Genomic DNA, 134,084 nt, shown 5'->3' with positions numbered 1-134,084 from the left:
ATTCTTACAGCTAATGACTCTATATTGCTTACTTACTCCTAAATACCTAAACTAAAACAAAAAAATCATTGAGGGTCATTTATCAAAGTACATACAACACTACAGCGGCGGTAAAAAGTCACAAGTGATGGTGCTCACCATATTCATGCATAACTTGTGACTTTTTGAGCTTCCCACCAATATTTTTAAAATGGTGAGGAACAAGAGGAACTTAGAGGGAGAGGGCAGGGCCCATCGCAGCCCTCTGAGTTTACTATAACATACGCCAGGAACTGGAGTAAGTTATACCTCAAGTTTTTGCCAGCCCCTAGCTGGCATAGACTGTAATTTATGCCACACAGAGTTGCACCAGATTTAATAAAAAGGCATCTGCCTCTTAATAAATTAGGCACATCCTACTCCAAAGCACAGGGAGATCAAGATTGGTGTATGGAGACACCAGTGTTGAGAAATGCCCCCCCAATGAGTTCCAAAACTAATAAACATTTAATTCTGTCCTCTCCTACTTCTTAGACTCTATGTCTCTAAGTAATTAAATATAACAGAAATGCGCACTACTTAATAATGAAAAAGTTTACTTATACAAAATTAAATAAAAGTAGCATAGATATGTGTATATTATAATTAGGAAAAAAAAAAACTGGCCTCCTCGTCATTCCCCTTGTTAGCCAGCCACACCTCTCCAAATCTCCTCATCGGTCATAACAGCACTGTTACGAACGAGAGGAAATCAGACTAACATTAAGTGTAACAATTAACATAATCTGCAATCTCTGAATTAAAATCACAAAGTTGGACTTCTTTCATGATTAATAAAAAGCCATCATGCAATGACTTTTATTGTATATGCCCATGACTGCAGCACATGCTGCTGCTATCAAGGGACTAAGTAAATAAGCAACACAAATTTTTTATTTCTAATTATTTTATACACATATCTATTTCTAACACTATAGATTTTAAACTGATTCTGACAGCTAATGACTGTATATTGCTCACTTACTACTCCTTAATACCTAAACAAAAACTAAAAAGTCATTGAGGGACATTTGTCATAGTACTTACAACACTACTGCGGTGGTAAAAAGTCATAGCTTCTGAGCTGTCCTACATTTATACCATTTTCTACACTTAAAACAGGCATAGAAAATGATGAATGAGACTAGTCTTCTGGCCTGTCCTCTTCCCTGCCCTCCCATTTTAGACCTGGAGTTAGCAGGACAAAGTCGCAGACAGTGCCGCAACTGTTACGCCTGAAATATGCCTAATTTAGGTGTATTTCAGAATAAATGACCCCCTATATTTTTACGTTTGTTACCTTGGAGCCTGCAGCGATCTAGTGTTGTTGATTTGACGTGACCCTTTACCAGAAGGGTAAACAAAAGAACCTGAGGGCCAGCGCTGAATCTGTCAGGGAATTGATGCTCAGTTCTTTATTGTAGGGATTCAAATTTTTAACAGGTTCCCCATTCAATAGGGAAAGGCAAACATGCAACATCATGACACATATGTAAGAAGTCATAAATAAAAAACATCATATACTGTATATGGTCTTCACACATAAACATCAAAATAAAGAGAAATCCATGTCACTAAGGGCTCTTTCACACCTGCGTTATTGTCTTCCAGCATAGAGTTCCGTCGTCGGGGCTCTATGCCGGAAGAATCCTGATCAGTTTTATCCTAATGCATTCTGAATGGAGAATTCCGTTCACGATGCATCAGGATGTCTTCAGTTCCGGAACGGAACATTTTTTGGCCGGAGAAAATACTGCAGCATGCTGCGCTTTTTGCTCCGGCCAAAAATCCTGAAGACTTGCCGCAAGGCCAGATCCGGAATTAATGCTCATTGAAAGGCATTGATCCGGATCCGGCCTTAAGCTAAACGTCGTTTCGGCGCATTGCCGGATCCGACGTTTAGCTTTTTTAGAGTGGTTACCATGGCTGCCGGGACGCTAAAGTCCTGGCAGCCATGGTAAAGTGTAGCTGGGGAGCAGCATACTTACCGTCCGTGCGGCTCCCGGGGCGCTCCAGAGTGACGTCAGGGCGCCCCAGGCGCATGGATGACATGATCACATGGCACGTCATCCATGCGCATGGGGCGCTCTGACGTCACTCTGGAGCGCCCCGGGAGCCGCTAGGACTGTAAGTATACCGCTCCTCTGCTCCTACTATGGCACCCAGGACTTTAATAGCGTCCTGGGTGCCATAGTAACACAGAACGCATTTTGAAGACGGATCCGTCTTCAAATGCTGTCAGTACACTTGCGTTTTTTCCAGATCCGGCATGTAATTCCGGCAAGTGGAGTACACGCCGGATCTGGACAACGCAAGTGTGAAAGAGGCCTTAACACATTGCAGGTAATACAAAGGAGACAAACACATGTAGATTGGCCTTGAGAAAGCGTCAGAGGACAGAAAACAGCCATTGGCTGATCTACATGTGTTTGCTTCCTAAGTGTTACCTGCAATGAAGCATAATTTTTTTTTGTGGCTATTGTTAATGGTCAGCGCCATGGAAGAATATTATTTTATTTTATATGATGGTTTATCACTGATTGATGACATGTAGCACCATGATTTACTGGCAGTGTAGATTTTTTGCTTGCTTACTAGCAATTTTGTAATGTAGAAGTTTGTGTTACAGTGCACCCAGTCATTTCAATTGCCCTCATAGTTCTCCCAGTAGTCATAATACCCCTTAGGCCTCTTTCACATGATTGATACGGATTGGCTCAGGATGCGTTCAGGCTGTGTTCAGTGAAACTTGCACCATCTGGCAAGCAAGTTCAGTCAGTTTTGTCTGTGATTGTGTTCAGTTGTTCGTTTCTTTCACAGCGGGTGCGATGCATTTTAATTCGTTTTTTCCACGGGTGTGGAAAAAAACTAAATGTTTACATACTGTACAACATCTCCTAGCAACCATCTGTGAAAAACACACTGAAGTCCCATTCACTTCTATGGGGCCAGGGCTGCGTGAAAAATTATATTGCCCCTACAGTACCCAGTAATGAAAATGCCCCTTTTGGGCCTGAGTAGTTATAATCCCCCTATATTGCCACCAGTAGTTATAGCATCACCCATAGCATCTCCGGTACTGCCCCCTATAGTTATATTACCCCCTATAGAGCCCTCAGTAGTTATCATGCTCCCTATAGTGTCCCCAGTAGTTATACTGCCCTCAGTAGTTATATTGCCCCTATAGTGCTCCCAGTAGTTATAATGTCTCCTATAGTGCCCCTAGTAGTAATAATACCCCATATAATATTCCTCATAGTGCCACCAGTAGTTATGTCTTCTATAGTGTCCCCAGTAATTATATTACAACCTATAATGCTCCCAGTAGTTATAATGCCGCCTATGGTGATAACATTAGTTATAATGCCCCATATAGTCCCCCCAATAGTTGCAATGCCCACTATAGTGACCCCAGTAGTTATAATACAACCTATAGTGCCCTCAGTAGTTATTATAGTGCCCCCCTCTGGTGACTCCTCCATGTTTACACCGGCCTCTGCAGGCCTCAGCATGAGTTGGCATACCTTGTATGAGGCCTGCGGCCTATGAGAGTGGGCATGGGAGCTAATGGCTTATGTGCCCTACAGCAGTATTCAACTGTATCACCGTTCTGAGTATGGTGAAACAGTTGTCTGCAACAGTTGTCTCACTTCAGCAAGTGGCATTTATCATGTAGAGAAAGTTAATACAAATACAAGCCACTTACTAATGTATGGTTATTACCAATATTGCTTCCTTGATTAATTTTTCTATCACATTATACACTGCTCGTTTCCATGGTTACGACCACACTGCAACCCAGTAACAGTGGTCGTGCTTGCATTGCACACTATAGGAAAAAAAGCCGGCCTCTCTGGTGGCTGGGAACATGGGAGTGCACTAAGGCTGGTGATTTTCTATAGCTTGCAAGCACGACCACTGTTGATGGATTGTAGGATGGTCATAACCATGGAAACGAGCAGTGTATAATGTGATAGAAAAACAAATCCAGCCAGTAAAGGAAGCAATATGGATAATAACAATATTAACTTTCTCGACATAATAAATGCTATTTGCTGAAGTGGCATAACCCCTTTAAGAGAAGGGGTTCTGAACTATTGTCATCATGAGAATGGGGTTCAGCCAGAAAAATTGTTCTGTAATTTGGTTGTAATTTTAAAAACTGGATCTGGAGAACTGGTCAAATCCCTCCCCAGTTGTTCCCCAGTGTTGGTTTCCTACTGAAGCCAGTCAATCCTTTTACAGAGTATAGTATATTCACATTTTACTGTAATTTATGCAATGAAGATTATTTCCATAGACTTGAATGGGGTGGTTCTCAAAGAAGAATGATAGTCGTCAAAATGTGTGCAACAAATCTGCCATGTGTCAATATACTGAAAATGAAAGAAGTAAACTGAAAGTATGAAGCAGCCCTGTGGCCAAAGCAGGTGATGGGTGCAGATTCAGCTCTCACCAGTCCATAAACACCGGGAGGAGGCAGCACTCCAGTCCAGAGCTGTCTGACACTGGGGGAATAAACATCGCTACTGCACTGGGTGCAGCTTCTTCTCCTTTGTTTCTGAAAATAAAAGATTCATTCTTCAGTTTTATAGCAGTCACATTTTTCCAATAAAGATCTTGAAATCCATTATATAAATATTTGCAACCAATTCTTTGTTTTAGGGCCCTTTACATATGTCGATGATCAGGAACAAAAACCATTGGTCCCGACCATTGTCCTGTGTAGAAGTGCTGCCAGTGCCATCTTCGTCAGGTGATTGCATCTTTTGTCAACAGTACATTGAATGGGGATTCCAAAAATAGGGTAGTAAGCGTGTTTGGCCATAGCATTGAATAGAGAGAGCGGAACCTCCTTGCCATTCCCAGTGGAGGGCAACGGGTCCCTGTTCTTGAGATAGCAGACTAAACATTTATGGCATACTGTGTGGTTATGTTCAGCTGGTGTAACGGAAAATGGGCTTAGTTGCCCATAGCAACCAATCAGATTCCACTTTTTATTTTTCAGAGCTCATTTGGAAAATGAAAGGTGGAAGCTGATTGGTTGCTAGGGGCAACTAGGACAGTTTTCCTTTACACCAGTTTGATAAATCTCCCTCTAAGTGTCTGGGTGGGACAACCCAGTTAAAAATGAAGCTATCCATTAATTCTGCTCCAATGTAGACCTATGCATCCACACTGCAATAGACAGCAAATAACCCCATGTAGCCTGATCGGCAGCTGTACTTTACTACACAGAGTTTGTTGTCTATTACTATGGATAGCCAAAAGTTTGCACAGGAGGTGTACAAAAAAATATACAGAATGAAGACCTATTGCAAAGTTAGAGAACATGTCACCATGAAATGCAGTGTAATCATCCAGACCAAGATGTCCTATGGGTCAGCAGCTTACCTGGCAGTTTTGAAGAACCCCCCCATCCACACATCAAGTCGTCCATCCACAGGTCTCAGGAATCTTCCCAGGCAAGATAAAGATTTCTCAGTCCGCAGCTCCTGGACAGGAGGCTCCACCTAGTGGTGAGATACAGAAACTACAGTCAATGCCTAATCTTTTTAATAACCAAAAGTTTGTTTCAGGTCTTTTTTCTCTTTTTGCAGATTATCTGCAAAAAGAGAATAACAGCACGCCATCTGGTGTTTGGGTTAACAAGCCAGTGGCGTCCTGTGCAAGTAAAGTTCCTCAGTCAAATGCTAATGTTCCGAATTTAGATAAAGGTTTAGGGGTATCTGAAGCCTATCATTTGCCTCTAAATATGTAAAGCAAAGGATTTGGCGCATGGAATTTATTGATCTTATGTCCCTATTGCCATCAGTTAAGGAGCAGGTTGTTAATGATAGGAAGGAAGATAAATCAGATGAGGCTAGGAAGCGTAGTGTGCCGCGGTCATTTAATAACTGGCTGCAGGCCTTCTGTATCTATGCGTCTGTCCTGGGTGAGAAATTTCCAAGCAAGTGTTGTGGACTTTTCCAGCACTTGGACATTATCTTGGAAGCATATAGAAACTTTGGAGGGATGGCGTGGTTTAATTATGATGAGAATTTTAGACAGAAATTGGCCATCCATCCTACATTGAAGTGGGGTATAAAAGACATAGGGCTTTGGATTAATTTAATGCTGCCTCAGCGGACGAATGTGGTAAAACAGGCCCCTTCTAAGGCGTTGAAGAAAGGGGTCTGTTTCGCCCTTAATGAGAGCACTTGCAAGTGGTTGTCAAATTGTAGGTACAAACATGAGTGTTCCTTTTGTGGTGGCACACACCCAATGTCCAAATGTTTTAAAAGGAGCGGTAACTTTTCTTCAACCAGGGAACAACTTTCTAAAAGCCTCGACGCCAGTGAGGTTGGAAAGAATGCTCCCTTGGTTAAAGGAATACCCAGACAAGGAGATAACTAGTTAGATTTTTGTAGGTTTTTCTGAAGGTTTTCCGGTTCCTGAATTTAAAGGGGAAGGCTGTTTAATGGTTAAGAATTTAAAGTCTGTTGATTTGTTTCCTGATGTGGTGCGTGAAAAAATTGCAAAAGAACTAGCTAGTGGGAGAGTTGCGGGTCCATTCAAATGCGCACCTTTTGTGAATTTTAGGATATCACCTTTGGGTGTAGTTCCAAAGAAGGAAGTTGGTGAATTTAGGTTGATCCATCACTTGTCTTTTCCTAGAGATAAGTCACTTAATGATGAGATTTCTAGAGAAGAAGCATCTGTTGAATATGCCTCTTTTGACCAGGCAGTGGACTTATTGATGAAATTCGGGCAGGGTGCTATGTTAGCAAAGGTTGATATTAAATTACTATATTATTACCAGTTAGTCCAGTGGGTTTTAACTCTTTGGGGTTTTGCTTTGATAATGAATTTTATTTTGATAAATGTTTGCCCATGGGTTTTTCTAAGTCATGTTCTTATTTTGAATCATTTGCTTCTTTTCTGCATTGGGTTGTTCAAAGTTCAGTTCCTGAGAGAGGGGTGTTACATTATTTAGATGATTTCTTGTTTGCTGGTTATAATGGCTCTAGTCTTTGTTCGGATTTATTAAACTGTTTTATTGATATGTCTTCTTTTTTCGGTATTCCTATAGCAGTTGAGAAAACGGTCTCCCCTTGTTGTGTGTTAGAACTTCTTGGTATTGTGGTTGATAGTGTTAAGATGGAATTTAGGTTGTCTGAGAGTAAGCTAGAATCATTACGCTTTAGTTTAGTATCCTTGCTGGCAAAGGTAAAATGCACATTAAAGGAATTGCAATCTGTGTTAGGGTCTTTAAACTTTGCATATAGAATAATTCCAATAGGACGAGTTTTCTCCAAGAGATTATATTTTGCAACCAGAGGGTTAAAATCTCCACGGGCCCACATTAGGTTGACCAGGCCTTTAACCGCTTGCCGCCACGCTAACGCCGAAAGGCGTCATCGCGGCGGCTCTCCCAGGTCACACTAACGCCAATAGGCGTCATCTCGCGAGACGCGAGATTTCCTGTGAACGCGCGCACGCAGGCACGCGCGCTCACAGGAACGGAAGGTAAGCGAGTGGATCTCCAGCCTGCCAGCGGCGATCGCTCGCTGGCAGGCTGGAGATGTGATTTTTTTTAACCCCTAACAGGTATATTAGACGCTGTTTTGATAACAGCGTCTAATATACCTGCTACCTGGTCCTCTGGTGGTCCCTTTTGTTTGGATCGACCACCAGAGGACACAGGTAGGTCAGTAAAGTAGCACCAAACACCACTACACTACACTACACCCCCCCTGTCACTTATTAACCCTTTATGAACCACTTTTCACCCCATATAGACTCCCTGATCACCCCCCTGTCATTGATCACCCCCCTGTCATTGATCACCCCCCTGTAAGGCTCCATTCAGAGGTCCGTATGATTTTTACGGATCCACGGATACATGGATCGGATCCGCAAAACGCATACGGACGTCTGAATGGAGCCTTACAGGGGGGTGATCAATGACAATGGGGTGATCACGCATATAGACTTCCTGATCACTTCCCTGTCATTGATCACCCCCCTGTGAGGCTCCATTCAGACGTCCGTATGATTTTTACGGATCCACTGATACATGGATCGGATCCGCAAAACACATGCGGACGTCTGAATGGAGCCTTACAGGGGGGTGATCAATGACAGAGAAGTGATCACCCATATAGACTCCCTGATCACCTCCGTCATTGATCACCCCCCTGTAAGGCTCCATTCAGACGTCCGTATGATTTTCACGGATACATGGATCGGATCCGCAAAACACATACGGACGTCTGAATGGAGCCTTACAGGGGGGTGATCAATGACTGGGGGGTGATCACCCATATAGACTTCCTGATCACCCCCTGTCATTGATCACCCCCCTGTAAGGCTCCATTCAGATGTCCGTATGATTTTTACGGATACATGGATCGGATCCGCAAAACACATACGGACGTCTGAATGGAGCCTTACAGGGGGGTGATCAGGGAGTCTATATGGGATTATCACCCCCCTGTAAGGCTCCATTCAGACGTCTGTATGTGTTTTACGGATCCACGCATCTATGGATCGGATCCGCAAAACACATACGGACGTCTGAATGGAGCCTTACAGGGGGGTGATCAGTGACAAGTGGGTGATCACCCCATATACACTCCCTGATCACCCCCTGTCATTGATCACCCCCCTGTAAGGCTCCATTCAGACGTCTGCATGTGTTTTACGGATCCACGCATCTATGGATCGGATCCGCAAAACACATACGGACGTCTGAATGGAGCCTTACAGGGGGGGGGAGAACCTCATATACACTCCCTGATCACCCCCTGTCATTGATCACCCCCCTGTCATTGATCACCCCCCTGTAAGGCTCCATTCAGACGCCCATATGTGTTTTACGGATCCACGCATCGGATCCGCAAAACGCATACGGACGTCTGAATGGAGCCTTACAGGGGGGTGATCAATGACAGGGGGGTGATCACCCCATATACACTCCCTGATCACCCCCCTGTCATTGATCACCCCCCTGTAAGGCTCCATTCAGACGTCCGTATGCGTTTTGCGGATCCGATGCGTGTATCCGTGGATCCGTAAAAAACATATAGACGTCTGAATGGAGCCTTTCAGAGGGGTGGTCAATGACAGAGGGGTGATCAGTGACAGGGGGGTGATCACCCCATATACACTCCCTGATCACCCCCCTGTCATTGATCACCCCCTGTAAGGCTCCATTCAGAATTTTTTTGGGCCCAAGTTAGCGGAAATATTTTTTATTTTATTTTTTCTTACAAAGTCTCATATTCCACTAACTTGTGTCAAAAAATAAAATCTCACATGAACTCACCATACCCCTCACGGAATCCAAATGCGTAACATTTTTTAGACATTTATATTCCAGACTTCTTCTCACTCTTTAGGGCCCCTAAAAAGCCAGGGCAGTATAAATACCCCACATGTGACCCCATTTCGGAAAGAAGACACCCCAAGGTATTCCGTGAGGGGCATATTGAGTCCATGAAAGATTGAAATTTTTGTCCCAAGTTAGCGGAAAGGGAGACTTTGTGAGAAAAAATAAAAATAAAAAAATTTCCGCTAACTTGTGCCCAAAAAAAAAAATTCTATGAACTCGCCATGCCCCTCATTGAATACCTTGGGGTGTCTTCTTTCCAAAATGGGGTCACATGTGGGGTATTTATACTGCCCTGGCTTTTTAGGGGCCCGAAACCGTGAGAAGAAGTCTGGGATCCAAACGTCTAAAAATGCCCCCCTAAAAGGAATTTGGGCCCCTTTGCGCATCTAGGCTGCAAAAAAGTGTCACACATCTGGTATCGCCGTACTCAGGAGAAGTTGGGCAATGTGTTTTGGGGTGTCATTTTACATATACCCATGCTGGGTGAGATAAATATCTTGGTCAAATGCCAACTTTGTATAAAAAAAATGGGAAAAGTTGTCTTTTGCAGAGATATTTCTCTCACCCAGCATGGGTATATGTAAAATGACACCCCAAAACACATTCCCCAACTTCTCCTGAGTACGGCGATACCACATGTGTGACACTTTTTTGCCGCCTAGGTGGGCAAAGGGGCACACATTCCAAAGAGCACCTTTAGGATTTCACCGGCCATTTTTTACAGATTTTGATTTCAAACTACTTCGCACACATTAGGGCCCCTAAATTGCCAGGGCAGTATAACTACCCCACAAGTGACCCCATTTTGGAAAGAAGACACCCCAAGGTATTCCGTGAGGGGCATGGCGAGTTCCTAGAATTTTTTATTTTTTGTCACAAGTTAGCGGAAAATTATGATTTTTATTTTTTTATTTTTTTTCTTACAAAGTCTCAGATTCCACTAACTTGTGACAAAAAATAAAAAATTCCAGGAACTCGCCATGCCCCTCACGGAATACCTTGGGGTGTCTTCTTTCCAAAATGGGGTCACTTGTGGGGTAGTTATACTGCCTTGGCAATTTAGGGGCCCTAATGTGTGCGAAGTAGTTTGAAATCAAAATCTGTAAAAAATGGCCGGTGAAATCCTAAAGGTGCTCTTTGGAATGTGTGCCCCTTTGCCCACCTAGGCTGCAAAAAAGTGTCACACATCTGGTATCGCCGTACTCAGGAGAAGTTGGGCAATGTGTTTTGGGGTGTCATTTTACATATACCCATGCTGGGTGATATAAATATCTTGGTCAAATGCCAACTTTGTATAAAAAAATTGGAAAAGTTGTCTTTTGCCAAGATATTTCTCTCACCCAGCATGGGTATATGTAAAATGACACCCCAAAACACATTCCCGAACTTCTCCCGAGTACGGCGATACCAGATGTGTGTCACTTTTTTGCCGCCTAGGTGGGCAAAGGGGCACACATTCCAAAGAGCACCTTTCGGATTTCACAGGCCATTTTTTACACATTTTGATTTCAAACTACTAACCACACATTAGGGGCCCTAGAATGCCAGGGCAGTATAACTACCCCACAAGTGACCCCATTTTGGAAAGAAGACACCCCAAGGTATTTCTTGATGGGCATAGTGAGTTCATGGAAGTTTTTATTTTTTGTCACAAGTTAGTGGAATATGAGACTTTGTAAGAAATAAATAAATAAATAAATAAATCATCATTTTCCTCTAACTTGTGACAAAAAATAAAAAGTTCTATGAACTCACTATGCCCATCAGCGAATACCTTAGGGTGTCTACTTTCCGAAATGGGGTCATTTGTGGGGTGTTTGTACTGTCTGGGCATTGTAGAACCTCAGGAAACATGACAGGTGCTCAGAAAGTCAGAGCTGCTTCAAAAAGCGGAAATTCACATTTTTGTACCATAGTTTGTAAACGCTATAACTTTTACCCAAACCATTTTTTTTTTACCCAAACATTTTTTTTTTATCAAAGACATGTAGAACTATAAATTTAGCGAAAAATTTATATATGGATGTCGTTTTTTTGCAAAATTTTACAATTGAAAGTGAAAAATGTCATTTTTTTGCAAAAAAATCGTTAAATTTCGATTAATAACAAAAAAAGTAAAAATGTCAGCAGCAATGAAATACCACCAAATGAAAGCTCTATTAGTGAGAAGAAAAGGAGGTAAAATTAATTTGAGTGGTAAGTTGCATGACCGAGCAATAAACCGCTAAAGTTGTGGAGTGCCGATTTGTAAAAAAGGGCCTGGTCACTAGGGGGGTATAAACCTGTGGTCCTTAAGTGGTTAAAGGATGACTTAACTATGTGGTTAGAGTTTTTATCAAAGTTTAATGGTAGAAGCTGCTGGCACGAGGATTTTCAGGATTCTGATGCTTTGAAGTTATATACAGATGCGGCAGGTAGCGGTGGTTTTGGGGAATTCTGGGATAACCGTTGGAGTGCAGAAGAATGGCCCTCTTTTTGGATAGAGAACGGTTTTACGAAAAACAGTGTTATTGGAGTTGTTTCCAGTATTAGTGGCAATGGTTATATGTGGTAGCTTTTTTAGGAATAAGAGAATTCTCCTTTTCTCAGATAATAAGGGTGTTGTGTTCGCTATTAACACTTTGTCGTCAAAATGTGAGAGGGTTGTCCGTTTATTAAGGCATTTAGTGTTATGTTGTTTATCATTTAATATTTGGTTGAAAGCTAAATATATAGAGGGTAAGTCTAATGTCATCGCGGACTCTCTATCTCGGTTTCAGTGGTCCAGATTTCGGGAATTGGCTCCAACTGCAGAGGAAGTGGGTGTTCCTTGCCCCCCGCATTTGTGGGACCTGGTGCTGGAGTAATCGTTAACAGTATCCGTAATTCCTTAACACCTAGGACCTGGGCTGCCTATGCGTCAGCTTGGGATAGCTGGTCAAATTTTGTCAGTTCGGTGGATCAGCAGGATAGCGTGGATTTTGAGTGTGTTGGGCTGGGATTTGTGTCATCTCTGTTAATAAAAAATGTATCTCCATCCCATATTTCTAAGTTGGTAGCTATATGGTCAACCCCCCTTGTCGTCTTTATTTTCCATAAAACAGGTTTTAAAGGGTTATCGTAAGTGTAAATTCAGTAGTGATGTCCGTCGTCCTATTTCTTGTGAGTTATTGCATCGTTTAATAGAGGCATTATCATCCGTAGCTAAGGATCAATTTGAGTTAGTATTATTTAGAACAGCATTTATTTTGGCATTTTTTGGTGCCTTTAGAATTGGGGAATTAGTTGCTCTTAAGAAATCAGAGGATGCCGGATTATTACTGTCAGATGTAGTAGTTCATGAGGATAAGGTTCTAATTAAGATTAGACATTCCAAAACGGATCAGCTGGGGAGAGGTCAAATGATAACGTCAAATAGTTGGGCTCAGTCTGATCTTTGTCCAGTCAGAGCTGTTAAAGCTTGGCTGAACATTAGACCAGCAGTTCAAGGTTCCTTTTTGTTACATATGGATCTGAGTCCTTTGACAAGGTTTCAATTTAATGTGTTGCTTAAGAGGAGTCTTGCTTTGCTAGGACTAGGGCATTTGAAAATATCTGCTCACTCTTTTCGCATTGGGGTGGCTACTGAGGCAGCAGCTTTGGGGTTAGAGGAATCCGCAATAAAAAGAATAGGTCGCTGGAACTCTAATCGTTTTAAAATTTACATAAGGCCGGACTTATTATAGATTAATTTTTCCTTATATTTTTCAGGTGCCCAGTATATAGTTTGGGTGGTGGGGCACTCCTTTGTTTATTGGGCCCAGAAGAGAGCCAGTAAGAGGAATTATACGGAAAACTTATCTTTTGACTTGAATCAGTTTAGAATATTTTGGTGGGGAGTAAGAGGTCTACATTGGAATGAGGTGTTGCCTTTACTTTACAAATTGCTAGTTAAATGGCCTTTGCCTCATTTATTAATCATTCATCTGGGTGGTAACGATGTGGGCAAAATTCGTACATTGGAGCTGCTATGGAGAATTAAGCAGGATTTAGTTTTTATAAAAAGCTTACTACCAGATTCAGTTTTAATTTTCTCTGAAATTGTACAAAGATTCCTTTGGTCGTCTGTTGAGGGTCGACTTTTTGAAAAAATAAGAAAAAGAATAAATAGGGCATTGTCCAAATTTTTGCCCACTATAGGAGGGCTTAGTTATAGGCACGCCGACCTTGAAGGTTTTGTGCCTGGTTTGTTTAGGTCTGATGATGTACATCTATCTGATGTAGGCCTTGACATCTTTAATCTGGGATTACATAATGCATTGGAGAAAGGTCTGTGTTGCTTTTGGGGGGGGGCCTCGGCCTGTTAAGCCTCGGCCTTGTGGTTAAAAGTCACCCAGCTAATGCTGGGTGGGCTTGGTTGTCATTGGTTTTATTGGTCTAATATTTGACCTTGGTTCATGGTTTTTATTAAAGATTCACTGGTTCATTACATTTCGGTAACCCCATAATAAAGCAGCATGGCCTATTTTCTCCAACTAAGTGTGTGGTGTCTTACTTACTGGTTATAGTTATGGTTGGGTCATTATGTGTCCTATGTCCTCCATGCAGGGGCCCCCCAGAGCGGATAGCTTGGGGGACACATGCGGACATGGGCACTTTTTCCTGTCAGGTGGTTTTAATGTTTTGGCAGTTCAGTATGGTTTTGTGGTTGCTTTTTCCTCCCCCTCCCCTCTCTTATGTTGACAGGTCTTACCTGGTTTTATCCGATCCAGCTGGTCCTGTCAGATGTGGATATTGATAGCTGTCAGATGTCAGGAAGATGATTGGCCAGTTCACAAGCGGCGGGAAAATCCTCATCAGCTGATTGGAGAAGCAGTCCTGTAGCTTGGACCCTGTGGAAATAAAAGACGGGACATCGCTATCAGCTGCTGCAGTGTGAAGAAGATCCGGACCTGAGCCCCGCCCACCCTTCCCTTTTTTCAAGTCGTGTGGCTTATTAGGGGGTAAAAGTCACCCAGCTAATGCTGGGTGGGCTTGGTTGTCATTGGTTTTATTGGTCTAATATTTGACCTTGGTTCATGGTTTTTATTAAAGATTCACTGGTTCATTACATTTCGGTAACCCCATAATAAAGCAGCACGGCCTATTTTCTTCAACTAAGTGTGTGGTGTCTTATTTACTGGTTATAGTTATGGTTGGGTCATTATGTGTCCTATGTCCTCCATGCTATCAGTCACTGATAGTTGTAAACAGGCAAGGTGATATCAGTGATTGATAGCATGCTGTGAGTAAGTGTGTACATACATAGTTATCAGTCAGTGATAGTTATACACGGGGGAGGTGTTATCAGTGATCAATAGCATTCTCTGTGTAAGTTTGTATACATAGATATCTATCGATCACTGATAACACCTTCCCCGTGTATAACTATCACTGACTGACAACTATGTATGTACACACTTACACACAGAATGCTATCAATCACTGATAACACCTCCCCCGTGTACAACTATCAGTGACTGACAGCTATATATGTATACACACTTACACACAGAATGCTATCAATCACTGATATCACCTCCCCCGTGTACAACTATCAGTGACTGATAGCTATGTATGTATACATACTTACACACAGAATGCTATCAATCACTGATAACACCTCCCCTGTGTACAACTATCAGTGACTGATAGCTATCTATGTATACACACTTAGACAGAGAATGCTATCAATCACTGATATCACCTCCCCCGTGTACAACTATCAGTGACTGATAGCTATCTATGTATACACACCTTGCACAGAGGATGCTATCAATCACTGATATCACCTCCCCTGTGTACAACTATCAGTGACTGATAGCTATCTATGTATACACACTTACACAGAGGATGCTATCAATCACTGATATCACCTCCCCTGTGTACAACTATCACTGACTGACAGCTATCTATGTATACACACTTAGACAGAGAATGCTATCAATCACTGATATCACCTCCCCTGTGTACAACTATCAGTGACTGATAGCTATCTATGTATACACACTTAGACAGAGAATGCTATCAATCACTGATATCACCTCCCCTGTGTACAACTATCAGTGACTGATAGCTATCTATGTATACACACTTAGACAGAGAATGCTATCAATCACTGATAACACCTCCTCTGTGTAGAACTATGGCTACTTTCACACTAGCGTTCGATCGGATCCGTCTGCATTATATCGGCAAAAAAAAGCTAAGTGTGAAATTAGCCTGAGCGGATCCGTCCAGACTTTTACATTGATAGTCAATGGGGGACGGATCCGCTTGAAGATTGAGCCATATTGTGGCATCTTCAAACGGATCCGTCCCCATTGACTTACATTGTAAGTCTGGACGGATCCGAACGCCTCCGCACGGCCAGGCGGAAACCCGAACGCTGCAAGCAGCGTTCAGGTGTCCGCCTGCTGAGCGAAGCAGATGCTGAACGCCGCCAGACTGATGCAGTCTGAGCGGATCCGCATCCATTCAGACTGCATCAGGGCTGGATGGAAGCGTTCGGGTCCGCTCGTGAGCCCCTTCAAACGGAGCTCACGAGCGGACGGCCGAACGCTAGTGTGAAACTAGCCTATCACTGACTGATAGCTATCTATGTATACACACTTAGACAGAGGATGCTACCAATCACTGATAACACTTCCCCCGTGTACAGCTATCAGTGACTGATAGCTATCTATGTATACACACTTTGCAGAGAGAATGCTATCAATCACTGATATCACCTCCCCTGTGTACAACTATCAGTGACTGATAGCTATCTATGTATACACACTTAGACAGAGGATGCTACCAATCACTGTTAACACCTCCCCCATGTACAACTATCAGTGACTGATAGCTATCTATGTATACACACTTTGCACAGAGAATGCTATCAATCACTGATATCACCCCCCCCCCTGTGTACAACTATCAGTGACTGATAGCTATCTATGTATACACACTTAGACAGAGGATGCTACCAATCACTGATAACACCTCCCCTGTGTACAACTATCACTGACTGACAGCTATCTATGTATACACACCTTGCACAGAGGATGCTATCAATCACTGATATCACCTCCCCTGTGTACAACTATCACTGACTGACAGCTATCTATGTATACACACCTTGCACAGAGGATGCTATCAATCACTGATATCACCTCCCCTGTGTACAACTATCACTGACTTACAGCTATCTATGTATACACACTTAGACAGAGAATGCTATCAATCACTGATATCACCTCCCCTGTGTACAACTATCAGTGACTGATAGCTATCTATGTATACACACTTAGACAGAGGATGCTACCAATCACTGATAACACCTCCTCTGTGTACAACTATCAGTGACTATTAGCTATCTATGTATACACACTTAAACAGAGAATGCTATCATTCACTGATATCACCTCCTCCGTGTACAACTATCAGTGACTGATAGCTATCTATGTATACACACTTTGCACAGAGAATGCTACCAATCACTGATAACACCTCTCCTGTGTACAACTATCACTGACTGATAGCTATCTATGTATACACACTTAGACAGAGGATGCTACCAATCACTGATAACACCTCCCCTGTGTACAACTATCACTGACTGATATCTATCTATGTATACACACTTAGACAGAGGATGCTACCAATCACTGATATCACCTCCCCCGTGTACAGCTATCACTGACTGACAGTTATCTATGTATACACACTTAGACAGAGAATGCTATCAATCACTGATATCACCTCCCCCGTGTACAACTATCACTGACTGACAGCTATCTATGTATACACACTTACACAGAGAATGCTATCAATCACTGATAACACCTCCCCTGTGTACAACTATCAGTGACTGATAGCTATCAATGTATACACACTTAGACAGAGGATGCTACCAATCACTAATAACACCTCCCCCGTGTACAACTATCAGTGACTGATAGCTATCTATGTATACACACTTAGACAGAGGATGCTACCAATCACTGATAACACTTCCCCCGTGTACAGCTATCAGTGACTGATAGCTATCTATGTATACACACTTTGCAGAGAGAATGCTGTCAATCACTGATATCACCTCCCCTGTGTACAACTATCACTGACTGATAGCTATCTATGTATACACACTTAGGCAGAGGATGCTACCAATCACTGATAACACCTCCCCTGTGTACAACTATCAGTGACTGATAGCTATCTATGTATACACACTTTGCACAGAGAATGCTATCAATCACTGATATCACCCCCCCCCCCCCCTGTGTACAACTATCAGTGACTGATAGCTATCTATGTATACACACTTAGACAGAGAATGCTACCAATCACTGATAACACCTCCCCTGTGTACAACTATCACTGACTGACAGCTATCTATGTATACACACCTTGCACAGAGAATGCTATCAATCACTGATATCACCTCCCCTGTGTACAACTATCAGTGACTGATAGCTATCTATGTATACACACTTAGACAGAGAATGCTATCAATCACTGATATCACCTCCCCTGTGTACAACTATCAGTGACTGATAGCTATCTATGTATACACACTTAGACAGAGAATGCTATCAATCACTGATAACACCTCCTCTGTGTAGAACTATGGCTACTTTCACACTAGCGTTCGATCGGATCCGTCTGCATTATATCGGCAAAAAAAAGCTAATGTGTGAAATTAGCCTGAGCGGATCCGTCCAGACTTTTACATTGATAGTCAATGGGGGACGGATCCGCTTGAAGATTGAGCCATATTGTGGCATCTTCAAACGGATCCGTCCCCATTGACTTACATTGTAAGTCTGGACGGATCCGAACGCCTCCGCACGGCCAGGCGGAAACCCGAACGCTGCAAGCAGCGTTCAGGTGTCCGCCTGCTGAGCGAAGCAGATGCTGAACGCCGCCAGACTGATGCAGTCTGAGCGGATCCGCATCCATTCAGACTGCATCAGGGCTGGATGGAAGCGTTCGGGTCCGCTCGTGAGCCCCTTCAAACGGAGCTCACGAGCGGACAGCCGAACGCTAGTGTGAAACTAGCCTATCACTGACTGATAGCTATCTATGTATACACACTTAGACAGAGGATGCTACCAATCACTGATAACACTTCCCCCGTGTACAGCTATCAGTGACTGATAGCTATCTATGTATACACACTTTGCAGAGAGAATGCTATCAATCACTGATATCACCTCCCCTGTGTACAACTATCAGTGACTGATAGCTATCTACAGTCATGTGAAAAAATTAGGACACCCTTTGAAAGCATGTGGTTTTTTGTAACATTTTTAATAAAAGGTTATTTCATCTCCGTTTCAACAATACAGAGAGATTAAAGTAATCCAACTAAACAAAGAAAACTGAAGAAAAGTCTTTTCAAGATCTTCTGTAAATGTCATTCTACAAAAATGCCTATTCTAACTGAGGAAAAAGATAGGACACCCTTGCCCCTAATAGCGAGTGTTACCTCCTTTGGCTGAAATAACTGCAGTGAGACGGTTCTTGTAGCCATCTACCAGTCTTCGACATCGGTCTGAGGAAATTTTACCCCACTCCTCAATGCAGAACTTTTTCAGCTGTGAGATGTTTGAGGGGTTTCTTGCACGTACAGCCCTTTTCAAGTCACCCCACAGCATCTCAATGGGATTCAAATCTGGACTTTGACTTGGCCATTCCAGGACTCTCCATTTCTTCTTTTTCAGCCAATCTTTGGTTGATTTACTAGTATGTTTTGGGTCATTGTCATGTTGCATGGTCCAGTTCCGCTTCAGCTTTAATTTTCTAACTGATGGTCTCACATGTTCTTCAAGCACCTTCTGATACACAGTAGAATTCATCGTGGATTCTATGATGGTGAGCTGACCAGGTCCTGCTGCAGCAAAGCAGCCCCAAACCATGACACTTCCACCTCCATGCTTCACAGTTGGTATGAGGTTCTTTTCTTGGAATGCTGTGTTTGGTTTACGCCAAACATGTCCTCTGCTGTTGTGTCCAAATAATTCAATTTTGGACTCATCTGTCCAAAGAACATTATTCCAGAAGTCCTGGTCTTTGTCAACTTTATCTCTGGCAAATGTCAGTCTGGCCTCGATGTTTCTCTTGGAAAGCAAAGGTTTCCTCCTTGCACACCTCCCATGCAAGTTAAACTTGTACAGTCTCTTTCTGATTGTAGAGGCATGTACTTCTACATCAACAGTAGCCAGAGCCTGCTGTAGTTCTCGAGATGACACTTTAGGGTTTTTGGAGACCTCTTTTAGCATCTTGCGGTCTGCTCTTGGGGTGAACTTGCTGGGGCGACCAGTCCTGGGCATGTTGGCAGTTGTTTTGAAAGCCCTCCACTTGTAGACTATCTTCCGGACAGTGGAATGGCTGATTTCAAAATCTTTTGAGATCTTTTTAAATCCCTTCCCAGACTCATAGGCTGCTACAATCTTTTTTCTGAAGTCCTCTGACAGCTCTTTTGCTCTCACCATGGTGCTCACTCTCACTTCAACAGTCAGGAGCACACCAAACTAAATGTCTGAGGTTTAAATAGGGCAAGCCTCATTCAACATGCAGAGTAACGATCTACTAATTATGTGCACCTGGTGTGATATACCTGTGTGAGATCTGAGCCAATTTAAGAGGGAATACATGTGAGGGTGTCCTATCTTTTTCCTCAGTTAGAATAGGCATTTTTGTAGAATGACATTTACAGAAGATCTTGAAAAGACTTTTCTTCAGTTTTCTTTGTTTAGTTGGATTACTTTAATCTCTCTGTATTGTTGAAACGGAGATGAAATAACCTTTTATTAAAAATGTTACAAAAAACCACATGCTTTCAAAGGGTGTCCTAATTTTTTCACATGACTGTATGTATACACACTTAGACAGAGGATGCTACCAATCACTAATAACACCTCCCCCGTGTACAACTATCAGTGACTCATCGCTATCTATGTATACACACTTTGCACAGAGAATGCTATCAATCACTGATATCACCTCCCCTGTGTACAACTATCAGTGACTGATAGCTATCTATGTATACACACTTAGACAGAGGATGCTACCAATCACTGTTAACACCTCCCCCATGTACAACTATCAGTGACTGATAGCTATCTATGTATACACACTTTGCACAGAGAATGCTATCAATCACTGATATCACCCCCCCCCCCTGTGTACAACTATCAGTGACTGATAGCTATCTATGTATACACACTTAGACAGAGGATGCTACCAATCACTGATAACACCTCCCCTGTGTACAACTATCACTGACTGACAGCTATCTATGTATACACACCTTGCACAGAGGATGCTATCAATCACTGATATCACCTCCCCTGTGTACAACTATCACTGACTGACAGCTATCTATGTATACACACCTTGCACAGATAATGCTATCAATCACTGATATCACCTCCCCTGTGTACAACTATCACTGACTTACAGCTATCTATGTATACACACTTAGACAGAGAATGCTATCAATCACTGATATCACCTCCCCTGTGTACAACTATCAGTGACTGATAGCTATCTATGTATACACACTTAGACAGAGGATGCTACCAATCACTGATAACACCTCCTCTGTGTACAACTATCAGTGACTATTAGCTATCTATGTATACACACTTAAACAGAGAATGCTATCATTCACTGATATCACCTCCTCCGTGTACAACTATCAGTGACTGATAGCTATCTATGTATACACACTTTGCACAGAGAATGCTACCAATCACTGATAACACCTCTCCTGTGTACAACTATCACTGACTGATAGCTATCTATGTATACACACTTAGACAGAGGATGCTACCAATCACTGATAACACCTCCCCTGTGTACAACTATCACTGACTGATAGCTATCTATGTATACACACTTAGACAGAGGATGCTACCAATCACTGATATCACCTCCCCCGTGTACAGCTATCACTGACTGACAGTTATCTATGTATACACACTTAGACAGAGAATGCTATCAATCACTGATATCACCTCCCCCGTGTACAACTATCACTGACTGACAGCTATCTATGTATACACACTTACACAGAGAATGCTATCAATCACTGATAACACCTCCCCTGTGTACAACTATCAGTGACTGATAGCTATCAATGTATACACACTTAGACAGAGGATGCTACCAATCACTAATAACACCTCCCCCGTGTACAACTATCAGTGACTGATAGCTATCTATGTATACACACTTAGACAGAGGATGCTACCAATCACTGATAACACTTCCCCCGTGTACAGCTATCAGTGACTGATAGCTATCTATGTATACACACTTTGCAGAGAGAATGCTGTCAATCACTGATATCACCTCCCCTGTGTACAACTATCACTGACTGATAGCTATCTATGTATACACACTTAGGCAGAGGATGCTACCAATCACTGATAACACCTCCCCTGTGTACAACTATCAGTGACTGATAGCTATCTATGTATACACACTTAGACAGAGGATGCTACCAATCACTGTTAACACCTCCCCCATGTACAACTATCAGTGACTGATAGCTATCTATGTATACACACTTTGCACAGAGAATGCTATCAATCACTGATATCACCCCCCCCCCTGTGTACAACTATCAGTGACTGATAGCTATCTATGTATACACACTTAGACAGAGAATGCTACCAATCACTGATAACACCTCCCCTGTGTACAACTATCACTGACTGACAGCTATCTATGTATACACACCTTGCACAGAGGATGCTATCAATCACTGATATCACCTCCCCTGTGTACAACTATCACTGACTTACAGCTATCTATGTATACACACTTAGACAGAGGATGCTACCAATCACTGATAACACCTCCTCTGTGTACAACTATCAGTGACTATTAGCTATCTATGTATACACACTTTGCACAGAGAATGCTATCAATCACTGATATCACCTCCTCCGTGTACAACTATCAGTGACTGATAGCTATCTATGTATACACACTTTGCACAGAGAATGCTATCAATCACTGATATCACCTCCCCTGTGTACAACTATCACTGACTGATAGCTATCTATGTATACACACTTACACAGAGAATGCTATCAATCACTGATATCACCTCCCCTGTGTACAACTATCACTGACTGATAGCTATCTATGTATACACACTTAGACAGAGGATGCTACCAATCACTGATATCACCTCCCCTGTGTACAACTATCACTGACCGACAGCTATCTATGTATACACACTTAGACAGAGGATGATACCAATCACTGATATCACCTCCCCTGTGTACAACTATCACTGACTGACAGCTACCTATGTATACACACTTACACAGATAATGCTATCAATCACTGATAACACCTCCCCTGTGTACAACTATCACTGACTGATAGCTATCTATGTATACACACTTAGACAGAGAATGCTATCAATCACTGATAACACCTCCCCTGTGTACAACTATCACTGACTGATAGCTATCTATGTATACACACTTAGACAGAGGATGCTACCAATCACTGATAACACCTCCCCTGTGTACAACTATCAGTGACTGATAGCTATCTATGTATACACACTTAGACAGAGGATGCTACCAATCACTGTTAACACCTTCCCCATGTACAACTATCAGTGACTGATAGCTATCTATGTATACACACTTTGCACAGAGAATGCTATCAATCACTGATATCACCCCCCCCCCCCCTGTGTACAACTATCAGTGACTGACAGCTATCTATGTATACACACTTAGACAGAGGATGCTACCAATCACTGATAACACCTCCCCTGTGTACAACTATCACTGACTGACAGCTATCTATGTATACACACCTTGCACAGAGGATGCTATCAATCACTGATATCACCTCCCCTGTGTACAACTATCACTGACTTACAGCTATCTATGTATACACACTTAGACAGAGAATGCTATCAATCACTGATATCACCTCCCCTGTGTACAACTATCAGTGACTGATAGCTATCTATGTATACACACTTAGACAGAGAATGCTATCAATCACTGATATCACCTCCCCTGTGTACAACTATCAGTGACTGATAGCTATCTATGTATACACACTTAGACAGAGGATGCTACCAATCACTGATAACACCTCCCCCGTGTACAACTATCAGTGACTATTAGCTATCTATGTATACACACTTAAACAGAGAATGCTATCATTCACTGATATCACCTCCTCCGTGTACAACTATCAGTGACTGATAGCTATCTATGTATACACACTTTGCACAGAGAATGCTACCAATCACTGATAACACCTCCCCTGTGTACAACTATCACTGACTGATAGCTATCTATGTATACACACTTAGACAGAGGATGCTACCAATCACTGATAACACCTCCCCTGTGTACAACTATCACTGACTGATAGCTATCTATGTATACACACTTAGACAGAGGATGCTACCAATCACTGATATCACCTCCCCCGTGTACAGCTATCACTGACTGACAGTTATCTATGTATACACACTTAGACAGAGAATGCTATCAATCACTGATATCACCTCCCCTGTGTACAACTATCAGTGACTGATAGCTATCTATGTATACACACTTAGACAGAGGATGCTACCAATCACTAATAACACCTCCCCCGTGTACAACTATCAGTGACTGATAGCTATCTATGTATACACACTTTGCAGAGAGAATGCTATCAATCACTGGTAACACTTCCCCCGTGTACAGCTATCAGTGACTGATAGCTATCTATGTATACACACTTTGCAGAGAGAATGCTGTCAATCACTGATATCACCTCCCCTGTGTACAACTATCACTGACTGATAGCTATCTATGTATACACACTTAGGCAGAGGATGCTACCAATCACTGATAACACCTCCCCTGTGTACAACTATCAGTGACTGATAGCTATCTATGTATACACACTTAGACAGAGGATGCTACCAATCACTGTTAACACCTCCCCCATGTACAACTATCAGTGACTGATAGCTATCTATGTATACACACTTTGCACAGAGAATGCTATCAATCACTGATATCACCCCCCCCCCCCCCCTGTGTACAACTATCAGTGACTGATAGCTATCTATGTATACACACTTAGACAGAGGATGCTACCAATCACTGATAACACCTCCCCTGTGTACAACTATCACTGACTGACAGCTATCTATGTATACACACCTTGCACAGAGGATGCTACCAATCACTGATATCACCTCCCCTGTGTACAACTATCACTGACTTACAGCTATCTATGTATACACACTTAGACAGAGAATGCTATCAATCACTGATATCACCTCCCCTGTGTACAACTATCAGTGACTGATAGCTATCTATGTATACACACTTAGACAGAGGATGCTACCAATCACTGATAACACCTCCTCTGTGTACAACTATCAGTGACTATTAGCTATCTATGTATACACACTTTGCACAGAGAATGCTATCAATCACTGATATCACCTCCTCCGTGTACAACTATCAGTGACTGATAGCTATCTATGTATACACACTTTGCACAGAGAATGCTATCAATCACTGATATCACCTCCCCTGTGTACAACTATCAGTGACTGATAGCTATCTATGTATACACACTTTGCACAGAGAATGCTATCAATCACTGATATCACCTCCCCTGTGTACAACTATCACTGACTGATAGCTATCTATGTATACACACTTAGACAGAGGATTCTACCAATCACTGATAACACCTCCCCTGTGTACAACTATCACTGACTGATAGCTATCTATGTATAAACACTTAGACAGAGGATGCTACTAATCACTGATATCACCTCCCCCGTGTACAACTATCACTGACTGACAGTTATCTATGTATACACACTTAGACAGAGAATGCTATCAATCACTGATATCACCTCCCCTGTGTACAACTATCAGTGACTGATAGCTATCTATGTATACACACTTAGACAGAGGATGCTACCAATCACTGATATCACCTCCCCTGTGTACAACTATCACTGACTGACAGCTATCTATGTATACACACTTACACAGATAATGCTATCAATCACTGATAACACCTCCCCTGTGTACAACTATCACTGACTGATAGCTATCTATGTATACACACTTAGACAGAGGATGCTACCAATCACTGATAACACCTCCCCTGTGTACAACTATCACTGACTGATAGCTATCTATGTATAAACACTAGACAGAGGATGCTACCAATCACTGATATCACCTCCCCCGTGTACAACTATCACTGACTGACAGTTATCTATGTATACACACTTAGACAGAGAATGCTATCAATCACTGATATCACCTCCCCTGTGTACAACTATCAGTGACTGATAGCTATCTATGTATACACACTTAGACAGAGGATGCTACCAATCACTGATAACACCACCCCCGTGTACAACTATCAGTGATGACAGCTATCTATGTATACACACCTTGCACAGAGGATGCTATCAATCACTGATATCACCTCCCCTGTGTACAACTATCAGTGACTGATAGCTATCTATGTATACACACTTAGACAGAGGATGCTACCAATCACTGATAACACCACCCCCGTGTACAACTATCAGTGACTGACAGCTATCTATGTATACACACCTTGCACAGAGAATGCTATCAATCACTGATATCACCTCCACTGTGTACAACTATCAGTGACTGATAGCTATCTATGTATACACACTTAGACAGAGGATGCTACCAATCACTGATATCACCTCCCCCGTGTACAACTATCACTGACTGACAGTTATCTATGTATACACACTTAGACAGAGAATGCTATCAATCACTGATATCACCTCCCCTGTGTACAACTATCACTGACTGACAGCTATCTATGTATACACACTTAGACAGAGGATGCTACCAATCACTGATAACACCTCCCCTGTGTACAACTATCACTGACTGACAGCTATCTATGTATACACACCTTGCACAGAGGATGCTATCAATCACTGATATCACCTCCACTGTGTACAACTATCAGTGACTGATAGCTATCTATGTATACACACTTAGACAGAGGATGCTACCAATCACTGATAACACCTCCCCTGTGTACAACTATCACTGACTGACAGCTATCTATGTATACACACCTTGCACAGAGGATGCTATCAATCACTGATATCACCTCCCCTGTGTACAACTATCACTGACTGACAGCTATCTATGTATACACACTTAGACAGAGGATGCTACCAATCACTGATATCACCTCCCCCGTGTACAACTATCACTGACTGACAGCTATCTATGTATACACACTTAGACAGAGGATGCTACCAATCACTGATATCACCTCCCCCGTGTACAACTATCACTGACTGACAGTTATCTATGTATACACACTTAGACAGAGAATGCTATCAATCACTGATATCACCTCCCCCGTGTACAACTATCACTGACTGACAGCTATCTATGTATACACACTTAGACAGAGGATGCTACCAATCACTGATATCACCTCCCCCGTGTACAACTATCACTGACTGACAGCTATCTATGTATACACACTTAGACAGAGGATGCTACCAATCACTGATATCACCTCCCCCGTGTACAACTATCACTGACTGACAGTTATCTATGTATACACACTTAGACAGAGAATGCTATCAATCACTGATATCACCTCCCCCGTGTACAACTATCACTGACTGACAGCTATCTATGTATACACACTTAGACAGAGGATGCTACCAATCACTGATATCACCTCCCCTGTGTACAACTATCAGTGACTGATAGCTATCTATGTATACACACTTAGACAGAGGATGCTACCAATCACTGATATCACCTCCCCCGTGTACAACTATCAGTGACTGATAGCTATCTATGTATACACACTTAGACAGAGGATGCTACCAATCACTGATAACACCTCCCCCGTGTACAACTATCAGTGACTGATCGCTATCTATGGGTGCAGCTCTTTTGTACCTGATGAAGGGGAGTGATTCCCCGAAACGCGTTGTATCGCTGCAATAAAAGATTCCTTCTTGATCCTGGTGACTGGCTGACGGTAATTTGCGCCGTGGGACGTGTTTTGTTCTCTTGTACTACTATCTTCTTGGGGGCTCCAGGCTTCTCCTTTTGAAGATCCCTTGTGGTCCCGAGGCTGCAGACCGCCATATCCAGACGTCCAGGCTTATTTGAAAATACCTTAAATAGTGTTGTGCCTACCTTTGCACAACCATATAAGGTGAGCCTTACCAATTCTCTCCGTATATCACTATACACTCACAGAATTACCCTATGGTGCGCCCATCTGTTTCTTTACAGATTTAAAACCAGCCTGCTATATTACATACAATACACACTTAGACAAAGGATGCTACCAATCACTGATAACACCTCCCCTGTGTACAACTATCACTGACTGATAGCTATCTATGTATACACACTTAGACAGAGGATGCTAACAATCACTGATATCACCTCCCCCGTGTACAACTATCAGTGACTGATAGCTATCTATGTATACACACTTAGACAGAGAATGCTATTAATCACTGATATCACCTCCCCCGTGTACAACTAAGGCTACTTTCACACTAACGTTCGATCGGATCCGTTCTGAACGGATCCGATCATATTAATGCAGACGGAGGCTCCGTTCAGTACGGATCCGTCTGCATTAATAACTTAGAAAAAATTCTAAGTGTGAAAGTAGCCTGAGCGGATCCGTTCAGACTTTCAATGTAAAGTCAATGAGGGACGGATCCGCTTGAAGATTGAGCCATATAGTGACATCTTCAAGCGGATCCGTTCCCATTGACTTACATTGTAAGTCTGAACGGATCCGCTCGCCTGATGCAGTCTGAGCGGATCCGCATCCATTCAGACTGCATCAGGGCTGGACGGAGGCGTTCGGGTCCGCTCGTGAGCTCCTTCAAACGGAGCTCACGAGCGGACCGACGAACGCTAGTGTGAAAGCAGCCTTAAAAGGGTTATTTGAGATAGGAGATCAGTATCTGATCGGTAGGCCTGCTTTTCCTAGGCGGAGTGACAACATGTTCATATGGCTATTTTCAGACCTCCTATAGTAATCAATAGAGAGTGGCTACTCCTTCTAGTTTGGGGGCCCCACTTTGGAGATAGGACCCATTCCTATTTGACTTTTGTGGCATATCCTACAAATGCTGGGAGTGGAGAACCCCTGTAAAGTAAAAAAGGCAGGAAGCTACAAGAATTACCAGCCTGAACCCACTCTGTTCCAGCACCACTTGCTATGTGCCTAGTGATTCTGTATGTGACCGCTGCAGCCAATCACTGGTCTCAGCAGTCTTGTGCAAGTGATGTGCTGCAGCAGTCACATGCGGTATACAGACATGTCATTGCTGCAGTCAATAAAACAAATCCAGACGGGCGGTGCCGGAACACAAGGGCTTTTAAAAGGGAAAGTAAGTAGAATGTTTTAATCTTTTATTTTTTGTAATGTATTCTAATACCTTTCCTGCCTTTTTTCAGTTAACTCAGACGATCCCTTTAAGGGTTTTGTACCACCCCTTTTATAAATGCACACCTGATGACAATGCACAGCGCCTCTATAGCGTTACATGGAAGGCGGCATCCACATCATGACTATTATTTCAGTTTATCTGTTCTGCTACAGGAACAGAGAAACAGAAATGGCCTCATCAAGGACATGAGCAGCACCAACAGAGCCGACGGACCAGGATGGGGGCAGCACAGGGGTGCACCTAGCCTTTCTGCTGCCTGAGGCGAAAAACTGAAATGGCACCCCTCCCTCTCTAATGCCAATTTCTTAACCTAACCCCTTCCCTTCAACCCATGGGCCTTCGGCTGCCCATCTCTTGCCCTAAGGCGATCACCTCACCTCTCTGTTATGTTAGGGTCATGAACACCGCCGCAATACGGGCACAGCCGGGCAGGGGCGTGTGCATGAGCCCTTACTAGCATAAACAGCAGGGCAGGCTCTGCATTGGAGGCTTCTAATAGACACAGCCTAAGCTGCACAGCCTCCTGTAGGCACCAGGTAAACATTCAGAAGGATCGTATATAAAATCAATAACTGCCACTAGATGGAGCCATTCTCCTGATGTAATCATCCTCCGCTTACTTGTAACCTCCTCCGCTTCCTGTAGCTCCGCGCTTGGGGCCATCCTCCTGATGTCGTCATCCTTGTTCCTCCTCCGCTTCCTGTAGCTCCGCGCTTGGGGCCATGCTCCTGAGGTCGTCATCCGTGTTCCTCCTCTGCACCTTTCAGGAACCCTGCTCACTCTTGGATCCCCTCCCTCGCTGTCCCGCTGCAACTGCAAAGAAGCCGTTAAGTTACTATGACAACGATCACTATTGCCCCACACTGTTGTAAGGTGGTTTCTGATTGGTCAACAGTTTACTGCTCACGTGATTGCAATAGACCAATGAAATTTCCACATTATCTATGAAGCAAGCCTCTAGTGACAGTCCCACTGTGCACTAGTGTATCTACCAGGCTTTATGCAGGGCTGGCCTTAGGCATGTGCGACCTCTGCCATCGCACAGGGCGCATCACTCCTGGCTGTGAAGGGGGCGCCACAGCACATGTGCTTGCTGCAGACAGGAGGCTGTAGGTGAGAGATGAACAGCCCGTTTTCTGTGTTGCGCTCCGTCCAGACGAGTCCTCCGCCCCTCCCCTCAGCTATGGAGCAAAGGACTGGAGAGGGGGCAGAACTACGAGCCTGTCCATTCTAGGCATCTACAGCAAGCAGAAGCTGCGGGATCTTTCGTGATGTCTCAGTCAGGTGATCAATGTTCTCCAGCCAGGTAGAGTACAGGGGGAGGACTAAACTAGTGTGACTAGGGTATACGTGTCATCTATATGGTGTGTGAATAGGGTGTCATCTATATAGAATGAGTTATGTATAGGGTAAATGTCATCAATATAGAGTGAGTTGTGTGTGTGTGTGTGTGTGTGTGTGTATAGGGTGTCATCTATATAAAGTGAGGTGTGTGTGTGTGTGTATAGGGTGTCATCTATATAGAGTGAGGTATGTGTGTGCGCATAGGGTGTCATCTATACAAAGTGAGGTGTGTGTATAGGGTAGGGTTGTTTCGATACTTTTGCCTGGTATTGACCTCGATACCAGGATTTGCCTTTTTTTCGATATTAGGGTTCGCTATTGCGCAGTCTAGTATCAGAGAACATTGAACGTGCTGTTCTCAGTGCGCTCCGTGTTCTCCTCAGCAGCACAGGGGAGAAGGAAGCAGTCTCACCCTCCCCCCTGTGCCGCTGCTGCCGTTGCCACCAATGAAAGTAAATGTTTAAAGAGAACCTTTTATCTGGCAAAAAATTCTGAACTAAGTATCATGATATGTACAGCGGCGCCCAGGGATCTCACTGCTATCCCTGGGCGCAGCTCCGTTCTCCCGCTATGTCCTCCGGTATCTTCGGGAACTTGGTTATACTGGGCGGAGACTGCCCTTGTTCTCCTGGGTGTCTCCTTCTCCAAGGCTGTAGTGCTGGCCAATCGCAGTAAAGAGCTCACAGCCTGGGAGAAAAATCCTCCCAGACTGTGATCTCTGCGCTGCGATTGGCCAGCGCTACAGCCTGGGAGTAGGAGACGCCCAGGAGAACAAGGGCAGTCTCCACCCAGTATAACCGGGTCCCTGAAGTCTCCCTCCAGTATAACCGGGTCCCTGAAGTCTCCGTCCAGTATAACCGGGTCCCTGAAGTCTCCGTCCAGTATAACCGGGTCCCTGAAGTCTCCGTCCAGTATAACCAGGTCCCTGAAGTCTCCACCCAATATAACCAAGTCCCCGAAGGTACCAGAGGACATAGCGGGAGAAGGGAGCGGCGCCCAGGGATAATAGTAGTGAGATCCCTGGGCGCCACTGTACATATCATGATACTTAGTTCAGAATATTTTGCCAGATGAAAGGTTCTCTTTAATACAAATCCTGGAGGCAGGTGCTGGCGGGGAGCTGCGATTAACGGCAGGTAACCCCTCAGGTGCCGCACCTGCCTCTTGTATTAAATGTTAATTATATTATCATTGGTGGCACAGTGCGCCCTCCTCCTCCTCCTCCCCAGTATTAAAATCATTGGTGCGTAGTGCGCCCCCAACCTCCCCCCCCCGCAGTATTAAAATTATTGGTGGCAGTGGCCACAGGGTCCCCTCCCCTCCCGCTCATTGGAGGCAGTGGCAGTTCCAATCGGAGCCCCAGCAGTGTAATCCTGGGGCTCCAATCGGTTACCATGGCAGCCAGGACGCTACTGAAGCCTTGGCCGCCATAGTCACCTCCCTGCTGCTGTGTGTACTATGCACAGGGCAGCAGGGACAGTGTGAGGTCCTATTCACCCTAATAGAGCTCTATCAGGGTGAATAGGACAAGGGATGAAAAGATCCCAGGTTCTGGCCCCTGAGGGGGAAAATAGTTATTAAATAAAAAGTTAAAAAAAAAACACATCAGAATATTAAGTATAAATCACCCCCTTTCCAAATTTTACATATAAAATATATAAACAATAAATAAACATATTGCCACATCCAAAAAGTCCAAACTATTGAAATATTTTAAAAAAAATGTCCTAAGCGGTGAGCGCTGTAACAGAAAAAATAAAATAAAAACTGCGCGATTCGCCATTTTTTTTTGTCACCTTGTCCACCCAAAAAATAGGATCGGACTGTTCTTTTATGGGCCCGACGTTCCATAAAATGTTTTGTAGAGAAGGGTCGGCACTGCTAAGATGTATGCGGTGCACGAGTCGATGGGGAGGCGTCCCAAAACTTACGATAAAGAAGGAAGGACCGGCACTAGCAATGATTATTCAATGATGCTGTAGTTTATTCAGTCACATATTATAGAGCATAGCGACGCGTTTCAGCACAACACATGCTTTCTTCAGACTATACAATAAACTCCTATCCACATCTCTTATATACACAGAAAAAGGGGAGGAATGACAAAAAAAGGGAAATGACATCATGCTGTGTAGCTCCACCCACATGGGAGTCGATCAAAGAAAAATACTATAGACCATAGAAATCAATGTAGATAGATTGATATATCAAATAAATGAAAGAATTCAGGAATCGGGTCCGCTGAAAATAAGACATAGATATAATGTAAATATTATATAGTAAAAATTATTATACAACTAAGAGCTAAATGAAACTGGAAATGTTACATTCGCGGTTCAGACCCTTTGGATCCACCGTTTGTAACCGGTGGATCCAATAGGCCTCACGCTTAAGAAGCAGACTGTTCCTATCGCCACCTCGGCGAGGTAATGATACACTTTCGATAACTTGAAACCGCATTTGCGATATCGCATGACGTTTCTCATGGAAATGATGTGGTAGGGGTAACAATAGTGGACTTATGCTTACTTAATCTATCTTTTATTTGCATTGAGGTTTCCCCTACATAGACCAAGCCGCAGGGACATTTCAAAATGTATATAACATTTTTACTATCACATGTGAACATGCCCTTGATTGGGATTTGTTCACCAGAGTGGGGATGAGTGAAAGTAGAGCCTCTAATGACGCCCGAGCAGTTATTGCAATTTAAACACGGAAATGTGCCCTGACGCGGGGTAGTCAATGTAGTTTGTCTAAAGGTAGGTTTATTAGTGCCTATATCAGCTCTAATAATTTTGTCACGAATATTATCTGCTCTTTTAAAGCACATCATTGGAGGATTTTGAAACATCTCTATTTGAGGATATGATCTGGACACTATGTGCCAGTGCTTGTTGATTATACCCCTCATTTTGTATGTCCAAGGATGATATTTCACTACTAGTGGAATACGGGGTGGTTTAATGGTTTTTTGTCCCTGCGGTTGATCTAACTTTTTCTTTTGAGATAGCCTATATTAAGGAATTTGTTCGTCATTTCTTGCAACCTGATTTCACAGGTATCCTGATCAGTCACGATCCTTTTAACCCGTTGGTATTGCGAAAAGGGAATAGCCTTCTTGATTGCTGGGGGATGACTACTTGTGTAGGTGAGTAAACTATTACGATCTGTATCTTTAATGTATAGATCAGTAAACACTGTACCATCATCTTTTCGCTTCACCCATGTATCAAGAAAGGATATTTTGTGAAAATCAAAGTGTATAGTAAATTGAAGCTCACTCCAAATGGAATTAAGCGGCAGGACAGGCCGCAGAAGATGTGGACAGCACACTGCAATCGCGGACAAGAACAGACATTTTCTATATAGCACCAGCATTGTGTGGTCTGCAAAATGTGGAGCACACAAGTCCAGTATCCATGTTTTGCGGACCACAAAACACTTATGGTTGTGTGAATGAGCTCTACGTGTTCTGTATGTAGTGTGTGCATAGGGTTAGGGCTCATGCACACGGTTTTAAGTGTTTTCCGGTCCACAAATTGCGGATCCGCAAAACACTGATCTCGGCAGCAAGCCTGCCCCCATTTATTTTTTTACTTTTTTTTTGTGGAGCCTCGAGACCGACATACAGATGAGGACAGCACACAGTGTACTGTCCGCATCTTTTGCGACCCGGTTGAAATTAATGGGTTCTCATCTGATCCGCAGAAATTGCAGATCAGATACAGACCAATCATACAGTCGTGTGCATGTGCCCTTAGTCTAGGATTAGTAAATACTATATTGTGTTTGTATTCAGTAAATGTAGTCTGTGTAGTTTTTGCATGTGGTTAGGAAAGTCTATATAGTAAGTGTATAGGGTACCTGAGTCTATACAGTGTTTGTATAGTGTACTGTAGTGTAGTATTTGTTTAGGGTCAGTGTAGTCTATATAGTGTCTGTACAGGGTACATGTAGTCTATATAGTGTGTGAATAGTGTCAGTGTAGTCAATATGGTGTCTGTACAGGGTACATGTAGTCTATATAGTGTGTGTATAGTGTCAGTGTAGTCAATATGGTGTCTGTTCAGGGTACATGTAGTCTATATAGTGTGTGAATAGTGTCAGTGTAGTCAATATGGTGTCTGTACAGGGTACATGTAGTCTATATAGTGTGTGTATAGGGTAAGTGTAATATATATAGTATTTGTAGTCTATACAGTGTTTGTATAGAATAAGTGTATATAACATGTGTATAGGGCAAGTGCAGGGGCGGACTGGCAATGTATTCCAGGCGGGTGTTGTGCCTTAAGTATACTGTGGGCCGGCAGCAACCTTCCCTTCTTAGGGTACTTTCACACTAGCGGCAGGACGGATCCGACAGGCTGTTCACCCTGTCGGATCCGTCCTGCCGCTATTTTGCCGTGCCGCCGCTCCGTCCCTATTGACTATAATGGGGACGGAGGTGGCGCTCCGGCGCAGCACGGCAGTTCGCCGTGATAGGCCGTCGGACTAAAAAGTTGGACTTGCAGTACTTTTAGTCCGGTGGCCTTTCGCCGTGCACTGCCGTGCTGCGCCAGGGCTCCGCCCCGTCCCCATTATAGTCAATGGGGACGGCGAGGCGGTCCGGAGTCACGTCGAAATAGCGGCAGGACGGATCCGACAGGGTGATCAGCCTGTCGGATCCGTCCTGCCGCTAGTGTGAAAATAGCCTTACACGGTGACAAGATAATGAGATTGTAGCACAATGCACACCTCAGGCGACCCTACTGCGCTCTCATTATAATGTCACCAGCATAATAATGACAATGCAGCATATTGTAATGAGGGCTCCTAGCATGGCAGCCCTGCTGCTATCTTATCTTGCTGCCCAACCAGGGCACCACCAGTACCGCCTGTTGTCAGGTCCTTTGACACCCGAAGGCTGGATAGAGTCATAACAGACTTACCTACTAGTCTGCCCTCCAGGTGATTCTCACTGCCATACCTCCCCAGGACATAGGCTTCAGGCAAGAAGCGGCCTGCGGCCTGCATCACAGACAGTGGTGGGGAACGGGACTACGACAGGGAACGGTCAGTGGACATTACTGGGGCAGTGGAGATGGACGTTGTTGTGGGCACTAGGAGGTTATTATTATTACCAGAGACACAATTGGGGACATAAGTATTTCTGGGGGAACTGTGAACGCCTTATATTGGAGGCATAATAGGGGGTATTATTATGACCAAGGGTATTGTGGAGGGTATTATTATCAACGACACTATAAGGGAAATTATTATTACAAGGGGCACTATATGTGGTATTATTGCTTGAGGAACTATTGGGAGCATTATTATTACTGGGGCACAATAGGGAGCATTATTATTATATGGGGAACTATTAGGACATTATTATTACGGAGTGCACTATAGAGGGCATTATTAATACTGGCAGAAGCACAGGTCTGGGCACCAGGGTCAGGAAGATGATGGGAAATTGAGGATTGTGAGATGTTTGTGTGGTAAACTCTGCACTGGATGTACAGTAAGAGATATGTAGTGCTGAATTCTCCTGTATGTATGGTAGCTGATGGTGGCTCTGTGCTGCTGCCTGCGTCTTATGTCCTCACCCCCATCCTCCATATTTTAATTAGAGACAAATGAAGGAGAAGGAAGACATAACATGGCAGCTGGCACTTGCCACCACAGAGGGGCAGCTTCTTGAGAGGTATCTTGTGTAAATGGGGCACATCAGCTGCTGCAGACCAAATACTAATGTGCAGCACAATATATATAATTTCTGCTGGGACAGTATATTGTGCTGCACTGTGGTATTTGTTTCTGCTGCGGTAGTATAATCTACTGCAGTGTGGTATATAGTGCTGCTGGGACAGTATATTGCGCTGCACTGTGGCATTTGTTTCTGCTGGGGTAGTATAATCTACTGCAGTGTGGTATATAGTGCTGCTGGGACAGTATATTGTGCTGCACTGTGGTATTTGTTTCTGCTGGGGTAGTATAATCTACTGTAGTGTGGTGTATAGTGCTGCTGGGACAGTATATTGTGCTGCACTGTGGTATTTGTTTCTGCTGGGGTAGTATAATCTACTGCAGTGTGGTATATAGTGCTGCTGGGACAGTATATTGCGCTGCACTGTGGTATTTGTTTCTGCTGGGGTAGTATAATCTACTGCAGTGTGGTATATAGTGCTGCTGGGACAGTATATTGCGCTGCACTGTGGTATTTGTTTCTGCTGGGGTAGTATAATCTACTGCAGTGTGGTATATAGTGCTGCTGGGGCAGTATATTGTGCTGCACTGTGGTATTTGTTTCTGCTGGGGTAGTATAATCTCCTGCAGTGTGGTATATAGTGCTGCTGGGACAGTATATTGTGCTGCACTGTGGTATTTGTTTCTGCTGGGGTAGTATAATCTACTGCAGTGTGGTATATAGTGCTGCTGGGACAGTATATTGTGCTGCACTGTGGTATTTGTTTCTGCTGGGGTAGTATAATCTACTGCAGTGTGGTGTATAGTGCTGCTGGGACAGTATATTGTGCTGCACTGTGGTATTTGTTTCTGCTGGGGTAGTATAATCTACTGCAGTGTGGTATATAGTGCTGCTGGGACAGTATATTGTGCTGCACTGTGGTATTTGTTTCTGCTGGGGTAGTATAATCTACTGCAGTGTGGTGTATAGTGCTGCTGGGACAGTATATTGTGCTGCACTGTGGTATTTGTTTCTGCTGGGGTAGTATAATCTACTGCAGTGTGGTATATAGTGCTGCTGGGACAGTATATTGTGCTGCACTGTGGTATTTGTTTCTGCTGGGGTAGTATAATCTACTGCAGTGTGGTGTATAGTGCTGCTGGGACAGTATATTGTGCTGCACTGTGGTATTTGTTTCTGCTGGGGTAGTATAATCTACTGCAGTGTGGTATATAGTGCTGCTGGGACAGTATATTGTGCTGCACTGTGGTATTTGTTTCTGCTGGGGTAGTATAATCTACTGCAGTGTGGTATATAGTGCTGCTGGGACAGTATATTGCGCTGCGGTATTTGGTTCTGCTGATGCAGTATTTTGTGCTGCCCTGTGGTATTTGGTTCTCCTAGGCCAGTGATGGCAAACCTTTTAGAGACCGAGTGCCCAAACTGCACCCCAAAACCCACATATTTATTACAAAGTGCCAACATGGGAATTTCCCCTGAATACTACAGTCCAGTATAGTATATCTTCCATGTACTTTTCGCTATAAAAGCCTGTTTACACTCAGTGCGCTGCCTGTGGTGTTCATAGTGCGCCTGCGCTGATGAATGGCAGGAAAAGTCTAAGGCCTCCTGCACATGACTGTAGGTGTCCCGTTGCCATATTGAGGACCGCATTTGCGGATCCGCAATACATGGGCACCGTTCCACGTGCATTCCGCATGACGGATGCGGACGCTTTCAATTTAATGGGTCCGCAAATCCGGAGATGCGGAATGGTGCGGAACGGAAGCACAGAACGGAACCCTACGGAGAGCTTCCATGGGGTTTCATCCCGTACTTCCATTCCGAAAAAAGATAGGACATGTCCTATCTTTTTGCAGATCGTGGACCCATTAAAGTGAATGGGTCCGTGATCCAATGCGGCTGCCCCATGGTCAGTGTTCTTGCATTGCGGCCCGCAGCACGGCCACAGGGTTCGTGTGCAGGAGGCCTAAGGCATATTGGTACACCATAGACTTTTCCAGGGTGCAAGTGCCCACAGAGAGGGGTCTGAGTGCCCACTGTCCTAGGGGAAGTATATTGGCTGCATCTTCTGTAAATCTGGGTCTGCCTACAACATAGGACCACATTTAGTTTTTTTTTCCAGGGCCTCTTTGAATTGTAGTCTATACAGCTTGTGTATAGGGTAAGTGTATTATATATAGTATGTATATAGGGTAAGTGAGTGCTGTGTAATTGTAGTCTATTCTGTGTGTGTGTGTGTGTGTGTGTTTAGTGTAATCTCTATAGTGTGTGTAGAGTAATTGTTTTTTCTGTGTAAGCAGGTAAATAGGGGAGTGGCCAGTCTGCCAAATGGCCGAGCCAGGTCTGGTACGGCAGCGAGGGGCTAGTCTATTATTTGGTAAATTCTATTACAGTATGAATGAAATGTTTGGTTATTATAGTATTGGAACAGTCTGGGAATCTACCCGAAGGCCTGATGTTTGAGGTGCCAGGCTGTTCGCTACTAAAGTCCTGGCAGCTACTTCAATGTGACTGTCTTATGCAAGCGAGCGCCTGGACACAGGTAAGTATTAGCTTTTCAGATTTTTTTTTATGTGTATGTGTGCCAACTTTGGGGGACATTACTGGGGAGCCCAGGAGGACATATTACTGAAGGGACAGTGGGGGCAAATTACTACATGGGGGCAGTGTGGGGGCAAATTACTACATGGGGGGTAGTGTGTGGACAAATTACTACATGGGGGCAGTGTGGGGGCAAACTACTACATGGGGGGGTAGTGTGTGGACAAATTACTACATGGGGGCAGTGTAGGGGCAAATTACTATATGGGGGCTGCATGGGGTATATTACTATGGGGGGATTGCTATGTGGGGGCAGTGCGGGGGAAATTACTGTGTGGGGGACATTGCTATTGGGGAGACACTGTAGGGGCATTTCTATTACAGGGATATATTAGGGAACATTATTTTTGGGGACACTATACAGTCATTATTACCTGGATCACAATATAGGATGTTAATATGATTAATGGGGGCACTCTAGGGGGCATTATAATTGCTATAGACACTATAGGGACATTTGGGGTCATTTTTCAAAGTAACTGCCGTAGTTGGCCATAGCAACCAATCAGATTCCATCTTTCATTTTTGACAGCTCCTTTTGAAAATGAAAGGTGGAATCTGATTGGTTGCTATGGGCAACTAAGCCAGTTCTACTTGACACCAGTTTGATAAATGACCCCAATTATATCTACTGGGTTCACTATTGTTACAGCAGTATAGTACCTGGGGCATTGGGGAACACAACGGGCAAAATATTGGGAGTGGCAGCAGGATCACATTGTCGGGACAGGATGGGAAGGTTGATGCAAAAATTTAGAAATCTAACATGTCTGTGTAACAAACTCTGTAGAGATGAGATGCGGCTGAAAGAATTATTCATGGCGATCTGGGTCAAACGAAGGAGAAGAGGAAAGAGAAGGTTTACACGACAGGAGATGTCACTGTATGTAAGAGGTATATGGTGCTGTATTCTCCTATATATAGTGCTGGGTTACTACTGTGATCTGCGTCTCATCTTCTGCTCCAAGTCTTTTTTATTATAATTATATGTATTTTAAATTTGGCAACTAAAAATATAATCTGGCTCCTACATTTTTCAGTTTATGAGCCAATGGCTCCCAGGTATTTTTTTTCTTTAGTCTGGAGGACTGTGTGCTGCTGTGTCCTAGCCGGAAGAGGAGGAGGTTGGAGAACAGCATGGCAAGGCAATGGCGAGGGCGCTCCAGCTTTCAGCAGCGCAGACTGCAGGTACCATGTAGTGTTACGTAGGACTGCAGGTACCATCTACTACATTATCTGTACACAAAAAGTTATCATTTTTATCTGGGGTGTTACATAGGACTGCGGGTGACATCTAGTACATTATTTGTACTCAGAGTCTCTGAGTACAGATAATGTAGTAGATTTTCCCTGCAGTCCAATGTAACACTCTACATAACACAAGGATAACTTTTTGGGTACAGATAATGTAAAAGATGTTCCCTGCTGACCTATGTAAGGCTACTTTCACACTAGCGTTCGATCGGATCCGTTCTGAACGGATCCGATCATATTAATGCAGACGGAGGCTCCGTTCAGAACGGATCCGTCTGCATTAAAATGGCAAAAAAAAGCTAAGTGTGAAAATAGCCTCGGACGGATCCGTCCAGACTTTCAATGTAAAGTCAATGGGGGACGGATCCGCTTGAAGATTGAGCCATATTGTGGCATCTTCAAACGGATCCGTCCCCATTGACTTACATTGTAAGTCTGGACGGATCCGCACGGATCCGCACGGCCAGGCGGACACCCGAACGCTGCAAGCAGTGTTCAGCTGTCCGCCTGTCCGTGCGGAGGCGAGCGGAGCGGAGGCTGAACGCCGCCAGACTGATGTAGTCTGAGCGGATCCGCTCTATTCAGACTGCATCAGGGCTGGACGGAGGCGTTCGGGTCCGCTCGTGAGCCCCTTCAAATGGAGCTCACGAGCGGACAGCCGAACGCTAGTGTGAAAGCAGCCTAACACCCCACATAACACAATAATTTACTTTGTTATGTGGGGTGTTACATAGGACTGCAGGTAACATCTACTACATTATATTTTTTCTGAGAGTTTTTGCCGTGTTACCTGTGGTGTTGCATAGAGACTCTGAGTACAAAAAATTTAGTAGATGTCACCTACAGTCCTATGTAACACCCCAGATAACAGTGATAACTTCCTGTGTGCACATAATGTAGTAGATAATGTACCTGCAGTCATATGTAACACTACAGATAAGATAAGGTAAACGGTTCTCTGGGATTTACGTTAGGGATCGACCGATTATCGGATTTGCCGATATTCAGGATTTTGAACACTATCGGTATCGGCATCTATTTTGCCGATATTCCGATAGTGTATGGGGAACACAGATCGCGCTGCTGACAGCGCTCTCCGTGTTCCCCTTAGCAGCACAGGGGAGAAGGAACAGTGTCTCCTCCCCCTGTGCTGCTCCTGCCGCTGCCGCCAATGTAAGGACAGGGGACAGGAGGAGGGGAGGAGCTATGGCCACTGCTCCACCAATGAAGATTAATCTATCATTCATTCATATACAGGAGGCGGGAGCTGCAGGATCACATAGCCGACTCCCGACCTCTATGAGCTGTAGCTGCGATCTGCGGTAGTTAACTCCTCAGGTGCCGCGGATCGCAGCTACTGCTCATAGAGGTCGGGAGCCGGCTATGTGATCCTGCAGCCAGCTCCCGCCTCCTGTATATGAATAAATGTGAGATTAAGCTTCATTGGTGGTGCAGTGCGCCCCCCCAAGCCCCCCAGTATCAGACATTGGTGGCGCAGTGCGCCCCCCCCCCCCAGTATTAAGCATTGGTGGCGCAGTGCGCCTCCCCCCAAGCCCCCCCAGTATTAAGCATTGGTGGCGCAGTGCGCCCCCCCTCCCCCCCAGTATTAAGCAGTGGTGGCGCATAGGGCCCCCCCACCCCAGTCGCAGTGCGCCCCTCCACAGGATCCCCTCTCCCTTGCTCCTCCGATCGGAGCCCCAGCAGTGTAATGCTGGGGCTCCGATCGGTTACCATGGCAGCCAGGACGCTATTGAAGCCCTGGCTGCCATGATAAGCTCCATGCTGCTGTGTGCACAAAGCACACAGCAGCAGGGACAGTGTGAGCTCCTATTCACCCTGATAGATCTCTATCAGGGTGAATAGGACAAGGGTTCTAGTCCCTAAGGGGGCTAAAAGTTAGTTAAAAAAAAAAAAGTTACAAAAAAAATTATAAAAACACCAAAATATGAAATATAAATGAAAAAGAAAGATTTACAAAAAAAAAATACACATTAACAATAAACATTAATTTTCAGCAGATTTGTGGGAATTTTTATTTTTTTTTCAAAAATGAAAATTCCCTGAATATCGGTATAAATTATCGGCTATCGGCCTGAAAGTTCACAAATTATCGGTATCGGTATCAGCCCTAAAAAATCAATATCGGTCGATCCCTAATTTACGTATTGATGGCCTATCCTCAGGATAGGTCATCAATATGAAATTGGTGGGAATCCCGAGTCCTGGCACCGCCGCCAATCAGCTGTTTGTGGAGACTGCGATGTTCCAGTGAGCGCCACAGCCTCTTTGCTCCTTACCAAGCACAACGCTGTCCTCTCAAAAGGGACTGAGCTCCACCTAGGCCACGTGAACGATGAATGTGATGTCATATTGCCTAGGAAGCGACTGTGTCACTCGCGAAGCACAGCAGCTTCTTCATACAGAAAAAAAAACTAAACTAAAATGGAGGGAGCGGAGCAATTTCCCCTACCCCTCTACAGTAATGCTGGCCACTGACCGGCGGCAGGCCGTTCTGTGTGGGTGGCGCTAACAGGGCCACGTCCACGCTCTCAGCTGCACTTCTTTCAGCCTCTAAGGCCAATATTTCTACAGGTCTGTATGGAGCTTCCTTCAACTGCTAGACTGCACTCATGTGCCCACTCTCGCCCAATCACCTGGCTTACTCCTTCAGTTGGTAACCACCATCCTAGGTCTGATAAGTGTTATTTTTGAAATTCAGCAGAAGACATTGCAAGACATTATACTGTGTCTCCTTGTTGCCCCCATACAAAATAATATCTCCTTGTAGTCCCCATACAATATAATATCTCCTTGTAGTCCCCATACAATATAATATCTCCTTGTAGCCGCCATACAGTATATTGTCTCCATGGCGCCCCCATACAGTATAATGTCTCCTTGTGGCCTCCATACAGTATAATGTCTCCTTGTTTCCTCCTTGCAGTATAATATCTACTTGTTTCCTCCATGCAGTATAACGTCTCCTTGTTTCCTCCTTGCAGTATAACGTCTCCTTGTTTCCTCCTTGCAGTATAATGTCTCCTTGTTTCCTCCATACAGTATACTGTCCTTGTTTCCTCCATGCAGTATAATGTCTACTTGTTTCATCCATGCAGTATAATGTCTCCTTGTTTCCTCCATACAGTATAATGTCTCCTTGTTTCCTCCTTGCAGTATAATATCTACTTGTTTCCTCCATGCAGTATAATGTCTACTTGTTTCCTCCATGCAGTATAATGTCTACTTGTTTCCTCCATGCAGTATAATGTCTACTTGTTTCCTTCATGCAGTATAATGTCTCCTTGTTTCCTCCATGCAGTATAATGTCTCCTTATTTCCTTCATGCAGTATAATGTCTCCTTGTTTCCTCCATGCAGTATAATGTCTCCTTATTTCCTCCATGCAGTATAATGTCTCCTGGTTTCCTCCATGCAGTATAATGTCTCCATGTTTCCTCCATACAGTATAATGTCTCCTTGTTTCCTCCTTGCAGTATAATATCTACTTGTTTCCTCCATACAGTATACTGTCCTTGTTTCCTCCATGCAGTATAATGTCTACTTGTTGCCCCCATACAGTATAATGTCTCCTTGCTGTCCCCATACAGTGCAATGTCTCCTTGTTGCTCTCATATATTATAATTTCTCCTTGTATCCTTTATAGGACAGCACAGCTGGACCAGAGGTCCCTGGGGTGTTGAGGACCAGACAGGACAGTGGAAGTCTCCATTATCCGGTACAGGATATGTAAATACTGTTTTAATCACATCATTTGTATGAGTTTTCTCCTTTTTTTCTATCACATCATGTATCTTCACATATATTTACATGTACACATATATCTTTATGATAAAAAGGAAGACACAACAAATTACTTCATACATTTTCCCATCCCACCCCATCCTATCCCAATCTCCTCAGGGACATTTGATCAAAGAACCATTAATATTATGTATCATGTGTTTAAAAAAAAAAAATCCCAACCCACTACGTATCTATATCTACATACCTATTGATCTTTCACCCCCAACCCCTAAATATACTCCAATATATTTCTGTGCTGTGTAAAATACCATTTGTAGACTACAGTATTTTTCTAGAGTTTTCTAAATAATAAATACAATGGGAGTGAGTAGGAAAAGGAAAGTTAGTGAAGCCAGAAATGGTTATGTCCAAAAATCTTTACCATTTTTGAAGTAGAGGATTAAAAGTGTTGAGTCTAAATGCTCACTCACTGATGAGGAGTAGCTTAAAGATAAAGCTTTGATTTGTGGAGACTTGTTATTTAGTAGGCATAGTAGTTTAGGACAATGGTCAGTGGGTAATCTTAAAGGGGTTCTGCACTTTGTTTAAACTGATGATCTATCCTCTGGATAGATCATCAGCATCTGATCGGCGGGGGTCCGACACCTGGGACCGCCGCCGATCAGCTGTTTGAGAAGGCAGCGGCGCTCTAGCAGCGGCGCTCCAGCAGCGCCGCAGCCTTCTCACTGTTTACCGCAGGCCGAGTGATGTCACGACTTGTATCAACTGGCCTGGACGAGGCTAAACTCCGTTCAAGGGAACGGGATTATGCCCAATGATAATGCCCCCACAATATTAATAATGCCCCCATAGGGCATTAGTGTCCCCATTCATATAATGCTCTCCACCTCTAGAATAATGCCCACACATATAATGCTCCCCCTGCAGAATAATAGCCCCACATATAATGCTTCCCCTACAGAATAATGGCCCCACATATAATGCCCCCCCTGCAGAATAATGGCCCCCCGCATATAATGCTCCCCACTGCAGAATAATGGCCCCCCGCATGTAATGCTCCCCCCTGCAGAATAATGGCCCCACGTACAATGCTCCCCCCTGCAGAATAATGGCTCCCACATATAATGCTCCCCCTTCAGAATAATGGCCACCACATATAATGCCCCCATATATCAAAAAAAAAAACTACTGCAGAATAATGGCCCCATAGCCATATGTATTGCCCCCCCAGTATTTCCGTATTTCCCCCAATAGTGCCATGGACAGGCTCGGACTGGGTCACAGGGGTACAAGTGAATCCCCTGGTGGCCCCTGAGCAAGGTGGGCCCCCAAGTCTCCAACCCCCTGCACAAGTGGCACATAACACACTAGACTTACTGCAAAACATACATATATTCAATGTACAGCACCTCATCCAGCCTATGTTCATATAAAAAACCTTGATAGGTTATTAAAGAATCTCCCCAGTTTCTTATTATACACACGATCAGAGCTCAGATGACTTCTAGGTATAGAGGAAATCTACCAGTATCCCCTTTTCCCCAGGACCTACCTTCTCAAAGTTCCTGCAGGGACCCCCATATTCAATCATCTGGTAGCATCTTGCTGTTGTGTGAGCAGGTAATATTTGAATGTATCCATACACTGGGCCCCCAAAATAAATTTTACTGGTGGGCCATAGACACCCCAGCCCGACACTGGCCATGCAGGCCACAGGATTCTTATTTCTTCAGGCCACAGGGCCTGAGTTACATCTTCCCGGAGCAGGCGGTTGCGATAACATCACCACAACTTCCTGCGCCAGATCACGGGCAGCACGATGACATAGGCACGTAAACATGTCATCGCACAGCCCGTGTCCTGGTGCAGGTGGTCACGATGATGTCATTGCGACAGTCTGTGCTTTTCTACTGCCACATAGGCTTCAGGCCTAGAGGCCTGAGTCCTATGGGGCTGAATTCCGGAGATGGGAACCTGAAGCTCCTATGCCACGCGACAAACTGCACCCTCGGGCATGACGTCACAGAAATACCGCAGTATTTAAATGGTGATATCGCCGTTTCTTAATGTCGCGGTATATCACGTTTATTGCCCAACCCTAGATGTGAGAGGCTTTGACCTGCATCTGCTGCCTGCTGTCTGACGACGATTGTGCTGATCCAGGTGAGAGGGTTCCTGGAAGTGGGACAGCCATATCAATTGCTGTGTGAGCAGGGGAACGTTGCCAATTAGCGATGAAGCTCTGAGGTCTGCTGGAGCTCCGATTGGTAAGCATGCTTTTGGGCCCTCCCTGTGGCTCTTGTAAAGGCCGGTATTTTGCTAGGTGATTCACGGCAGCACCTTAGGGTACTGTTTCGTGTTCACAAAATCAGGGAAAAAAATACAAAACATCCTGCACAATATTATTATGAAAATGCAGATGTGCATGGCTACATTTATAAAATCACGGAAAATAATGCACTATGCAAACACAACAAATGGACTCAGCCCTCACGCGGCTATAATAAAATCTGAGACTCTCAGTTAATATATTTTGATCAATGCACATCTGTGCCCGCCTACCAGCACCAAGGTGGTCTCAGGCAGGTCCTACTCTAAACCTACCTATGCCATTGGGCATCTACATTCAGGGGAGCAGACCTTGCACATATAGTGTGCGTCTCCTAGTTACCTCTGTGTGCATCAAGCAACCAATGAGAGGAGGAGACGGCACAGCAATATGTACCACCTAATCAAGGTCTCCGATGGGATAGGTGGGGCAAAAAGTTATCCCCAGATAATAGGAGCTTATTCACACTTGAAGGTGCCACTCCTTCAAGACTATTAAAAAAATCCTGCACAATATGATAATGAATATGCAGATGTGCATGGCTACATTTATAAAATCATGGAAAATAATGCACTATGCAAACACAACAAATGGACTCAGCTTTCTCTCTGATATAATAAAATCTGAGACTCTCACACAAAATATTTTGATCAAAACACATCTATGCCCACCTACCCAGCGCCACGGTGGTCTCAGTCAGGCAGGTCCTACTTTAAACCTACCTATGCTGTATGGGTATTTACATTAAGGAGAGCAGACCCTGCACATATAGTGTGCTGCTCCTAGTTACCTCTGTGAGTGGCATTTTTGTTTTTGCACTTTTGCCCCGCCTATCCCACAGGCGACCTTGATTAGGCTACTTTCACACTTGCGTTCAGAGCGGATCCGTCTGGTGTCTGCACAGACGGATCCGCTCCTATAATGCAGACGATGTGATCCGTTCAGAACGGATCCGTCGGCATTATAGTTTAGAAAAAATTCTAAGTGTGAAAAGTTGCTCAGACGGATCCGTCCAGACTTTACATTGAAAGTCAATGGGGGACGGATCCGTTTGAAAATTGAGCCATATTGTGTCAATTTCAAACGGATCCGTCCCCATTGACTTACATTGTAAGTCTGGACGGATCCGTTTGCCTCCACATAGCCAGGCAGACATCCGAACGCTGGTGTCCACCTGCTGAGCGGAGCGGAGGACAAACGGTGCCAGACTGATACATTCTGAGCGGATCCGCATCCACTCAGAATGCATTAGGGCAGTATGGATGCGTTCGGGGCCGCTTGTGAGAACCTTCAAACGGAACTCACAAGCGGAGCCCCGAACGCTAGTGTGAAAGTAGCCTAAGGTGGTGCATATAGGTGTGCGTGCTCCTCCTCTCATTGGTTGCTTGTTGCACACAGAGGTAACTAGGGCAGTGACATCACAGGATCTCTCTGAGGCATCCGTCTAATGGAGGCCAGTGACTGATGCCACACAGAGGCATCTGTCACCCATAGGCTATTATAGCTTCTGTTATAGCCCCTCACAGTAGCTATGCCCACATTGTGCCCCCCTCACAGTAGTAATGCCTACTGTAACGTAACGTGAATTTAACAGATTTGAGAATAAATAAGCTTACGCAGGCTTAGTGAATAAATATAATTACTAAGCAATATAAGATAAAACTGAGAAATCACATACAAAATAGTGAAAAGTAAATAATCATCACCAGCCTAAATAAGCAACATGCAATATGAGGTGGCAATCCGGTTGCCATGTCGTAGTACATGGACGACACCCCAGGGTGTACAAGAAATAGGGCAAATCAATACTCACATCTTATCTAGAATGAAATATTCAACGGAGTGAGCTGAGTGAATGTGTCTTACAGTTTTTAAACTTTTAGCTCCTCCTCTAGTGTGCAGCACGCATGTCTCTGAGATCACTCAAGAATGTGTTCTTATCAGCACAATGTGGTGCCTTACCGCATCCTCACGTGCATGTACGTGATGTGATCGGGCAAGTGCAAGAGCTGCGCCCGCCCGATAGGCAGCACGGGCCTGGTTGTAACTGATAGCCGGGCCCCTGGTGCATCCGCCGAAATCGCTGTATGCCTTTATGCTGACAGGGGGCCGATGGTTGCCATGGCAGCCCCGATGCCTTACACAGGCATCAGGGCCTGCCAGCTACGAAAGCGCAGGAGATCCAGCCTGAGGGCTGGGTCTCCTAGGCCAGTGGTCCCCAACCTTTTTTGCACCAAGGACCAGTTTCATGCAAGACAATTTTCCCAGGGACCGGGTGGGGGTGGGGGGGGGCGGTGTTTCGGGGAGGGGCTTAGGGGGTAGGCGGGGCTTATGGGTTGCTATTCGGCGCTGACCGATTCACGTGCATAACAAAACACAAGGTGCATATTAAAATATTTAACACTATATAACGACTATATAAACTGACTAGAACAATAAGAAAAAATATTTTTCATTACACCTCAGGTCAGACCAGCAATCAGACCCCCAATGTTAATCAGACCTCAGATCAGACCCCCAATGCCTCAAATCAACCCCCCAAACTTTAGCCATCTATCAGCCCCTTATGTCAGCCATCAGCCCCTTATGTCAGCCATCAGCCCCTTATGTCAGCCATCAGCCCCATATGTCAGCCATATGTGAGCCATCAGCCCTTATGTCAGACCCCAGGGCAAATAAAAAACAAAACAAAAAAAAAAACACTTACCTCTCCTGCTCCTGGTCACCATATGTGACGAGAACACAATCTCTAATTGGCTTGGATAAGTAAAAGCGTTTTAAAGTAATCACCGCATAAAGTGACACATGTCAGATTTGCAAAATTAGGCTTAGTCCTGAAGGTGAAAATCAGCTGTGTCCTGAAGGGGTTAAACCGAATTATAGAGGACAGATCAGTACTTTAAAATACCCTTACAATATACCCACATTGTTCCCCCTCACAGTAGTTATACCCACATGGTGCCCCTCACAGTAGTAATGCCCACCTTGTGCCCCTTCCAACAGAAATGCTCTCATTGCGCCCCCTCGCAGTAGTTATGTCCTTCTTGTACCCCCCTCACAGTACTTATGTCCTCCTTGTGCCCATTCCCAGCACTCATGACCACATTTTGCCCCTAGTGCCCCCTCCAGCTCCATTAACCCCTTAATGACCGGGCTCATTTTCACCTTCAGTACCAGGCCATTTTTTGCTAATCTGACCAGTGTCACTCTATGTGGTGATTAGAGTTGAGCGAACACCTGGATGTTCGGGTTCGAGAAGTTCGGCCGAACTTCCCGGAAATGTTCGGGTTCGGGATCCGAACTCGACCCGAACTTCGCCCCGAACCTCATTGAAGTCAATGGGAACCCAAGCTTTTCGGCACTAAAAAGGCTGTAAAACAGCCCAGGAAAGGGCTACAGGGCTGCAAAAGGCAGCAAAATGTAGGTAAATCCCCTGCAAACAAATGAGGATAGGGAAATGAATAAAAATAAAAATAAAATAAATAAAAATTAACCAATATCAATTGGAGAGAGGTCCCATAGCAGAGAATCAGGCTTCATGTCACCCACCACTGGAACAGGCCACTGTCAGATATTTAGACCCCGGCACCCAGACAGAGGAGAGAGGTCCCATAGCAGAGAATCAGGCTTCATGTCATAGCAGAGAATCAGGCTTCATGTCACCCACCACTGGAACAGACCACTGTCAGATATTTTTAGGCCCCGGCACCCAGACAGAGGAGAGAGGTCCCATAGCAGAGATTCAGGCTTCATGTCACCCACCACTGGAACAGGCCATTGTCAGATATTTTTAGGCCCCGCCACCCAGACAGAGGAGAGAGGTCCCATAGCAGAGATTCAGGCTTCATGTCATAGCAGAGAATCAGGCTTCATGTCACCCACCACTGGAAAAAGCCATTGTCAGATATTTTTAGGCCCTGGCACCCAGACAGAGGAGAGAGGTCCCATAGCAGAGATTCAGGCTTCATGTCATAGCAGAGAATCAGGCTTCATGTCACCCACCACTGGAAAAAGCCATTGTCAGATATTTTTAGGCCCCGGCACCCAGACAGAGGAGAGAGGTCCCATAGCAGAGATTCAGACTTCATGTCATAGCAGAGAATCAGGCTTCATGTCACCCACCACTGGAAAAAGCCATTGTCAGATATTTTTAGGCCCCGGCACCCAGACAGAGGAGAGAGGTCCCATAGCAGAGAATCAGGCTTCATGTCATAGCAGAGAATCAGGCTTCATGTCATAGCAGAGAATCAGGCTTCACGTCACCCACCACTGGAACAGGCAATTGTCAGATATTTAGGCCCCGACACCCAGACAGAGGAGAGAGGTCCCATTGCAGAGAATCAGGCTTCATGTCACCCACCTCTGGAACAGGCCACTGTCAGATATTTAGGCCCCGGCACCCAGACAGAGGAGAGAGGTCCCATTGCAGAGAATCAGGCTTCATGTCATAGCAGAGAATCAGGCTTCACGTCATAGTAGAGAATCAGGCTTCACGTCACCCACCACTGGAACAGGCCATTGTCAGATATTTAGGCCCCAGCACCCAGACAGAGTAGAGAGGTCCTATTGCAGAGAATCAGGCTTCATGTCATAGCAGAGAATCATGCTTCATGTCACCCAACACTGGAACACGCCACTGTCAGATATTTTTAGGCCCCGGCACCCAGACAGAGGAGAGAGGTCCCATAGCAGAGAATCAGGCTTCATGTCATAGCAGAGAATCAGGCTTCATGTCACCCACCACTGGAACAGGCCATTGTCAGATATTTTTAGGCCCCGGCACCCAGACAGAGGAGAGAGGTCCCATAGCAGGGAATCAGGCTTCATGTCATAGCAGAGAATCATGCTTCATGTCACCCACCACTGGAACAGGCCACTGTCAGATATTTTTAGGCCCCGACACCCAGTCAGGGGAGAGAGGTCCCATAGCAGAGAATCAGGCTTCATGTCATAGCAGAGAATCATGCTTCATATCACCCAACACTGGAACAGGCCACTGTCAGATATTTTTAGACCCCGGCACCCAGACAGAGGAGAGAGGTCCCATAGCAGAGAATCAGGCTTCATGTCATAGCAGAGAATCAGGCTTCATGTCACCCAACACTGGAACAGGCCATTGTCAGATATTTTTAGGCCCCAGCACCCAGACAGAGGAGAGGTTCATTCAACTTTGGATTGCCCCGCAATATAATGGTAAAATTAAAATAAAAAGAGGATTGAATGAGGAAGTGCCCTGGAGTACAATAATATATGGTTAAGGGGAGGTAGTTATAAATGTCTAATCTGCACAAGGGATGGACAGGTCCTGTGGGATCCATGCCTGGTTCATTTTGGTGGGTGCGTTTGTCTGTAATGACTCCCCCTGCCGTGCTGAATACATGTTCAGACAAAACGCTGGCCGCCGGGCAGACCAGCACCTCCAAGGCATAAAAGGCTAGCTCTGGCCATGTGGACAATTTGGAGACCCAGAAGTTGAATGGGGCCGAACCATCAGTCAGTCCGTGGAGGGGTGTGCACACGTACTGTTCCACCATGTTAGTGAAATGTTGCCTCCTGCTAACACGTTCCGTATCAGGTGGTGGTGCAGTTAGCTGTGGCGTGTTGACAAAACTTTTCCACCTCTCTGCCATGCTAACCCTGCCCACAGAGGAGCTGGCTGTGACACAGCTGCATTGGCGACCTCTTGCTCCTCCTCTGCCTTCGCCTTGGGCTTCCACTTGTTCCCCTGTGACATTTGGGAATGCTCTCAGTAGCGCATCTACCAATGTGCGCTTGTACTCGTGCATCTTCCTATCACGCTCCAGTGCAGGAAGTAAGGTGGGCACATTGTCTTTGTAGCGTGGATCCAGCAGGGTGGCAACCCAGTAGTCCGCACACGTTAAAATGTGGGCAACTCTGCTGTCGTTGCGCAGGCACTGCAGCATGTAGTCGCTCATGTGTGCCAGGCTGCCCAGAGGTAAGGACAAGCTGTCCTCTGTGGGAGGCGTATCGTCATCGTCCTGCGTTTCCCCCCAGCCACACACCAGTGATGGGCCGAGCTGCGTTGGGTGCCACCCTGCTGTGAACATGCTTCATCCTCCTCCACCTCATCCTCCAGTGGTGGGCCCTGGCTGGCCACATTTGTACCTGGCCTCTGCTGTTGCAAAAAACCTCCCTCTGAGTCACTTCGAAGAGACTGGCCTGAAAGTGCTAAAAATGACCCCTCTTCCTCCTCCTCCTCCTCCTCCTCCTCCTCCTGGGCTACCTCCTCTTCCATCATCGCCCTATGTGTTTTCCCAAGGAGACATAGAAGTGGTATTCTAACGCTGATAACGGCGTCATCGCCACTGGCCATGTTGGTGGAGTACTCGAAACAGCGCAACAGGGCACACAGGTCTCGCATGGAGGCCCAGTCATTAGTGGTGAAGTGGTGCTGTTCCGCAGTGCGACTGACCCGTGCGTGCTGCAGCTGAAACTCCACTATGGCCTGCTGCTGCTCGCACAGTCTGTCCAGCATGTGCAAGGTGGAGTTCCACCTGGTGGGCACGTCTCATATGAGGCGGTGAGCGGGAAGGCCGAAGTTACGCTGTAGCGCAGACAGGCGAGCAGCGGCAGGATGTGAACACCGGAAGCGGAGCACTTTATGCAGCAGCTCTGACATGTCGGGGTAGTTGTGAATGAACTTCTGCACCACCAAATTCAGCACATGTGCCAGGCAAGGGATGTGCGTCAATTATCGCCCATTATCGCACACCACCAGGCCGGGCTTGAGGCTCACCGGCAGCAACCACTCGTCGGTATGTTGTTCAATACCCCGCCACAACTCCTGCGCGGTGTGGCGCCTGTCCCCCAAACATATGAGTTTCAGAATGGCCTGCTGACGTTTTCCCCGGGCTGTGCTGAAGTTGGTGGTGAAGGTGTGTGGCTGACTGGATGAGCAGGTGGAAGACGAGGAGGAAGCCGAGTAGGAGGAGGAGGCTACAGGAGGCAAAGAATGTTGCCCTGCGATCCTTGGCGGCGGAAGGACTTGCGCCAAACAGCTCTCCGCTAGGGGCCCAGCCGCCACTACATTTACCCAGTGTGCAGTTAGGGAGATATAGCGTCCCTGGCCGTGCTTACTGGTCCACGTATCTGTGCACACTTGATTTTATCGGATACTTGGTTGTGCAGGGAAGGCACGGCTCTCTTGGAGAAGTAGTGGCGGCTGGAAATAACATACTGTGGGACAGCAAGCTGTTTGAAGCGGTCTGTGTCCACCAGCCTGAATTACAGCATTTCATAGGCCAGTAGTTTAGAAATGCTGGCATTCAGGGCCAGGGATCGAGGGTGGCTAGGTGGGAATTTACGCTTTCTCTTAAATGTTTGTGAGATGGAGAGATGAACGCTGCCGTGTGACATGGTTGAGATGCTTGGTGAAGGAGGTGGTGGTGTTGGTGGTACATCCTCTGTTTGCTGGGCGGCAGGTGCCAACGTTCCTCCAGAGGCGGAGGAAGAGGCCGAGGCAGCAGCAGCAGAAGAGGTAGCAGGGGGAGCCTGAGTGAGTTCCTTGTTTTTAAGGTGTTTACACCACTGCAGTTCATGCTTTGCATGCAGGTGCCTGGTCATGCAGGTTGTGCTAAGGTTCGGAACGTTAATGCTTCGCTTCAGGCTCTGATGGCACAGCGTGCAAAACACTCGGGTATTGTCGTCAGCACATTGTTTGAAGAACTGCCACGCCAGGGAACTCCTTGAAGCTGCCTTTGGGGTGCTCGGTCCCAGATGGCGGTGGCCAGTAGCAGGCGGACTCTCTTGGCGGCGGGTGTTCTGCTTTTGCCCACTGCTCCCTCTTTTTCTACGCTGTTAGCTCGGTCTCACCACTGCCTCTTCCTCCGAACTCTGAAAGTCAGTGGCACGACCTTCATTCCATGTGGGGTCTAGAACCTCATCGTCTTCTACCCAGTCTTCCTCCCTGACCTCCTGTTCAGTCTGCACACTGCAGAAAGACGCAGCAGTTGGCACCTGTGTTTCATCATCATAGACGTGCTGAGGTGGTATTCCCATGTCCTCATCATCAGTAAACATAAGTGGTTGTGCGTCAGTGCATTCTATGTCTTCCACCGCTGGGGAAGGGCTAGGTGGATGCCCTTGGGAAACCCTGCCAGCAGAGTCCTCAAACAGCATAATAGACTGCTGCATAAGTTGAGGCTCAGACAGTTTCCCTGATATGCATGGAGGTGATGTGACAGACTGATGGGCTTGGTTTTCAGGCGCAATCTGTGAGCTTTCTGCAGAAGACTGGGTGGGAGATAATGTGAACGTGCTGGATCCACTGTCGGCCACCCAATTGACTAATAGCTGTACCTGCTCAGGCCTTACCATCCTTAGAACGGCATTGGGCCCCACCAAATGTTGCTGTAAATTCTGGCCTCTACTGGGACCTGTGGTAGTTGGTACACTAGGACGTGTGGCTGTGGCAGAACTGCCACAGCCTCTCCCAGAACCAGAGGGTCCACTAACACCACCACAACCATGTCCGCGTCCCTTATTAGATGTTTTCCTCATTGTTACTGTTCGCAACAATAAGAAAAAAATTATTTGGCCCAATGTATTGAATTCAAATTCAGGCCTTTTTTACAGGCACCTAACACTATCTGGCTATTTAGGTACCGTATTACACTAATACAGGCACAGCAGTAACGACAGATTTAGCTGAATATAAATTGTAGGCCTAGTATTTAGGCCCTGGATGACAGGTATCCCTTTTACGGACAGAATTAGACTTGGAAATGCACGGTAGCGTGTGAAGTTATTGAGGATGACCCTATTCGCACCTTCAATCTAATATACCCTTTTATGGATAGATTTAAACTTGGCCTGATACAGCAGAAAACAATGATTTAGGGAATTGCTAAGTTGGGAATTGTATTTCAACCCAGAACAAAAATATATATTTTGCCAGACAGCAGACAGTATTACAATTGGTTAGCCACTGCTAAAACACCAGATTTAGGGTACTGCTATTTTGGCAATTATATTTCACTATACAGTTCGGGTTCGCTCATCCCTAGTGGTGATAACTTTAAAATGCTTTGACTTATCCAGGCCATTCTGAGATTGTTTTTTCGTGACATATTGTACTTCATGACACTGGTAAAATGGAGTTAAAAAATATCATTTTTATTTTTTTAAAATCACCAAGTTTCAATTTCTCTACTTCTATAATACATATTAATACCTACAAAAATAATTATTACTTTACATTTCCCATATGTCTACTTCATGTTAGGATCATTTTGGGAATGACATTTTATTTTTGGGGGACGTTACAAGGCTTAGAAGTTTAGAAGTAAATCTTAAAATTTCTCAGAAATTTTCAAAAACCAACTTTTTAAGGACCAGTTCAGGTCTGAAGTCACTTTGTGAAGTTTACATAATAGAAACCACCCAAAAATGACCCCATTTAGGTGTTCCACAAGAATTTATGGAAAATAGAGATTTTCAAAATGTCACTTTTTTGGCAGATTTTCCATTTTAATATTTTTTTTTCCAGTTACAAAGCAAGGGTTAACAGCCAAACAAAACTCAATATTTATGGCCCTGATTCTGTAGTTTACAGAAACACCCCATATGTGGTCGTAAACTGCTGTACGGGCACACGGAGCGCGCAGAAGGAAAGGAATGCCATACGGTTTTTGGAAGGCAGATTTTGCTGGACTGTTTTTTTTTTACAACATGTCCCATTTAAAGCACCCCTAATGCACCCCTAGAGTAGAAACTCCATAAAAGTGACCCCATCTAAGAAACTACACCCCTCAAGGTATTCAAAACTGATTTTACAAACGTTGTTAACCCTTTAGGTGTTCCACAAGAGTTATTGGCAAATGGAGATGAAATTTCTGAATTTCAATTTTTGGGCAAATTTTCCATTTTAATCCATTTTTTCCAGTAACAAAGCAAGGGTTAACAGCCAAACAAAACTCAATATTTATCGCCCTGATTCTGTAGTTTACAGAAACACCCCATATGTGGTCGTAAACTGCTGTACGGGCACACGGCAGGGCGCAGAAGGAAGGGAATGCCATACGGTTTTTAGAAGGCAGATTTTGCTGGACTGTTTTTTTTTACATGTCCCATTTGAAGCCCCCCCTGATGCACCCCTAGAGTAGAAACTCCAAAAAAGTGACCCCATTTTAGAAACTACGGGATAGGGTGGAAGTTTTGTTGGTACTAGTTTAGGGTACATATGATTTTTGTGAGGCAAGGTAACAAGAAATAGCTGTTTTGGCACAGTTTTTTTTGTTATTTACAACATTCATCTGACAGGTTAGATCATGTGGTATTTTTATAGAGCAGGTTGTCACGGATGCGGCGATACCTAATATGTATACTTTTTATTAATTGATGTATGTTTTACACAATGATTTCATTTTTGAAACAAAAAAAAATCTTATTTTAGTGTTTTCATAGTCTAAGAGCCATATTTTTTTTTCAGTTTTTGGGCGATTATCTGGTTTATTTAACACAGTTTTTATTTTTTATTTTTGACGGTGTTCATTTGAGGGGTTAGGTCATGTGATATTTTGAAAGAGCCTGTCGATACGGACGCGTCGATACCTAATATGTATACTTTTTTTATTTATGCAAGTTTTACACAATAATATAATTTTTGAAACAAAAAAAAAATCATGTTTTAGTGTCTCCATATTCTGAGAGCCATAGTTTTTTCAGTTTTGGGGCGATTATCTTAGGTAGGATCTCATTTTTTGCGGGATGAGATGACGGTTTGATTGGCACTATTTTGGGGTGCATATGACTTTTTGATCGCTTGCTATTACACTTTTTGTGATGTAAGGTGACAAAAAATTGTTTATTTAGCACCATTTGTATTTTTTACGGTGTTCACCTAAGGGGTTAGATCATGTGATATTTTTATAGAGCCGGTCGATACGGACGCGGCGATGCCTAATATGTATACTTTTTTTTATTTATGTAAGTTTTACACAATAACAGCTTTTTTTTTTTTTTTTTAAATGATGTTTTAGTGTCTCCATATTCTGAGCCATAGTTTTTTTTATTATTTGGGTGATTGTCTCAGTTAGGGGATCATTTTTTGCGGGATGTGGTGACGATTAGATTGGTACTATTTTGGTGGGCGTACGTCTTTTTGATCGCTTGCTGTTGTACTTTTTGTGATGTAAGGTGACAAAAAAATTGTTTATTTAGCACAGTTTTTATGTTTTATTTTTTACGGTGTTCATCTGAGTGGTTAGGTCATGTGATACGTTTATAGAGCTTGTCGATACGGACGCGAGGATACCTAATATGTCTATATGTCTTTTACCTATTTTTTACAATTCTCTTTTACTTTATTTTGGGAAAAGGGCACTTTTTTTTCTTTTACTTGAAACTTTTAATTTTTTTTCACTTTATTATTTGTTCCACTCTGGGACTTCAACATTACAGGGTCTGATCCCTGGGTCAAAAAGGAATATATAGCACTATATTCGATATAGTGCTATATATTCGTTTTTTTTAGAATATTTGTCATTTTTTTCCATCTGAAGTCATGATTCCTTCCTGCTTAAATTGCTTAAAAAGCTACTTAAAGGGACACTGACAGGCCCAAAAAGCATATTTAGGGTTATATATGACAGTATAGGTCTTATAAAGGGTATTAGAATCATCTAAGTATCCCCCCTGTCCGCCTCATAAATACAGTAATCTGAAGTTTTATAACCTGCTTTCCTGGTGTTCAATCTGCCTAAGGGGTGGTGCTTCATATCAACTTGCGCCCAGCCAGCCTCGCCACAACTGCTGTTTGAAGCGCCGCCCAGCTCATCAATATTCACTGAGCTGGGCGGCTACTCTGAAGCGCTGTACTAGTGTCCCCGGCCATCTTCAGCGCATGCGCCCGGCACCCTCACTGGCCGGGATCGCATCGCGCGTCTGCTTTATGCGCATGCGCTGTGCCCGGGCGCATGCGCTGAAGATGGCCGGGGACACTAGTACAGCGCTTCAGAGTAGCCGCCCAGCTCAGTGAATATTGATGAGCTGGGCGGCGCTTCAAACGGCAGTTGTGGCGAGGCTGGTTGGGCGCAAGTTGATATGAAGCACCGCCCCTTGGGCAGATTGAACACCAGGAAAGCAGGTTATAAAACTTCAGATTACTGTATTTGAGGCGGACAGGGGGGATACTTAGATGATTCTAATACCCTTTATAAGACCTATACTGTCATATATACCCCTAAATATGCTTTTTGGGCATGTCAGTGTCCCTTTAAGCAGGGAGGAATCATGACTTCAGATGAAAAAAAAAATGACGAATATTCTAAAAAACTAATATAGAGCACTATATCGAATATAGTGCTATATATTCGTTTTTTAAAATATTCGTCAATGACGAATATTTTATAAAAACTAATATATAGCACTATATTCGATATAGTGCTCTATATTCGATATAGTGCTATATATTAGTTTTTTTTGAATATTCGTCATTTTTTTTCCATCCGAAGTCATGATTCCTCCCTGCTTAAGTTGCTTTTCAAGCAATTTAAGCAGGGAGGAATCATTACTTCAGATGGGGAAAAAGTGACGAATATTCTAAAAAAAAACTAATATATAGCACTATATTGAATATAGTGCTATATATTCCGTTTTGACCCACGCCTGTATTGATCACGTAATATTCTCATAGTATGCAATCATTACATTGCAGATTTTTTTAGTAAAAATAAAAGTTGAATATAACAAATATTCGAATTCGCAAATATTCTACAAAATATTTGCGAAATATTGCGAATTCGAATATGACCCCTGACGCTCATTGCTACTCAGGACCAGTTTTTGTTATATGTTTTGGGGCTCATGCCCAAGAACTTATCCGTTCTTGCCCACCGTAAATTCCGGATCCTCCAAACAGGGCTACTGGTGCTCCACATTTTGTGGATCAGAACGTCCGGCCCTATGATTTTTTTGCGGATTGGATGCAGACCCATTAATTTCCGTGGGGCTGCATCCGCACAACTAAAAATACGGTCGTGTGCATGATTCGCACTTATGGTAATTTCTTTTATATTGAAAATTGCAGTTCACAGTTACAAGAATCCCCAAAAGCATAGATCCAGTGATATTGAATCCAGAGATATCTTGTAATAGTCCGCGACAACAGTGATTTAGGGCAGATGGATGATGGAGCATAGCACACTCAATCTGTAATGGTTCAGGAGTCACTGCTCCCTTTTTCAAGCATGTGCTTGGCGTGCTGATTCATGGCCTCTGTGCATAGTCCGCTGCCACGTGCTGCTGGGCTTGGCTTTGGCCATGTGCCGCTGCACTGGGCCCGCAGCCTCATGCCTCTGGTCATGCGGCAGGTGGGTTCTCGGTTGGCCTGGTTTCGCTGGGGGTTCTGGTATTGCTCTATTGGTGCTGTCATGAGGGATGAACTGGAGGGTGGAGCTGGGGGGACCTTTTAACCTTTCTGTTTCCTGTCCCCTGAGGCATACCCTGGAAATCCAGTTACCAGTAAGTCTAATTCCTATTTTTGTTTATATAAGGTGTGAATAATACATTTTTTACAAATGCTAATGTATTTTAAATTTTTATTGGAGGACACAGAAGACTGAGTGTAGCTCCTGCCTCTTGAAGGCGGACAGTAAGCAGAAAAAGTGTTAGCTCTTCCTATCGGCTATACCCCTTCTTCAGACACTGAGTTAATCAGCTATACAGGGAGTGCAGAATTATTAGGCAAATTAGTATTTTGACCACATCATCCTCTTTATGCATGTTGTCTTACTCCAAGCTGTATAGGCTCGAAAGCCTACTACCAATTAAGCATATTAGGTGATGTGGCAAAATGGGTCAAAAGAAGGACTTGACAGGCTCAGAAAGGTCAAAAATAGTGAGATATCTTGCAGAGGGATGCAGCACTCTTAAAATTGCAAAGCTTCTGAAGCGTGATCATCGAACAATCAAGCGTTTCATTCAAAATAGTCAACAGGGTCGCAAGAAGCGTGTGGAAAAACCAAGGCGCAAAATAACTGCCTATGAACTGAGAAAAGTCAAGCGTGCAGCTGCCAAGATGCCACTTGCCACCAGTTTGGCCATATTTCAGAGCTGCAACATCACTGGAGTGCCCAAAAGCACAAGGTGTGCAATACTCAGAGACATGGCCAAGGTAAGAAAGGCTGAAAGACGACCACCACTGAACAAGACACACAAGCTGAAACGTCAAGACTGGGCCAAGAAATATCTCAAGACTGATTTCTCTAAGGTTTTATGGACTGATGAAATGAGAGTGAGTCTTGATGGGCCAGATGGATGGGCCCGTGGCTGGATTAGTAAAGGGCAGAGAGCTCCAGTCTGACTCAGACGCCAGCAAGGTGGAGGTGGAGTACTGGTTTGGGCTGGTATCATTAAAGATGAGCTTGTGGGGCCTTTTCGGGTTGAGGATGGAGTCAAGCTAAACTCCCAGTCCTACTGCCAGTTTCTGGAAGACACCTTCTTCAAGCAGTGGTACAGGAAGAAGTCTACATCCTTCAAGAAAAACATGATTTTCATGCAGGACAATGCTCCATCACACGCGTCCAAGTACTCCACAGCGTGGCTGGCAAGAAAGGGTATAAAAGAAGAAAAACTAATGACATGGCCTCCTTGTTCACCTGATCTGAACCCCATTGAGAACCTGTGGTCCATTATCAAATGTGAGATTTACAAGGAGGGAAAACAGTACACCTCTCTGAACAGTGTCTGGGAGGCTGTGGTTGCTGCTGCACGCAATGTTGATGGTGAACAGATCAAAACACTGACAGAATCCATGGATGGCAGGCTTTTGAGTGTCCTTGCAAAGAAAGGTGGCTATATTGGTCACTGATTTGTTTTTGTTTTGTTTTTGAATGTCAGAAATGTATATTTGTGAATGTTGAGATGTTATATTGGTTTCACTGGTAAACATAAATAATTGAAATGGGTATATATTTGTTTTTTGTTAAGTTGCCTAATAATTATGCACAGTAATAGTCACCTGCACACACAGATATCCCCCTAAAATAGCTAAAACTAAAAACAAACTAAAAACTACTTCCAAAAATATTCAGCTTTGATATTAATGAGTTTTTTGGGTTCATTGAGAACATGGTTGTTGTTCAATAATAAAATTAATCCTCAAAAATACAACTTGCCTAATAATTCTGCACTCCCTGTAGAACATCCTTGACATGCATCTTGAAATGTTTCTCCATCCCCATTATTCTACCTATGTTTGCAACACATAGTCTAGTTCATTGGCTACAATGACCTTAGGGTAAAATATTTTAAAGGGGTTATCCTATGACTAATGTAAAAATGAAAATCAGACATGATATAGTACGTGGTAATCTCTTTCTATCAAAGCTAGAACCAGCCCTGTACCTCACATGGATCTCCCCATTCATTGTTCTGCCAGATTTAGATCAAGCTGACAGCTCAAGGGGAGTGTCTTTTCTGCTGCAGCTAAAGGGGGCGTGTCCATGCTCACCCTATCACAGTTCAGGAGGCAGTTGAAGGATGAAACTGAGCATGTGCGGCCATCTCAGTGAGCAGGACAAAGAAATAAGAAAAAAACAGCAGGTGGTGCAATACAGATACATTGTATTGAATAACTCAGTGACTATACTAAATTTTGAACAACATACAATTGCAAAAGTATTCAGAACCAAGTGCTGGTTTGAAAACTGTAGAATATTTTCTGTGGGATAACCCCATTAACTTACAATTTTCTTTATGGGCCATCATAACTTAAAACCACATAGAAATTGCCAGCCAGTCAGATTGTATATCACTGCTAAACGTCTGTGATTGAATATGGTAAATGGTCAATTAGTGCATAACATTAGGGGCCACGCAGCAGCAATCAGAAAAGTGTATGCGCTGTTAAGAAGTCTTTCTGCAGTATAGCTCTATATCTCCTGTACTACATGTCCAGTCCTGCCCTCTCACTGTGATACATTTAGGCCCCTTTCACATGGGTGAGAATTCTGTGCGGGTGCAATGCGTGAGGTGAACGCATTGCACCTGCACTGAATCTGGACCCATTCACTTCAATGGGGCTGTTCAGATGAGAGGTGATTTTGATGCATCACTTGTGCGCTGCGTGAAAATCGCAGCATGTTCTATATTCTGTGTTTTTCACGCAACGCAGGCCCCATAGAAATTAATGGGTCTGCGTGAAAATCTCAAGCATCCGCAAGCAAGTGCGGATGCGGTGCGATTTTCACGCATGGTTGCTAGGAGATAATGTAAGTAAATTGATAAAAGTCAATTTACTGTATTATTTTCCCTTATAACATGGTTACAATGGAAAATAATAGCATTATTAATACAGAATGCTTACTAAAATGTGGCTTTAGGGGTTAAAAAAATAAATAAAATTAACTTACCTCATCCTGTTCGCGCAGTCGGCATCATCTTCTTTCTGGACCTGCAAAAGGACCTTTGATGACGTAATCTCGCTCACCACGTGGTGAGTGCGATTACGTTCAAAGGTCCTTTGGCAGGTCCTGAAAGAAGAAGATGCCGGCCGCGCGAACAACAGGATGAGGCGAGTACATTTTTTTTTATCCCCTAAAGCCACATTTTAGTAAGCATTCTGTATTAAGAATGCTATTATTTTCCCTTATAACCATGTGTGAGAAATGGACAACAATTCTCATAACTTATTATCTGTCTATGTTTTTATAACTATTGTGTGATCCTATATATTTTCCATTCTGTGAATGTTCGTGCCGTTCTGTCTGGGCCTGCAGGTGGAATACGCATTGCCCTTTGAGGAAATCAGTTTATCGCCTGAATTTAAAAAACTAGCCCTTTTGAAATGGTAATAAAGGTGGTTCCTGGAAATGCAGCCACTCAGACAGCCTAGAACCTCATCCCGCAGGGGTCCAGAAGCTTTTCAAATACAGTGCCACGGGATGAAGAAAATATCTCATAAGCAATAATTCATCTCTGATACAACTCACATATTAATAATTGTGATCATTGTATTCTGCGTGATGTGGGCATCGTAGGGGGTCTAAACACCCCATCTATATTAGCCAGCATTCACACATAACCAATATCTCACCTTCTGGGACAACCACACCGGTCATGTGTGGTATCAAAATGACTAGCCGGATAGAATATACATTATTAAAATATGTTGGGTCCAGACCACGAGAGGAAGGTGTGGACATTATTTCAGAGGATGTTTTGACCAATCAGATAACAAAAAGGAAGACAGTGAAGCCACAAAAGAATCCCTTAAGACAGAAACTGTAAATTATGTTAATGTGGTGGAGAAGGACAATCTCTCTGTAGCGAAGCTGAAAATGGGGCCTAGCAAGGAGGAGCTATGCAGTGAGACCCCGTCAATTTATCCAGCAGTCGTCATGGAGCAAGGACTGAAGGCAGAGTTACTGCATCAATATGATGGACTTATAAATGTGACAGATAATAATGACCTAGTTAATGATACCGCATTGGCTGTAACAGAGGAGACAACCATAGCATATGATGACCTCACTCTGACCACTAAAGCTTCTGGTCGGGAGGGCAATAAAGCCACAGAACTGACAGAATCGCTTCTCGGCCTTTATGGCTAAGATTATGTGTAGTATCTGTTCTTATCAGTCTGCCTTGACTTGCCAGTCCAGGTCCTTGTGGGTACCCCCTGCACTCTGCCTTTGAGCATCGTTGATTAAATTCAGCTTAAACTCACTGCTGCTATTGGGTTTAGGGCTATTCCCCAGGGAACAATAGTGCTCTGGTCTCTGACCACCTCTTAGCCTGTGGTTTAATGTGCTTACTTGGATCTCGACAGCCGAAGACGACTATTGGAAGATTTTCTCCGACTATGATCAGGGAGAAAACTTTGCGAAGACTCGACGAGGACTGAAGACTCCGGCCTCGGGGGACCCGGACGAGGAAAAGAAGCTCGGCGAAGACCTTCCCCAGAAGAAGGTCCGCCCAGCAATAAGGAATTTGCATACCCCCACCCCCTATGGCAAAAGGGGCGCTTTGCAAAGATTTTCCAGAGAGAGGAAGGCAAGAAGAAGCCATGGCCTCAACCTCAACCTCCCAAGAACAAGAAGAATGCCACAGAAGAAAAAAAGGCCACGGAAGAGGCCCACCAGCCTTCACTTCATCGGCTACTGACCCGGCGGCACCTGTTCCCCTGAAGCAGCAGGAAGGCAAGGAGCCCAGCCGCGGCTCCCCACCCCTGGAGCCTTGGATGAGGCAGACCGTCATCCTGAAGATGAAGGAAGTGGACGGGACATGAGCCAGGATGTGTTTGGCAAAAAGATGGTCCTGGAACAGGGATTCACAAAGCCAGAAGTGGTGAGCATCTATTCGTTCTTCACAGGAATGTTCTGGATCACTTTTGGTTCCATGGCCATCTGCAAAAGGTACTGGGAGATGGTCAAAGCAGCGAGACCGGAATCCCCTTCAGGCGATTTGTGGGCAGCTGCCCTGTACAGATGGAAGAAAGGAGAGTGATCTATGCAGAATCCACACATCCCAGGCAAGGACATCATCACCTTCCTGAAGCGGTTCTGCACCGTTGTGAGGGATCCCACCCACATATTGGATGGAAACGGATTCTGGACCGGCAAGTGGTCTGTCGTCTGCCTCAACAAAGACCCTTCAGACCCGGATGGCGTACAGCACCTGCTACAGTCATTCTCCTTGGGCAACTCTTCGGCCTTCATCTACTACCCCAATATGCCGTAGGTCTGCAGGAAATGCAGCAAGATGGGCCACCAGATGAAGGACTGCAAGGAGGACGCCTGCAGGATCTGTCATGTGGCAGGACACAACTTCAAGGACTGCCCCAAGAAGACGGTATGCAATCTGTGTGGTCTGGCCTCCCACGTCTATAAGGACTGCCCGAGGAGGGAAAGTACCTGGGCAGCCGTCGCAGCCAGAGCTCCGGCCAGCAGGAACCCCACCCCAGCCCTGACTCTGGTGGTGACCAAACCCAAGGCAAAACCACCTAGGAAGAAGGGTAAGCAGATATCTGTCCTAGGCCATGCTCCCACCCCCCCCTCCTCCCGCCATGAGGATTCCCATATCCAACTGCCTATTACTCAGTAGCACCTTCCACCAGCCCCAGCCCAACCTGCCCCATTGCCACCGCTGCAGTAGCATTAACCGTTCCTCCAGCCTCCTACGAGGAGGAATATCCCGCTCTCTCATCACCAGGTGTCCAGCAAAGAAAGGGGAAAAGAAAGGGAGAGGGATAGCCCAGTCGCTGACCACTCCAAGAAAAAGATGATCGAGGCAGTGGAAGATCCCCTGCCTGAAAAATAAGACCTCCAGACCACCGAACATTTCAACGAGCTCGACATCAAGTGCCAGCTGTTGCACAGGTCACTCACAGACAGCAGACAAGAAGAGAAGCCACCGGACGACCGGGGTGGTAACTAAGCTGTATCGTTTCCGCTAACCTATTTCTTTACCTTACATGATGACAAATTTTAACCTTTTTTCCATAAATTTTAGGAGTATTAGGGCCAATGTGTATATGTTGCAGGAGTCTGCTTTTCCCCCCTCTAGGTCTCACAACCATCTGGCCAGGCAGTGGTCCCATGGCCCGTCCTACTGGTCCGGTGGTGGTGACTGTGGTTGGTGGTTCCCATCTTTCTCAGGGGAAGGCGGTGGTTCCCATCTTTCTCAGGGGAAGCGCTTTTACACTTTACTCCGTCCAGGAGCTCATCTGTGGCAGGCTACTTGTCGTAGATGTTCCTGGGCGGGAGAGCCGGTTAGGCTCATCAATATGTATGCTTCCTCTGACAAAGGTGCGCGACTGGAGCTTTTCCAGGCCCTACGACTGCAGCTCGCTACCACTAGGGCTGTAGTGAGGGGAGGTGGGGGGGGGGGGGACTTCAACTGCCTGATCAAGGAGGACGGACGCAGCTCCGGCAAGTTAGAGGTCACTTCCAAACTGCTTATTGAGATGGTGACCGAAGCATCCTTGCAGGACGTTGTGGGCTCCATGAGGTAAGGCTCCATTAATTATATGTGGAGCCGACCCGATGGCTCACTCCGTTCTTGGATAGACTTTGTGTTTACCTCTCGGGCAGTCAGGCGGTGTGGGAACTCTATGATCCCTTGCTTCCTCTCCGATCGCAGAGCCATTAAGGTCCAGTGCATCCTTGGGAACGGGTTCCCCCCCGGCCCTGGATACTGAACTGCGCACTGTTGAATCAGGAGGACGTGCTTGCGGAGCTTAGAGAGGTCTACATAGCCTGGCGGAATGACAAATGCTTGTTTGAACGGACTAGTGACTGGTGGGAATATGTTAAATCCCAGTTTCGTTGTTTCTTTCAGGCAAAACAACAAAAACCGGCGTGTGAGAAGAAGACGGCCTTCAGAGAGCTGCAGCGTGAGCTGCGGTCCCTGCAAGACCTTCACCGATGCGGCTGGAGCGTCAGAGAGGAGCTGGAGGAGACAAAGAGGAGTAGGAAAATCAAAGGGGCAGTAACATTTAAAACATGATATTTATTAATACGACTAAAACATATATAGTCCCCTTACAAACAAAAACAGACAGACACAGTCGGGTCCTGGGTACATGTGAGCCGCTGGGATGCGGGTCACAGTACACAGAATCCCTAGGGCGAGCCCTTTATTAGAGCTGTGTGGACCCCAAGGGTCAGGATGAGCCGCAATTTGTGCTGAGAAACACCCTAGCGTAGACGTCCTGATTCCCACTTGGAGAACAGGTCAATGCCCAGACAGGGTGAAAAAATAAGGGTAGATCTTACCGGTAACAAGTCAAACCGTGCGTGTATTCATCGGACACAGGAGACAACCGGAAATAAAGTTCTTGTCCCAGCACGTGGACTAGGTGTCCCTATGCGGGGAAGGGCTTCTTCATAGGTAAGGTCATGCCTAATCAAGGGCCGCAGGGAGATGAGCTGTCCCTGTTGCACCCTGCTTGACCTACTATGACCCTAATACCCTAACACAAGATCCGTGCCCCGCAAGGGTTGGTCCCGTCCGGAACCTTGCCCTGGTCTAAGGTCCCTATAAGACCCTGCCAGGGTGATGAAAAGGACACCTAATCTAGTGAAACTAGAATAGATAATGGCAGAACCATGGATATAAAGGAGGTATGTTGTGTCCCTACGCGTTTCCTCAATAGAACATTCACAGAAAAAATAATACTACAATCAACCCCTTGAATCGTCAGGGGACGGGGGTTAGTACTAGTAGCCGCTGCCTAAACCGCTTAGTGTCAGTGATATACTACTGAGCACGGGTGGAAAAGGGCAGACTGAAATAAATCACTCAGAAAGCTAAGTCTATTTGCACTGAGAAAAACCTCATAGCCACCTAAGAAACTATGCTTCTGTTAGGCAGTTGGGAGGGAGGTGCTGGCTACCTCTAACCACTCTGTGATAAATAACGTGGTTAATTTGTATCTAGAGTGCGTATGGCAGAGTCCAGGTACATCTGAAACACACAAGAAGAGATACAAGACGCCCTATAAACTACTGTAAGGTAGTGGATATATTTTAGGGGGTTAGTGGTTTTTAATTAAAAAATCCACCAGCACTCACGTTGGAGTATACGCTTATCCCAATCTCCTCCACGCTGGAGTTTCTGGACATGTTCGATGCCCATGAAAGTCACTGCTGAGGCACGGCCCCCGTGATTGGTCTGGACGTGCCTTGCCACAGGGGTGTCTCTCTCATTGCGTATATCCCCAAAATGCTCCCCATAGAAATACTGGTTGATGTCTGTCTCCCTATATATATGCCTGGACATTGTTCATCTATACATCGGCATTAGGGGGTCATTGTGTTTTTTTTCTACTAAATATATCCACTACCTTACAGTAGTTTATAGGGCGTCTTGTATCTCTTCTTATGTGTTTCAGATGTACCTGGACTCTGCCATACGCACTCTAGATACAAATTAACCACATTATTTATCACAGAGTGGTTAGAGGTAGCCAGCACCTCCCTCCCAACTGCCTAACAGAAGCATAGTTTCTTAGGTGGCTATGAGGTTTTTCTTAGTGCAAATAGACTTAGCTTTCTGAGTGATTTATTTCAGTCTGCCCTTTTCCACCCGTGCTCAGTAGTATATCACTGACACTAAGCGGTTTAGGCAGCGGCTACTAGTACTAACCCCCGTCCCCTGACGATTCAAGGGGTTGATTGTAGTATTATTTTTTCCGTGAATGTTCTATTGAGGAAACGCGTAGGGACACATGAACATACCTCCTTTATATCCATGGTTCTGCCATTATCTATTCTAGTTTCACTAGATTAGGTGTCCTTTTCATCACCCTGGCAGGGTGTCATAGGGACCTTAGACCAGGGCAAGGTTCCGGACGGGACCACCCCTTGCGGGGCATGGATCTCGTATTAGGGTCATAGTAGGTCAAGCAGGGTGCAACAGGGACAGCTCATCTCCCTGCGGCCCTTGATTAGGCATGACCTTACCTATGAAGAAGCCCTTCCCCGCATAGGGACACCTAGTCCACGTGCTGGGACAAGAACTTTATTTCCGGTTGTCTCCTGTGTCCGATGAATACACGCACGGTTTGACTTGTTACCGGTAAGATCTACCCTTATTTTTTCACCCTGTCTGGGCATTGACCTGTTCTCCAAGTGGGATTCAGGACGTCTACGCTGGGGTGTTTCTCAGCACGAATTGTGGCTCCTCCTGACCCTTGGGGTCCACACAGCTCTAATAAAGGGCTCGCCCTAGGGATTCTGTGTACTGTGACCCGCATCCCAGCGGCTCACATGTACCCAGGACCAGACTGTGTCTGTCTGGTTTTGTTTGTAAGGGGACTATATATGTTTTAGTCGTATTAATAAATATCATGTTTTAAATGTTACTGCCCCTTTGATTTTCCTATTACGCTTTCAAGCAGTACTTTGGGGAGAGGTGTGGTCTGCACCGTTCTCACCCTCAAGGGACAACTTTATTCTTTTTTGTTTGCAATTTTGGAGACAAAGAGGAGCCTGAAAAGGCACTTTGAGGAGGAATCCAAGTGAATTAGCTTCTGCTCCTAAGTGAAGAACCTGGTGAAGGGTGAGAAATGTAACTCGTTCTTTTTCAGGAATCTGCACGCCGGCCACACGCCCCTGAATGAACTTCGAGACAAGGATGGCAACATGCGATCAGGGAATGAGGAAGTGATGGGAGTCATCACAGACTACTACAGCGACCTCTACTCCCTGAAGAACACTGACCCGAACGCCACTGATAAATTCCTGTCAGGTATCACTAACCATCTTGACCCTGTAAGTGCGGAGGCATGGATGACCCTCTGACGGTGGGGGAAGTCCTCTCTGCCGCTAGATTCTTTAGGGCCGGCAGGACCCCGGGCAGTGACGGCCTCCCAGCGGAGCTCTATGTAGCGCTGGGGGATCTGATGTGTCCGGACCTGCTGGAACTATATGAGGAGATGGTGGTGGAGGGTAGAATGCCCCCATTGTTGAGGGAAGGAATTATCACGATCTTGTATTAGTGGAATGGGGAGAGATGTGACTTGAAAAACTGGCGTCCCATCTCTCTCCTGAATATAGGACTGCATGATCTTTGCCAAGGTACAAGCGGCCCTGGTCAGCCTTGACTAGGAGAAGGCCTTTGACCGAGTGTCCCTTTTATTCATGGGCAGGGCTTTGCGCAAGCTGGGTTTGGGCAGGAGGTTCTGTTTGTTAACCTGATGTACCTTGACATTTGCAGCGCAGTGTTGAACGGCTGGAAGACTGACCCCTTTCTGATGGCTGCCCTCTCACCTCTCCTTTTTGTTTGTGTTATAGAATCCTTCGTGGAGTCTATCCGGCAGAATGGAGAGATCAGAGGGATCACCGCACCAGGACCTGGACACTACGAGGTCAAGTGCTCACTGTACACGGACGACGTGACAGTCTTCTGTGCTGACCGGTGTTCGGTGACTGCACTCATCCAGACCTGAGAGGAGTTCGGACAAGCTTCAGGGGCCAAAGTCAACTGTGACAAGTCAGAAGCTATGCTCTTCGGGAACTGGCAACTGGCCTCTTCTGCCCCCTTCCCATTTACCATCAAATTGGACTCTGATCAAAATCCTTGAAGCCTGGTTCAGAAAGGAAGGCGCAGCCCTCAAGTCTTGGGAAGAACACTTTGCCAAGGTCAATCAAAGAATCTGACTGTGGAGCCTCAGACAGCTTACAATTGAAGGCAAAGCACTCGTCCTGCGTAACGAAGTTCTTACTGTGCTCCTGTACATCGCACAGGCATGGCCCCCTCTTGCCACGGTTTCCAGGGCCATCACCAGGACAGTGTTTCGCTTCGTCTGGGGATCCAAGATGGACAGAGTGAAGAGAGCCATCATATACAAAAAGAGCCCCGCAAGGGCGGAAAGGGCATACCGGACCTGCCCACTTTACTGCGGATCGCCTTTGTTTGTGACAGCGTGCGCCTGACTCTGAGAACAGCCAACGCCTCTGCAGGCAAGGCGATGTCTCGCTTTTACCTCCTGCCCCTCTGGAGGGGCCTGGGACAGCTCCATCCCTTACAATTGGCACGCTCTCTGGTTTTATCCTGGACTGCATCAGACTTATCCATAGCCTGCTCCGGGATTACATCATCTTGGACATCGACGACGAAGAGGACTAAACCCCTCTCCTTCCGCCTCACCCCCCCCGGTCCCCCCGTCCCCCCCCGTTTGTTTCCGTCTTCTCAATAAAGCTGATGGCATGCGATTTCCCTTTCCTACCTCCTCACTGTCTAAATGCTTTGTTGGAAGGTGATGGTTCCATTTTCCTCCTGTCCCTGGAAAACAGAAGGAACTCTGACCACACAAATCGTTGAGTAAGAACCTTTCTGCTTTTTATCCTTTTATTTTTATACAGTTTTGTGCACGTTTTTGTAGGTTTTATTTCTTGTAACTTAGTACTGTACCTTTTTAGTGCATTAAAGCACACTTTAATGGTTTTGCCTTGTGCCCTGAACGAGCCCAGTAACCTCCATTTTTTTTAAAGTGTATGAGTGCGGTTTGCGTTACCGTGTATTTGCTACAAGTGTGGCCTGTGCTACAGTGAGCCTGCTTGCGAGTGGGGCGCTGTGGGGTTTTCTATAAGCCCTTAATTAATCGGTGTATTGATTTAAATGTCATAGACAGTGGCAGCGTGTTTGGGTGCATGAGAGGCTGTGGCAGGGTGTAATTGAGGCTCAATCTGGGCCTGTGTGTAGGGGCGCGAGAGATTGAGTGCACGAAATAGACCCCAGTCGCACCCGGGTCACGTGACAGGGCGGTTCCCGTATGCGACACCATGTTATAAGGGAAAATAATAAAATATACATAACACCTAACCCAAACTTCAGTGAATAAGTCTGGGTTCAGGTCTGGTACCACAGTCAGTTAATTTTTTTAAAGAGTGTGCAAAAACTGAACATCGGAACTCAATCGCAGTCAAAACTGACTGCAATGGCATACCAACTCGATTTTCCCTGATCGCAGACGCAATGCATCCGGATTTTTTTTTGTCCCAAAATCATGGACATCCAACATTTTAAGGACAAATTGGAAAACCAAAATGAATGATAAAGATTATAAGCAATACATCTATAGCTCAATAATATACTGATAAGAACTCATGACCAACGTAGACTGAGCTGTAAAATGATAATAATTACCACCAAAATAATCTAGTCATGTATTTTTTTCACAGTTTTTTGCAATTTTTCATGCAAAAATACTGGCACAAAGCACTTCCCTACATTTTCGCTGAAATGATGCAGAATGGCAGTGTAAGGGCTCATTCACACATCAATGTTCCACAAACGTGTGCTGTACGGGTTCTCCACAGACAGCACACATCCCCATTCATATTAATGTGTATTCCCACATCTGTGTTTTAGCACGTTCCATGGGTCAATTATTTTTAGCACGGATGCATGTTCTATTTTGTCTGTCGCCCATTATAGTCTATGGATCTGTGAAAACCACGGATGCCGTCTGTGTCTCACGGTGCTGCTGTATTCTGTATATTGTCCTGACGAAGGGGGCACTTTCGCCCTTGAAACGCGTTGACTTTAATAAAAAGAATCTTATTCATCTCAAGGACTGATCTTTATGCCTGCAGCGCCGGATAGTGGTTTGACACTTTATAAAATTCTCTGCATATTCATGGATTTAAGCACGGACATGTGAATGAGGCTTTAGACATAGTTGATGGTGCCCGTGGAGGAGGCAGACAGGTACAGTTTAATATGAAATGTAGCCAAAATGGAAGATGACAGAACAGGGGCTTGCGTAGTATTTTTAAAGATGTACAGGTGATTTCATATTAAAGAACGTAACTGATTAAAGTTGCATGAAGGTGATATTGAGTGGAACTTACGCTCAGCAGGTTGTGCATGTCAAGAAATGCATGATTTTTTTTCAGTTTTAATTATTTGTGCTCTTTATGCAAAAAATGGCAATTTGCATGCGTGACTCTAAACATAAAATGCAAGTACTTCTCACACCAGCCACGCAACTTTTAGCTAATTTAGGCTCCTTTCACACCTGCGTTCAGGTGTCCGCTCGTGAGCTCCGTTTGAAGGGGCTCACGAGCGGCCCTGAACGCAGCCGTCTGGCCCTAATGCATTCTCAGTGGAGGCGGATCCACTGAGAATGCATCTGTCTGCCAGCGCTCAGCCTCCGCTCCGCTCAGTGAGCGGACACCTGAACGCTGCAAGCAGCGTTCGGGTGTCCGCCTGGCCGTGCGGATCCGTTCCGACTTAACATGTAAGTCAATGGGGACGGATCCGCTTGAAGATGACACCATATGGCTCAATCTTCAAGCAGATCCGTCCCCCATTGACTTTCAATGTAAAGTCGGAACGGATCCGCTCAGGCTACTTTCAGACTTAGAAAATTTTTCTAAGTTCTAATGCAGACGGATCCGTTCTGAACGGAGCCACCGTCTGCATTAATATGAGCGGATCCGTTCAGAACGGATCCGATCGAACGCAGGTGTGAAAGTAGCCTTATCAGAACGTCTGTTCTCTACAGGGCAGGTGGTGAATTGTTCACATGATCAGGAAGTGCAGGATACTAATGGCCACGGGTTGCCTGTGATCGGTGTCTTAAGATTCCTCATTAGCGTTTCTATTGTATATTATTCGGGCTCTCCTGGTATTATTAGCCTGCTTGGACCTTGAACGCCGATTATAGGCTGACGATTTGGATCCCGACACCACCTCCTGGTTCTGACCTTCTGACTTGGAAATGGTTCCGATTACGATTTGCCCTAATTGCTATTCTGGTTTTGTCTCCTACATCAGTTTTTTTACTCTGTCTCTTTGTTTAGGATTTGGCTTGTATTGGTCTCTCCTTGTTTGACCCAGAGAGTTTGTTCCGCCAATTTCTTAAGTGTGGTCATCGATCTGTCCATAGGGTTTTTTCCTGCCTTGTAGACACATGCCCTTATCTAGGAAAGGACTGTTGTCCAGTTGTGGGACGCTGCTTAGAGAAGATCATGCCAGTAGGTAGGAAGAGAGTGACAGGAAATTCTGGGTTCACAGCTCCCTGCCGTGACATGCGTCAGTAGGGTTACATTATAAGGATGAAAGCCAAAAGCATAACCAGCTACTGCAAAATAAACAGTATACAGAGAAAAATAGCCTGCACTAGTCCATACAACATTATCCAGTACACAAATTGATGTAAACAGAGCCTTAAAGTCTATGAACACCTTTGGGGCATTTTTTATGTTTATTACTGCATTCTACTCATGTTGGGCCAAGATAATTTTTTCATTTGGTCTTCTTTAAAAAATTCAACAGTTCAATTTGATCTTTAAAAGTTTTCCTTCTACAGTTTTCAGTTTCAGAGAACTGCTCTGGTGGGTGGATATGTAGTTCTTATATCTAAACTCCTAACAGCTCATAAATAGTGATGAGCGAACTTCTGTTTTAAGTTCGGCGTCTAAAGTTCGGCTTCCGGTTAGCGGAGAATCCCTATATGGTTCCCGATATGGATTCCGACTTCCGTTGTGGTCCGTGGTAGCGGAATCAATAATGGCCGATTATTGATTCCGCTACCACGGACCACAACGGAAGTCGGAATCCATATCGGGAACCATATCGGGATTCTCCGCTAACCGGAAGCCGAACTTTAGACGCCGAACTTAAAACAGAAGTTCGCTCATCACTACTCAAACACTCATTTAAAGAGAACCTGTTACCAGGAAATGTAGTGAAGTCTGCAGGCAGTATGTTATAGAGCAGGAGGAGCTAAGCAGTTACCTGCCTGTGCTCTGATGGGGAGCCCAGCCTCTCTGTTTCATAAAGAGACAGTCAGAGCTCTGCTGGCCTTTTTAAGACTTCTTTTATTTATACATTTTAACAACTGATCACTATGATAGGCTGTCACAATGATCAAAAGTTTTATTTCCCCTAAAGTGGGGAAAATTGGCTTCTACCTCCGTTTTTTTTTTTTTTGTCTTCCTCTGGATCAACTTGCAGGATAACAGGCCGAACTGGATGGGCAGATGTCTTTTTCAGCCTTATAAACAATGTTACTATGAATGATCTATAGTAACAGCACTGTTGCAGCGATCTGCAGTGCCATGGGCTGCTGGCTGATAGTAATGTAACCTGACACTCCTACACTCGAATTATTAGGAACACCTGTTCTATTTCTCATTAATGCGATTATCTAGTCAACCAATCACATGGCAGTTGCTTCAATGCATGTAGGGTTGTGGTCCTGGTCAAGACAATCTCCTGAACTCCAAACTGAATGTCAGAATGGGAAAGAAAGGTGGGCTACAACAGCAGAAGACCCCACCAGGTACCACTCATCTCCACTACAAATAGGAAAAAAAGAGGCTACAATTTGCACGCGCTCACCAAAATTGGACTGTTGAAGACTGGAAAAATTTTGCCTGGTCTGATGAGTCTCGATTTCTGTTGAGACATTCAAATGGTAGAGTCCGAATTTGGCGCAAACAGAATGAGAACATGTATCCATCATGCCTTGTTACCACTGTGCAGGCTGGTTGTGGTGGTGTAAGGGATGTTTTCTGGGCACACTTTAGGCCCCTTAGTGCCAATTGGCCATCGTTTAAATGCCACGGGCTACCTGAGCATTGTTTCTGACCATGTCCATCGCTTCATGACCACCATGTACCCAGCAAGATAATGCACCATGTCACAAAGCTCGAATCATTTCAAATTGGTTTCTTGAACATGACAATGAGTTCACTGTACTAAAATGGCCCCCCACAGTCACCAGATCTCAACCCAACAGAGCATCTTTGGGATGTGGTGGAACGGGAGCTTCGTGCCCTGGATGTGCATCCCTCAAATCTCCATCAACTGCAAGATGCTATCCTATCAATATGGGCCAACATTTCTAAAGAATGCTATCAGCACCTTGTTGAATCAATGCCACGTAGAATTAAGGCAGTTCTGAAGGCAAAAGGGGGTCCAACACTATTAGTATGGTGTTCCTAATAATTCTTTAGGCGAGTGTATATGTAGGGTTACATTTAAAGGGGTTGTCCGGGATTGGGGACTTATGTCCTTGTTAAACAATTAAACCTAAGTATCTTCTACATGACTGTCCTACCTTCCACATACTTTTCTGATGCCCCGTATTCATCAGTCAAATTCTCAGCCGGAAGTGAGTCTTTTCTCACATTCAATGAGGTACCGGGTCCCTTCTGCAGAGCGAAGCTGCTTCTTCCACTTCGCAGGGAGCCCGGTGACGTCACCATCAGCCGCAGGCATTATGCAGAGCACTCGGCAACAGATCACGCTAAGCCACACCGCTCCGGTCCAGTGACGTCACCGGGCAGGGCGTGTTCACAATGGAGGCAAGGGAACTATGCTAATTAGCATAGTAAACGCCTCCAATGCAGGCAAATGGGACGGCAGGCTGGAGATAGAAGCAATACTCGGAGGACAGGAGGAGTTTGGGGGCGTTACTAAGGGGGGGGGGGGTGCGGCAGGAGGCTGAATATGATTCAAGGGGGGCGGATGCATGGAGGACATGGCGATGTGCGGCAGGAGGCGGAATAACAATGAGGGAGTGGAGTCACAGCAGAGAGGAGAGTCGTCTGAATGCACGTGATGCCGCGCTGCACTGGGACCCACAGTGCAGAGCGGCAGGAAGTTAGACAAAAATAAACAAACAGAGATGTAAACAGTGCGTGGGGGACCGTCGGAGCCGTTTAGAAATGGCGAAAATACCTTAAAACATATGGGGGGGACCTAGAATCACCTGTTGACAGTGAGTACACAAAAAAAAAAAAAAAAAGGAGATTTTTGTATAACTTACCAGTTAAATCTCTTTCTCGCTCTTCCTTGGGGGACACAGACCTTGGGTATAGCTCAGCTCCCTAGGAGGCGTGACACTAAGTAAAACTGTTAAGCCCCTCCTCCATCAGCTATACCCTCAGCCTGGAGATAGAGGCTACCAGTTGCGTGTCCAAGTAGTGAAAGGATAACAACCAATAACGGAAACAACCAGCCAGCAACCCAACGGGGCGCCAGACCATAACCCTGTAACAAAACACAGAAGGGTGGGTGCTGTGTCCCCCAAGGAAGAGCGAGAAAGAGATTTAACTGGTAAGTTATACAAAAATCTCCTTTTCTCGCCCATTTTCCTTGGGGGACACAGACCTTGGGACGTTCAAGAGCAGTCCAAGAAGGGAGGGACCACAAACCCAAGGCGGACCACCACCGGAGCATCAGGAAACCGCTGCCTGCAAAACCAGGCGGCCCAAAGCAGCATCCGCTGATGCATGCGTATGCACTCTATAGAACCTTGTGAAAGTGTGCAGAGAGGACCAAGTGGCTGCTTTGCACAACTGTTCAGCCGAGGCCCGATGCCTCTGCGCCCAGGAAGCTCCGACTGCTCTGGTGGAATGAGCAGTGACGCTGAAAGGCGGAGCTCTACCCTTGGCTCGATAAGCCTCAGACACCGCCAGTTTAATGAAACGGGCAATAGCCACCTTGGAGACCGCCAAACCCTTGCGCGAACCCTCCGGAACCACAAACAGGGAGTCCGTGCGCCGAAAGGATCCGGTGACCTCCAGATAAATCTTCAACGCCCTGACCACATCCAGACGGTGCAGTTCCCGTTCTCTGGGGTGGGAAGGAGAGGGACAGAGCGACGGAAGGACGATGTCCTCATTGATGTGAAAGGCGGAGACCACCTTTGGCAGGAAGGACGGGACAGGCCGAAGCACAACCTTATCCTGGTGGAAGATCAGGAAAGGTTCGGAGCAAGAAAGAGCCGCTAACTCCGACACCCGTCGGAGAGATGTGATGGCCACAAGAAAAATGACCTTGCAGGACAGAAGGCGAAGGGAGACCTCCCGTAAAGGCTCGAAGGGGGCTGATTGGAGCGCCGAGAGCACCACATTCAGGTCCCAGGATGGAACTGGAGGGCGGTACGGCGGAACAGAGTGAGCCACCCCTTGTAAGAAGGTCTTAATTGGCCCCAGAGGGGCCAGGGGACGCTGGAGAAGAATAGACAGCGCCGAAATCTGTCCCTTCAGAGAACTGAGGCTCAGCCCCAGGTCCAGACCCGACTGGAGGAAGGACAGGATCGTGGGAAGAGAAAACCGGAGAGGTGGGATGCTCCGGGACTCACAGAACCCCAGATAGGACCTCCAAACCCGATAGTAGATCCTAGAGGACACGGGCTTACGAGCACGGATCATGGTGCGGACTACGTCCGCGGAGAAACCCCGTCGCGTTAAGACGGCGGTCTCAATAGCCACGCCGTCAAACGTAGCGAGCCTAAATGCTCGTGGAAGATCGGTCCCTGAGAGAGAAGGTCTTCCCTGGAGGGCAGTGGCCACGGTGCGTCTGCCAACAGCAACATTAGGTCGGCGTACCAAGACCGGCGGGGCCAATCCGGGGCGATCAGAATCGCGGGAACGCCCTCTGCCGCGATCCTCCGAAGAACCCGTGGCAGGAGGGGGAAAGGAGGAAAGACGTACAGAAGGGAGAATTCGCGCCACGGAAGGACGAGCGCGTCGGCGCCGTACGCCTTCGGGTCCCGTGCCCTGGCCAGGTATCGGGGGACCTTGTGGTTGAATTTGGAAGCCATGAGGTCCACGTCGGGGCGACCCCAGCGAAGACAAAGGGCTTCGAACACCTCTGGGTGCAGGGACCATTCTCCCGGGTCGATGGTGGACCGGCTCAGGAAATCCGCCGCCCAGTTGTCCACCCCCGGGATGTAAATCGCGGATAAGGCCGGCACATGCGCCTCCGCCCAGAGGAGAATGAGGGTCACCTCTTGCATCGCTGCAGCGCTGCGAGTGCCTCCCTGATGGTTTATGTATGCCACAGCCGTGGCATTGTCCGATTGGATCCGAACAGGGTGGCCCCTCAGTAGATGGGTCCAGTGTCTGAGGGACAGAAGAATCGCCCTCAGTTCCAGAATATTGATTGGAAGTCTGGACTCCGATAGAGACCAAACGCCCTGGACGGACCGGGGAGGGAAAACCCCCCCCCCACCCCCGTAAGCTGGCATCGGTGGTAATCACCAGCCAGTTCAGTGGGAGGAAGGACCTCCCCCGTAGAGGGATATGCAACCACCAGCTGAGGGAAGCCCGAGCCAGGGGAGGCAGAAGAAAGGTCCTGTCCAGACTCCTCGGTGATTTGTCCCAGGCCGACAGAATTGCCCTCTGAAAGGTGCGGGATCGGAATTGTGCGAACGGCACCGCTTCGAAACAGGCAACCATCTTCCCCAACAACCGCATGCTGGATCTGAGGGAAGGGCGGTGATGACGGAGGAGACTGCGAACAGACCCGCAAAGGGCCAGACGCTTGTCCGACGGGAGGCGGACCTCCGCCAACTCCGTATCCAGGAGCATCCCCAGGAAGATCAGCCGTCTGGAGGGGGTAAGAGAAGACTTGGGGTGGTTGATGATCCAACCGAACCGCGTCAGGGTCTCCAGAGTGAGTCCCACACTGCCGGATGCCTGAGAGAAGGAGGGTGCCTTGACCAAGATGTCGTCCAAGTAAGGGAGAAGAAAAACACTTCTTGAACGCAGAAGGGCCAAGACAGGGGCCAGGACCTTGGTGAATACTCGAGGAGCCGTCGCCAGACCAAAGGGAAGGGCGACGAATTGGAAGTGATCGTCCCCCTACCGCGAAGCGCAGGAAGCGGTGATGACATGGAGCAACCGGAACGTGGAGATATGCATCCTGAACGTCGATTGAGGCCATGAAATCCCCTCTTTCCAGGGAGGCCACTGCGGACCTGAGAGACTCCATCCGGAATCTCTGCAGTCGGAGAAAACGGTTCAGGCGCTTTAGGTCCAAGATCGGTCGCACTGAGCCTTCCTTCTTGGGAACCACAAAGAGGTTCGAGTAGAACCCCCTGAACCTTTCCGACGGAGGCACGGGGGCGACGACACCCTTGTCCATTAGAGAGCGAATGGCCGTGAAGAAGGCGGCCGCTCGTACGGGATCCCGCGGAGGACGGGACCGGAAGAAACGGTCTGGCGGAATGGACGCAAATTCGATCTTGTATCCGCAAGATACAATCTCGAGCGCCCATGCGTCTGAGATGTGGGCCCGCCATACGTTCCTGAACAGTAGAAGGCGGCCCCCCACCCGGGTGGGTGGGGGCGCACCTTCAGGCAGAGGGCTGCTGGCCTGTGGGAGCCCGTGTGGGCTGGGGCTTGCGCCAGGTAGATTGCGTCCGAAAAAACGGCTTCTTGCGTCTATCCTGGGCTGGGCCAGAGGAAGAAGAACCGGCCGCGGGTCTAGACCCGGTGGGCTTGCGAAAGGACCGAAAACGGGACGAACCAGCGCGACCACGGGGGGCGCCCCTCGGCCTGGACTGGGGGAGGTGAGTACTCTTCCCACCTGTGGCCTCAGATATAAGTTCGTCCAGACGGGTTCCGAACAAGCGGGAACCCGTGAATGGTAGGCCAGCCAAAGAGCGTTTGGAAGCGGCGTCCGCCGCCCAAACCTTCAGCCAGAGTTCCCTCCTGACAGAAACTGCCAGGGCAGAGGAACGGGCAATGAGGGCACCCGCATCAAGAGAGGCCTCACAGACAAATTTTCCGGCCTGGACAATTAGTTGGGCTAAGGAACGGAGGTCCTGTAGAGGGACGTCCGACCCTAACTCCCGTTCCAGTTGCAAACCCCATTCAGAGACCGCTTTACCAGCCCAGGCGGAGGCAAAGACCGGTCTAAGGGCCGAACCAGAGGCAGTAAATATGGCCTTGGAGAGGGATTCCGTACGACGGTCCTCAGCAGACTGGAGGGAAGATCCGTCTTGTACAGGAATAGTAGTGCTTTTGGACAGGCGAGCCACGGGAGGATCAACCTTAGGCGGGGACGTCCACGTGGTCACAGAATCCGCTGGAAAGGGATAACAAATGTCCAGCTTTTTGGGTGTAACAAAGCGGACGTTAGGCCGGGTCCAAGCCTTGGACACCACAGAAGAAAAATCAGCGTGGATGGGAAAGACCTTGGAGGCCTGTCTGGGGCGAAGAAAGGACACGCCGGCCTGTTCAGAGCTGGGGGGGTCATCGTGTATGTGAAAGGTATCACGGATGCTAGTGATAAGATGCCCCACCGCGGACGCCAATTTGGACGGAAGCTCTGAGTCCATGTCCACGTCCGAATCCGCCAGTTCTCCCTCAGAAGGCGTATCCCTTTGAGAGGATAGACTTGACTGAGCTCGCACGCATGGCGGAGAGAGCGAAGCATCTGGAGAAGATGTGCGCTCAACCCTTGAACGTTTCTGAATATGCCGGGCCCTGGAAGATTCGCTGGGAGGCAGGGAATCAGTGGGGGCGGCAGAAACGGTAGTCCCAGCGGGTGCGACAGGGATTGTGGCAGCCTGCGGGAGAGGCGGTCTATCCACGAGACGGCCCACTACGTGTGTAAGGCTTTCCACCGCCTGAGACAGAGACCTAGCCCAGTCAGGGGGTTCAGAGGCACCGGGGGGCGCAGCAGAAAGCGGGCCCTGCACCGGGGCCTGACATGCAAGGCAATGCGGCTCAGATTGCCCACGCGGAAAAAGTTCCTTGCAGGCGGTACAGGCATGGTACCAGGGTTTGGGGGCACCCGTGGGATCTGACATGTTGAAAAAGTGGTCGTACCCTGATACAGAGACCACAAGGGGTTGCAGCAGCTATGACCAGGAGGGTTAGGAGAGGGTTAACTGTCCTACCAGTGTCAGAAGAACGTCAGGAGTGAAGTCCAGATCAACAGCTGCAGAAAGGCAGCAACAGCAGAGAGCGTGCGTCCCAGAAACGCAATCTATGCACCAGGAGTCTCCCACGTGGCTCAGCTTCCAGAACGGAGTGAGGAAGCGCGGCAAAAAACCTCAGCAGAGGCGCGGGAAGAAGCTCCGCCCCCTACACGTTTGAATGTCTCCTGTGAAGGAGAACGTAACTCCGCCCCCAATGACGCGCGCGCGCGCGAAAAAAGAGCACGCCCCCTGCTGCCGTGACTCTCAGGTTTATGCAGGAGCGTGAAAAACGAAAACCTTTGTCCGTAGAATAAGGCCCGCAGGCCCAAGTGCGCGGCGATATGCAGGTGGGTGACCTCACCGAGCCTCCTCTGTCACAATGTCCCCCGCCGAGCCCGAACCGCCGATGTCGGGCCTAAGCCCCGCCCCCCGATCACGCACGGAGCGGCGGCGGCGGGGAGGGAGAAGGATGTCAGGAGAGTAATCCGGGCCCAATAAACAGCGTGGGGAATCAGCCATTGGGGAGCGGAAGCAGCCGCAGATGGGGAGATCTACAGAGCGCTCAAATGACGACCACGGGTGCCCCCCCAAACCCAGTGCAAATAGGGACAGGGTATGGGCTGGAAAAGCCATCTTACCTGTCTTCACCCTCAGTTCCTTCCAGCAGGGTCGCCCCTTCAGCTACTGGCACCGCAGTGGCAGGAAGCTGGGAGAGGGGCTTTGCGTGCGGGCGACCCCCTAGCTGGCGGGATGTAGGGGAGCCATTGCTGCCCAGATCCCCTATTGCTTCTGTGGGGGAGGCAGCAGTGCAGATAGTTGGCACTGGCGCAGCTCACCCCGGGAGAGCAGAGAGGCCAATGCGTCTCTGGTATCCCTAGGAAAAAACAAAAATAAAATAACAAATTAGAGAAAAAATTACAACAAGGAGAAAACAGCCCTGCAGTAGCAGGGAGTGTCTTGCCTCCTTGGACACTAAGCTAAAACTGGTAGCCTCTATCTCCAGGCTGAGGGTATAGCTGATGGAGGAGGGGCTTAACAGTTTTACTTAGTGTCACGCCTCCTAGGGAGCTGAGCTATACCCAAGGTCTGTGTCCCCCAAGGAAAATGGGCGAGAAAAACCCTTTAACAGCCTATCGCCATGATGTATAAGATCGTTGGTTGATAGGCAACTGGTTAAGATAAACACAACACTTATATGAGTAATCAAATCTTGTCACGTGCTGCTCTTTATTAACATCATTACAGATTAATAAACTTAGCAAATGGGAGAGAATGACAGAAAAACAGCGCAATACTAGAGTGTCTGGCGCACAGATCTCTCCCCTGTACTTTGCTGAATCAAGAGGAAACTTTCTGGCATGTCCTTCAGCACTCAAGTGCTTCCTCACAGGTGGACAGCAATAAAGAAGTAGCAGAAGGGATAACAACATTGGAGAAAAAGAAGGTGCAAGGAGTTCATCACCGAATAGCAATCAATCCTACATCCATCAGTTTCTGAATTTTCTGGGCAATAACTGGGTTCTTCAAATGTCTAGAAAAACAAAAGACATAGTTTACCCTATACAGAATATAAAATAAAAATAGATACTGCCATCAAGACAAGGAGCCTACTCTGGATCTTAGATTGTTGGGCATCCCAATTTATGGCAATTCTACATTCAGGTAAGGTGCCAATCAACCAACGAAAGGCTAATATCCCTATATTGAAAAAAAGGTTTAAGAACAAAGTCCAGTATTTATAGGTTCTCAATATTAGACCAATGGGGAAAGGGGTGGACATAGGATAATGATCTATTGGGGTCTCAGTGGCCAGACTCTCACCCATACATCTGCATCTGATCGGCAAACGTTCATAAACCCGGGACCCCCGCCCGCAGATCAGCTGTTTGAGAAGACCGTGGTGCTACTGCGAGCTCCATGGCCTACTAGCCGTTTCCTGCATGCCAGTGACTTCAGGACTATTTACATGGCCTGGGCACAGCTCAGCCCCATTGAGGTAAATTGAGCTGAGCTATGCCCAGGCCACTGAAATAGCGGTGACGTCACTGGCATAAGGGAAACCGTGAGAAGGCCACGGTTCTACTGCGAGTGCTGCTGCTAATCTGCTGGGGTCCCTGGTGTCAAAACCCTTTAAAGTAAGTCTTTAAAATAAGCTAAAAAATCTTTATGACAGAGTACTTCTGAGTAAAAGGATAGTACACTTAAAATGTTCATTAACTCATGTGAATTACTCACTCGCTCAGGGCCTGTGGATCCTTTTGCATCTGTTCTAATATAAGTCTCATTGCTGGATCACTCATTATTTGCTGCACTTCTGGATCTGCCATAGCTCTGCGCTTTACATCCTCGGGACTGTCATTTCGATGGTACTGTGACATCATACACCTTTGATAGCCATCAGTTGCTTCCTATGTACATAAATTAAAAACACAGTTTATATTTATGTCACAAATCTTTGTCTATGTAGCCGAGCGTTTACTGATCACTTATAGGGAATGTATAATTTTTTTTACTAATTAAAACCAGATACTGATACATATCCTTTTTGTCATCCGTTTTTTATTTTGAGACTACATTTTTAACATTAACATGCTCATGCAAGATGGCTGCCCCATCATGTTAACAGTATTTACAGATGTTCTTTATTGCAGTTACATGCAGTCACTTACTAATCTGTCTCCCTCTCACTAAACTCTCCCCCCTTCAATCTGTTCTAAATTCTGCAGCCAGGCTCATCTATCCATCCAACCGCTACACTGATGCTACTAATCTGTGCCAGTCACTTCACTGGTTGCCCATCAACTACTGAATACAGTTCAAACTTCTCACCCTCACCCACAAAGCTCTGCACAATGCCGCACCTCCATACATCTCCATCTACCACCCTACTCATGCTCTCCGTTCTGTTAGCGACCTAAGATTAATAACCTCCATAATTCGTACCTCTCACTCCCGTCTTCAAGACTTTTCTCGAGCTGCACCTACTCTCTAGAATACTCTGCCCCGGCATACTAGGTCAATCCACAACTTCTCCACCGTCAAACGTGCCATCGTTTCAGGCAGGCTTATCAAGCTAGCTAAAATAATTTTTCCCGGACTAAACCTTTCCCCCACCGACTCCTCTGGCCTAAACTCGATAGTCTAGTAGTCCCGAAGCAGATCAGCCGCCACCACTCCTGTCAGTTCAATAATGGCTCAAATCCTACTTCTCACAATCAACTACCTTATGTGTCACCCCCAATTCCTCAGGTTGTAAGCTCTTGGAAGCAGGGCCCGACTTCAGTTGCATATTATCCAGTTATTTTTGTTTTGTATATGAACCCTATGAACTTGTAAAGCGCTACGGAATATGGTGGCGCTATATAAATACATTTTATTATTAGTTACATGGACCATATATTACAATGAAAAGGACATAAGCTGTGACCATCTCCTATTGCCAATGGTGGATCTTGTGTTCTCTACACTGAGGTTTTATCTTTCAATGTAATGCTGCCTATTGACTGCTAAAAAGTGATTTGTACAGAACAGAAAATGTCAGCCGAATATTAGACTTGTGAGCCAGTGTGAAACTTGCATGACTTTAGTGTTTTCTTTTTTTAAATATGGTAACATGGAAAATTAAAAAAATAACTGAAAAATTCTCAAAAAAAAAAATAGGTGTAACAAAAGCTTGATTTCTGATAATGCATCCCCTTTAACAGCATGTATAGGGTCTAGAAAAAAGTACTTTGACCTATGGTACTTGAATTGCTTTATTATATACTTGGCTTGCACAAAGGCTCAGAGTATCCACAATTAGATAGCAACTTATGGCAGGTTTTTGTACTGTACCTTGCATGCAGAGTCCAGATCTAGTGCCTTTTGATAGACATCCATAGCCTTAGTGTAATCTTTCATGGCCTCCAATGCAGCAGCTTTGCGAGTATAGCCTTTAACTGACGAGTACAAATAAAATAATGTATAGATTAAAGACATTTGCCTTGATTTTTAAAATGATGCCAAATACAACCCTAAAAGCAGATGACAATCAGGACTTGAGCACATAAGTAGCCTTTCTAGACTGAGAAGTAGGTACTTCCCTTTCTTAGCGGCACAGCACCTTGTAAGGAGTTGGGAATATGATCTAAACGTGGCCCTGCACATTAGTATAAAGTTGATCAAAACAGAGGATTTCAACTAAAACAAAGTTTGTTGGTTGAAGATTAACAATGAACAATCATGAAAAGAAGTCAGCCATGTTTAAAGGGGTTATCCAGGAATTCCATATCAATCACCTATCCTCAGGAGAGGTCATTACTATCAGATCGGCAGGGGTCAGACACTTGGAACTCCCTGCCACAATCAGCTGTATGAAGAGGCAGCATTGCTCTGAACACCTAGTCCTCTTGCTAGGCCAGTGAAGGCAACGTACATCTGCCATGTGGCCTAGGCGCAGCTCAGCCCCATTCAAGTGAATGGGGCTGGGCAGAGTTTTTGGCCCAGGAAAGGGTGTAGTAGACGTTAACATTTTTTTGCCAGATCTCGCAGCACACAGCCCTATGGGAAGTGTTGTGGCTGCAGCTCATCTACACCCACAACCTCGAAGTGTTGGTTGTAAACAATGCAGCGCAGAGGGAGCACGGAGACTGAAGTGAAGACTCAGGAAGAGGTGACAGGCACACTATTATGCTCAGCAGTAGGGCTGAAACGATTATTCAAATTAATTAACTCGACAAAAAAAATAAAAAATAATCCTCGATTCGTTTGTGCCATGTGACCATTGAGCGAGTGAAGAGCTTGCCATAACTCATGCCCCGTGGTCACCCTCCTGCCCGCACAGTGCTGCACTGAATCCTGATCTACACACATCGTCAGGACATGGTGCACATATTATGACCTGATGCTGTGTGACGTCAGGTCCCAGTGCAGCGCGTGAAGAAGAGGATGGAAGATCTCTGGAGTGTCGGCAGTGCTCCTACAGGAAAGGAAAGTATATTAGTTCACTGGCGCTGCGGCCGAGCACTGATGTCTAGGAGGGGGAGTGGGGGAACTGATGGCAGTGGGGGCAGCTGATCGCACTGGGGGGGGGGGGGGGGGGGGGGAATCAACTGATGACATGAGGAAGCTGGTCGCATTGGGTGGAGATGGTGGCATCGAAGGGGGAACTGATGGAACTCTGGGGAGGAACTAATGGCACTGGAGGGGGAACTGATGGCAGGGGAGCTGATGATTTTTTTTTTTATAGAAAACATCCTTTTAATTAGATTTTTCTTATTCGAGTACTTGATTAATCAGTAGAATACTTGATTACTAAAATAATTGATAGCTGCAGCCCTACTCAGCAGGAGACCAGACACGGTTTACACAATTAAATGACATGTTTTAGGGTCCCACACAACCCCTTTCTAAATGGAATAGCCCTTTAAGTTATCCCCTATTAGATCGGGGTGGGGGATCCCATCGCCAAGGACAGCGATCATCTCTGGAATGTCCATAAAAATGAATTGAGAGGCTGCCTCCTTCATTTCAGGGGGGCTGCAGGGGGCACAAAGTTTCCATTCTCATGATCGGTGGGGGTCCCAGCGGTAGGACCCCCACCAATCTAATAGTTTTGCCCCGTCCTGTGGATAGGGGATAACTTGAAACAACCAGAATACTCCTTTAAAAGCTCTGCAATCATAGAGTGGCTCAACTCATCTTATTTAGGCACTGGGGTTCTCTTCCAATAAGAACTGCAGAACACCTAAAACTAAAACCTTGCTCACTATGCAGACATGTAAAACACAGAAGACACTCACTGAATGCAGGTTCTAGTCGTATACATTCTTCACAGTCCTGAAAGAAGTACAGAAGGATCACTTACCACAAACAGATCATAGGAAAGCTTTGGACAACTACACAGTACTGAAGGGGCACAGGGAAGAAGTGAAGAAGAGATGTGGGACACATTAGTATTTAAGAGTCTCTCAGAGAAGTCCTGTACAAAACTATAGACAGGCTTTTAATAATTGAGGAGGTCCATGGTTAGAGTTCTCATCAGAATGCAGTGTCCAAATGCTTGGTCATTTATCATTGCAGCGGTATTCATATTATTCATTACCTTTAGTGCAAGCTGAAATTCCAGCAGCTTCGTGTAGCATGCAGCACGGTTGCTGTACAGTTTGGCATCTTTTGGATTCCTCTTGATCGCTTCTGAGTAATGTTTCACGGCTAGTGGATAATCTCCTGCAAGAGAAAAAACATTTCATCTATATTATGTCTGCCCATGAAGGAAAAAACAGAGGACGACATTAACACTGTTGTCATGTATTTTTGAAATAAGATGGAATCATTCACATAGATATACATCACTTAAAGGAGTTTTCTGGGATTTTAATATTGATGACCTATCCTCAGGATATGTCATTAAATATCAGATCAGCGGGGGTCTGACACCCGGCTCCCCCGCCGATCAGCTAGTTGTGTGAGCGCAGCCTTCCCTTGTTTACCTGCTTGCCGTCGACAGCGCAGTGGTGACCAGGTGTAATTACATAGAGTGCTATCTAAGGTAGTGAGAAAAAGCAAATCTAGGCAACTGGAACTCCTCGTCTTAGGCTGAATATATTTACTGAGTATTTCTAGGCCAGGGTTTTAACACGTCTCCAAAACTGGCATCAGCCATCTCATCTGAAAGTTTCGCCACAGTTCTTGCCCAGCTTTAGACCCCCTTTATCAACCCTATGGAGGGGTTACGAGTACTATTTAACTTATCTACAAATGTTTAAGGAAACAGGAATCAGCCTCACCTACAAGATAATAATTAGCTAAATAGCTATAATTAGAATGCCTCCATAAAAGCGTGGACACACCACAAGGTTTACAAATGTGACATTTAGCATTTGTTCCCAAAAGAGAACTACAACACGTGATGTAATGTGTCCAAAAGTTGATCCATACTTCACTGGCAATGGTACAAATGTACACAGGAATTGTGAATTAAAAAAACAAAACAAAAACATAAATATGTATAAAATTTATTAATTACACATATCTATCAAGATGTAACCCAATTATAAACAAACACTCACAAATCAACTGCTCAAGACAATGGAAAACGTTGCCTAAGGACATATTCACACGTGAAAAAAATGGGGGCAGGTGCCCTATTGTGCTCTGCAGGAGGCTAGACAAGGTTTACACCGGTTCCCCAGACAACTGGGCAGCTAATGAGGCTTACTTAGCAGCCAGTTGAAGCCTGAGCCTGTACACTGCTTTCAGCGATAAAAAAAAAAATATATAACAAAAATACAAAAAGCTTTTTATTTTTAATTTATCATGAGCATTTATTTTTTTGGAAGCATTGAAAAACTGTATAAAATGTGGTATTATTGTAATCGTGCTGAGAATGAAGAGACTAGGTCAGTTTTACAGCAAAAAACTGGCGGAATTGCTCCCCCTCCCCCCCAATCTAACCAAATTTGAAATTTCGCTCCAGATTCTACTACATTGTATGAAACAGTGAATTGTGCCATTATAAATTACAACTTGCAAGAAACAAGCCCTCATACAGCTATGAGTTATGGTTCTGGGAAGGCAGGGAGTAAAAAACACAAATTTGGAAAAATTAGATTTTTTTGTACTCACCATAAAATCCTTTTCTCGTAGTAGGCATTGGGGGACACAGCACCATGGGGTATATGTCCAACTACCACTAGGAGGCGACACTAGACATAAAAAAAAAAGAAAAGTGTTGGCTCCTCCCCGTTGGGCTATACCCTCTCCACAGGCACTAGACAGATCACTTTGTACCAAAAGCAGTAGGAGAGAGAAGAAAGGCAAGGAACCAACAACTCCCGTATCAGGAAAGATCAAGAGACCAGCCCGGAGAAGCAGAAGTAAAAAACATAGGGTGGGATCTGTGTCCCCCAATGCCTACTACGAGAAAAGGATTTTACGGCGAGTACAAAAAAATCCAAATTTTCTCGTGCATGGCATTGGGGGACACAGCACCATGGGACATCCCAAAGCAGTCCCCGAGGGTGGCAAAAGAACAGCCATGCCACCTGTTGGGCATACAGGTGCGGGAAACCATGTGACCCAAAAGGAGAAAAGCACGGAATAGGCAAGAAGCCTCATACAAGGGAGAAACCCAAGGAAACCACAGTGAAGACCGCCAGCACCACAGGACAAAGGCCTGGGAGAACGACCCAAATGCAAGAAGAAGGCAAAGGGGAACCTGGAGAGAAAGTAGGACAGCACCGCGTATTGAAGCTACCTAACATTCCAATAACACACTGAGGCCAACCCCTGACAGGCCAGGGGAGCAAGAGAACATGGAACCACTGAAGGCCAAACAAGTGAGGGAAGCCATAGCAAGGCTCACTGTGAAGGGAGCAGGTCTCCCTTCACCGCAAAGCAGGTTAAGTTAAGCGCCCTATTGAAAGGAAAAAATCCCAAAAGGCGCTAAGGGAAACTGCCAACCCTTGGAAGGAAAGGGGGTTGTAAGTAAAAACCAGGAAAAGAGCAAAGATAAGACCTGTATCCCCAACCAGGAGACGAGGAACGAGCCTCTGAAAACAAAATATCGCTGAGAAGCGCAAGACCGGTGAAACTCTGGCCAAACAAAGCATCAGGGAAAAAGGGGACCAGATGCAGGCCCAGGAAACCTCAGCAATGGCACACTGGAGTGAGGGAAGCCATAGCAAGGCTCACATGAAGGGAGCAGGACTCCCCCCCCCACTGCAAAGCAGGTGATGAAGTTAAGCGTCCTATTGAAAGGAGAAAACCGCCAACACTTGGAAAGGGAGGGGGTTGTAAGTAAAGGCCAGGAAACAAGAAAAGCTAAGATAAGACCTGCATCCCAAAACCAGGAGACAAAGAACGAGCCTCTGAAAACAAAATAAATCGCTGAGAAGCACAAGACCGGAGAAACTACGACCAAATGAAGTATCAGGTAGATGCAGGCCCAGGAAATCTCAGCAGGGACACACTGGACTGAGGTACATGGGAGGAGAAGGAGAGTACTCCCAACAGTCTAAAGGAGGAAGGTTCCAAAAACAGGAGGAAGGTGGAAATGCAACCCGTAGCACTAAACCACTCAACACCAGGTACTTGACGTGGGAGGATGGGAAGATAGACACAAATCCCAAGAGGTCCACAGGGCTATTGGAACGAACCCACAAGGGAAACAATCAACCCAGGCCCCTCCCAAACAATGATTATCATACAGAATCTGTGTGGTCAAATGAACGGGGACAAGAAATCCAGAAAGGAGTACCCGCTATGGGCTCACAAGGAACCAGGAACTGAACCACCAGAGGACAACAAAAAACTGAATATCCATAGGGGAAGGAATTGGCCATGGACAACTAGCCATTCTAAGAAAAGTGGCTAGCAATCTGCAGAGCAATTCAGCCAGAGGCTGCCTACCAGACCCTAGGAGCAGTGCAGCGTGCCCTGAGAAGGAGAGCAGAAGATGGCGACCCGGAGAGAGCAGAAGCCACACAGCCGAAGGAAGAACCGCCCCTCTGAGACAGAGCAGGGAACCTGGAGCTGGATTGGCAGGCAGGAGAGGCCCGTCCCAGGCTCCCCCCACGGAGGGGAGGTGACGGAGCAAGTCCGGGAAGGTCGGAAAGTGGGCAGGGAGTTGTGGCCTAGTAGGCCCGAAAAGCTGGGGCCTAAATTAGCGGAGCGCGGCCGCGAAAGTGCTCCAGAGCTGCCGCGATGAACGGGGGCCAGATGGGGGAGAGAGGAGTCTCCAGAACTGAAGAAGCGACCCCCAGAGAGGGAAAAAACGAAAGGCCAGGGGGCTTCTGGGGCCAGGATACAGCTGAGAGATGTAGATATCCGGGAAGGAAGGAGAGGGGGGAAATGCGCCCAGGCTCGGGGAGGAGAGTGGGAGACCCTAATCTAACATACTCCCCCCTCAGACATCTTCAAGGGCAGCAGTAAGCACCCCCTTTGGCGGACTCGACACGGGAACCGTGGGACTGCCAGAATTCCACTGCGGAAAAAGATTTGGGGACTGAGTGGCTGCCAGGTAACTGAGTACGCGCCCGCAGGGGGGCAACTAAAGTGGAACACAATGGAGCCACCCCTGCAGCAGGCCGGAACCTGCAGAGAAGAAAAAAAAAAAAAAAAAAAGTAGCAGGATGACCTGCACAAAAAGCAGGTCAGGTCTGCCTCCTACGGACACTAGAACAAGACTGGTCTGTCTAGTGCCTGTGGAGAGGGTGTAGCCCAACGGGGAGGAGCCAACACTTTATGTCTAGTGTCGCCTCCTAGTGGTAGTTGGACATATACCCATGGTGTTGTGTCCCCCAATGCCATCCACTAGAAATTACAAGGTTCTGAAGTGGTCAAATACAGGCTAAACTCTTCTGACATGGATCCCAGTCTGGGGAAGAAGCCGGCATGTGCCAAGGCCTGTGAGAGCTGCAGGCCCACATACAGTACATGGCATGAACTCCGACCTATTGATCTTGGTGTGTGTAACTAAGATGTAAGGCCTCTTTCACACTTGCGTTGTCCGGATCCGGCGTGTACTCCACTTGCTGGAATTACACGCCGGATCCGGAAAAACGCAAGTGAACTGAAAGCATTTGAAGGCGGATCCTTGCAGACAAGCGATACGGATTAGGTCTGGATGCGTTCATTTTCAAATGCGCAATTTTACAAGCATGTTCATTCAGTTTTGCCTGCAACTGCAATTCAGTTTTTATTGCGCAGGTACAATGCGCATTGATGCGTTTTTCCCTCGCGTGATAAAATTAAGGTTTACAAACAACATCTCTTAACAACCATCCGTGAAAAACGCATCGCATCCGCAAGTAAGATTTCCACGCAGCCCCATTCACTTCGATGGGGCCAGTGTTAAGTGAAAAACACAGATTAGAACATGCTGCGATTTGTGCATTGCGTGAAAAACAACCCTCATGTACACAGACCCATTGAAATGAATAGGTCCGGATTCAGTGCGGGCGTAATGCATTCGCATCACGTGGAATACTCGCTCATGTGAAAGGAGCCTTAGTTGAAAGTACACTTTAAGACAGATGAACAACTTACAAGTTTCTGACATGCACAGCTCCTCTAGGGCTCATGCACACGACCATATTTTTCTTATAATCCTACCCACTTTTATTTAATTAACATACGCACCCATTTTTTTTTTTTTTTTTTTTTATGGGGCCATGCACACATCAGTATTTTTTGCAAATTCCTGTGTCTCTTGTGCAAATCTCAGCACAGGTCCTATTCTTGTCCATATTTGCAGATGAGAATAGATCTCTATTGATGTAAGAAAAATACAGAATGCACACAGAAGGCATCTGTACTTTGTGGACCGAACACTATGTTGTGCACAAGTCCTTGGAAACATAAAAAGTTACCTTTTTGGAAGGCCTCGTTGCCTTTATTCTTCTCGTCCAGAGCTAGCTCAGGATTTATATATGCTAGGCGTTCCTGTTCCTTTAGGATTTTCTCTGCCTATAGATTTAAAACACACACATATTATAGTTCACATTTCTCAATGTAAAACTAAAGATAACTCGTGGACATCAATTCATCCAAGTTATTTCAGATTTACAACATAAAACCTGACTGGAACATTTCAGCAAAGTGCACAAATTTTTGTTCCACCAAGATATTTTTTAACGTGTTTAGGTCACTCTTCTGGCATAAATACACTGAAACATATCACATTTGGGCAAAACTCCTACATTTATGAAGCCCCTGCACTTTTTCAGATACGTGTGAATGTGTTTAAAAGATGGGTGGGGTTTTATAGAGTTGTGGCAAGCCCAACTCATTAGTGAGATATTTTCTAAGGCCTCATGCAGATGACCGTATTCTGCAGTTTAAGGATCAACAAAATACAGAGGCAGACACTGCCTTTAAAAATGCCCAGAACAGTGCTGTACACCGTCCACTTAAGCCAGTGACGTCACCGGGCTCCCTGCTAGGTGGATCCCCAGTATGTCACCGGCTAACTGGCCTTACCCTGCGCAATGCAGCGCAAGACAAGGGGAGCATCGGAGCAAGGAAATCCTACATGCTATAGGAGTGAAGGGGAGCTTATAACCGGGTTCAGCCTTGAAACCGAACAACCTCTAAAAAATAAATAAAAAAAAAGTTGTGAGTTTTGGATGCCTTTTGTTGAGGGTGGGGAGGCACAACAATATGGACATAATTGGTCAAACTACCTAAGTAGTGCAAACTGGGAGAGAGATCAGTGCACTACTCATATGGTATATGCGCAAATCTCCTCAAATCTAAACAGTATTTTAGAAGTTATCCTACGTCTGTACACACTACACATTTCTTTACTTCTGCTCCCGCGAGTACTGACCTGCTGACATTTCTTAAGAACATCTGGTGTTCTGTGCTCTGCCAAAGATTTGTTGAAGAACTGAATTGCTTCCTTGTACTTGTCTTCTTTGTAATAGGAATTTCCAATACGTGCATAAGCTCTGCAGACAAAGGAAACACCGTTATAAACTAGTGCACATAACTCAATGCCCTTCTAATATAATCAGTGAAATTTCTGTAAAGAAGGGTCTTAAAATAAAATGCATTCAAAAAGGCAATTTGCTAAGCCAAGAGCATCTGCATTTTCATGAAGTTACAATATAAAAGCACTGACATGTTTCACAAAAGGAACATTTGTAACTTATCAGAAATCAGTGTAAAGTATTGACTAACCCCGATCAGTTCCGAGGCTTGTCATGGTAATCTGCCTACAACGCTGTATACGAGGCACAGCTCAGCAGGCATTGAGACAGAATCTCAGTCACCATAATAGTTCTCTGTAATTGTGTATGGGACAGGTTCTAGGCCCTCTAAGTGGGCTAAAAGTTATTATGTAAAATGGTTAAAAAAAAGTGTAACAGTTCAAATCACCCCCCTTTCCCAATTGTACATTTATTTAAAAACATAAAAGGTATCGCTGTGTCCAATGTCTGAGCTATTAAAATATATTTAAAAAAAATTTAATACACAAGTCAATTTTTTTTACCTTATTCCCCCGCCCCCCCCCAAAAAAATTAAAATAAAAAAAATATATTGTATAACCGTGATCAAAATGTTGTATGTACCACACAAAAATGGTACTAACAAAAACTAGATTGCCCAACAAAAAACAAGCCTTCACACAACTCTGTAAAGTTATGGCTGTCATAAAATAGTGATGCAAAGAAAAAGAAGATTTTCTATTTTTTTTTTTTAGTAGTAGTAGTAGTAGTAATAAAACAAAACACTTATTTGGTATCACTAATTGTATTAACCTGCAGAGTAGTCCTTGCTAGCGCACAGTGAACGCTGTAACATTAAAGCAAATTTTACATGTGACATCTGTATAGTCCCCGAGCGAATCATGCTCCGTGTGTGAGTGTGATCCTCCGCTCTGGACTTGCAGGAGCACACAGCATTATCATGATTTATAATGCTATGGATCTCTGCATGGCCTTTTATCCACAGAATCATAGTGACAAAGCGGTCAGAAATAAGGTCAAGCAGAGGCACATAGCATTATAAATCATGGAGAATCACACTCCCACACGGAGCGCAATTCCCGCAATGGACTCGCTCGAGTGAAACAGCCCTAAGGGTCACAAATGACTCGATAGGGACTTACTTGGCAATTTGTCTATAGTCTTCACGATTTTCTCTTCCGACCTCAATGGCTGTTTCACATAGCTCTCTGCACCGATTGTAATCTCCTTGTTCAAAGTATACAGCTGGATAACAGATGAAGACAGGTCAGTTCAATGGTGGAATACATTAAATCCATTCTGGGCGGCCATCCAGGACCCCTGGCCACCCTAAGTGCAGATCAGTGTCAGCCTGTAACTTAGGGCTCTTTCACACTTGCGTTGTTCTGTTCCGGCATAGAGTTCCGTCGCCGGGGCTCTATGCCGGAAGAATCCTGATCAGGATTATCCCCATGCATTCTGAATGGAGAGAAATCCGTTCAGGATGTCTTCAGTTCCGGACCGGAATGTTTTTTGGGCGGAGAAAATACTGCAGCATGCTGCGCTTTTTGCTCCGGACAAAAATCCTGAACACTTGCCGCAAGGCCGGATCCGAAATTAATGCCCATTGAAAGCTAAACGTCGTTTCGGCGCATTACCGGATCCGACGTTTAGCTTTTTCTGAATGGTTACCATGGCTGCCAGGACGCTAAAGTCCTGTTTGCCATGGTAAAGTGTAGTGGGGAGCGGGGGAGCAGTATACTTACCGTCCCAACAATAAATAGAGTTTTGTTTGGCTGTTAACCCTTGCTTTGTTAGTGGGAAAAATGGATTAACCACTTCAGCCCCGCTAGGTGAAACCCCCTTCATGACCAGAGCACTTTTTACACTTCGGCACTACACTCCTTTCACCGTTTATCGCTCGGTCATGCAACTTACCACCCAAATGAATTTTACCTCCTTTTCTTCTCACTAATGGAGCTTTCATTTGGTGGTATTTTATTGCTGCTGACATTTTTACTTTTTTTGTTATTAATCAAAATGTAACGATTTTTTTGCAAAAAAAACGACATCCATATATAAATTTTTCGCCAAATTTATTGTTCTACATGTCTTTGATAAAAAAAAAAATGTTTGGGCAAAAAAAAAAAATGGTTTGGGTAAAAGTTATAGCATTTACAAACTATGGTACAAAAATGTGAATTTCCGCTTTTTGAAACAGCTCTGACTTTCTGAGCACCTGTCATGATTCCTGAGGTTCTACAATGCCCAAACAGTAGAAAATCCCCACAAATGACCCCATTTCGGAAAGTAGACACCCTAAGGTATTCGCTGATGGGCATAGTGAGTTCATAGAACTTTTTATTTTTTGTCACAAGTTAGCGTAAAATGATGATGATTATTTTTATTTTTTTATTTTTTTTCTTACAAAGTCTCATATTCCACTAACTTGCGACAAAAAATAAAAAATTCTAGGAACTCGCCATGCCCCTCACGGAATACCTTGGGGTGTCTTCTTTCCAAAATGGGGTCACTTGTGGCGTAGTTATACTGCCCTGGCAATTTAGGGGCCCAAATGTGTAAGAAGTACCTTGCAATCAAAATCTGTAAAAAATGGCCTGTGAAATCCGAAAGGTGCACTTTGGAATATGTGCCCCTTTGCCCACCTTGGCAGCAAAAAAGTGTGACACATCTGGTATCGCCGTACTCAGGAGAAGCTGGGGAATGTGTTTTGGGGTGTCATTTTACATATACCCATGCTGGATGAGAGAAATATCTTGGCAAAAGACAACTTTTCCCATTTTTTTTATACAAAGTTAGCATTTGACCAAGATATTTTTCTCACCCAGCATGGGTATATGTAAAATGACACCCCAAAACACATTCCCCAACTTCTCCTGAGTACGGCGATACCAGATGTGTGACACTTTTTTGCAGCCTAGATGCGCAAAGGGGCCCAAATTCCTTTTAGGAGGGCATTTTTAGACATTTGGATCCCAGACTTCTTCTCACACTTTCGGGCCCCTAAAAAGCCAGGGCAGTATAAATACCCCACATGTGACCCCACTTTGGAAAGAAGACACCCCAAGGTATTCAATGAGGGGCCTGGCGAGTTCCTAGAAATTTTTTATTTTTTGCATAAGTTAGCGGAAATTGATTTTTTGGGTTTTTTTCTCACAAAGTCTCACTTTCCGCTAACTTAGGACAAAAATTTCAATCTTTCATGGACTCAATATGCCCCTCAGCGAATACCTTGGGGTGTCTTCTTTCCGAAATGGGGTCACATGTGGGGTATTTATACTGCCCTGGCTTTTTAGGGGCCCTAAAGCGTGAGAAGAAGTCTGGAATATAAATGTCTAAAAATGTTTACGCATTTGGATTCCGTGAGGGGTATGGTGAGTTCATGTGAGATTTTATTTTTTGACACAAGTTAGTAGAATATGAGACTTGGTAAGAAAAAACAAAAACAAAACAAAAAATTTCCGCTAACTTGTGCCAAAAAAAAAAAGTCTGAATGGAGCCTTACAGGGGGGGTGGGGGGGTGATCAATGACAGGGGGGTAATCACCCATATAGACTCCCGGATCACCCCCTGTATCACCCCCTGGTAAGGCTCCATTCAGACGTCCGCATGATTTTTTACGGATCCATGGATCGGATCCACAAAACACATGCGGACGTCTGAATGGAGACTTACTGGGGGGTTATCAATGACAGGGGGTGATCAGGGTGATCACCCCCCCCTGTAAGGCTCCATTCAGACATCCACATGATTTTTTACGGATCCATGGATACATGGATCGGATCCACAAAACACATGCGGACGTCTGAATGGAGCCTTACAGGGGGGTTATCAATGACAGGGGGTGATCAGGGTAATCACCCCCCTGTCACTGATCACCCCCCCTGTAAGGCTCCATTCAGACATCCGCATGATTTTTTACGGATCCATGGATACATGGATCGGATCCACAGAACGCATGCGGACGTCTGAATGGAGCCTTACAGGGGGGTTATCAATGACAGGGGGTGATCAGGGTAATCAGGGTGATCACCCCCCTGTCACTGATCACCCCCCCTGTAAGGCTCCATTCAGACATCCGCATGATTTTTTACGGATCCATGGATACATGGATCGGATCCACAAAACACATGCGGACGTCTGAATGGAGCCTTACAGGGGGGTGATCAATGACAGGGGGGTGATCAGGGAGTGTATATGGGTGATCACCCGCCTGTCATTGATCACCCCCTGTAAGGCTCCATTCAGACGTCCGCATGTGTTTTGCGGATCCGATCCATGTATCCATGGATCCGTAAAAATCATGCGGACGTCTGAATGGAGCCTTACAGGGGGGTGATCAATGACAGGGGGGTGATCAGGGAGTGTATATGGGTGATCACCCGCCTGTCATTGATCACCCCCCTGTAAGGCTCCATTTAGACGTCCGTATGCGTTTTGCGGATCCGATCCATGTATCTGTGGATCCGTAAAAATCATACGGACGTCTGAACGGAGCCTGACAGGGGGGTGATCAATGACAAGGCGGTGATCAATGACAGGGGGGTGATCAGGGAGTTTATATGGGGTGATCATGGGTTTATAAGGGGTTAATAAGTGACGGGGGGGGGGGGGGGGGGGTGTAGTGTAGTGTGGTGTTTGGTGCGACTGTACTGACCTACCTGAGTCCTCTGGTGGTCGATCCTAACAAAAGGGACCACCAGAGGACCAGGTAGGAGGTATATTAGACGCTGTTATGAAAACAGCGTCTAATATACCTGTTAGGGGTTAAAAAATTCGGATCTCCAGCCTGCCAGCGAGCGATCGCCGCTGGCAGGCTGGAGATCCACTCGCTTACCTTCCGCGCCTGTGTGCGCGCGTTCACAGGAAATCCCGGCCCTCGCGAGATGACGCATATATGCGTGACTCTGCGCAGGGCCGCCACCTCCGGACCGCACATCTGCGTTAGGCGGTCCGGAGGTGGTTAAAATGGAAAATTTGGCAAAAAGGTTTTAAATTCGGAAACTTAATCTCCATTTGCCATCAACTCTTGGGGAACACCTAAAGGGTTAATAATGTTAGTAAAAATCAGTTTTGAATACCTTGAGGGGTGTAGTTTCTAGAATGGGTTCACTTTGGGTGGTTTCTATTATGTAAGCCTCACAAAGTGACTTCCAACCTGAACTGGTCCCTAAAAAGTGGGTTTTTGAAAATTTCTGAAAAGGTTCTAGATTTGCATCTAAACTTCTAAGCCTTGTAACGTCCCCAAAAAATAAAACGGCATTCCCAAAATGATCCAAACATGGAGTATACATATGGGGAATGTAAACTAATAGCTATTTTTGGAGGTATTACTATGTATTATAGAAGTAGAACTTGGAAATTTGCTAATTTTTCAGAAATTTTGGTAAATTTGGTATTTTTTCATAAATAAAAACAATATGTGACGAAAAAAATAAAATAAATAACACTATCTCAGAATGGCCTGGATAAGTAAAAGCGTTTTAAAGTTACCACATAAAGTGACACTGGTCAGATTTGCAAAAAATGGCCAAGTCCTTAAGGTGAAATAGGGCTGAGTCCTTAAGGGGTTAAACAGGTATTTATCGTGATAAATTTCTTAACACCGTTATCGTCTGAATATTTTTGATATCGCCCAACCCTACCTTAGGCAGAGTTCCATAGTCTCAATGCTCTTACTGTAAAGAATCCCGACCCCTGAGATACTCCACTAGTGACAATGACCCAATCTGAGTGTGTACAATTAATAACCACCCTCTGTTTTCTATTACTGAACCAGTTACTTAGCCACATACAGACATTTTCTCCCAGTCCAAACATTCTAATTTTATATAATAACCTTTTATGTGGTACCGTGTCAAATGACTTTATTCATAAAGTCATGAATAAGAACTGCCATGTTTGAAACGCGTCGACTGACACAAGACCGCGTGTTTTTACCGCTTGTGATCTGAACAGCTGTAATTTTTGCATCCACCGGAATAAAGAAGTTACGGCTTGAAATGAACATTAAAAGTGCTGGATTTTTCTTTCCTTTTGGCATTAGTATACATAAGATTAAGAGGTTTATGTATATTTTTTTACCCTACACCTTACCTTCTGAAATGTTCTAGTCCCTCCTTCCACTCCTCCCCCAGTTCTATTACCTTACCCCAGGACACTAACTGCACTATTATCCTCCCACCCAGTCCCTAGTTTAAACACTCCAACATTTTAGCCATCTTCTCCCCCAACACAGCTGCCCCTTCCCCCATTGAGGTTCAGCCCATCCCTACGATAGAGCCTGTAGCCGATAGAAAAGTCGGCCCAGTTCCCCAGGAACCCAAACCCCTCCTTCCTACACCAGTTCTTGAGCCACTTGTTAACATCCCTAATCTCCCGCTGCCTTTTCTTGTGTGGCTCGTGGTACAGGTAGTATTTCGGAAAATACTACCTTTGAGGTCCTTGCCCTAAGCTTTTGACTTAAATCCCTAAAATTATTTTTAAGGATGCTCCACCTACCTCTAACTTTGTCATAGGTTCCGATATGGACCACGACTGCTGGATCTTCTCCAGCCCCTCCCAGTAATCTGTCAACTCGAGCGCCAGGAAGACAACACACTGTTCGATGATCCCGGTCTTTGTGACAGATCGCCCCATCTGTACCCCTAATAATTGCGTCTCCCACTACCAGCACCTGTCTGGCCTGCCCTGCTCTCCTGCTTACTGGAGATGACATTCCCCCGACTCACAGAGGAAGTGTCTGGCTGCAGCAGTGCTCTCTGAACTGACATCCCCCTCATCTGCCAACCGTGCAAACTTGTTGGGGTGTGACAGATCAGGGCTAGCCTCCCTGGCACTCTTCCCTCTACCCCACTTTCTAAATGTTATCCAGCTAGCTACCTCACCCTCCTCGCTACCACCCTCCCCCAAATCTACCCCAAAGAGTGCTTGCTCAGTGAGCAAACTCTTTTCCAAATTGTCAACGCCTCTCCGTATTGAAATTCGCTCGTTTAGATACTCAATATGCGATTCGAATTAAATTTGCTCACATTTTGAACAAATATATGCACCCTCAAACAGCAGTTCCAGGGCTGCATACATTAGACAAAATGTGCACTGGACTGCGCTGTCAATGGAACACATACTAAATGGGGATTACGCAAGAAGAGAGAAAAATACAATAAAATGCAGTAATAAACTGATCTACTGCAGTCCCCCACTGAAGTCCCTGAATCCGAAGTCAATTAATCTAAAGTCACACACTTAATACAAACACACACTGGAAATCAAACACTCGCGTTATTTGACTGCTTGTATAAATGGAGCTCTCAAAACGGCCTGTTTTTTTCTCTCTTTTCTGTGTTGCCTGACGTTTTACACCACTAGATGGTGTTATATCCCTTTCCTGCTGTAAGACCTCATGCACACGACCGTATTTTGTTTCCGTGTCCGATCATTTTTTTTTTTGCGGATAGGATGCGGACCCATTCATTTGACACACCGTGTGCTGTCCGCATCAGTAGGTCCGCTCCGTTGCGCCGCAAAAAAAAAAAAAAAAAAAAAAAAAAAAAAAAAAAAAAAAAAAAAGTGCACGTCCTATTGTTTTCTAGTTTGCGGACAAGGATAGGCATTATTACAATGAATCCGCCAAAAAATTAAAATAAAAAAAAAAAAAAAAAAAAGAAGCTGCCATACGGAACCCCATCCGTTTTTGTTTTTTTGCGGATTCGCAATTTGCGTGCCGTAAACCACATACAGTCGTGTGCATGTAGCCTTACCCTGATGAAGATGAGAGATATCCTTAAGGGATTAAAAAATAAAGTTAGATATATCATTTCAAAAGGAAGACCTCATTTGGAACTTACCTGCCTGATTTGTAATATAAGTCATGTTAGCTGGATCAAGTTCACGGGCTTGAGCATAGTGCTTCAGTGCAGTTTCAAAATCTTTCTTCTTGTAAGCTTCATTGCCAAACTCTTTCTCCTTTTGAGCCTTAGGTAGATAAGAACATTTGAAAACCTGTTACATCCTGTTCCTTGCAAAAAGGAGATTTTTGTGAACTCACCTGTAAAATCTTTTTCTCGCTTTATTCATTGGGGGACACAGGACCTTGGGTATAGCTTGCTGCTGCCACTAGGAGGCGACACTAGGCTGAAAACTGTTAGCTCCTCCCCTGCAGGCTATACCCCCTCCAGCCTGGAGAGCATTTCAGTTTCTGCTCCAGCAGTAGGAGAGACCAAATTAAAAAGTAAAAATCAACAGAAAACTGTACACTGTCATGAGACCAAACCGAACACAAGGTCCCAACAGACAAAACAGGAACCCCACTTGCCTCACAACAATATGTGGGTGGGTGCTGTGTCCCCCAATGAATCAAGCGAGAAAGAGATTTTACAGGCGAGTTCACAAAAATCTAATTCTCTCTTTCATATCACTGGGGGACAAAGGACCGTGGGACGTCCTAAAGCTGTCCGCGGGGAGGGAAACAAAATTCTCCCAAACCAACTCTCTATGGAAGTCACTGAACTGCGGCCTGCAGAACCCTGCGGCCGAGAGAAGCATCCGCCGAGGCTAATGAATGCACCCGGTAAAATTTAGTAAAGGTGTGTAGAGAGGACCAAGTCGCTGCTTTACACAACCGAGACACAGAAGCGTGGTGGAGGTGTGCCCAAGAAGCCCGACCGCTCTGGTAGAGTGAGCCGTGATCCCGGGTGGAGGATCCTTGTCCCTGGAACAATAGGCCTCAGCAATGGCTGAGCGAATCCACCGAGCAATAGTCACCTTTGAAGCTGCCAAACCTTTACGAGGGCTTTCTGAGATAAAGAACAGAGCGTCAGTGCGACAGATAGATCTTCAAGGCCCGTACTACATCCAGACGATGGAGGGAGACCTCCCACGGATGAGAAGGCTGAGGGCAAAACAATGTCCTCATTCACGTGAAAAGGCAGAAACAACCTTTGGTAAAAAAGATGGCACTGGACGAAGAACCACCTTATCTTGGTGAAACACCAAAAAGGGTTCTTTGTAGGAGAGAGCTGCCAGTTCCGAAACCTGTCGAATAGAGGTAATGGCCACTAAAAAGGCCACTTTCCAGGAAAGTAGACCTACGGAAACTTCACTCAGAGGTTCGAACGGCGCCGTCTGGAGCGCACCGAGAACCAGGCTCAGGTCCCAAGAATGTAATGGGGGCCGATATGGGGGAACTGTATGAGCTACTCCTTGCAAGAAAGTCTTGACCGGACCTAGGACGGCTAGAGTACGTTGGAAAAAAATGGACAGGGCCGAGACCTGCCCTTTGAGGGAACCGAGAGCCATGCCCAGGTCCAATCCCGACTGAAGGAATGCTAGAACCGTCGGAAGGGAAAAACGTCTGGAAGAGCTCGCTCCTCGCAGAAACGCAAGAAGGATTTCTAGATCAGGTAGTAAACCCTAGAAGAGGAAGGTTTCCTGGCCCTAATCATGGTTTGAATGACCGCATGAGAAAAACCTCTGCGTTTCAACAGAAAGTTTTCAACAGCCACGCCGTTAAATGTAGCGTATCTAAACTCTGATGGCAGACTGGGCCCTGGGAGAGTAGATCGGTTCTGATTGGCAGAGGCCACGGAGCATCTCCTAGCAGAAGAATGAGTTCCAAGCTTGTCGAGGCCGAGCTAGAAGTGGTAACAGTGGGAACACGTGAAGAAACTCGAAGCTGTCCCAAGGCGCCACAAGAGCGTCCACGCTGTGTGCTGCAGGATCCCTTGCGCGAGAGAGGAAGCACGGGAGCTTGTGATTGAACCTGGACGCCATCACGTCCACTTCCGGACATCCCCACCTGAGACAGATGGCCTCGAACACTTCCGGATGGAGGGACCACTCCCCCGGGTCCACTGTTGTCCGGCTGAGAAAGTCTGCCGTCTAGTTGTCCACTCCCGGGATGAAGACTGCCGAAATGGGAACATGGGACTCCGCCCACTGCAAAATCTTCGCAGACTCCTGCATCACTGGAAGGCTGCGAGTCCCTCCTTGGTGGTTGATGTAGTCCACAGCTGTGGCATTGTCCGACTGCACCCTGATCGGACGACCCTGCAGAAGTGGAGTCCAACGGACAAGGGAGAGAAATGGCCCGGAGTTCCAGTATGTTGATGGAAAGTTTGGACTCCGATGGAGACCAAACATCCTGGACCGTCCGTGTGGCGAGAACTACGCCCCAACCACGAAGGCTGGCGTCTGTTGTAATGATCGTCCATAATCACTGGAAGGAAGGATTTCCCCGCCAACAGATGCGCAGACTGTCAACCAACCGAGGGCTTTACCCGTTTGGAGGGACAGCCGGATCTGGCAATCCAGGGATTCGTCCCAAGATGACAAAATGGCTCGTTGAAACACCTCGTGTGAAAATGAGCGAAGTGAATGGCCTCGAAGGAGGCCACCATCATGCCCAGCACCCGCATGCAATTGCGGATAGATGTATTGTGGCAATGGAGTAATATGCGTATAGATCTCTGAATGTCCACGCTCTTGTCCAATGGCAGGCGTACCACAGCTGCACCTGAGTCTAGTATCATGCCCAGAAACCTGATGTGTGGTGGGAGATGAGCAGGATTTCTGCCGATTGACTATCCACCCGAAGCGGGACAGGGTGCTCAAAGTGATCTGAAGACTCTCCTCGCATTGTCAGACCGTAGATGCTTTGATCAAGATATTGTCTAGATACGGGAGGAGAGTGATGCCCCTGGAGTGCAGGAGACCCAGGAGGGGGGCAAGCACCTTTGTGAACACTCTGAGCTGTCGCTAGGCCGAATGGCAGGGCGACGAACTGGTAGTGACATGAATGAATGGCAAAACGAAGAAAACGTTGATGAGCGGGTGCGATGGGAACGTGTAAGTAGGCGTCTTGGATGTCTATCGATGCCATGAGTTCTCCCTGTACCAAAGAGGCAATCACGGAGCGGAGAGACTCCATCTTGAACCGTTGAATGCAGAGGAAGCGATTCACTATCTTGAGGTCCAGCACTGGGCGAACATCGCCTTCCTTTTTGGGTACTACAAAAAGGTTTGAATAGAAACCTGTAAATCTTTCGTGTAAGGGGACCAGAATTATCACGCCCCGTATGAGAAGGGCCTGGACTGCTTGGAAGAAAGCAGCCGCCCGACCCGGATCCTTGGGCGGGTGGGATAGATTTGAATTCTATCTTGTATCCTGATGTCACTACCTCTCGTGCTCAAGCGTCCGATATATCAGTTCGCCACATTTCCTGAAAAAGAAGGAGACGACCCCCCACCTGTAAGGGTGAGGCCGCACCTTCATGCTGAGGGCTGTTTCCCGGGAGCGGAACGAGGCTGTTGCGCTCGCGGATGCCATGCTGGCTGGGGTTTGAAGGATGGGCCTTTTCGCTAGTCCTGACTGGGTGGCCTAGACGCAGGTGGGGCCGCCGGACGAAAGGCCTGATAACGGGAAGATGTGACCCTAGGACGAAAGGAACGTTTCGCCTTGGGTTGCGGTAAATGTGTGCTCTCCCCCCCCCCCCCCCCCGTTGCTTCCGAAATAATATCATCTAGCCGGGTACCAAAGAGTCGAGACCCGGCAAAAGGAAGTCTTGAAAGAGAATGTTGAGGATGAATCTGCCGACCAGACTTTAAGCCACAGTTGTCGGCGGATAAATACCGCAAGAGCCGAGGAACGGACAACCATCGTCCCCGCGTCCAGAGCGGCTTCGCAGAGGTACTTTCTTGCCTGCGAAATTTGTACTGCCAAGGACTGGAGTTCCGCATGAGGAAGATTGGTCGCAAGGTCTTGATTCAAACGGAGGGCCCACTCCAAAACCGCCTTGGCTACCCATGCTGATGCGAAGATCGGGCGTAAGGCTGAACCACTGGCTGCAAAGACCGACTTTGATAGAGTCAATGCGCCGATCTACTGGGTCCTGGAGAGAGGAGCCATCCGTTACCAGAATAGTTGTGTTCTTTGCGAGGCAAGCAACCGGTGGGTCTACCTTCGGAGGGGAGGCCCATTTTTCCACACAATCAGTTGGAAAAGGGTAGAGCAAGTCTAACCGCTTTGGGACAATGAAGCGCAAACCTGGCTGGTCCCAAGCCTTTGCGACAACAACAGAAAAGTCGTTGTGTACAGGGAAGGACTTAGGGGTCTGCTTTGTACGCAAAAATGACACTTCCTGGTGGCTGGGAGTTCCTCCTGAACTTGGAAAGTGCCTCGGATAGCTGAAATCATCTGCCATAGACACAATCTGGGAAGACTGCTCCAGGTCCATCTCCGTATCTGAATCCGCAATCTCACCATCTGATAGTGCGTCACCTAAAATGGACAACGTCCGAGATCCGGAACAGAGAGGGGGAGGGGATGCAGAGGCATCAGAAGAGGAATGACGACCTGATCTGGGACGCTTGCTAGTAAGCCTGCTCCTAGTTTGTGCGCCTTGCGAAGGTAAGGGCTGCACTGTGGGTGATCTCTCTACCAAACGACCCAGTAATGAAAGGGTGGAATGGGAGACTTTGGAGAGGTCTTCTTCTGCCCGGGACAGGGACCTTGCCCAGTCAGGTTCTCCACAGCCAGAGGGGTCTTGAACTCCTGTGGGTTGTGACAAGATGGATGGATGGCTCTGTGGGGCTGCCTGACATGCAGAGCATAGAGTGACTGGCCACGAGGGAATTTAACAGAACATGAAGTGCAGGCATAATAAGTGGTCTTGCAGGGGGCCTGGGGAGGGGTCTTGGCTGGGTCTGACATTGTGTGGCTTCTCTATGCTGGAGGGGGTAGCGATCTCCTACCATTAGAAGTCCTAGGTCCTGTTTCCTTGTGGCAAGGGAGCGCTGGAGAGGTCTTCCAGAGTGCAACGGTGGGAAAATCAGGCTCCGCCCCCGCACTGGAAAATAGGCCCCGCGCGGGTCGTGTGAGGAAGTGGCCGGGAAGAAGCCACGCCCCCCGCTCACGTGCTAGGAGCCGCCATGAGACGGGAAGGGGTTTATATAGCGCCGGACATGTTGCCTCAGGAGATGCCTGGAGACTGAAGTGGAGTGGGGAGGAAGAGCGCTGAAGAGGGAGAGATCGGACTGCTCTCCTTGTAGTAGCAGAGCCGCTATGCTGCCGACATTAGCCCCCGCACTGCCGCGCTGAGGATCTGAGGACGCAGGTAGGGAGGTCACTACCCAGCAGTGAGGAGCTAAGGGAGGGAGAAAGGGGAGTAATACTCACCCGTCTTCTGTGGACTTCACCCTTAGATGTCGTGCCAGCAGGGCAACCCTAAAAACTGAAATGCTCTCTCCAGGCTGGAGGAAGTATAGCCTGCAGGGGAGGAGCTAAACAGTTTTCAGCCTAGTGTCTCCTCCTAGGGGCAGCAGCAAGCTATACCTATGGTCCTGTGTCCCCCAATGATATGAGCGAGAAATAGAGGGACAAGGGTTTATTCATTACCAGAGGAAGCCTAAGAATGACACTGTTTAGGGAAAGAATACCCAGCACACCTTTGTTATCACCCCAGCCATCTCTTTAATTCTAGGTAGAAAGCATGCCAGGGAGGGAACATCATAAAAGCACTACAGCCAAGGCTACTTTCACACTAGCGTTCATAGGTCCGTTCGTGAGCCCCGTTTGAAGGAGCTCACGAGCGGACCCGAACGCCTCCGTCCAGCCCTGATGCAGTCTGAATGGAGCGGATCCGCTCAGACTGCATCAGTCTGGCGGCGTTCAGCCTCCGCTCCGCTCGCCTCCGCACGGACAGGCGGACAGCTGAACGCTGCTTGCAGCGTTCAGCTGTCCGCCTGGCCGTGCGGATCCGTTCAGACTTACAATGTAAGTCAATGGGAACGGATCCGCTTGAAGATGTCACCATATGGCTCAATCTTCAAGCGGATCCGTCCCCCATTGACTTTACATTGAAAGTCTGAACGGATCCGCTCAGGCTACTTTCACACTTAGAACTTTTTCTAAGTTATTAATGCAGACGGATCCGTACTGAACGGAGCCTCCGTCTGCATTAATATGATGGGATCCGTTCAGAACGGATCCGATCGAACGCTAGTGTGAAAGTAGCCTAAGGGGATGCAATATGAAGATTTACAGAATTTTCCAGACTATAAGACAACATAGCATAAAAATAAATAATTTATCTGCTACATGCACAAAACACAGCTCTGCAACACGGACATAGGGTACATCTTTAGTAAAAACGTGTCCACATTATTGAAGGTCCTTAAAAGGGGTATTCCCATCTTCTTAGTCATATTTAATTAAGTTATTTATTCCCCAATGAACTAATTTCCAAATATATCTGGAGAAAAAATAAAAATAAATTTGCACTCTTTTCTTTCAAATATAATTTTCAATTTCCATTATTTATTTTTGCAGCCCATGGATACGGCCACCGCTCACATCCATGGGCCTCTCTTGCGTATTGTTATCTCTTGCGATGCCGGCCTCCTCACTGACACTGAGCGCTTACGCATGTCGCCAGCTGGCCGAGCGGATCCATATTCTTTTGAGCCGCGGCTAATATGGTTCTGCGCATGCGCGGCCACCGAACAGTTTGTGCAGGGAAGAGAGTGCGGACAGCGTCGGAGGACAAAAGCGGTGGGTAAGTATTATTTCTATGTGCACCACCAATTCCACCAACGATTGGAGCTGTTTGAGGCACTTGGGGGACTGTTTAATGTAGCAGAGCTTAATATGCTGCTGTTCAGCCATAGTTCTAGTGGGGAAGGGAATAGACAGATGTAGCAGGGCGGTATATGTGGCGGGTCAGCATCAATGCTGGTGGAAGAGAAAAACTGATGTAGCAGAGCTGAATATACGTCTGTTCTGACACAGTGCTGGTTGAAGAGATAAACAGACAGATGTAGCAGAGCTGTATATGAAGCTTTTCAGACACAGTGCTAGTGGGGGAGTAGAATAAAGATGTAGCAGGGCTGTATAGGAAGCCATTCAGCCAAAGTGATGTTAGGGGACTGGAGAAGACACATGTAGCTGAGCTGTATATGCATCTATAAGAATACATAGTGTAAGGTTTATACATAACTGGAGTACAGCTGTAATGGAAACAAATCTCCATCAGTGCTGGTGGGTGGGGGTTGGTCAAGCTTTTGAGCTAATGTATAATATGGAATTATAATTTTTGATGCACAGAATGGGTTTGTAAAAGATCAGACTGAGATTTTATGTGTAAAACTGCAGAAGAGCCATGTGTTACTGTACACCGAGCTCACTTCACATGGCTCTCTGATGATTCCCCAGCTGGGGGAGAGGCCTCACAGACACTGCCAGACTGATGACTCATACTCTTCACATGAACTAGCAAGCAAGGACTGAGTTCTCAGTGTGATGTCATAAGGAGGTGTGGCTGGCCTTCACTCTATCTGTCTAATCCCGCCCAGCTTTAGAAGCCTCAAACCACGAAGTGAATTCTGCTGTAACTGCAGCTCAGGCTGATTTAGCAAGATTGGAATACCTCTTTAACCTCTTCCGGACACATGACGTACCGGAGCGGCATGTTGTCACGCTAGGTCATGTGCATTTCCGATCACCGCCGCTCGATTATCGGAACCCGATGCCTGCTCAAATCGTTGAGCAGGCACCGTGGCTAAATGCGCGGGGTGTCCCTTAACCCCCGTGTCCGCGATCTCCGCAAACCGCAGGTTAATTTAGACCCGCGGTATGCGGCTTTTCAATGTTGCGGCGGTGATGCCAGCGGGTCCCCATGTGGCTGTAGGGGGGGACCCGATAGCATGGAAGGCAGCGCGATGCCTTCCTGAGGCATCGGTGCTGCCTTCCTGTGACGAGCCTGTGAGATCCACAGGCCGGAAGCTGTGACGAGCCCCCTGGATCTCACAGGCCAGAAGCTGTATGAGTAATACACACAGTATTACTCATACAGCCAATGCATTGTAATACAGAAGTATTGGAATGCATTGTAAAAGGGATTGGACCCCCAAAAGTTGAAGTCCCAAAGTGGGACAAAAAAATAAAGTATAAAAAAAATAAAAATAAAAAGTCCCCCCCCCCAAAAGTTTCAAGTAAAAAAAAATAAACAAAAACATAACTTTTCGCGGCTTCCGTATCGACCGGCGAGTGTAAAAAAGGCTATTTTTTGGCATCTTACATCACAAAAAGTGTAATAGCAAGCGATCAAAAAGTCCTATGCACCCCAAAATAGTGTCAGTCAGTCATCTCATCCCGCAAAAAATGAGACCCTAACGACAATCGCCCAAAAACTGAAAAAAAACTATGGCTCTCAGACTATGGACACACTAAGGTCCCTTTCACACGAGCGTGATTTCCACACGGGTGCAATGCGCGAGGTGAACGCATTGCAGCCGCACTGAATCCTGACCCATTCACTTCAATGGGGCTGTGTACATGAGCGTTGTTTTTCACGCATCAGTTCTGCGTTGTGTGAAAACCACAGCATGTTCTATATTCTGGTGAATGGTGCAGCGTTTTTCACTCATGGTTGCTAAGAGATATTGTTTGTAAACCTTCAGGTTTTTTTATCACGCGCGTGAAAAACACATTGCACCCGCGCAGAAAAACTGAACAGCTAAACGCAATTGCAGACAAAACAGACTAAACATGCTTGCAAAATAGTGCGAGTTACCCTGAACGCATCCTGAGCCAATCAGTCACGCCCGTATGAACCCTGCCTAAAACATGATATTTTTTTGTTTTAAAAATGAAATCATTGTGTAAAACATCAATAAAAAAATAAATTATAAATATATATATATATATATATATATATATATATATATATATATATATAAAATTTGTATACATATTAGGTATCGCGACGTCCGTGACAACCTGCTCTATAAAAATACTGTTGGGGGGGGGGGGGGGGGGAGAGACACTGTGCCAAAACAGCTATTTCTTGGTTACCTTGCATCACAAAAAAAGTCTAAGGCTACTTTCACACTAGCGTTCAGAACGGATCCATCTGCATTATATTGTAGCAGAGCGGAGGCTGAACGCCGCCAGACTGATGAATTCTGAGCAGATCCGCGTCCACTCAGAATGCATTAGGGCTGGACGGAAGCGTTCGGCTCCGCTTGTGAGCCCCTTCAAACGGAGCTCACAAGCGGAGCCCCGAACGCTAGTGTGAAAGTAGCCCAATACAGAGCAACCAAAAATCATATATACCATAAACTAGTACAAACAAAACTTCCACCCTATCCGGTAGTTTCTAAAATGGGGTTACTTCTTTGCAGTTTTTACTCTAGGGATGCATTAGGGGGGCTTCAAATGGGACATTTTTTATTTTATTTTTTTGACACAAAAGAATTAAAATGGAAAAATGTACCAAAAAATAAAAATTTCAATTCTGAAATTGTATCTCTATTTTCCATTAATTCTTGTGGAACACCTAAAGGGTTAACAACGTTTGTAAAAATCAGTTTTGAATACCTTGAGGGGTGTAGTTTCTTTTTTGGGTGGTTTCTATTATGCAAGCCTCATAAAATGACTTTGTAAAATGTTATTCCCAAAATGATCCTAACATGAAGTAGACATATGGGGAATGTAAAGTAATAACTATGTATTATAGAAGTAGAGAAATTGAAACTTGGAAATTTGCAATTTTTTCCAAATTTTTGGCAAATTTGGTATTTTTTTTATAAATAAATTTTATTTTATTTTTTTTAACTCCATTTTACCAGTGTCATGAAGTACTATACCTGACAAAAAATGGCCTGGATAAGTCAAAGCGTTTTAAAGTTATCACCACTTAAAGGGGTTGTCCGTCCCTTATTTTCACCCCGGCAGCCCCCCTGAGCCTCGCATCGGAGCATCTCATGCTCCGATGCGCTCCCGTGCCCTGCGCTAGATCGCGCAGGGCATGGGCTCTTGTGTTTTCAATAACACACTGCCGGGCAGTAACTTCTGCCCAGCGGTGTGTTCGGTGACGTCACCGGCTCTGAGGGGCGGGCTTTAGCTCTGCCCTAGCCGTTTTACTGGCTAGGGCAGAGCCAAATCCCGCCCATCAGTGCCGGTGACGTCACCGGGCTTCCTGTCAGCCCCATAGAGAGCCCCGGTACGTCACCGGAACTCAGAAAAATGCCTTTGCCCTGTGCAATTTAGCGCAGGGCAAAGGAGAGCATCAGAGCATGAACTGCTCCGATGCTCGTGTCAGGGGGGCTGCCTGGGTGAAAATGGAGGTATGTCCAAGTTCAGCTCTGAACCTGGACAACCCCTTTAATGTGACACTGGTCAGATTTGCAAAAAATGGCCTGGTCCTTAAGGTGAAATAAGGCTGTGTCCTTAAGGAGTTAAGCTGCAGTTAGGAGCAGTTATCTCTGTAACTGCAGATTAGAGACCTTAAGCCCTACATTTTTTACCCTGTCCTCTGCTGAGTGGCATGTGCTGAACCAGGTTTCAGTCTCCTCTCCTGTCTGCACTGATCTCACTCAAATCAAGGTCAGGCAGGGAGACAGAAAAATGTGCAGACACACACCTCTCTCATTGATCTCGCAGAGCGTGCTGTCAGAACTATTGGGCGAAAAGGAATCAATATTATAAAAGCCTTTATATAGATTATGGTACATTTAAAGATGAGTATATAGACATTCTGATTGCCCTTTCAGAAAACAGACAAGATGGCTATGTGAGTTCAAGCTTTCTCAAGACAGAGAATCACTAACTAAAAAGTTAGGAATGCTTGCATAAACAATTCCCAGGTCGTAAATTGAATGGGGGAGGTAGAGACGTACCATAAAACATGCAGGCCAGCCTTTACAAACAATGGATTGAATGTGCCAAGTTTTTTTTCCCACCTATTTCCAATAAATAGAAGGGGATAACTTATATTTATTATAATGATTATAATCTTACCAATTGATTGTATTGTGATATTATATGCATTATTTTATATGATTATGTTTAAGTATAATCATGTAATTAAAATAGATTCTTTGAGTGTAGAGAATTAGGCAAGATTGCCAATATCGTCCCTGAGTGTGTGAAAACATTGGGAGTTAATTACCTTATGTCTAAAGAATGTGGAGATAAGGGAGATAAGTGTTTTGATAGAGTTTGTCTCAGGTCGTATATTTTTGAAGTAGACTGAATGTTTTATGGTTAGTATACCTAGGTGTCTTCCTTATCTTATTTAAAGCTCCGTCTTAGATTTAGGTCAGACTCAGAGGTTATCTTTTACAAAATTAAAAGAAAATAGAAGAGGTGATTTGTAAGTACACCAACTCTTACATAAAACCCTAGTGCCCCCTTGTAGTAGGCTTGAGGTAAGAAAAAAGGGGATGATATAACACAAAATGATGTCATAATCACGTGGCAAACCAAGTCAAGCCCCTTTTTAGGAGATAGTATGAGGGGACACAGGGGGAAGTCACTACAACCAGAAGGAAAGAAAGCCATCACAACACCCAAGAAAAAGACACACAAGATAGAGGAGAGATCAGATGAAAAACGAATACTGATTAATCCTGAATAGCTGGCATAGTAAACATTTTCATCTGTATATTAGGCAACTGATTGACATATACATATTTATTTAAATAGACCATATTGTGCTGTGTAGGATCTAGATTGATTTGGGTTAATTGTACCTGTAGCATCAATGTCTTTCAATCTAGGGAGATAAATCTATACAATTGATATATCTACAATTGTATAGTCTCCAAGGAACTGATTTTCGTTCTAGTCAGATGGTCTAATTGAATGCATATATTACATAACATTGTGGAGGCTAGGGGTGCAACAAATACTAGACTAAATCAAGTAATCAGACACAAATAAATCCTCAAAGCAAATTTTTTGCATCGAGGATTCATTTGTGTCACGTGACCACGGAGCGGGAGTGAAGCGCTTGAAATACTCACCTTTCCAGCAGGGGGCCTCCGGACACTCCACAGCACGTCCACAGTGCCGCTCTGCACTGACCTCCTGACGTACGCACGCCGTGATCTGACGCGCTGTGTGACGTCAGGCGCAGAGCAGCGGGGAACGATGGAGTCCCAGCTGGAAAGGTAAGTTGGTGTGACTTCGAGGAACGAAGGGTGTTGGGGACTGATGGTAGGGGGTCTGATAAGATTTTATAAAGGAAAACCAGTCTATTAATTCATTTACTAGAGTCCTAGTGGAGGCCTAATTTTGATTTGGATTATAATCTAGAGTTATAACAAAACTCATACATGAGGAGATGTCATCATGCACGGTTAAATTTTGATTCAGGAAAATCTGTTAGCTGGGAAAAATCAAGTGTCAATTCTGTTTTCTGTTATTACTAAAATACCAATTTAATTATTGATTATATCTATATCCTATAGGTTTTTTTGTCTTATTGATTGCAGACAATTGATTATTTATTCTTGAATAGTCAATTTTATATCGTCTTATATTTTATATTGCACTGAAATCGATAATTTCATCGATCAATCGGGACAAACCACCAAAATGACAAAAAAGGGGTTTATATGATTTTACTTGAAAAATTATGTTCAAAGGCCATATTAAAACAAATTGTGGATGGCACAGATATGGGGAGGGGGACCTGTGGGTGGATGGCACTGTTATGGGGAGGGGGACCTGTAGATGGCACTATATAGCATCTCAGTGTCATCCACAGATCCCCTCCCCATAACAGCCCCGGCCCCGCCGCTCACAGCAGTATTCCTTAACCGGCAGTAACTTACTTTAAATCACTGCATCTTTATCACCTTACAATGAAGCTCCAGTAACAGGCTAAGTGGGCGGCGGCGGCACGTAATGTCACTTATTCATGTGACGTGCCTGCTCCACCCACCTTATGAATGAAGCAGGCAGAGCATGCGAGTCACGTTACACCGCCGCCCTCTCTGCCTGTTACTGGAGCTTCATTGTAAGGTAATAAAGATGCAGCGATTTAAAGTTCAAGGACCTGCAGGTATAGCGCCTGACTGTAAATATATATATATATATATATATATATATATATATATATATATATATATATATATATATATACACACACACACACACACATATACATACAGTACAGACCAAAAGTTTGGACACACCTTCTCATTCAAAGAGTTTTCTTTATTTTCATGACTATGAAAATTGTAGATTCACACTGAAGGCATCAAAACTATGAATTAACACATGTGGAATTATTACATAACAAAAAAGTTTAAAACAACTGAAAATATGTCATATTCTAGGTTCTTCGAAGTAGCCACCTTTTGCTTTGATTACTGCTTTGCACACTCTTGGCATTCTCTTGATGAGCTTCAAGAGGTAGTCACCTGAAATGGTTTTCACTTCACAGGTGTGCCCTGTCAGGTTTAATAAGTGGGATTTCCTGCCTTATAAATGGGGTTGGGACCATCAGTTGCATTGAGGAGAAGTCAGGTGGATACACAGCCGATAGTCCTACTGAATAGACTGTTAGAATTTGTATAATGGCAAGAAAAAAGCAGTTAAGTAAAGAAAAACGAGTGGCCATCATTACTTTAAGAAATAAAGGTCAGTCAGTCCGAAAAATTGGGAAAACTTTGAACGTGTCCCCAAGTGCTGTCACAAAAACCAGCAAGCGCTACAAAGAAACTGGCTCACATGCGGACCGCCCCAGGAAAGGAAGGCCAAAAGTCACCTCTGCTGCGGAGGATAAGTTCATCCGAGTCACCAGCCTCAGAAATCGCAGGTTAATAGCAGCTCAGATTAGAGACCAGGTCAATGCCACACAGAGTTCTAGCAGCAGACATCTCTAGAACAACTGTTAAGAGGAGACTGTGTGAATCAAGCCTTCATGGTAGAATATCTGCTAGGGAACCACTGCTAAGGACAGGCAACAAGCAGAAGAGACTTGTTTGGGCTAAAGAACACAAGGAATGGACATTAGACCAGTGGAAATATGTGCTTTGGTCTGAGGAGTCCAAATTTGAGATCTTTGGTTCCAACCACCGTGTCTTTGTGCGACGCAGAAAAGGTGAACGGATGGACTCTACATGCCTGGTTCCCACCGTGAAGCATGGAGGAGGAGGTGTGATGGTGTGGGGGTGCTTTGCTGGTCACACTGTTGGGGATTTATTCAAAATTGAAGGCATACTGAACCAGCATGGCTACCACAGCATCTTGTTTGCATTTAGTTGGACCATCATTTATTTTTCAACAGGACAATGACCCCAAACACACCTCCAGGCTGTGTAAGGGCTATTTGACCATGAAGTAGAGTGATTGGGTGCTGCGCCAGATGACTTGGCCTCCAGTCACCGAACCTGAACCCAATCGAGATGGTTTGGGGTGAGCTGGACCGCAGAGTGAAGGCAAAATGGCCAACAAGTGCTAAGCATCTCTGGGAACTCTTTCAAGACTGTTGGAAGACCATTTCAGGTGACTACCTCTGTGTCCAAACTTTTGGTCTGTACTGTATATATATTTACACAACTGTCTTTTGTCTTCAACTTAGCGCTGATCATGAGCTCTTGTTTTATTATTTGTGGAAATAAGTCGGAATCTCCTCTATTATAGATTCTAGCTCGTTTGTCCATAAATAAATTAAACTGCTTTTCAGAGCAGTATAAACATTCTGACACTGCACACTGCCAAATCATTAAGGAAGAAGTCGGGGGGGTCTGGCACTGCTGGACCGCTCTAACTGCAGACTATAAGACACAATATTTCTTTTTTTGATAAAAAAAGTGTGCCTTAGTCAGAAACATACAGTATATTAAAATAATTAGTAATTATCCCTGTTTACCTGTTTTTTGTTTTCTGGGAGGTCTTCTTCCATTGGCTCGGGCTTAGTCTCCTTCTTGGGCTGAGGGGGAGGTGGTGCAGGTGGTTCCTCTTCCTCATCACAACTTTCAAGATCTACCCCTAGTAATACACTTAGTGTTGACATAACTCGTGGGTCTTGGAGCTTTCTGGATGCCAAAAGAATAAAAAAAAATTTTTTTTTACTTTTTATTTTTGTCCCACTATGGAACTTCAACTTTTGGTGGTCTGATCCCTTTTACAATGCATTGCAATACATAGTGTATTGTAATGCATTGAAACTGTTAGTATTACACTGGCAGTTGCCTACGAGATCCAGCCTGGGGGCTCAGCCTCATAGGCTCCTGTAGCTGGCAGCTGATGGAAAGACAGATGAAGCCCTCTCCCTCTGCAAACCCCTTAGATGCAGCAAGTCAGCATTGATTTAAGAGGTTAATCCGCAGATACTGCAGAGGACCGGCTGTTCGTGACAGCTGGGCCCTACTACTGATCAAGCAAGCACAACTTCTGTCCGCCCAGTCACTCCCCGTAGCACCCGTATGTGTGGCACTGGGTGTCTAGGGGTTAAAATCCACATATTCAATGTTTGCTGAATGAATACAAAGACTCCTGAGCGCATGGATTGCATTGAGCAGACGTTCTCGCTCGGGTCTCTCTGCACTGCTCAAAAGGGATTTAAAAGAAATACCGTATTTTTCGCCCTATAAGACGCACCTATGTTTTTGTGGTGGAAAACAAGAAAAAAAAATGTTTTAACCAAAAAGGTGTGCTGTGTGTTTGGTGGGTTTGGAACTAATGGTGGTCTGTGGATGACGGACACTGTTATGGGGGGGATCTGTGGATGACGGACACTTATGGGGGGGGGGGGGGATCTGTGGATGACGGACACTGTTATGGGGGGGGGGGGGGGGATCTGTGGATGACGGACACTGTTATGGGGGGGGGGGGGGGGGATCTGTGGATGACGGACACTGTCAAAGGGGGGGGGGAGGGGGGCTGAGAGATCTGTGGGTGGCACTGTTATATATGTGCCATGAACAGACCCCCCCCCCCCCAGCCCATAACAGTGCCATCCACAGACCCCCCCCCCCCCCCCCCCAGCCCATAACTGTGCCATCCACAGATCGCCCCCGCCTCCCCCCCCCCCCCCCGCTGCGGCCGCCAGTATACAAATATAAGATGTTATATTCAATTAATGGTTATTAAACATGCCCCCTCAGTCCTATTACTACCTTACATCCTAATCGCTTCTGTAGAATTCAGGCAGGCCGGCCGGCGCGTCTCTCACTGACGTCACTTGCCTGCGCCGCCTACTTCATTCATAAAGTAGGCGGCGCAGGCACGTGACAAGAGTTACGCTGCCGCCCGCCCGGCCAGAATTCTACAGATGCGATTAGGATGTAAGGTAGTAATAGGACTGAGGGGGCATGTTTAATAACCATTACATGAATATGACATCTTATTTTAGTATACCGGAGCGGCGGGGCTATACTACACTGACTGCACCGCCCCGCCGCTATTGCCAGCCCCCAGATCCTCCTCCCAGTCCCTCCCCGAGTCCCCGCTCGCTCCTACATCGCAGCTTGCGATGTAAAACGGCAAGCATTCGCCCCATAAGACGCAGGGGCATTTCTCCCCCGTTTTGGGGGAAGAAAAAGTGCGTCTTATGGGGCGAAAAATACGGTAACTGGGTGAAAAAGAGAAATTACCGTGTTTAAATCAGGGCGTTTGTCACTAGTTTATGATCTAGGACAGCAAAAAACGAAAATAAATTCATAGATGGATGTTTACTCACGTGCCAAGATCAGATGGTTTGTTTCTCAGTTGTTCTATAAGTTCTCTGTAGCTGGGGTCACTAAGAAGGGCTCGTGTACGGGGGTCAGACTCTAATTTCTGGAATAAGTTAGGGGAGTTGAAAGGATTCATAAACTTCCTCTCTACACAGAATGGATAAAAATATAATTAGTAACAGATAAGAGAATGAGATCTTCTTTAAAGCTTGATGTGAGCAGATCTTTCACCTGCTAGCCTTGCTTCCATATTCTGCAGGCCCTCTTTAAGCTGTGCATTTGTTGGCTCATGTCTTAGACCCTCTTCATAGGTTTTTTTGGCTTCCTCAAAGCGATTAAGAAATTCCAAGGCTGCAGCTTTTCGAGAATATCCCTATACAAAAAGACATTAAGACAATCCTTCAACCTGTTCCAGTTTTATTACAAGTATAAAAGTTATGGTACTTATGTAACCTGTCTTACAATCATGCAGGATAAATCTGAAATCCAAGTACATTACAAAAACAGGCAGAGGTGAACAATCTCAATCTACAAACATCCAGTACATAATTCTACCTACTGCCACATGTCAAAAGTCAATCTACTACCAGATGACAATCCCAGCATTCATTGGTACATGACCTTGGTTGCCTAGTATTATGCCCCGGGTCTCTGTCACCTGGATTATGGGGTATAGAGCTGAGGACATTGGTTGCTAGATGGCCGCTAGCACATCCGCAATATCCAGTCCCCATAGCTCTATGTGCTTTTATTGTGTCAAAAAAACAACAATTTGATACATATGCAAATTAACCCGACATGAGTCCTGGTCCTAAGATGAGTAGGGATCGACCGATATTGATTTTTTAGGGCCGATACCGATAATTTGTGAACTTTCAGGCCGATAGCCGATAATTTATACCGATATTCTGGGAATTTTCATTTTTGAAAAAAAAAAATAAATTCCCACAAATCTGCTGAAAATTAATGTTTATTTATTTATTTTTTTTGTAAATCTTTCTTTTTCATTTATATTTAATATTTTGGCGTTTTATTTTTTTTGTAACTTTTTTTTTTAACTAACTTTTAGCCCCCTTAGGGACTAGAACCCTTGTCCTATTCACCCTGATAGAGATCTATCAGGGTGAATAGGAGCTCACACTGTCCCTGCTGCTGTGTGCTTTGTGCACACAGCAGCATGGAGCTTATCATGGCAGCCAGGGCTTCAATAGCGTCCTGGCTGCCATGGTAACCGATCGGAGCCCCAGCATTACACTGCTGGGGCTCCGATCGGAGGAGCAAGGGAGAGGGGATCCTGTGGAGGGGCGCACTGCGACTGGGGTGGAGGGGCGCACTGCGACTGGGGTGGGGGGGCCCTATGCGCCACCACTGGGGGGGGGGCTTGGGGGTGCACTGCGCCACCAATGTCTGATACTGGGGGGCGCACTGCGCCACTAATGAAGCTTAATCTCTAATTTATTCATATACAGGAGGCGGGAGCTGGCTGCAGGATCACATAGCCGGCTCCCGACCTCTATGAGCAGTAGCTGCGATCCGCGGCACCTGAGGAGTTAACTACCGCGGATCGCAGCTACAGCTCATAGAGGTCGGGAGCCGGCTATGTGATCCTGCAGCTCCCGCCTCCTGTATATGAATGATAGATTAATCTTCATTGGTGGCACAGTGGCCATAGCTCCTCCCCTCCTCTTGTCCCCTGTCCTTTCATTGGCGGCAGCGGCAGGAGCAGCACAGGGGGAGGAGACACTGCTCCTTCTCCCCTGTGCTGCTAAGGGGAACACGGAGAGCGCTGTCAGCAGCGTGATCTGTGTTCCCCATACACTATCGAAATATCGGCAAAATAGATGCCGATACCGATAGTGTTCAAAATCCTGAATATCGGCCGATAATATCGGTAAATCCGATAATCGGTCGATCCCTAAAGATGAGTCCAGCGTGAAGGAGCCCAGCACCGCCCCGCATCCTCAGAATCTCCTCCTTGCTCTCGACGTCAAAGCTAGAGTGCCGCAATCTTGCGATACGCAAGCTAGCGCATGCGCAGTGTCGGCATAGTGTTCCTTCCCTGTGCTGGCATCAGCCTCAGGGAACGAACTGCGCACTAACTTGCACATCGCGAGATTACGGCGCTCTAGCTTTCTGACGTCAGGGAGCAACTCCCACCTACCCTCATATCTTCTCATGCCTCTCCACTTGTGCCATGCAGGACATCAGGAAAGCTGAGTCACATTACATAATGTAGTGACAAGCAGCTTTCCTCCTGTTCTGAATGGCATATGTGCAGAGGAATAGCCTGGGAAAGCTGAGTGACCCCCCCCCCCCCCCCCCTCCACACACATACACTCCACTCTGCACTGTCCTCACCTACAAGTCGTCACTTACTTCATTACTGGTGGGGTTGTGGCAAGCTAGAGGAATCAGGCCTTAAGAGCTCAGAAGACAAGAATCTTCTGGGGACACATGGTCAGTGGTCAGAGTTACCATGTTTTTGCGCCTATGGAGATGGGAGGTGGAGCTAGCAGACGAGAGGTGGAGCTAGCAGATGGGAGGCAGTTATGGAGATAGACGGGAGCAATTAGGGGGCAGGGACTCTCCTCCACTGTGGGCCCCATAGCAGCTGCGTGGTCTGCCTATATGGTAGGTACACCACTGCTCAAAACCAGAAGTTTTGTATAGATTTCATAACGCTCTGTCCCCTCAAATCTTTAGGGATATAGAGGGATAAATCAACATTTAAGGGGTAATTAATACCTTTCCCCAGTCAGGCTTCAGCTCTACCGTTTTGCTGCCATCTTCCAGGGCTTTGGAGTATTCCCTCTTTTTGGCGAAGGCTGCTGAGCGATTACTATACAGCACATGGTTTTTGGGGTCCAGTTTGATGGCTTCTGTGTAGCATTGCACCGCTTCATCCAAATTCCCAGCCGACAGAGCCTTGTTGCCCCTCTCTTTTAATTCATTAGCCTGACAAAAAAAAAGTGTGAAGAACAGATGTAAATGGGCAGAGAGCTCGTATTTCATATTTATGCACCTAGCAAAGCCTACATAGTAATGTGCCAGCCCCCAACTAAAGTACATCTGAAGAATACGTGCAGTCCATTGCTCCATGTATAATACGTGATGTACCGCATACTGTACAGTCTAATAATCATCTCCACAGCCTGTTCACATGTACCATGGTAGTACCTGGACTGCACTGCCATGTACCATACAGATGGCACATTAAACCATCCCTGCTATGGTTCGCAAACCATCACTTAACCCCTTCTGTTCAACACTCCCACCCCCGCTCTGACTCACGCAGGGCAGCGTGGGTTGGGTAGAAAGGCACAGTTTTAACGATTTTCTTTTCTGTAGAGAACTACACAATTCCTAAGCTGCAAAGCATTTATCCAAAGTATAGGTTAGGTAATTATTTTAGGACGCAAGCCAAGATTTAGACATGGGCGCGTTGACGACTAAAGAAAAAAAAAAACTGAAAATGCTATTTTAGGACATCCTACTGATAGACCTTTAGGTCAGAAGACTGACATCTGACCTAAATTGCCTTTGCCTCTAATAGCAGAATACCCCAATCCTCTTCCCCATAGCATGGCCGTTCTGAAAGGACTCTCCATTCACTTCTGTGCATGAGCTCCCACCGCGCCATTCACTGCAGCCATGGCAGCAATCGGAACCTGCCTCAGACATTTATGGCATATCCTATGGACAAGTTATTAAAGGGAATCCGAAACATCTTCCAAACTACAGTAAGCGGTGTGTGGTGTAAGTGACGCTGAGCCCGGTGACGTCATTTTTCATCATACGCTGTGCTCCCCCAAACCAGCAGTGAATGCATTGAGAGGACTCCTGACCGAGTCCTCTCCATTATGTGTGAGCACAGGAGTCCTCTCAGTGCATTTACTGCTGGCTTGTCGGAGCAGAGCGTCAGAGCGAGAGTATGAAGATAAAAATGATAGATGGAGTTAACAGTCACACTTGGTGAGTTATCACATAGTTAACTCGTTATGATTATGTACAGATGTAGCATAGTAAAAACCAGACACAGCACCACTATACACCGCTGACTCTAGTTTAGGGGGTTGTTTCCGAGCTGACAGATTCCCTTTAATGTCTGATTAGAATACCCCTTTAACCACTACCCGACCGCCTAACGCAGGATTGCGTCCTGCGGGCGGCCGGGTTATTCCTCCTGGATGCGCCGGCACGTCATCTCGCGAGACTTCCTGTGAACGCGCGCTCGCAGGAGCGCGCATTCACAGGATCCCGAGGTAAACTAAACTAGTTGATCTACAGCCTGCCAGCGGTGATCATTTGCTGGCAGGCTTTAGATGCAATTTTTTTTTAACCCTTGAAAGGTATATATCAGACACTGTTTTGTTAACAGCGTCCGATATACCTGCTACCTGGTCCTCTGGTGGTCCCTTTTGCTTGGATCGACCACCAAAGGACACAGGCAGCTCTGTAATAAGTAGCACCAAGCACCACTACACTAAATCACTTATTAACCCCTGATCACGCCCCTGTCATTGATCAGCCCCCTGTAAGGCTCCATTCAGACGTCCGTATGTGTTTTACAGATCCGCAAAACACGGACACCGCGGATCTGCAAAACACGTACACCGGCAATGTGCTTTCCGCATTTTGCGGATCCGCACATTGCCAGAACTATATAGAAAATGCTTTTTCTTGTCCGCAATTGCGGACAAGAATAGGACATGTTCTATAGGCTCTACAAAAACAGTGTTCGCCCGATCAGGCCTGATCTTGTGTGCACACTTGCGTTCAGTCTGCCCCTCCGCAGTGACAGAATTCATTTTTTTTCTGATCACTGCAAAAACACCGTAAAATCGCTGCGGCGCTATAAAGATCACTTTTGAGAGGCATGGTGAGTTCATAGAAGATTTTTTTTCTGGGCACAAGTTAGCGGAATTTTTTTTGTTTTTTCTTACAAAGTCTCATATTCCACTAACTTGTGACAAAAAAATAAAATCTCACATGAACTCACCATACCCCTCACTGAATCCAAATGCGTAAAATTTTTTAGACATTTATATTCCAGACTTCTTCTCACGCTTTAGGGCCCCTAAAATACCAGGGCAGTATAAATACCCAATAAGTGACCCCATTTTGGAAAGAAGACACCCCAAGGTATTCCGTGAGGGGCATGGCGAGTTCCTAGAATATATATATATTTTTTTTGGCACAAGTTAGCGGAAATTATTATTTGTTTTCTTCTCTTACAAAATCATTTTCCGCTAACTTGTGCCCAAAAAATAAATAAAAATAAATAAATAAAAAAATACCCACATGTATGGCTATTCAAATAGCCGTTTTTCCCTAATCTTTCCTCTCACATGTATAATTGGCCTGTGCATACAAGGGCTAATGGATGCGTTATCTTCCATGAGCATTTGCTTCGTCCGAAGAGAAGGATAGGTTCACATTTTGGATGCGGATTTGGTGCCGAAAGCTGGGCCGAATCTGCTCGCAAACTGCCTCCCACGGCTTTCAATTGGAGGCCTTGTCGCAGTTTGTGTGGCACAGTGCAGTTTTTAAGACTGCGACAATAATGTACAGGTCTATACTTAGGATCCATTCACACATCCGGACCGCACATCGCCAGCACTATAATAGAAAATGCCTAATCTAGTCTGCAAATTATATTTTTTTCCGGAGCCGCGGACCGGAAGATTATGTGGTATCCGCATTTCCGGAGCGCGCCACCAGTGTGCTCACCGCATCCATTCCATCCCCATAGAGAATGAATAGGTCCGCACCCATTCAACAATTTGCCGAACGGATGCGGATCCGTTATTACAGATGTGTGAATGGAGCCTTAGGCTGCTTTCACACTAACATTTCTATCTTCCGGTATTGAGATCCGTCATAGGGTCTCAATCCCGGAAAAAAACGCTTCCGTTTTGTCCCCATTCATTGTCAATGGGGACAAAATGTAACTGAACAAAACAGAAAATGCATTCCGTTCAGTTTGGTTGCGTCCCCATACCGGAGAGCACACTAGAAAACGGATCCGCCTTCCATTGACTTTCAATGGTGTTCATTATGGATCCGTCTTGGCTATGTTACAGATAATACAACCGGACCCGTTCATATCGGATGCATGCAGTTGTATTATCAGGACAGAAGCGTTTTTTGCTGATCCATGATGGATCCAGCAAAAATGCTGGTGTGAAAGTAGCCTTAGGGCTCATTCACATGGCCATTGCCCCTCTGTTCCCGTATTGCAGCCCGCAATACACGGGAAACCGGCCGTGAGCATTCCGCATCACGGACCCGCAAATACGGAGATGCGGTACGGAACGGGAGCACTACGGAGTGCTTCCTGGGGTTCCGTTCCATGCCTCCGCACCGTAAAAAGAACGAACTTGCTCTCTCTTTTTGCGGAACGGACGGATTGTGTACCCATTCAAGTTAACGGGTTCGCAATCTGCATGCGGCTGGCCCATGGTTGGTGTCCGTGCATTGCGGACTGCAATTTGCGGTCCACAGGATGGGCAGAGAGCAACATTCGTGTTAACAAGCCCTTAGTGTGACAGCGCGGACCCTTTGCAAAGATGCAGAGGGAGCCAGCTCTCAATTTAGCTTGAGCGGGTCCGCATGAAACCCCATGGCAGAAACCACAGCACACCCCTGAGGTGCCTCACAGGATGTAGAAATGTATGCGACTGAAAATCTGTTCCTTTCACCTGAATGGGGTTGTTTTGGCAGGAAGCAGATGGATTTCTACAATTTAGAGGAATGGAACCGATTTTCACTCATAGAAATTTTCTGCAACAAAAAAAAAATAAAAAATAAAAAAATCGGCAGCGTGTGGCTGTGGAGTCCGAGTCTAAGCCAGCTGCGGCTGGCCGGGTAGGACGCCTTCACACGCTGTGGATTTTATTGCTGAAAATCAGTTCCATTCACCTGGAGCTGGCAGAAATCCACCTGCCTGTTGCCCCATTCAAATAAATTGAACCGATTTTTAGTTGCGGAAAATTCTGCAACAAAATCCGTGGCACATGACAGCGTCCTTCCTATGCAGCAAGCCTGAAGGTTTTATCATAAATGGCTGTGCTTTTGTGAAATGATTAACACGTTTTATCTCTAACAAACCACACATCTAATAACAGTTGTCAAACCATGGCAGTACCTTATGTGCAAACATTGTGGAGTGTCGGTGCACACACACCACTGCCATGTGTGAACTCCCCCATCACCCTCACCTTAGTGGGGATCTCAGAGCATTCACAAAAGATGGGAAAATCCTACCATGCTGTAATTCTGCTTTCACACAAGCGATACGGATTGTGTCAGGATCTGTCTAGGAAAAAGCTGATGGTTTTCGGTTTTGCACACAAGTTCAATAAGTTTTGTCTGTGACTGCGTTCAGTGTTCTTTCCATCCAGATTGTATCTGAATAGGATGGGTTTTTCATGCATGTGAAGAAAAACGGAAGTACTACTACTTGAACAACATGTCCATTCAGAATTGTCCTCCCACCTCTCCTCCTGCTCCCTCTTTGACTGCCTACAATCTGGCTTCCGTCCCCCCACTCAACTGAGACTGTCCTTACCAAAGTCACCAATGACCTACTAACAGCCAAAACCAAGAAACATTACTCTGTCCTCCTTTACCCGTCCTGTCTTTGACACCGTTGACCACTCCCTTCTGTTGCAAACTCTCTCGGCATCCCTCTCCTGGATCACATCATACCTCACAGACCGGACGTTAAGCATCTCCCACTCCTGCACCACCTCGTCTCATTCCCTCTCTGTTGGTGTCCCGCAAGGCTCTGTCCTAGGACCCCTATTCTTCTCCATCTACACTTTTGGCCTGGGACAGCTCATAGAGTCTCATGGCTTTCAGTATCACTCTTATGCGGACGACACCACTTTATTATCCAGAATCCCACAATGTCTTCCTCCTATCGCTTTCTAAAACTTAATATGGATAAAACAGAATTCATCATCTTTCCACCATCTGCTGCCTCCAACTCAAAAACATCTCCCGCATCCGCGCTTTCCTTAACTTTGAATCTGTGAAAATGCTTGTACATGCCCTCATCATCTCTCGCCTAGACTACTGCAACACTCTCCTCTGTGGCCTTCCATCTAGCACTCTCGCACCCCTCCAATCTATCCTCAACTCTGCTGCCCGATTAACCCACCTCTCACCCCATTACTTCTCTGCCAATCCCTTCACTGGCTCCCCATTGCCCAGCGAATTCACTTCACAATACTAATACATACAAGTCCGTCCACAGCCTGTCTCTTCCCTACATCTCTGAGCTACTTTTCCGATACATCACCACACAAAAGACCTCCTTCTCGCCTCACCTCTTCCCACAATCACCTCCAAGATTTCTCCCGTGCATCCCCCATACTCTGGAACTCGCTACCCCAACATATCAGACTCATACAGTGGAATCCTTCAAAAGAAACCTGAAAACCCACCTCTTCAGACAAACCTACAACCAGTGACCCTGCTGCCCCTATACTGCCATGACCAGCTTCACCCTCACCTACTTTGTCCGTCTCCCATACCATGTACATTGTAAGCCCTCACGGGCAGGGCCCCCTCTCCTTCTGTATCTGTACCAGTCTGTAACTCGTCTTGTTCATGCTTAGTGCAATTGTCTGTATTATGTATAAAAATAATAATAATAAATATTATTATTAATAATATACATCTTCTAGCAATCATCATCTAGCAATCATAAGGGAAAAACACATTGGCGGATATTTATCAATAATGGCGTAATCTGCAAATCAAAAGTGGTATTTGGGACTCTGAGGAGCCAATCACACGGAACAGGATGGTGATTGGTGGTGTACGAGCAGCTCTGGGGCTCGTACTAGTTTTCCGGCCCACAAGTTAAGTCCACCGGAGCCCCCTGCCGGTGAACCTGCATGGTATACCCATAAGCGTTTTGAGCCCATGATTCCAGATTTTGTAGGCTAACCAGTAATCCAGATTTCCACAGTGGGCTTCACTGAATACGACTACTTTAGTCATTTTTTTTAGTGACCACTTTGTAAATCTAATGGTGGAGCAAACAAACCTGTACGCCCAACAGTTTGTTGCTCAACAGTCGGGTTCCTTTTTGGCTAGGCCCGGTGGCTGGACCCCGATCAGTGCAGCCGAGATGAGGACGTTTTGGGGCCTCGTCAAGAAACCTAGTGTCAGGCATTACTGGAGTGGGGACGTCCTCCATCAGACCCGACTTTACAGTATGGCCATGACACTCTCCCGGTTTGAGGCCATCCGGAAATGCCTGCATTATTCAGATAATGCAGCATGTCCGCCCCAGGTGATCCTGCCTATGACTGCCTGTACAAAATAAGGCCGGTCAATCACTTTGGGGCCAAATTTGTACAGGCCTATGTACCTGGAAGGGAGGTTGCAGTTGGAGTCTCTCATTGCTTTCAAGGGGAGACTCCTTTTCCGCCAATATGTTCCCTCTAATCAAGGTATGGCGTGAAGCTGTACAAACTTTGTGAGAGTACCTCAGGGTACACTTACAAGTTTCGTGTGTACGAGGGGCGAGATTCCCGTATTCAACCCCCAGAATGTCCCCCCACTCTGGGTGTTAGCGGGAAACTTTTGTGGGACCTTATGCACCCACTGCTAGATGAGGGTTACCGCCTGTACGTGGATAACTTTTATACTAGTATCCCCTTGTTCCAGACCCTCGCCGCCAGATCCACATCCGCTTGTGGGACCGTGCGGAAAAATCAACGCAGCCTCCCTGCCCACCCCCTCTAGGTACCTATCCCCAGGGGTGCGACCCATGCCCTTACCACCGGAAACCTGTTGCTGGTCAGATATAAGGACAAATGGGATGTCCTTGTACTCTGTTCACAATTCATGGTAACGGCATCACCCCTGTCCCTGTGCGAGGAACCGTGGCAACGGTCCTCAAGCCCGATTGTATCGTCGACTACAATCGGTATAGGGAAGGAGTTGATCTCTCTAATCAAGTCCTCAAGCCATATAATGCCAACCCGGGCATGGTACAAAAAAGTTGCGGTGTACTTGGTACAGGTTACCTTGTACAACTCTTTTGCGCTGTCCCTGGGCGCTGGCAACGCAGGGACATTCCTTCAGTTCGATGAGGCATTCCTCAAGGCCCTGATGTTTTCTGACCGGGAAAGAGCAGGCCAGAGTACCTCGGGAACTGGAGGCGCCCGGATCGTCCCTGGCCAACACTTTCCAGGTGTGGTCCCCCGTACTGGAAAGAAGGGACGGACCCAAAAGAAGTGCAGAGTGTGTCACAGGAGGGGGGATACGGAAGGACACCACTACTCAGTGTGACACGTGTCCCGATTATATGGGCCTCTGCATTGACGATTGATTGAGAGGGAGTACCATACTTCCATGGAGTACTAAATTTATATCCCAATTTAGCCACTGACAATCGGATAAAAAAAAATATATGGTTTTCAGACTTGAGATACTAAAACAAAAAAAAATGTTTTTTTGTTTGTTTTTTGTTTAAAATATTATTTAGTAAAACTAAAAAAAGAAAAAAAAAAAAAAGTAGACATATTAGGCTGAGTTCACACGGGCAAGTATTCCGCGCGGGTGCAATGCGGGAGGTGAACGCATTGCACCCGCACTGAATCTGGACCCATTTATTTCTATAAGGCTATGCACATGAGCGGCGATTTTCACGCATCACTTATGCGTTGCGTGAAAATCGCAGTATGCTCTATATTGTGCGTTGATCACACAACGCAGGCCCATAGAAGTGAATGGGGCTGCGTGAAAATCGCAAGCATCCGCAAGCAAGTGCTGATGCGGTGCGATTTTTACGCAAGGTTGCTAGGAGACGATCAGGATGGAGAGCCGATCATTGTTATTTTCCCTTATAACATGGTTATAATGCGGAACGAAATTGCGGACGTGTGAATGGACCCTAAAAATACCCTATGACCTAACTCCTCAGATGAACACTGTCAAAAAAATTATAATTTTGATGGCCTTTTTTTTGGCACCATGTCCCATTTGAAGCCCCCTGATGCACCCCTAGAGTAGAAACTCCATAAAAGCGACCCCATCTAAGAAACTACACCCCTCAAGTTATTCAAAACTGATTTTTAAAACTTTATTAACCCTTTAGGTGTTCCTCAACAGTTTATGGCAAATGGAGATGATTTAATAGAATTTCAGAATTTCTATTTTTGGTAACCTTGCCTCACAAAAATGTAAAATAGATAAACCAAAAATCATATGTACCCTAAAAATGGTCCCAACAAAACTGCCACCTTATCCCGTAGTTTCCAAAATGGGGTCACTTTTATGGAGTTTCTACTCTAGGGGTGCATCAGGGGGGCTTCAAAATGGGACATAGTATAAATAAACCAGTCCAGCAAAACCTGCCTGCCAAAAACCACACGCCGCTCCTTTCCCTACGCCCCATTGTGTGCCCGTACAGTAGTTTACGGCCACATATGGGGTGTTCCTGCAAACTACAGAATTGGAGCAATAAATACAGCATTTTGTTTGGCTGTTAACCCTTGCTTTGTTACTGGGAAAAATTGATTAAAATGGAAAATTTGCCAAAAAAAATAAATAAATAAAAAAATAAATTAAAAAAAATTCTGAAATGTTATCTCTATTTGCCATTAACTCTTGTTAAAGGGTTAACGACGTTTGTAAAAACTGTTTTGAATACCTTGAGGGGTGTAGTTTCTAGAATGGGGTCATGTTTGGGTGGTTTCTATTATGTAAGCCTCACGTGACTTCAGACCTGAACTGGTCCATACAAACTGGGTTTTTGAAAATGTCTGAAAAATTTCAAGATTTGCTTCTAAACTTCTAAGCCTTGTAACATCCCCAAAAACTAAAATGGCATTCCCAAAATTATCCAAACATGAAGTAGACATATGAAGAATGCAAAGTAATAACTATTTTTGGAGGTAATACTATGTATTCTAGAATTAGAGAAATTGAAACTTGGAAATTTGCAATTTTTTCCAAAATTTGGGTAAATTTGGATTTTTTTTTAATTAATAAATATAGTTTTATCTATATGCAAATGAGGGACTGCAAGTGCCCAGGGGCGGGGTTCTTGTTGTAGGTGCCCAGGCTGCTCTGCCTTCTTTTCATATTACCCCTCCCCAGCCTCTTGCTGGTCCCGCCCTATAAGGCTGTTTCATCATCCCAAGTACCGGCCGAGATCTGGTGCATGCGCACTGCAATGTGGATATACTTACCTTTCTCTTGCTCGGCTTGCCTCCAGTCTCCCTGCTTGCTTCCGGTCCGCCGGCGCATGTGCACAACATAAAGCGATGCCGCTCCCCACAATGGGCATCGTAGTGCGCATGCCTGGGCCGGCGGTTAACCGCACACGCGCCGGATCTCGGCCGGTACTTGGGATGATGAAACAGCCTTACAGGGCGGGACCAGCAAGAGGCTGGGGAGAGGTAATATGAAAAGGCGGCAGAGCAGCCTGGGCACCTACAACAAGAACCTCACCCCTTGGCACTTGCAAGCCCTCATTTGCATATAGATAAAACTACGTTTTTTCAGACAGTGAAAGTCAGAAGAATACAACAAAGGTACCATTGGAATCTTGTGTAGTTGTGCTAGAGCGCCATGTAAGCAGTTTAAATTGTCAAACCACACTAGAGATATTTGAAACCTATTTGTGACTTTTAAAGCATATTTGCAACGTTTACAGTGGTAAATTGTGACACTTGTCTCAGGCAGGGGACATTTTTATTGTTTTTGTTGGATGTTCCTGCTGTGTCGCTCATTTCTATTAGAAAAAAAGAAGCGCGCCCCGTTTTAATACTCAGGGCTCTTTCACACCTGCGTTCTTTTCTTCCGGTATAGAGTTCCGTCGTCGGGGCTCTATGCCGGAAGAATCCTGATCAGGATCAGAAATCCGTTCAGGATGCATCAGGATGTCTTCAGTTCCGGACCGGAACGTTTTTTGGCCGGAGAAAATACCACAGCATGCTGCGCTTTTTGCTCCGGCCAAAAATCCTGAACATATGCCGCAAGGCCGGATCCGGAATTAATGCCCATTGAAAGGCATTAATCCGGATCCGGCCTTAAGCTAAACGTCATTTCGGCGCATTGCCGGATCCGACGTTTAGCTTTTACTGAATGGTTACCATGGCTGCCGGGACGCTAAAGTCCCGGCAGCCATGGTAAAGTGTAGTGGGGAGCGGGGGAGCAGTATACTTACCGTCCGTGCGGCTCCCGGGGCGCTTCAGAGTGACGTCAGGGCGCCCCACACGCATGGATGACGTGATCGCATGGCACATCATCCATGCGCATGGGGCGCTCTGACGTTATTCTGGAGCGCCCTGGGAGCCGCACGGACGATAAGTATACCGCTCCCCCGCTTCCCACTACTACTATGGCAACCAGGACTTTAATAGCGTCCTGGCTGCCATAGTAACACTGAACGCATTTTGAAGACGGATCCGTCTTCAAATGCTTTCAGTTCACTTGCTCCCGTCCTGACCTCCCAGCACTGCTGGGGTCACATAGCATTATATTGATTTCTGATGCTATGTAACCCTTAGAGGTCTGGAATGTGTTGGATAACACTGGCATAATGCTGTCAGTGTTATCCAGTACATTCCAGACCTTTAAGGGTTACATAGCATCGTAAGTCATAATAATGCTATGTGACCCCAGCAGTGCTGGGAGGTCAGGCCGGGAGCTGCGCTGCAAGTCCGGACCGTGACACTCGCTCTCCTGAAAGGGGCCACGATGTAGTTATTGCTGGAAGAGGACTTACTGCCCCTGACGTTTACTGACCTTCCAATAAAACTAACACAAAGCTTCTCTATGAGGAATCACAAGGAAAACTTATACGGCCCCTGCAGCAGACTTGTGCCACCAAAGTCACACATTGTTACCACTTTGTTTTGCACATATCTGTGACTTCTTGCCACATTTGTGGCCCAATGTTTACCATGACGTATACCAGTTTTCTGGTTACATATGAGATCTCTGCCAGCTGCTAAAGAAGATTTCAGAACCTGATGCAGGAACCTGCCGGGATCAAGAAGAATTAGGCGTCCTACACATTTTTTGTGGATTGTGCACAGACCCATTAATTTGTACGGGTCTACAAAAATACGGACAGCATTGGTACGTCTGAAAGACCATGCCCTACTCTTGTCCGTTTTGCGAAGAATAGGCGTTTCTATAAATGGGACCGATAAAAATGCGGACTGCACACGGCAGGTATCTATTTTGTGGATCCAACGAACACAAACCAGATACGGTCGCATGCAGGAGGCCTTATTAAGAGGCATGCTACTTATAAAAATCTTGTCGCGTCTCATGCCATCGCCAACTAGCATTAGAGACCCCAGACTTGATAAATCCCCCCATGGACCCATTTCTAGAGTAGTTGTCCATCGATACAACACAGTCCTCCTGATTAGTGATGAGACAGATTCTTTTTTCCGGCTTACAAGGTTCGGGTTATCTAAGAGGTCCGTTATGGATGCCACCGACCATAACTTATGCTCCGTGGTAGTGGAATCCATGACGGAATTCTTGGATAACCCGAACCCTGTCCGCCAGACTCAAAAACAGAGGTTCGCTCATCCTATCTCATGATCAGGAGATAAATGTTAAAGGGGCATTTCCACAAGGTGATGGCAGATCACTAGGGAATGAATGGTGGCGGCACTGGTCCACACCGGGGGCACTGGGCAGGTAATTACTGCAATGGACCTCAGCACTGGAGCCCCAGAAGCGGATCCCACAGTCATACAGGGAGGTACACCCTAGTGACATTATGCCATCACTTTACAGGTGGGAATATCACAGGTCAGGACTTACCTGCAGCCACTGCCTATCCCCGGCCTCTCCCCTGATTACTGCGGGCGCCACACTGATAGCATGCCCCTGTCATGTCCTTCCCCCGCACAGACCGGCAGCCATAGAAAGCGCTCGTCACACTCTCTGTGACCCCAGGGCTAATGAGGGCAAGGAAACTGGCGGTAAAGTTAATTCCCTTTCCTGAAGTGGCCGGCCGGTCATGACTGACGGAAGCCGGCAGGGGCCACCCCGGGGATAGGGCGTCCCTCCGTCCGCACCACTAACTTCTACCCGGCGCCCTCTTACCGTCTCCATAGCTGCACCGTATTCCTGACTCTCCACGCGTCTTCTCGAACCTACTAGAAGATGACAGTTCAAAGCCCGCCCAGTAAGTGGCACGCTATTCGTGGACGTCATTAACTGAACGCTGTTAATTGGGCAACGCCGACGTCAATCAACAAGCCCCTCCCCTCCCTGGCTTTTGCATCTATTGGTCGAGACGGTTACCGTGAACTGGGTGGAATTGGCTGGCGGATTCTGGAAGCTTCTACTGTGGGGATTGGCTGACGTCACTGGCTCTCCGTGTAATTGGCCTGTGTTCAGGCCTGTCTTAAAACCCCGCCCCTACACTCTTCATTGAGAAAACGTGACGTCACGAGGATGCTGCCGTTACCGGTCATGTCATTGGTGTCATCACACGGACTTTGTGTTGAATATGGATAGGCCATCTGACCATGGGACAGGGGTCATGTGACCTGTAAGAAATCCAGTTTTTGGTGCAGTTTTTTTTTCACCTTATAATTATTTCAGCTTCCCATTCATTTTGATTGGACAATCAGCTCCGATTGCACTCCAAGGGCGGCATCAAAAATAAAGTTCTGTCCCCCATTGCAATGGGAGGCGTTTTATGGCGTTGAAAATGCGTAAAAAAACAGGGCCAAAAAACGTGTGAATGGGCAGGGTGTATTTATAGACATTGACCCCTCAGCCCAGGTATTGGCCTGTTACATTTAGTCACAAGATGCCGTACTTTTACATTGTAATGTCACTTATTGTAATCATTAAAAATAAATCTTGAGAGGTGGTGATCAGTGGATGGCGCAGTCCTGCTACTACCGCCAGTTATATCTGTAGCAGTGTATACTTCCAGTACATATCTCTGCTAGTACCGCCACTATATATCTGTAGCAGTGTATACTTCCAGTATATATCTCTGCTAGTACCGCCACTATATATCTGTAGCAGTGTATACTTCCAGTATAATCACTATATCTCTGCTAGTACCGCCACTATATATCTGTAGTAGTGTATACTTCCAGTATATATCTCTGCTAGTACCGCCAGTTATA

General features: G+C 45.8%; 1 protein-coding gene and 1 pseudogene across 1 annotated transcript; one reads left to right on the top strand and one right to left on the bottom strand.

The window, feature by feature from the left end:
- Positions 1–63,430: 63,430 nt before the first annotated feature.
- On the top strand, positions 63,431–63,637 carry LOC122923347 (annotated as a pseudogene).
- An 18,593-nt stretch (positions 63,638–82,230) lies between these two features.
- Positions 82,231–133,135, bottom strand: STIP1 (stress induced phosphoprotein 1). Its single transcript, XM_044274127.1, has 14 exons — positions 133,042–133,135; positions 120,688–120,897; positions 118,174–118,315; positions 117,948–118,089; positions 116,136–116,301; positions 101,322–101,448; positions 94,617–94,719; positions 93,333–93,453; positions 92,374–92,470; positions 87,105–87,229; positions 86,803–86,839; positions 84,857–84,960; positions 83,258–83,430; positions 82,231–82,553 (listed from the first exon to the last, which is right to left on the bottom strand). Exons 1-14 carry the CDS (start codon positions 133,048–133,050, stop codon positions 82,481–82,483), a joined length of 1,629 nt encoding a protein of 542 aa, XP_044130062.1. The 5' UTR covers positions 133,051–133,135; the 3' UTR covers positions 82,231–82,480.
- Between the last annotated feature and the right edge of the window lie 949 nt (positions 133,136–134,084).

The sequence above is a fragment of the Bufo gargarizans genome, unplaced genomic scaffold, assembly GCF_014858855.1.
Source record: "Bufo gargarizans isolate SCDJY-AF-19 unplaced genomic scaffold, ASM1485885v1 original_scaffold_1489_pilon:::fragment_2:::debris, whole genome shotgun sequence".
NCBI lineage: Eukaryota > Metazoa > Chordata > Amphibia > Anura > Bufonidae > Bufo > Bufo gargarizans.
Note: the sequence above shows the minus strand (reverse complement) of the source record. Positions and strands in the feature narration are given on the sequence as shown.

What these genes read in the sequence shown, in the direction of transcription:
- STIP1 (XM_044274127.1), bottom strand. An exon ending in TATGGAAGCAAGGCTAGCAG is followed by an intron (nt 118,090 to 118,173) that starts GTGAAAGATCTG and finishes CATTCTGTGTAG; the next exon opens with AGAGGAAGTTTATGAATCCT. An exon ending in ATCTGGACTCTGCATGCAAG is followed by an intron (nt 83,431 to 84,856) that starts GTACAGTACAAA and finishes TTATGTACATAG; the next exon opens with GAAGCAACTGATGGCTATCA.